This window comes from Aptenodytes patagonicus, chromosome 14 (assembly GCF_965638725.1).
Source record: "Aptenodytes patagonicus chromosome 14, bAptPat1.pri.cur, whole genome shotgun sequence".
Classification (NCBI taxonomy): Eukaryota; Metazoa; Chordata; class Aves; order Sphenisciformes; family Spheniscidae; genus Aptenodytes; species Aptenodytes patagonicus.
Genome location: NC_134962.1, coordinates 17035836 through 17169912, shown reverse-complemented (window position 1 = coordinate 17169912; position 134077 = coordinate 17035836). Strand labels below are relative to the sequence as shown.

The 134077-nt window shown below is 47.8% G+C and overlaps 3 protein-coding genes across 6 annotated transcripts; 2 read left to right on the top strand and 1 right to left on the bottom strand.

The window, feature by feature from the left end:
- Positions 1 to 41605: 41605 nt before the first annotated feature.
- On the top strand, positions 41606 to 69464 carry LOC143167043 (uncharacterized). 4 transcript variants are annotated; one of them, XM_076352049.1, is made up of 26 exons: positions 41606 to 41737; positions 42594 to 42650; positions 43504 to 43586; positions 44164 to 44329; positions 45053 to 45159; positions 46445 to 46672; positions 47255 to 47351; positions 47845 to 47943; positions 48932 to 49093; positions 49400 to 49578; positions 50019 to 50201; positions 51150 to 51294; positions 51578 to 51724; positions 51911 to 52141; positions 54391 to 54584; positions 56875 to 57002; positions 57209 to 57378; positions 58187 to 58366; positions 59527 to 59661; positions 60002 to 60145; positions 60597 to 60728; positions 62221 to 64740; positions 66278 to 66430; positions 66857 to 66970; positions 67140 to 67187; positions 69086 to 69464. In XM_076352049.1, exons 1-26 carry the CDS (start codon positions 41639 to 41641, stop codon positions 69290 to 69292), a joined length of 6108 nt encoding a protein of 2035 aa, XP_076208164.1. In that variant the 5' UTR covers positions 41606 to 41638; the 3' UTR covers positions 69293 to 69464. The 4 variants fall into 4 exon arrangements, with proteins under 4 accessions (XP_076208164.1, XP_076208163.1, XP_076208166.1 ...); XM_076352048.1 differs by having other exon boundaries at positions 66275 to 66430; XM_076352051.1 differs by lacking the exon at positions 50019 to 50201 and having other exon boundaries at positions 66275 to 66430.
- A 575-nt stretch (positions 69465 to 70039) lies between these two features.
- On the top strand, positions 70040 to 84055 carry LOC143167050 (endoplasmic reticulum-Golgi intermediate compartment protein 3-like). Its single transcript, XM_076352080.1, has 8 exons — positions 70040 to 70244; positions 71154 to 71241; positions 72553 to 72672; positions 73967 to 74066; positions 75228 to 75393; positions 79130 to 79217; positions 82851 to 82999; positions 83186 to 84055. The coding sequence occupies exons 1-6, from the start codon at positions 70182 to 70184 to the stop codon at positions 79154 to 79156; spliced, it is 564 nt and encodes a 187-aa protein (XP_076208195.1). The 5' UTR covers positions 70040 to 70181; the 3' UTR covers positions 79157 to 79217; positions 82851 to 82999; positions 83186 to 84055.
- Positions 84056 to 85074: 1019 nt separating this feature from the next.
- Positions 85075 to 112570, bottom strand: LOC143167059 (uncharacterized). The gene is made up of 26 exons (XM_076352092.1): positions 112439 to 112570; positions 111526 to 111582; positions 110590 to 110672; positions 109849 to 110014; positions 109019 to 109125; positions 107506 to 107733; positions 106827 to 106923; positions 106235 to 106333; positions 105090 to 105251; positions 104605 to 104783; positions 103982 to 104164; positions 102889 to 103033; positions 102459 to 102605; positions 102042 to 102272; positions 99605 to 99798; positions 97187 to 97314; positions 96811 to 96980; positions 96163 to 96342; positions 94868 to 95002; positions 94384 to 94527; positions 93801 to 93932; positions 89799 to 92318; positions 88109 to 88264; positions 87569 to 87682; positions 87352 to 87399; positions 85075 to 85453 (listed from the first exon to the last, which is right to left on the bottom strand). The coding sequence occupies exons 1-26, from the start codon at positions 112535 to 112537 to the stop codon at positions 85247 to 85249; spliced, it is 6111 nt and encodes a 2036-aa protein (XP_076208207.1). The 5' UTR covers positions 112538 to 112570; the 3' UTR covers positions 85075 to 85246.
- Between the last annotated feature and the right edge of the window lie 21507 nt (positions 112571 to 134077).

Genomic DNA, 134077 nt, shown 5'->3' with positions numbered 1-134077 from the left:
GCAGTTGAAGAAAAACTGGCATGGGAGAGAAAACGTCCCGTTTACAGGACGGCATACTCTGTGAATGGAACTTTATTTCATGAGCTCATGAAGAAACACAACAAACACACACGACAAACAGGGCTCAGTCCCCTTTGCCCGGACTAGTCTATTACGTGAATTCACTTATTCACCACTCAAGCCTTGAGGTTTCATAACTTACAACCCGCGACTCTTAATTCGTGCACTTACAAGCAAACAAAAAAGAATTCATTCCCTAGCCGACGGTGAGACTGCTCATCCTTCCTCCTCCGTCACGGTGCGGGCATCCCCCGTATCACTCTGGGAAGCACGAAAGCGTCAGCAGTCCAGCTGCTGTTGGATCCGCTTCAAAGGCTTTTTGGGTAAGCTGATGTTTTAAACCCTCCAGCTAGGAAGCTTGGTCTCTCCCATTTCCAAACGGCAGCAGATTCTGACAGAATGTCATACCAGTGATGTCCAACAGTTTGTTCAATTTCGGTTGTGATTCTGACAATCCAGTCAGTATCGTGTTTGATAACAATAGTCACTTGGTTTCGGTATGTAATAGCTGTTTCACAGCTGGTGATTGAGGATTCCAGTTCTTCAATTTGAGAGTATACAGTGTCCCGTATTGGTCCTAAGGGTACGGACCACGTTGTAGGCAAGAATTCCACCAGCGTTGATACGAGGTTTGCTTTATGGTTTCTATAAAGTTGTCCACAAGTTTTAGTGCTGTGACGTTTCAGAGAGGGACAAGGACCGGTTTCGTCTTCAGATAGGCACGATGATTGATCATCAGTCAACTAAAATTTCTATAAAGGATTCTAATGATGTTTCCCATAAAGATACGCAAATATATATATTCCCATAAATATATGTATGACCTGTTTGGCCAAAGAAACCATGATTGCGGCTGCCATAAGGAGCAAGTGGTGGGTTCTCGGCAGATTAATTCACTTGGTATTCTGTAGGAAGCCATAATCAAAGTAAAGGTAGTTATAGAATTTTGGTTTCCTAGGGGATCCTGATTGGTTTGAGTCATCTAACTTGGGTCCAAGCCTTCCTGGTTTACCTAAACAACCAGATCCAGCACATACCAACCCTTTTACAGGAAATAATTACATGATTAAGATTTATTTGTAGATTATACTGCCCTATTGACACAACTACCTGGGTAATACTGGATATGCGGAGAAAGGGCATTCAAGTATTTACCCGCAACCTGAGCTGAAAAGTGTATGCTAGGTGCATTAATACCATCCGCACAGGTTAGAACCAGTATCTATTCTGCCTCTGTAGCTCTTAGCTACCGGTATATATGAGAAAAAGCGTTACAACCCTCTGATAGAGTGTGGCACTGAGTTCCACCTGCCTGTAAGAGCTTTTATCCCATGGTTAGGAGTTGTTGAACTACAAAGAGCTATTGCAAATGTGTCAATAGAATTAGAAAAAAGCCACTAATGAAACTGCGGATAGTATTATAATGCTAAAGGAAAAAATCAAATTATTATCACAAATGGTTAATACAGAATCGATTAGCCATAGACTACCTATTAGCAGCACAGGACGGAGTATGTGCATTATTGAATAACGGCTGCTGGGTTTATGTAAATCCAGACCAGAAAAATGAAACTGATAAAAACAAGATAAAGACACATTTAAAAGTATTACATGAATTAAGACAGGCATCTCCCCTAAATCTATTTGGGTGGTTAACCTCTTGGCCCCCAGACTTGGGTATAGGACTATGAGCTAAAAGGTTTTTGGTTATTGTATTTGCTTTGTGATTATGTATGTGTCTTTGCAGTGTTGTATCTACCTTATGCGCTCAACTTAGTACTAAAATAATGGATAATATAATGTGACACTGACGGTTAGAAGACAAGGAGGGACTGTTAAGAAAATCCCCTTTCCTACCTATTATAACAATCAGTCTTTATAGTATGAAAGTGTTCATATGTATTAGTTGTCAATATGCATTATGTTGTATTATATACATATTAATATGTATTACGTTGTTAATATATATTCACCTTACACACTGTAATGCAATGAGGTAGTGGAGTTTTACTGGAGACTTTGGTCATGCTTAAGTAAAACAAACTAAAGGGCAGCCCGGCCCTGGAAGGAAGGACTTTGCTTCTTGGAAGCTTAGAGCTGTCCGTGAAGGATAAAGGATACCCCTGGACAACCAAGGTAGCACCCCAACCCCTGTGAAACATCTTTGAAACCCTCCAAGCATCATCTGGCATCATAGATCAGTAACTCCAGAAAGACTGACTCCATGGATGTCTGGATCAATAGACAAGCAGCAAGAATGCTGCAAAACTGGAGTTGCTTTGCCAAGTTTTACGATGATTACTAATCGGTAGCGCGGGTGTTAGTGATTAGTCAAGTTGTCTTGTACCTGAACATTTGAAGGGTGTAAGAACCCTGTATAAAACCACCTTCAGGGTCCCCCAGTTTGGCTGGGACACAGGAATAAATATTTACCCTTGTAATTCTATACTTTGTGTCCTCGCCTCTCTCCTCAGTCAGCATGGGCCAGTTGTGAATTTTCATGACAGTAGGCACTGCTCAGCAATAACTAAAACATAGGTGTGTTATCAATACTGTTGTCATTACCAATCCAAAACATAGCACCATACAAGCTACCATGAAGAAAATTAATTCTATGCCAGCCAAAACCAGCACACACAGGCACCGTTATAATTAAAGGCACGTACACACGTTCAATTGCAGATACAGGCATAAAATATATATAATTACAGATACAATTAGAGTCACAGACACCATAACACGCACAATTATAGATGCAAGAAAAGTCACACAAATGATTACACATACAATTGCAGATACAATTACAGATAAAGATACAATTACACGTACAATTGCAGATACAAGCATACATTCCATTACACCTACAACTACAGCTACTGCTCGTGATACCGTTACCAACAGAGGTGCCATTAAACAGGTGCTGATCCAAATGCAATTGAAGATACACATACAGGTACCAGTACAGACGCAGATACAGGTACAATTAGACATGCAGGTACCCATGTAGATACCACTACAGATACTGATACCAACATAGGCAGGGACACTGATACTGGAACCATTAGAGATGCTATTGCAGATGCAGATGCCGTTGTAGATGCCACAGCAGACGCAGATACCACCGCAGATACCCCTGCAGAAACACATACAATTTCAGATGCAGTTGCAGATGGAGGTGCCATTGGAGATCCAGGTGCCACTCCAGATCATAGAATCATAAAATCATAGAATGGTTTGGGTTGGAAGGGACCTTTAAAGGTCACCTAGTCCAACCCCCACCCTGCAATGAGCAGGGACATCTTCAACTAGATCAGGTTGCTCAGAGCCCCGTCCAACCTGACCTTGAATGTTTCCAGGGATGGGGCATCTACCACTTCTCCGAGCAACCCGTTCCGGTGTTTCACCACCCTCATCATAAAAAGATTTCTTCCTTATACCTAGTCTAAATCTACCCTCTTTTAGTTTAAAACCATTACCCCTTGTCCTATCACTGCAGGCCCTACCAAAAAGTCTGTCCCCATCTTTCTTATGAGTCCCCTTTAAGTACTGAAAGGCCGCAATAAGGTCTCCCCGGAGCCTTCTCTTCTCGAGGCTGAACAACCCCAACTCTCTCAGCCTTTCCTCATAGGAGAGGTGTTCCATTCTTCTGACCATGTTTGTGGCCTTCCTCTGGACCTGCTCCAACAGGTCCATGTCTTTCCTGTACTGAGATACCCTGCATGTGCCATTGCAGATGTAGACAAAATTGGAGATGCAGATACCCTTGCAGGTAGAGACAGAATTGTTGATGCAGATACCATTTCAGAGGAAGGTTATCTTTGTAGACGCCGTTGCAGCTGCAGATAAAATTCAAGATGCAAATGCAGATGGAGATACCTTTGCAGATGCAGATAGCATGGCAGATGAAGACACCGGTGCAGCTATGCTTGCAGATGCACAGAAAATTGCAGATGCCCGTACAGGTGCAGATACCATTGCAGATGGAGATATCATTGCAGATACTGATACAGGTACACTTACAGAAACCATTACAAGTACATGTGCAGATACAGATACCATTACTGATATACAGTTACAGGTACAGTTATGGATACATACAGAATACGAGACATAGATGCTGGTACCGTCAGAAATACAGGTACTTGGTACCATCACAGACACCATCACAGATACTGATATAATTACAGACACAGATATCAATTAAGTATGCAGATACAACTGCAGTTACAGGAAAGAAGTATAAAGAATTGACGATACCATTACAGACTCCATTGCTGATGCTGTAGCAGATACACACACCATTGCGGATGTCGATGCCACAGCAGGTGCAGATACCATTGCAAAGACCATTCCGGATCACATTGCAGATGCAGATGAAATTTCAGGTGGAACTATAGATGGAGGTGCCATTGAAGATGCTGGTGCCACTGCAGATGCGATTGCCAATGAAGATACCTTTGAAGATGCTGATGCCATTGCAGACACCATTGCAGAAGCAGATGCCACTGCAGATGCCACTGCAGATACAGAGGGCCTTGCAGGTGCAGATACCCGTGCAAATGCAGAAGTAGTTGCTAATGACATTGCGCATGCAGACAGCATTGCAGACGTAGGTATCATGCAAATGCCATTGCAGTTGTAGGACATGCTCAATACCGTTGAAGGTGCCCTTGAAGATACCGCAGCAAATGCCATTGAAGATACCACGCCAGATGCAGATACCGCTGCAGATGCCACTGCAGATGGAGATACCATTGCAGATACTATTGTAGATGCGGAGGCCATTCCAGATGGAGGTACTGCTGCAGATGCAGATACCATTGGAGGTGGTGTTGCAGATGCAGAGACAGTAGAAGAAGAACATTCGATTGGAGATAGATACCACTAAAGATACCTTTGCAGATGCCATTCCAGCTGCAGATGCCATTCCAGATGCCATTCAAGATGCAAATACTATTCCAGATGGCATTACAGAATGAGTTCACATTGCGGAAACCATTGCAGATACATTATCAATGCAGATACAGTTGCAGGTACCATTAGAGACACAGATACTGGCACCATCAGAAATACAGGTACTGGTACCATCAGAGAGACCACTATAATTACAGACATGGACTCACATGGAATTGCAGATACAATTGCAGATGCAGGCACAAAATAAATACAACTCCAGATACAGACACAATTGCACATACAATTCATGATACAAGTACAGTCACAGATAGAAGGACGCATTCAATTGCACAAACGGCAGCAGATACAGCAAGTGATACCATTACTGACTGAGGTACCATGACAGACAGAGGAACCATACACATAAAGGCATTGATACAAACACAGCTACCATTACACAGAGGTGTGCTGTTACAGGTAGAGGTACAGATAAATTTACAGATAACTACACAGCCAGTCACAGATAGGGATATGGATGAGGATACAGAGATGAATACCATCACAGATACCTTTGCAGATGCACAATCCATTTCTCATAGCACTGCAGATGCAGAAACCAATGCTAGTAGCATTGCAGATGCAGATGCCGCTGCAGATTGAGATACCATTACAGATGCCAAAACAACCGCAGATACCTTTGAAGAAGCCAATTCAAGTGCAGGTGCAGATACCGGTGCAGATGCCATTGCAGATGCCATTCCAGGTGCAAGTACCAACAGAGATAGCGTTGCAGGTGAACATACTATTGCAGATGGAGATACCATTGGAGGTGCAGATACCATTGCTGATACCACTACAGATGCCACTGCAGATGCAGGCACCCTTGCAGACGCAGACACCGTTGCAGATGTCATTGCAGATGCAGATATCATGGCAGATACCACTGCGGATGAAGATACCATTGCGGATACCACTTTACACTCAAAGACCGTTGCATGCACCACTGCAGATAGCATTACTGGCACCATTTCAGATGCAGACACCGTCGCAGATGGAGGTACCGTTACCGATGCAGATGCCGTGGCAGATAGCATTACAGATGCAGGGACCATAGCAGATGCAGAGGATATTGCAGATGCTATTGCATTTCACGTACCTGTGCAGATACTTTTGAAGATGCGTCTACTGTTGCAGATGCCATTCCAGGTGGAAATGCAATTGCAGGCAACATTGCAGGTGAACATATGATTGCAGATGGAGGTGCCGTTGGAGAGCCCCGTCCAACCTGACCTTGAATGTTTCCAGGGATGGGGCATCCACCACCTCTCTGGGCAACCTGTTCCAGTGTTTCACCACCCTCAGCGTAAAAAATGTCTTCCTTATCTCTAGTCTAAATCTACCCCCCTTTAGTTTAAAGCCATTCCCCCTTGTCCTGTTGCAACAGGCCCTGCTAAAAAGTTTGCCCCCATCTTTTTTATAAGCCCCCTTTAAGTACTGACAGGCTGCAATAAGGTCTCCCCGGAGCCTTCTCTTCTCGAGGCTGAACAACCCCAACTCTCTCAGCCTTTCTTCATAGGAGAGGTGTTCCGTCCCCCTGATCATTTTCGTGGCCCTCTTCTGGACCCACTCCAACAGGTCTTTCTTATGCTGAGGGCTCCAGAGCTGGACACAGTACTCCAGGTGGGGTCTCACCAGAGCACAGCAGAGGGGCAGAACCACCTCCCTAGACCTCCTGGCCATGCTGCTTTTGATGCAGCCCAGGATACGATTGGCCTTCTGGGCTGCGAGCGCACATTGCTGGCTCATGTCCAGCTTTTCATCCACCAGTACCCGCAAGTCCTTCTCGGCAGGGCTGCTCTCAATCCCTTCATCCCCCAGCCTGTATTGATACCGGGGGTTGCCCCGACCCAGGTGCAGGACCTTGCACTTGGCCTTGTTAAACCTCATGGGGTTCACACGGGCCCACTTCTTGAGCTTGTCCAGGTCCCGCTGGATGGCATCCCGCCCCTCAGGCGTGTCGACCGCACCACTCAGCTTGGTGTCATCTGCAAACTTGCTGAGGGTACACTCGATCCCACTGTCTATGTCCCTGACGAAGCTATTAAATAGTACTGGTCCCAGGATGGACCCCTGTGGGACACCACTCGTCACCAATCTCCATCTGGACATTGAGCCGTTGACCACTACCCTCTGGACGCGACCATCTAACCAATTCCTCACCCACCGGCCAGTCCACCCATCAAATCCATACCTCTCCAGTTTAGAGAGAAGGATGTTGTGGGGGACCGTGTCAAAGGCCTTACAGAGGTCCAGATGGACGACATCTGTAGCCCTTCCCGTGTCCACTGATGTGGTCGCTCCATCATAGAAGGCCACTAGGTTAGTCAGGCAGGCCTTGCCCTTGGTGAAGCCATGCTGGCTGTCTCAAATCACCTCCCTGTCCTCCATGTGCCTTAGCATAGCTTCCAGGAGGATCTGTTCCATGATCTTCCCAGGCACAGACGTGAGACTGACAGGCCTGTAGTTCCCCGGGTCTTCCTTTTTTCCCTTTTTAAAAGTGGGGGTTACTTTTCCAGTCAGTTGGAACTTCACCGGACTGCCATGACTTCTCAACTGTGATGGACAGTGGCTTAGCAACTTCATCCGCCGGTTCCTTCAGGACCCGTGGATGGATCTCATCGGGTCCCATGGACTTGTGCACCTTCAGGTGCCTTAGATGGTCTCGAACCTGATGTTCTCCCACAGTTGGCGGCTCTTCATTCTCCCAGTCCCCGCCTTTGTCTTCTGCTTTGTCTCTCTTGGCTTGGGCGGTGAGGCTCAAGCACTTGCCGGTAAAGACCGAGGCAAAAAAGTCATTGAGCACCTCTACCTTCTCCATGTCCCGGGTAACCAGGTCTCCCATTTCATTCTGGAGAGGGTCCACATTTTCCCTTGTCTTCCTTTTATCCCCGACGTACCTATAGAATCTTTTCTTGTTGCCCTTGATGTCCCTGGCCAGATTTAATTCCATCAGGGCTTTAGCTTTCCTAACCTGATCCCTGGCTGCTCAGACAATTTCTCTGTATTCCTCCCAGGCTACCTGTCCTTGCTTCCACCCTCTGTAGGCTTCCTTTTTGTGTTTGAGTTTGTCCAGGAGCTCCTTGTTCATCCACGCAGGCCTCCTGGCGTTTTTGCCTGACTTCCTCTTTGTTGGGATGCATCGCTCCTGAGCTTGAAGGAGGTGATCCTTGAACATTAACAAGCTTTCTTGGGCCCCTCTTCCCTCCAAGGCTTTGTCCCATGGCACTCTACCAAGCAGACCCCTGAAGAGGCCAAAGTCTGCTCTCCTGAAGTCCAGGGTAGTGAGCTTGCTGTGCACCCTCCTCGGTGCCCTCAGTATCTTGAACTCCACCATTTCATGGTCACTGCAGCCCAGGCTGCCCTTGAGCTTCCCCACCAGCCCCTCCTTGTTGGTGAGAACAAGGTCCAGCATAGCACCTCTCCTCGTTGGCTCCTCTACCACTTGGAGAAGGAAGTTATCATCGACGCATTCCAGGAGCCTCCCGGATTGCTTATGCCCTGCCGTGTTGTCCCTCCAACAGATATCGGGGTGGTTGAAGTCCCCCATGCGGAGCAGGGCTTGTGAGCGTGAGGCTGCTCCTATCTGTCTATAGAGGGCCTCATCCGCTCGGTCTGCCTGGTCAGGTGGCCTGTAGCAGGCCCCCGCTGTAACGTCACTTGTCCCTCCCTTCCCTTTAATTCTGACCCATAAATATACCCTTGGATGATGATACCCTTGAGATGCCACTGCAGATGTAGACCAAATTGGAGATGCAGACACCATTGCAGATACAATTGCAGACGCAGGCAGCAATGCTGCTGCAGATACAATTGCAGCAGAATTTCTCATTGCAGAGGCTATTGATGATGCAGATAATGTTGCTGATGCCATAGCGGATGCAGATACCATTGTGGATGCTAGACACCATTTCAGATGCAGATACCACTGCAAATGGCACTGCAGATTCAAATACCGTTGCAAAAACCATTGCATAGACCTTTGCAGATGCATATACCTTTCCTTATAATGTCACACATGCCATATGACACATAATGTCACCAAAGCCAATACCATTGCAGGTGCAGATGCCATTTCAGATGCAGATACCATTGTAGAACCCACTGTAGACGCCACTGCTGATGCAAAGTCAGATGCACGTAACAACAGGAGATGCAGAGGCCACTGCAGGTGCTCATAGCATTACAAACGCCTTGCCGATGCAGAGGTCACTGCAGATATCAATAATGTTACACATACCAATGCTGATACAATTATCGTTACAGATGTAATTACCAGTACTCTTACAGATCCTGATACAGTACAGATAGCGACAGCAATAGTGTTACGCACATTCCAAGACCAATAATGCTACAGATACCATTAGAGATACCGTTGCAGGTAGAGCTAGAATTACTCGTACGCATCCAGAAACCAAACACACGTACACATACAAAAAACATTGCGAGTACCTGTGCAGATACAGATACCATTACTGATACAGTGACAGGTACAATTACAGATACAGATACCGTTAGATACCATTAGAGACACAGACAGCGGTACCATCACAGCTACAGGTACAAGTACCGTCACCCATACCATCACAGAAACCCTTATAATTACATTCTCCCACTGACTTGTAGATACAGTTGCAGGTACAGGCACAAAATCTGCAAAGTTCCAGATACAATGACAGATGAAGATACAATTAACCGTACTTTCACAGGTACGAGTACGATCGCAGACACCATTACACCTACAATTGCAGATACAGTTGCGAGTACAGATTTAATTACACATGCAGCTACAGATACAAGTAGAGTCCATTGGAGGTACCATTAGAGATCGAGGTACCATCACACATAAAGCTATTGATACAAATACAGTTGTGGCTGCAGGTACCGGTACCAGGACAGATGCAGATATAAATACTGGTACAGATGCAGGCACTCATATAGATAGGGTTACAGACACCAACACCAAAACAGACAGAGACACCAATACTGAGACCTGCAGCTGCATCTGAAATTGTATCTGCATCTGCCATTGTATCTTCAATGGTAGCTGCATCTCCTATGGCATCTGTAATGGCATCTGCACTTGTCCCTGCATCTGCAATGATTCCTGCAATGGTACCAGCCTCTGCATCTGCAGTGGCATCTGCAAGGTCATCTGCATCTGCAATGGTGTCTGACATGGCACCTGCAGCTCCAGTGGTGTCTGTAACGGTATCTACATCGGCAATGGTATCCTCATCTGTAATAGCATCTGCTATTCATCCTGGTAGGTGGCAGGAGGAGGAGACACCACGGGCCACAGGGGAGAGGAGAGACCTGGCAATGCCCCTCCAGCCTGCTGCTGGCCTAGCAGCAGCTCCAGCTGAAGGGACCTCACCAGCCCCCGCCCCAGCCATGACCTCACTGCTGGCCCCCAGCCTGCCCTCCAACCTACCTCTCCTCTCCCCCACCCCAGCCCCAGCTCTCTGCTCTCTACACTGTCACTGGCAGTGAGGGGCTCAGTGCCACACGTCTTAATGTGCACCTCCTGTCTTAATCCACAACGACTCTGTCAATGTTTGCTTTGTTCCGATGGGGTGGAATAAAAAAAGAAAAATAAAATAAAAAGAAGGCAAGAATATTATGCAGAACACCTTATATTCCAAGTTTTTGTAAGCAAGTTGTAGACAGGTGCAGATGCCACTGCAGATGCAGATACCATTGCAGCTGCCATTGCAGATACAATTTCAGATGCAGATACCATTACAGATTAAGATACCGTGGCAGAGGCAAATGCCACTGCAGATGAAGAATACCATTGCAGAGGCAGATGCCACTATAGATTAAGATACCATTGGAGGTATTGTAGCACTTACCATTATGACAAACGTTTTCTATTCCAAGATTTTTTTAACTTGCATCCAAGCTCTGTCCTCCCCTGAAGCTTTTTCTCCATCTTCTACACCATCTCCTTCTGCCATCAGCCACAGAAGGAAGTCTGTCTCAGTAGGTTGAGTAACTGGACCAGAAGAAAGCAAGACAATGTGTTCTTGTATTAAGGATGAAGGGATTCATTTTCATTTTGTTACAATTATTAGGGATGACCATCCTTGCTAATAGAAATTCCCTTTGCAACAACCAAATGACATCTCTCAGGAGAAGTTAGCTGTTTTAACTCTTGACTGTTTTCTGACTTCCCCCACCTTTATGGAGCTGGACTAGAGCCCCCTCAGCCTCAGCAATTGTTCTGGAGTTAAGCAACAGTAACATCGAGTTTATAATGTTGTCTCGTTTCTGCCTTGCTCTGTTATAGCTTAAGAAAGATGCAGAAAGACTCAAAACCGTGACCTCTTTGGCCAGCCAAAATACATTTGTTACAATACAGATTTCTCCTCCATGGCCTACTTGTGCTGACCAGCAACTTAGTTCACAGGAATATGAAAGCAGCTCTTCTCAGGAAAAAAAACAACCACCACACAACAACCCCCCCCCTCCCCCCATGGAATCATAAAATCATTAAGGTTGGAAAAGACCTCTAAGATCATCGAGTCCAACCGTCGGCCCAACACCACCCTGCCCACTAAACCATGTCCCTAAGCATCGCATCTACACGTCTTCTAAATACCTCCAGGGATGGGGACTCAACCACTTCCCTGGGCAGCCTGTTCCAATGTTTCACCACTCTTTCAGTAAAGAAATTTTTCCTCACGTCCAGTCTAAACCTCCCCTGGCGCAACTTGAGGCCATTGCCTCTCGTCCTGTCGCTTGTTACTTGGGAGAAGAGACCGACCCCCACCTCGCTACAACCTCCTTTGTAGAGAGCGATGAGGTCTCCCCTGAGCCTCCTTTTCTCCAGGCTGAACAACCCCAGTGCCCTCAGCCGCTCCTCAGAAGACTTGTTCTCCAGACCCTTCACCAGCTTCGTCGCCCTTCTCTGGACACGCTCCAGCACCTCGACGTCCTTCTTGTAGTGAGGGGCCCAAAACTGAACACAGTATTCGAGGGGCGAAAAAACCCAATAAGAAAAAACCCCAAAACCCAATAAGAAAACTACAGATTACCAGAAATGTTAGTTTTCAAACTGGCATTGTTTGAAAACAAAAACACTCTGTCTAGCAACAAATGTAAAGGAATAAGTAAATTAAGTTTCCTTTTAGTACATAAAATTAAAAAAAACCAAGCCCGTCAACTGCGTTTTATGGCTATTGTGCATGTTACATTGCTATGTTCACATATAAAAAGAGGGGTAGAAACCTCTATTAACTGGGTCAGAGGGATAGTCATTCTCACAAAGATGGTTCCAGATTGACTTAACAATATCAGCCACGAGATGCTGAGCAAATGCCCCAGCTGCAGTTTTCTTGGGGGGGGGCCTCCTGTTTCTGCAGCGCTTGCATCTACACATTCAGCCTCTTGCTGGTACATCTTTGACCTGGATTTGGAAGAGTGATCCACATAAAATCAAGACCCCTCCAGCCTCTGTTTATGTAAAAAACCAAAACGTTCCTATGAGGAAGGGTTTGAAAGCAGGCTCATATTCCACCTATAGAGTAGCAAAATCCCAGTGGGCTAGAGGGAAACTTCTTCCTTGGCGTACCGGTTTTCTTTTTGGTAAGTAAGTCTGTAAGGCAAGTCTTATGATGGGCCAAACTAACCCTCTCTTGCTGCCTCAGCATGCACTAATCTAATGACACATTGCTTTACTGGGCTTGCAGATAAAGCTGACGGTTAGCCTTGGGCCAAGCTGACAGTTTTCCTGGATTTTCTGCACTTTTCAGCATTCATGTTTTATATCCTGTTTGTTTTAAGTGAAGACTGAAAAAAGAAATGGGTAAGATTGATGAATGGTGAATAATTATTGTTCTAAAAGTGGATACTTATTATTATAATGGTGACATTTTTTTATTATGAATAAGATTATATTATTATAAAGAAATACCATTTTAAAGAAAAAGGCTTGCCTTTTCTGTTGACTACTGATTGGGTGGAATTCCCAGTCTTGAGGGATGTGGTCCAGGTGAAGAGTCGAGTCAGGGACCCTGAATTTTAGGAGAGCAAGCTTTCAGTTGTTTGAGGACTTAGTGGCTGGGATCCCCAGGACACCGCCCTCAGAGGAATGGAGCTGAACAGAGCTGGCAGCTCTTTAAGGACATCTTTCTTAGAGCACAAAAGCTCTTGATTCCCATTTGTAAAAAATCAGGCAAGAAAGGCAGGAGACCGGCGTGGCTCAGTGTCGTGGTTTAACCCCAGCCAGCAACTAAGCACCACACAGCCGCTCACTCACCCCCCCGCCCCAGTGGAATGAGGGAGAGAATCGGAAGAGCAAAAGTGAGAAAACTCGTGGGTTGAGATAAAGACAGTTGAATAGGTAAAGCAAAAGCCACACGTGCAAGCAAAGCAAAATAATGAACTCATTCACTACTTCCCATCAGCAGGCAGGTGTTCAGCCATCTCCAGGAAAGCAAGGCTCCATCACGCATAGCAGTTACTTGGGAAGACCTCCCAGTCAAACTAAAGTGTACGAAGGAAAAACACAGGCAGTGGAACCAGGGATGCTGCCCACATGTGTAGGGATGGGATCAGGGAAGCTAGGGCACAGTTGGAGCTGAATTTGACAAGGGATGTGAAGAATTATAAGGGCTTCTACAGATGCGTTGGCCAGAAAAGGAAGATTAAAGAAAATGTATCCCCTGCCACCACCCCAATAAATAAGACTAGTGACAACCAACAAGGTGAGGGCTGCGGTAGAATTTCTTTTGCCTCAGTTTTCACTGGCAGTCACTACTCCCACCTCTGTCAACTCCCCAAACCTCAAGGCAGGGACTGGGGGAACAAAGTCCCTCCCATTGTAAGAGAAGATCAGAAAACCACCTGAGGAACCTGAACCTACTTAACTCCATGGGATCCAATGAGATGCATCCCAGGGTCCTGAAGGAATTGGCTGATATAGTTGCCAAGTCACTCTCCCTCGTATTTGAAAAGTTGTGGCAGTCAGGCAAAGTCCCCAGTCACTGGAGAAAAGGGACGCCCATTTTTAAAAGTGGTAATAAGGAGGACCCTGGGAACTACCGACCAGTCAGCCTCACCTCCGTGCCCAGTGGGATCATGGAACAGATCCTCCTGGAAGATATGTCAGAACATATGGAGGGGAGGGAGGTGATTAGAGAAAGCCAGCATGGCTTCGCCAAGGGCAAATTGTGCCCGACTAATCTAGTGGCCTTCTACAATGGTGTGACTGCGTCAGTGTACGAGGGAAGAGCTACGGATGTCATCTACCTAGACTTCATTAAGGCCTTTGATACAGCACACACACACACACACACCCCGCCCCCAACTGTATTGCCGCTAAATTGCAGAGATATGGGATTGATGCATGGACTGCTAGATGGATCAGGAATTGGCTGGATGGCTGAATCCAAAGAGTTACAGTCAGCGGCTCAATGTCCAAATGGAAACTCGTAACTTCTGGTGTCCCTCAGGGGTCTGTACTGCGACCAACTTTATTTAGTATCTTCATCAGTGACATAGACTTCAGTGCACCCTCAGCAAGTTTGCAGCTGACACCAAGCTGAGTAGTGCAGTTGATATGCTTGATATCCAGAGGGACCTTGACAGGCTGGAGGAGTGGGTTCATGCAAAGCTCATGAAGTTCAACGAGGCCAAAAGTGCAAGGTCCTGCGCCTTGGTCGGAGCAATCCCCACTGTCAGTAGAGACGGGGGGATAAATGGATTGAGAGCAGCCCTGTGGAGAAGGGCTTGAGGATACTGGTGGACAAAATTTGAACATGAGACTGCACTGCGCGCTTGCAGCCCAGAAAGCCAGTCATATCCTGGGCTGCATCAAAAGAATGCAGTCGTCCAGGGACTGCTCCCACACGAAAGGGGCCAGCACGGAAAGCTCTTGCTGGCCATCACCTTCCCTACGCAGCCCTTCCACAGCCCCACAAGCGCTGGCGCTCTGCGGTTTGTAGCCATGTCGCTGTGCAGACGTTCCCTGTCACATTTGCCAGAGCCCTGCTGCGAAATTGAAAATGTGTAGCTAGTGCTCCCACATGAATGGTGCTGGGATTGAAAGCTGTTGCTGGCCCTCACTTTCCCTTGGCAGCGCTTTTATAGCCCATTAGAAGATTCAGAATCTAGTCTCTGGGAATTCTTCTGTCACAATAGAATGCCAATGCACTCCTGTAGATTCCTGTGTAAGTTCATTGTCGTACCAGGAAGAGACCTTTCCCCAACATACTCAATGCTCTTTGTGAAGGTACCTTGGAAGATGTGGGGGGCTGCTACCTGGGAATTCACTTGTCTGAAGATACATAAAACTCCTCAGGTGTCTTCCCTGGAGGAGTCTGGGGCTGCTCCCTGTAGAATTCAGCTGTGTCCAGGGGAGGCTAAAACATTCCCAAGCTGCCTGCAAGAGGACCAGAAGGTCTACCCGTCATCAACCTTCCTGTAACATCGACAAAACTCCTCAGGTGTTTTCTCTGTAGGAGTCTGGTGCTGCTATCTACGAAATTCAGCTGTCTGCAGAGGAAAGTAACACTCGTGGAGCTGCCTGTGAGAATTTCCAGAGTAACGGATGGCATGGACCTCCCCCAACATACAAGACGGTCTTCGGGTAGCTAGCTGCCTTAAAAGAGTCGGGGACTGCTCCCTGGGAATTCACCTCTCTCCAGAAGAAACCCAAATGAACCTGGAGATGCCTGGGAGGAGTCCTAGGTTGTTACCAGGCATGGACCTGCCTCTAACATGAAGAAAACTCTTCAGTTAACTGTTTAGGCATCGTATACGGCTTCTTCCAAAGAACTTTAGCTGTCTCCAGGGAAGGACATGTACTCCAGCGGTGCATGGGACGAGTGCCAGAAAGCTGCAGAGTATGCCTCTGCTTCCATCAGAAATAAATGTCTTGAAATGCCAGCAAAGGAGTAGTCAGGGTCTGCGAACCAGGGCTGTCTCCAAATATACCTAAAACTGTTCGAGATGCCTGGGAGGATTCCCAAGAAGCTACCAGGCATGCAGCTGTGTCCCAAAAAAAGGAAACGATTCAGACATCTACTGAGGTAGTGTCTGAAGCTTTATGGCCTAGAAACTGTATGGCAAGAAAGGTGAGGGCCACCCACAGCTTGCCATCCTGGCAACTTTTCTTTGGGAGCCTTGGTGCTGGCTTTCAGTTTGGAGCTGGGCTCCAGCTGCAGTGGGCAGGTAGGTGAGGGTTAGGGTTATGTGCCAGTGCAAGTGCAGAGCCCTGGTGTTGGTGGGACTATGAAGGGGCTGAAAAGGGAAGTCTAGGGCCAACGATATCTTTCCATTTTGGGAACTTCTGTGTGGGAGCCCTAGGTGGTGGGTGACCATTTTGGAGCTGGATTCCGACGAGGAGAGGGGTAGGTAAGGGTTAGGTTGTAGAGAGTGTGGCCTTGCAATGACATCAGCTCATGGGTACATGGGTATGTCCCACCATGGCCCATGGACTTATGTATGTCTAGTTTGCTTAAGTATTCCCAAGTATTCCCATTATTGCACCAAGGCTATGCCTTCCTTTCTCCTGACTTCTCCCCTTGTCTCTGGGACCTGGGATTCCTGAAGGCCAACCTTGCTAGTAAAGCCTGAGGCAAAGAAGGCATTCAGTACCTCAGCTTTTTCCATGTCCTGTGTAAGCAGGCCCCCTGGCTTGTTGAGCAAGGGGCCCACATTCTCCCTTGTCTGCCTTTTGTCTCCCATGTGCTTCTTGCTGCCTTTGTCATCCCTGGCCAGATTCAATTCCATTTGGGCTTTAGCTTTCCTACTTTTGTCTCTGGATGCTCAGACAATGTTTCTGTATTCCTCCCAGGTTACCTGTCCTTGCTTCAACCCTCTTAACACTTCCTTTTTTGTGTTTCAGTTTTCCCAGCAGGTCCTTGTTCACCCATGCAGGCCTCCTGGCATTTTTGCCTGACTTCATAGTTGTTGGGATGCAGCTCTCTTGAGCTTGGACTAGGTGATCCTTGAATATTGGCCAGCTTTCCTGGACCTCCCCTTCCCTCCAGGGCCTTATCCTATGGGACTCTTCCAAGCAGATCTTTGAAGAGTCCAAAGTCTGCTCTCCTGAAGTCCAGGGTTGTGAGCTTGCTTTTCACTCTCCTCCCTGCCCTCAGGATCCTCAACTCCACCATCTCATGGTCACTGCAACCAAGGCTTCCATTGACCTTCACATCCCCAGCTAGCCTCTCCTTGTTGGTGAAGATGAGATCCAGCAAAGCACCTCTCCTTTTTGGCTCCTCTGTCACTTGGAGGAGGACTTTATCATCAGTGCACTCCAGGAACCTCCTGGATTGCTTATATCCTGCATTGTTTTCCCTCCAGCAAGTATTGGGGTGGTTGAAGTCCCCCATGAGGACCAGGGCCTGCAAATTTCAAGCTGCTCCTATGTGTTTACGGAGGACATGATCCACTTGTTCTTCCCAGTCAGGTCAGACACACACTATAATGTCAGCTTTACCTGTCCTCTCTTTAATCCTAACCCATAAGCTCTCAGCTGGCTCCTCATGCATCCCCAGGGAGAGCTCCATGCACTCCAGCTGCTCTCTCACATGAAGGGAAACTCCCTCTCCTCGTCTTTCGAGTATGTCCTTCCTAAAGAGCCTTATATGCCTCCATTGCAACACTCCAGTCATGGGAGCCATCCAACCGTGTCTCCACTATCCTGCAAGTGCACACAGATCTCTAATTCCTCATGTTCATTCCCCATACTGTGTGCATTAATGTACAGGTGCTTTAGAAAGGCACCCCAGCATGTTGAGTTCCTGGAGAAGGTATGGGGGATTGCTCCATTGTGGTGCCTTGTAGGCACTTTCTTGCTTACGAGCAAGTGCTGGAGTGACCCACTTAAGCCCCATTTGTAGATTTCATGATCCAATCACATCACCCCCTGCCCTTTGCTCAGTGATCCTCTCTGTCACTCCTTCACAGGACTGCTGGTTGCTCTCTGCCTCCCCTCGTTCTCAGTTTAAAGCCCTCCTGATGAGGTCAGTCATCATGTTGGCAAAAACAGCTTTGCTCTGCTTAGTGAGGTGGATCCCATCTCGCCCCAGCAGATGCTGACCTGCAAATGGGTCCCATGGTCACAGAACCCAAACCCCTGTCACTGACAACAGTTCTGCAGCCAATTACTGGCTTGTCCTATGACTGCCCTGCTCCTCACAACCTTTCCCCTCACCAGAAGGGCTGAGAACACCACCTGGGCCCTTATGCCCTTGACTACCGACCCCCAGTAGTCAAGTTCTTTTTGTTGTTCTCCTCCTCCACTTGCTCTTCTTCCTCTTCCACCCCATCCTCTTCTTCATCCTCCTTTCCATCCTTCTCTTGCCCTGCTAGTCCTCCTTTTTCTGTTCCAGTTCCTGTTTCTGCTCATGTTCCCCGTCCTCCTGTTTTCCTTGTTCTCCTCCTGTTCCTCCTCCTCCCTCTGCTGCTCCTCTTCCTGTTCCTCCTCCTTGTCTTCATCCTCCTTCTCCTCTTGTTCCTCTGTTCCTCCTCCTGTTCCTCCTTTTCCTCTTGCTCCTCCTCCTCCTCTTGTTTCTCCTAGTCCTCTTGTTCCTCCTCTTGTTCATGGTTGCCCTCCTACTCCTTGTCTTCCTTGTCCTTCTCCTCTTCATTTTCCTCCTGCTTCTCCTATTCATCTTCCTGTTCCTCCTTTTCTTCTTTCTCCTTTTAATTCTTTTCCTCCTCCTCCTCCACGTCCTACTTCCCCTCTTGTTCCTTTTCCTTGTACATCCTCACCTTCTTCCTTGCTTCTCCTTTTCCTGCTCTCGTTCCTCCTCCTCTTGTTACTCCTTCTCCTGTTCCTATTCCTCCTGTTTCTCCTCTTCCTGTTTCTCCTCCTCTTCATACTCCATTTCTTGTTTTCCTCCTCCTTCTTCTTCTTCTTCTCCTGTTCATTCTTCTCCTCTACCACCTCCTTCTCCTTTTTCTTGTCTTCTTTCTACTTTTCCTCCTCTTCCCTCCTAACATTCCTGTTCCTCCATTCTCTTCCTTCTCCTCTTCCACCTCCTCCTATTCAACTGCCTCCTCCTCCTCTTCCTTCTCTTGCTCTTCCTACTCCTATTCCATGTTTTCCTCCTGTTCTACCTCCTACTTGTCCTCCTCCTCTTTCTCCTCCTCCTCCTCCTCCTCCTCTTTCTTTTCATATTCCTCCTGTTTGTCCTCTTTATCCTCTTTCTGTTCCTGTCCTTCCGTTCCCTGTTCCTCCTTCTCCTGTTCCTTCTTTTTTCTCATTCTTCTTCTCCTCCTGGTACCTCCTTCTTCTCCTCCTGTTACTCCTTTTCATTGTCCTCCTCCTCCAGTTCCTTTTCCTCCTCCTCCTCCTCAGAACCTTTTTTCTGAAGCATCAGCTGTGAGTCAGCATCCTGTCTTTCCCCTGCCGAGCCTACAGCTCCAGGCTAACTCTAGGCTTTTGTCCTAACTGTCATACTGCTTGTCCTGATTCTCAAACCAATTTTTCTGCTCTTGGCCGACTGCTGAGCACATGCACGTGCCTTGGAGTTGTGCAAGTTAGCATGAGCAGGACTAAAGCGCAGCACTTCAAAAGCTGTCACCTCTAGGCCTTGCTATTAAGCAATCACAGGAAATAAAACTACTGTTTCTTCTTTCACCAAGTTACAGAAATTTGAATACGAAATTAAAAAAAAAAGCATGGTCCTGTAAATACTTTCAAATGAAGACGACTGTTCATGTACGAAGCATTATTTGTGCGGGAAAAAGTCTGATGCCTTGAACCTTTGCTTCCTAGCCCCAATTCATTTGAGTGAAGAGGGTCAGAAAGGAAAGGTGTCTCGTTTTTCATAAGCTACAGTATTTCTGTCCTCTTTTCTTCTTGCCAATGCATCGGGAAGAGCATCTAAAAGCTAGCTGGCTTGTGCTTGCCTCAGATCTGGTTGGGTCATTTGCTCTATGCACCCGGCATGCTGCTTTTCCTGTAAGTGAGTGAAATGGGAGGAGGAATGCCACCACATAGGTTCTGGCTCTTAATAAAGAGCAGCCTGACATAATTTCTCCTGCTGTAGAAAGTACTTCAAGCCTAGGGATGACATTCCCATCACACCCAATGGAGCTCATCATTGATGCTAAACTATGGCAAGGAAGATCTGAAACCTCCCACAGTATGAGTCTTAGTGCTTCACCTGTCTCAGCTGCGGCAGTCAAATAGGATGAGGATGACCTTGTCTGCTGCGGTTGCGCTCAGTCACAGAGCATGGAGAGTGGTGAGGGCAGGCAGGTGACTGCACAAGCACTTTCAGCGTAGGCATTTCTGCCTCATGCAGTTGAATATAAAGCTGGAATTAGAGACTCTTGGAAATAATTTCGCTTGTGCTCCCAATGTAAGCTGGGATGGTTACATTCCAGCACTTTGTGCAGCTGCTTCTCTGCCCAGGGACAGCACGGCCCTCCTGGCCATCGCGGGAGCTCATTCCCCCAATAACAAATCCTCCCGTGTGAGGAGTGGAGATCCACTAGCACCTGCCTGGAAGATGCAGCTCTCAGAGCATTGCTGACCGTGCCCAGGACTTGCTGCCTGCAAATTTACTTGAAGCAGGAAAATCCTCGTGCTTCCAGAGCTCCCAGACAAAGGGGAGGTTTCAGCTCCGTGTCTGCATGTGTCTCGTTATCGGGGAGTTGCTGTGCCAGCCGGAAAGGGGTTGTGTTTTTCCAGACCACCTGCCTGTGTCACTTGGGGAGGGCAAATTAAGACCTAGACTTAGTTCCAGTTTTCAGCCAAAGTGGAGAGCATGCAAAAAAATCACAGTCTAATGACTTTAGAGATAGCAGAGATTTCCCCAGGAACTTTTGCTCCATCGCAGATCAGCTGACCCAGCACATGCCCCAGGAAATGTGGGGAGAGCTGAGGATGCAGGACGGCCTCCCCTCTGAGCACCAGGAGGGGCTTTTGCAGAGGTTATATCCTCTCAGCCGCTAAGCTTAAAAAAAGCTCTGGCCCTGGGGTCCAAGGGAAATTACAAGGCCTCACCAAGGAAGCCGTGTGGTCAGGACCATTTAACTGTCCCCTCTTCAGCAAGGTTATGAAGGGGGATTCAAATCAAGGGACCTTGTGTAGTTAAGGAAGAAGCAGTGAAATATCAGCATCCTGGACGAATTGGCAGTCGATAACCCTGTGCTGCCCTTGCACCAATGGTCCAACCCTGCTCCCATGTCTGTGTATGAGCTTTCCGAGGCGACTGGTCCCTGCCCTCCTGCCCTGGTTTTGGGTTTTGGCAGGGTTTTGGCAGGGTTTTGGGGGAGTTTGGCCCTTGATTTCTGCTCCTTAAAATATGTTCCCTTTCCAAGAGCTTTCCAGCCTGTCACTGCCAAAGGGACATCCCAATTCAGCACCCATCACCAGGCACCACACGGCTAGGTCCAGACTCCTGCTTACAGCAGTCTTAACACAACCAGCTCTCGCAGCTGCAGTACTGTCATGAGTCCAGAGCTGTTGGCTGTTCCGCACAGCATGTCCTGACAGCAGTCCACATTCGTGGACGAACTCGGGAACATAAAACTATTGCCTTGTGTTTGCTTCAGAAGGGAGAAAACCTAGCAGCCCCAGACTTCTCCAAGGAAGCTACCTGAGCAGTTCTGTGTACATTTGAGGCAGGTCCATACCCGGTAGCTCCCTGGAACTCCTCCCAGGCATCTCCCGGAGTGTTTTGTCCTCCCTCAGTAGGGAGCAAAAATGATACAAACATAGAACGGTTTGGGCTGGAAAGGTCTTCTAGTCTACTCCGTCTGTGTGTCGTCCCCTCCCCCCGAATCCTGGGCAGGGATATCTTTCACTAGATCAGGTTGCTCAAAGACCTTTCCAACCTGACTTTGAACACTTCCAGTGATGGGGCGTCCACAGCTTCTCTGGGCAACCTGTTCCGGTGCCTCACCACCATCATTGTAAAACATTTCTTCCTTATGTCCAATCTAACCCTAACCTCTTTCAGTTTAAAACCATTGGCCCTTGCTCTGTCACTACAGGCCCTGGTAAAAAGTCTCTCTGCATGTTTCTTTATAAGCCCCCTTATATACTGAAAGGCCACAGTACAGTGTCCCTGCAGCCTTCTCTTCTCTCGGATAAAAAACAACACTCTCTCAGCCTTTCTTCATAGTAGATGTGTTCCAGCCCTCCGTCATTTTTGTGGCCCTTCTCTGGACCCACTCTAACAGGTCCATGTCTGTCTTGTGCTGGAGACCCCAGAGCTGGATGCAGTACTCCAGGTGGGGTCTCACGAGGGTGGAGCAGAGGGAGACAATCACCTCCCTCGACCTGCTGGTCACGCTTCTTTTGATGCAGCCCAGGATATGACTGGCTTTCTGGGCTGCAAGCGCGCAGTGCAGTCTCATGTTCAAATTTTGTCCACCAGTATCCTCAAGCCCTTCTCCACAGGGCTGCTCTCAATCCATTTATCCCCCCGTCTCTACTGACAGTGGGGATTGCTCCGACCAAGGCGCAGGACCTTGCACTTTCGGCCTCGTTGAACTTCATGAGCTTTGCATGAACCCACTCCTCCAGCTTGTCAAGGTCCCTCTGGATGGTATCCCTTCCCTCAAGCATATCAACTGCACTACTCAGCTTGGTGTCAGCTGCAAACTTGCTGAGGGTGCACTGAAGTCTATGTCACTGATGAAGATACTAAATAATGTTGGTCGCAGTACAGACCCCTGAGGGACACCAGAAGTTACGAGTTTCCATTTGGACATTTGTAAGGGACGAGGCTCACATGACTGTGCTGTAAGCACAGACAATGCCCCAAGAGAAAGCTCCAGAAGCCAGCCACGGGGAGGGGCCCGGTGTTTATTTACAGAGACTCATATGCTGTATTCAAGGGATGCACCAAATGGCTCCCGTTTTGGGAACAGAATCAGTGGGAGGTCAATCGGGTACCAGTGTGGCAACGAGAAAAATGGGAAGAAATCCTAAATATCGCCAAGCAGAAACCCTTTCTAGTAGGGTGGGTTGCCGCACACCAAGCTGGGAATCACCCAGCTCACCTTCTGAATAATCAGGTGGACTCATTAACCCGTTTAGCAGGAATGGCCATAGAAGGTGAGGGGGAAAAATGGGAACACCTGTTGGAATGGTTACATGTAAAACGAGGCCATTCGGGAAGTAAAGACCTATTTAGGGAAGCAATTAGCAGAGGGTGGTCTGTAACCAGAGAGCTGTGTAACACTATTATTTCCGTGTGCAGCTTATGTCGCACCCGATTAGGGGAGCACAACCCCCTTAAGGACCCACCTCTGCACATAAGAGATAATAAAGGGTTGTGGGACACTTGGCAGGTGGACTACATTGGTCCATTTTGGATCTCTGAAGGAAAACCATATGTACTAGTAGGAGTTGAAGTGGTGTCGGGATTGACCCAAGCAGAAGCAGTACGATGAGCGACGGGAGATAATACTGTAAAAGGTTTAAAGTTATGGTTCAGTTATCTACCTAAACCCCAATCGATCCAATCGGATAATGGAAGCCACTTTACTGGCGGGGTGGTTCAAGAGTGGGCACGAAGCGAAGGAATACAGTGGATCTTCCACACCCCATACTACCCCCAGGCAAACGGCATTGTCGAGCGCACCAACGGACTCTTAAAGCGAGCTCTGAAACCGCATGAACCTGGGTGGGCACAGCGACTATCAGATGCAGTATATAAAGTTAATAGCCGCTGGGGAATTAACGGGTGCCCACGACTCACCGCATTCTGCCCCAAGCCTCCGTCCATACTCCCTGGAAAAAGGGAGGCTAAAGACCCGGTGAATCTGCTCCATTATCCAGGACAACCCGTCCTGGTGGACCTACCGACGGTGGGAGCGGTGCCTTTAACTTTAAAAAAGCCGCTAAATCTCTATACCTGGGTGGCCACCGACGCACATGGGAAGGGTCACCGAATCCATACCCGATGGATTGTTCCATCCTATTAATCATTGTTCATCTTTATGAATATATTTTGCAGGTTGTCAGAAGCCCACCGTGGGACTTAAGCTTTCGGTTGTTGAGTGGGTCATTCTTTGCATTGTTTGTCTGATTTTACTAAGCTTGCTCTGTTTCTTTACTAGAGAGAGATGGTGTGGGAGAAGTTTATATTCTTACTTTGTGAATGTACAATCTTGTTTCAACCAGCTGGGAGTTTGAATAACCAACCTAACTTGGCATGGGAGTTGATTACTGGCTTTACCCGAATCTGGAATCGAACAGACCAAGGTCTTTGTGTGGACCTCCCCACATCCGCGTCAGCGGGATTTAAATTTGCCATTATCTGGTTAAATTTTTCACGAATTCTAAATTCAAAGCTAGAGATACTAAACCAAAAGTGCATCCAAAATCCACATGGGAAAGGAAAATGTTTGTGGGGAGCAGATCCATTCCCATTCCAAGAATATAGCGGGACAACGTGGTATACACCCTCTCCAGTGGCCTACCTATTTCCAATTAACAGGACCTGGAGAGACATGTGGAATGCTACCTGTTGGAAGCAACAACTTTGTAAGGGAACTACAAGCGCTGCCTTCGCAGCCCGAAAGAACTGGACATTATGTCCCCAGGAAGTGAAGATCCCTTGCAATCGTGTACTGGAATGGACATGGTGTCCCCGAGAGGTGGAGATCCCCTGTAATTTGGTACGGTGGTGGGACTCCCCGCCTCACAGTGAACCCCTAGACCACGAATATAATGTCCGGTTTTCCCCTGGTTGGTGTATTCAAATTCCTACCAAATGGGGTGGCTACGCCCACCATGATCGTTCTCGTTATGAATATGCTTGGTCCTTTAAGCATTTCCTATCCAGCCCAGATAGTATAGTTGATACGCGAGAAGTAGATCCCCTACCCTATGAGGATACTCCTCTAATGAACTGCTCACGAACAATTAGCTGTGATTCGTTATCATGAGATCCAATAGAAACCTGGTATGTACCAGAACTACGAACCTTTATCCGAGATATGTGCATTTGTTGGGGTTTCTCAGTACCAGGATTTAAGCCTGGAGATCCCACGTGTTATGGAAACATTATCAATCAAGAAACTGCGTTAAAATGTGGAGTTACACTCACCCACGAAACGAAGTGGAATCTTGCATGGGAAGGGGAAGCCAAACTAGCCGAACCTCACGACCCATCAACATGCTCCACTGCTAAATATCCAGCCCCTCAAGGTACCTTTTGGGCATGTTCAAATGGGAAGACGTACTCACACCTACATGTACATGAAATGGCAGGTTTACGCTGTGCCATCGGGATTCCATCAATGTGCCCTTCCAAAACATTTGATTTTATTAATTCTGGGTACAACCGAAAGAAACGAGATACTCAAAAACCCCAATCTGCACCTGAGTGGGCAGTGCATGGGGTCCCAATACCTGACTATTATACTTGGGGCATGACAACATCTCTGATGTTAGAAAATATATTTACCCCATATGTAACTCCCAAAAGACACCAGTTTGTGTTAGCAAATTTAACCTGGCAAATGCATGTTTTAAGTAATTGGACCTCACACGCTTTTGGAGAATTGAACTTACAGGTTCAGCAGGTGTCGAAGATGGCCTTGCAAAACCGCTTAGCCTTGGACATGCTGCTAGTTAAAGAACAAGGTGTGTGTGGAGTACTAAACCATACGGCTGGAGAATGCTGCGTTACCATACACAATGCTACGACCACGATCGAGGAAGCCCGTCAGAGGATGCAGGAAATCACAGCCAAGACAGGAGACTTGTTCCAATCAATGTTGCCGAGTGATTGGACGGGGAATTGGAACCCAGCCTCATGGATTTCAACTTTGCTCAAAAGCCTCGGACTTACGGGATGGTGGGATTGGATAGTAGAAGCCTTAGTAATGTTTTTGTCAATATTAATCGGTCTAGCTATCGGCTTTGCTGTAATGAGGTGCCTGATTCGCCGCTCCTTCTCTTCTATCTCTTCCTCTCTGCGCTATGTTCAGATCACCACCATCAAAGAGGACCTCGGAGTGGTTGAGCCACGGGGTGGTGTAAGGGACGAGGCTCACATGACTGTGCTGTAAGCACAGACAATGCCCCAAGAGAAAGCTCCAGAAGCCAGCCACGGGGAGGGGCCCGGTGTCACTCTCCTTGACTGACTAATGTCTCAACCACTCCTGGAGCTGGGGTGAGAGAAGACTCTAGAAACCTTGGGCTGGAGCCAACAAATAGGGGCGCACGTGGGCCCCCTTGGGGCACTCTCCGCACCGCCCCCCGCCCCCCGTTGGCAGGTCTGACGCTGGATCCAGGACTGGTGAGTTCTTTGTCTCTCTCCCTCTACCTCTCTCCTGCTGCTCAGCTCTCTCTTTCTCTTTCTCTCTCCTCCTTCTCCTTCTTGCTCTCTGTTCTTGATGTTGTTAAGTAATACAAGGCCTACCTCAACTCACCACAAAGCCGCTTAGCTTGTGTTGTATATTAAGACATAGAGGGTTGATGCTTATAGAAGTGTTTGTGCCATTAAAGTTGGAGTTTGTTTTTGGACCTTGGGTGTTATTTCACCTTAATCCACACCGAGGGGATTTGCGGATCTTAGTCACTCTCCCCTTCCCGCAGGAGGGGCATGACAACATTGAGCCGCTGACTGTAACTCTTTGGATTCAGCCATCCAGCCAATTCCTGATCCATCCAGCAGTCCATGCATCAATCCCATATCTCTCCAATTTAGCGGCAATACAGTTGGGGGCGGGGAGGGGGGGGCGCTGTATCAAAGGCCTTAATGAAGTCTAGGTAGATGACATCCGTAGCTCTTCCCTCGTACACTGACGCAGTCACACCATTGTAGAAGGCCACTAGATTAGTCGGGCACAATTTGCCCTTGGCGAAGCCATGCTGGCTTTCTCTAATCACCTCCCTCCCCTCCATATGTTCTGACATATCTTCCAGGAGGATCTGTTCCATGATCCCACTGGGCACGGAGGTGAGGCTGACTGGTCGGTAGTTCCCAGGGTCCTCCTTATTACCACTTTTAAAAATGGGCGTCCCTTTTCTCCAGTGACTGGGGACTTTGCCTGACTGCCACAACTTTTCAAATACGAGGGAGAGTGACTTGGCAACTATATCAGCCAATTCCTTCAGGACCCTGGGATGCATCTCATTGGATCCCATGGAGTTAAGTAGGTTCAGGTTCCTCAGGTGGTTTTCTGATCTTCTCTTACAATGGGAGGGACTTTGTTCCCCCAGTCCCTGCCTTGAGGTTTGGGGAGTTGACAGAGGTGGGAGTAGTGACTGCCAGTGAAAACTGAGGCAAAAGAAATTCTACCGCAGCCCTCACCTTGTTGGTTGTCACTAGTCTTATTTATTGGGGTGGTGGCAGGGGATACATTTTCTTTAATCTTCCTTTTCTGGCCAACGCATCTGTAGAAGCCCTTATAATTCTTCACATCCCTTGTCAAATTCAGCTCCAACTGTGCCCTAGCTTCCCTGATCCCATCCCTACACATGTGGGCAGCATCCCTGGTTCCACTGCCTGTGTTTTTCCTTCGTACACTTTAGTTTGACTGGGAGGTCTTCCCAAGTAACTGCTATGCGTGATGGAGCCTTGCTTTCCTGGAGATGGCTGAACACCTGCCTGCTGATGGGAAGTAGTGAATGAGTTCATTATTTTGCTTTGCTTGCACGTGTGGCTTTTGCTTTACCTATTCAACTGTCTTTATCTCAACCCACGAGTTTTCTCACTTTTGCTCTTCCGATTCTCTCCCTCATTCCACTGGGGCGGGGGGGTGAGTGAGCGGCTGTGTGGTGCTTAGTTGCTGGCTGGGGTTAAACCACGACACTGAGCCACGCCGGTCTCCTGCCTTTCTTGCCTGATTTTTTACAAATGGGAATCAAGAGCTTTTGTGCTCTAAGAAAGATGTCCTTAAAGAGTTGCCAGCTCTGTTCAGCTCCATTCCTCTGAGGGCGGTGTCCTGGGGATCCCAGCCACTAAGTCCTCAAACAACTGAAAGCTTGCTCTCCTAAAATTCAGGGTCCCTGACTCAACTCTTCACCTGGACCACATCCCTCAAGACTGGGAATTCCACCCAATCAGTAGTCAACAGAAAAGGCAAGCCTTTTTCTTTAAAATGGTATTTCTTTATAATAATATAATCTTATTCATAATAAAAAAATGTCACCATTATAATAATAAGTATCCACTTTTAGAACAATAATTATTCACCATTCATCAATCTTACCCATTTCTTTTTTCAGTCTTCACTTAAAACAAACAGGATATAAAACATGAATGCTGAAAAGTGCAGAAAATCCAGGAAAACTGTCAGCTTGGCCCAAGGCTAACCGTCAGCTTTATCTGCAAGCCCAGTAAAGCAATGTGTCATTAGATTAGTGCATGCTGAGGCAGCAAGAGAGGGTTAGTTTGGCCCATCATAAGACTTGCCTTACAGACTTACTTACCAAAAAGAAAACCGGTACGCCAAGGAAGAAGTTTCCCTCTAGCCCACTGGGATTTTGCTACTCTATAGGTGGAATATGAGCCTGCTTTCAAACCCTTCCTCATAGGAACGTTTTGGTTTTTTACATAAACAGAGACTGGAGGGGTCTTGATTTTATGTGGATCACTCTTCCAAATCCAGGTCAAAGATGTACCAGCAAGAGGCTGAATGTGTAGATGCAAGCGCTGCAGAAACAGGAGGCCCCCCCCCAAGAAAACTGCAGCTGGGGCATTTGCTCAGCATCTCGTGGCTGATATTGTTAAGTCAATCTGGAACCATCTTTGTGAGAATGACTATCCCTCTGACCCAGTTAATAGAGGTTTCTACCCCTCTTTTTATATGTGAACATAGCAATGTAACATGCACAATAGCCATAAAACGCAGTTGACGGGCTTGGTTTTTTTTAATTTTATGTACTAAAAGGAAACTTAATTTACTTATTCCTTTACATTTGTTGCTAGACAGAGTGTTTTTGTTTTCAAACAATGCCAGTTTGAAAACTAACATTTCTGGTAATCTGTAGTTTTCTTATTGGGTTTTGGGGTTTTTTCTTATTGGGTTTTTTCGCCCCTCGAATACTGTGTTCAGTTTTGGGCCCCTCACTACAAGAAGGACGTCGAGGTGCTGGAGCGTGTCCAGAGAAGGGCGACGAAGCTGGTGAAGGGTCTGGAGAACAAGTCTTCTGAGGAGCGGCTGAGGGCACTGGGGTTGTTCAGCCTGGAGAAAAGGAGGCTCAGGGGAGACCTCATCGCTCTCTACAAAGGAGGTTGTAGCGAGGTGGGGGTCGGTCTCTTCTCCCAAGTAACAAGCGACAGGACGAGAGGCAATGGCCTCAAGTTGCGCCAGGGGAGGTTTAGACTGGACGTGAGGAAAAATTTCTTTACTGAAAGAGTGGTGAAACATTGGAACAGGCTGCCCAGGGAAGTGGTTGAGTCCCCATCCCTGGAGGTATTTAGAAGACGTGTAGATGCGACGCTTAGGGACATGGTTTAGTGGGCAGGGTGGTGTTGGGTCGACGGTTGGACTCGATGATCTTAGAGGTCTTTTCCAACCTTAATGATTTTATGATTCCATGGGGGGAGGGGGGGGGTTGTTGTGTGGTGGTTGTTTTTTTTCCTGAGAAGAGCTGCTTTCATATTCCTGTGAACTAAGTTGCTGGTCAGCACAAGTAGGCCATGGAGGAGAAATCTGTATTGTAACAAATGTATTTTGGCTGGCCAAAGAGGTCACGGTTTTGAGTCTTTCTGCATCTTTCTTAAGCTATAACAGAGCAAGGCAGAAACGAGACAACATTATAAACTCGATGTTACTGTTGCTTAACTCCAGAACAATTGCTGAGGCTGAGGGGGCTCTAGTCCAGCTCCATAAAGGTGGGGGAAGTCAGAAAACAGTCAAGAGTTAAAACAGCTAACTTCTCCTGAGAGATGTCATTTGGTTGTTGCAAAGGGAATTTCTATTAGCAAGGATGGTCATCCCTAATAATTGTAACAAAATGAAAATGAATCCCTTCATCCTTAATACAAGAACACATTGTCTTGCTTTCTTCTGGTCCAGTTACTCAACCTACTGAGACAGACTTCCTTCTGTGGCTGATGGCAGAAGGAGATGGTGTAGAAGATGGAGAAAAAGCTTCAGGGGAGGACAGAGCTTGGATGCAAGTTAAAAAAATCTTGGAATAGAAAACGTTTGTCATAATGGTAAGTGCTACAATACCTCCAATGGTATCTTAATCTATAGTGGCATCTGCCTCTGCAATGGTATTCTTCATCTGCAGTGGCATTTGCCTCTGCCACGGTATCTTAATCTGTAATGGTATCTGCATCTGAAATTGTATCTGCAATGGCAGCTGCAATGGTATCTGCATCTGCAGTGGCATCTGCACCTGTCTACAACTTGCTTACAAAAACTTGGAATATAAGGTGTTCTGCATAATATTCTTGCCTTCTTTTTATTTTATTTTTTTTTTTATTCCACCCCATCGGAACAAAGCAAACATTGACAGAGTCGTTGTGGATTAAGACAGGAGGTGCACATTAAGACGTGTGGCACTGAGCCCCTCACTGCCAGTGACAGTGTAGAGAGCAGAGAGCTGGGGCCGGGGTGGGGGAGAGGAGAGGTAGGTTGGAGGGCAGGCTGGGGGCCAGCAGTGAGGTCATGGCTGGGGCGGGGGCTGGTGAGGTCCCTTCAGCTGGAGCTGCTGCTAGGCCAGCAGCAGGCTGGAGGGGCATTGCCAGGTCTCTCCTCTCCCCTGTGGCCCGTGGTGTCTCCTCCTCCTGCCACCTACCAGGATGCATAGCAGATGCTATTACAGATGAGGATACCATTGCCGATGTAGATACCGTTACAGACACCACTGGAGCTGCAGGTGCCATGTCAGACACCATTGCAGATGCAGATGACCTTGCAGATGCCACTGCAGATGCAGAGGCTGGTACCATTGCAGGAATCATTGCAGATGCAGGGACAAGTGCAGATGCCATTACAGATGCCATAGGAGATGCAGCTACCATTGAAGATACAATGGCAGATGCAGATACAATTTCAGATGCAGCTGCAGGTCTCAGTATTGGTGTCTCTGTCTGTTTTGGTGTTGGTGTCTGTAACCCTATCTATATGAGTGCCTGCATCTGTACCAGTATTTATATCTGCATCTGTCCTGGTACCCGTACCTGCAGCCACAACTGTATTTGTATCAATAGCTTTATGTGTGATGGTACCTCGATCTCTAATGGTACCTCCAATGGACTCTACTTGTATCTGTAGCTGCATGTGTAATTAAATCTGTACTCGCAACTGTATCTGCAATTGTAGGTGTAATGGTGTCTGCGATCGTACTCGTACCTGTGAAAGTACGGTTAATTGTATCTTCATCTGTCATTGTATCTGGAACTTTGCAGATTTTGTGCCTGTACCTGCAACTGTATCTACAAGTCAGTGGGAGAATGTAATTCTAAGGGTTTCTGTGATGGTATGGGTGACGGTACTTGTACCTGTAGCTGTGATGGTACCGCTGTCTGTGTCTCTAATGGTATCTAACGGTATCTGTATCTGTAATTGTACCTGTCACTGTATCAGTAATGGTATCTGTATCTGCACAGGTACTCGCAATGTTTTTTGTATGTGTACGTGTGTTTGGTTTCTGGATGCGTACGAGTAATTCTAGCTCTACCTGCAACGGTATCTCTAATGGTATCTGTAGCATTATTGGTCTTGGAATGTGCGTAACACTATTGCTGTCGCTATCTGTACTGTATCAGGATCTGTAAGAGTACTGGTAATTACATCTGTAACGATAATTGTATCAGCATTGGTATGTGTAACATTATTGATATCTGCAGTGACCTCTGCATCGGCAAGGCGTTTGTAATGCTATGAGCACCTGCAGTGGCCTCTGCATCTCCTGTTGTTACGTGCATCTGACTTTGCATCAGCAGTGGCGTCTACAGTGGGTTCTACAATGGTATCTGCATCTGAAATGGCATCTGCACCTGCAATGGTATTGGCTTTGGTGACATTATGTGTCATATGGCATGTGTGACATTATAAGGAAAGGTATATGCATCTGCAAAGGTCTATGCAATGGTTTTTGCAACGGTATTTGAATCTGCAGTGCCATTTGCAGTGGTATCTGCATCTGAAATGGTGTCTAGCATCCACAATGGTATCTGCATCCGCTATGGCATCAGCAACATTATCTGCATCATCAATAGCCTCTGCAATGAGAAATTCTGCTGCAATTGTATCTGCAGCAGCATTGCTGCCTGCGTCTGCAATTGTATCTGCAATGGTGTCTGCATCTCCAATTTGGTCTACATCTGCAGTGGCATCTCAAGGGTATCATCATCCAAGGGTATATTTATGGGTCAGAATTAAAGGGAAGGGAGGGACAAGTGACGTTACAGCGGGGGCCTGCTACAGGCCACCTGACCAGGCAGACCGAGCGGATGAGGCCCTCTATAGACAGATAGGAGCAGCCTCACGCTCACAAGCCCTGCTCCGCATGGGGGACTTCAACCACCCCGATATCTGTTGGAGGGACAACACGGCAGGGCATAAGCAATCCGGGAGGCTCCTGGAATGCGTCGATGATAACTTCCTTCTCCAAGTGGTAGAGGAGCCAACGAGGAGAGGTGCTATGCTGGACCTTGTTCTCACCAACAAGGAGGGGCTGGTGGGGAAGCTCAAGGGCAGCCTGGGCTGCAGTGACCATGAAATGGTGGAGTTCAAGATACTGAGGGCACCGAGGAGGGTGCACAGCAAGCTCACTACCCTGGACTTCAGGAGAGCAGACTTTGGCCTCTTCAGGGGTCTGCTTGGTAGAGTGCCATGGGACAAAGCCTTGGAGGGAAGAGGGGCCCAAGAAAGCTGGGTAATGTTCAAGGATCACCTCCTTCAAGCTCAGGAGCGATGCATCCCAACAAAGAGGAAGTCAGGCAAAAATGCCAGGAGGCCTGCGTGGATGAACAAGGAGCTCCTGGACAAACTCAAACACAAAAAGGAAGCCTACAGAGGGTGGAAGCAAGGACAGGTAGCCTGGGAGGAATACAGAGAAATTGTCTGAGCAGCCAGGGATCAGGTTAGGAAAGCTAAAGCCCTGATGGAATTAAATCTGGCCAGGGACATCAAGGGCAACAAGAAAAGATTCTATAGGTACGTCGGGGATAAAAGGAAGACAAGGGAAAATGTGGACCCTCTCCGGAATGAAATGGGAGACCTGGTTACCCGGGACATGGAGAAGGTAGAGGTGCTCAATGACTTTTTTGCCTCGGTCTTTACCGGCAAGTGCTTGAGCCTCACCGCCCAAGCCAAGAGAGACAAAGCAGAAGACAAAGGCGGGGACTGGGAGAATGAAGAGCCGCCAACTGTGGGAGAACATCAGGTTCGAGACCATCTAAGGCACCTGAAGGTGCACAAGTCCATGGGACCCGATGAGATCCATCCACGGGTCCTGAAGGAACCGGCGGATGAAGTTGCTAAGCCACTGTCCATCACAGTTGAGAAGTCATGGCAGTCCGGTGAAGTTCCAACTGACTGGAAAAGTAACCCCCACTTTTAAAAAGGGAAAAAAGGAAGACCCGGGGAACTACAGGCCTGTCAGTCTCACGTCTGTGCCTGGGAAGATCATGGAACAGATCCTCCTGGAAGCTATGCTAAGGCACATGGAGGACAGGGAGGTGATTTGAGACAGCCAGCATGGCTTCACCAAGGGCAAGGCCTGCCTGACTAACCTAGTGGCCTTCTATGATGGAGCGACCACATCAGTGGACACGGGAAGGGCTACAGATGTCGTCCATCTGGACCTCTGTAAGGCCTTTGACACGGTCCCCCACAACATCCTTCTCTCTAAACTGGAGAGGTATGGATTTGATGGGTGGACTGGCCGGTGGGTGAGGAATTGGTTAGATGGTCGCGTCCAGAGGGTAGTGGTCAACGGCTCAATGTCCAGATGGAGATTGGTGACGAGTGGTGTCCCACAGGGGTCCATCCTGGGACCAGTACTATTTAATAGCTTCGTCAGGGACATAGACAGTGGGATCGAGTGTACCCTCAGCAAGTTTGCAGATGACACCAAGCTGAGTGGTGCGGTCGACACGCCTGAGGGGCGGGATGCCATCCAGCGGGACCTGGACAAGCTCAAGAAGTGGGCCCGTGTGAACCCCATGAGGTTTAACAAGGCCAAGTGCAAGGTCCTGCACCTGGGTCGGGGCAACCCCCGGTATCAATACAGGCTGGGGGATGAAGGGATTGAGAGCAGCCCTGCCGAGAAGGACTTGCGGGTACTGGTGGATGAAAAGCTGGACATGAGCCAGCAATGTGCGCTCGCAGCCCAGAAGGCCAATCGTATCCTGGGCTGCATCAAAAGCAGCATGGCCAGGAGGTCTAGGGAGGTGGTTCTGCCCCTCTGCTGTGCTCTGGTGAGACCCCACCTGGAGTACTGTGTCCAGCTCTGGAGCCCTCAGCATAAGACCTGTTGGAGCGGGTCCAGAAGAGGGCCACGAAAATGATCAGGGGGACGGAACACCTCTCCTATGAAGAAAGGCTGAGAGAGTTGGGGTTGTTCAGCCTCGAGAAGAGAAGGCTCCGGGGAGACCTTATTGCAGCCTGTCAGTGCTTAAAGGGGGCTTATAAAAAAGATGGGGGCAAACTTTTTAGCAGGGCCTGTTGCGACAGGACAAGGGGGAATGGCTTTAAACTAAAGGGGGGTAGATTTAGACTAGAGATAAGGAAGACATTTTTTACGCTGAGGGTGGTGAAACACTGGAACAGGTTGCCCAGAGAGGTGGTGGATGCCCCATCCCTGGAAACATTCAAGGTCAGGTTGGACGGGGCTCTCCAACGGCACCTCCATCTGCAATCATATGTTCACCTGCAATGTTGCCTGCAATTGCATTTCCACCTGGAATGGCATCTGCAACAGTAGACGCATCTTCAAAAGTATCTGCACAGGTACGTGAAATGCAATAGCATCTGCAATATCCTCTGCATCTGCTATGGTCCCTGCATCTGTAATGCTATCTGCCACGGCATCTGCATCGGTAACGGTACCTCCATCTGCGACGGTGTCTGCATCTGAAATGGTGCCAGTAATGCTATCTGCAGTGGTGCATGCAACGGTCTTTGAGTGTAAAGTGGTATCCGCAATGGTATCTTCATCCGCAGTGGTATCTGCCATGATATCTGCATCTGCAATGACATCTGCAACGGTGTCTGCGTCTGCAAGGGTGCCTGCATCTGCAGTGGCATCTGTAGTGGTATCAGCAATGGTATCTGCACCTCCAATGGTATCTCCATCTGCAATAGTATGTTCACCTGCAACGCTATCTCTGTTGGTACTTGCACCTGGAATGGCATCTGCAATGGCATCTGCACCGGTATCTGCACCTGCACTTGAATTGGCTTCTTCAAAGGTATCTGCGGTTGTTTTGGCATCTGTAATGGTATCTCAATCTGCAGCGGCATCTGCATCTGCAATGCTACTAGCATTGGTTTCTGCATCTGCAGTGCTATGAGAAATGGATTGTGCATCTGCAAAGGTATCTGTGATGGTATTCACCTCTGTATCCTCATCCATATCCCTATCTGTGACTGGCTGTGTAGTTATCTGTAAATTTATCTGTACCTCTACCTGTAACAGCACACCTCTGTGTAATGGTAGCTGTGTTTGTATCAATGCCTTTATGTGTATGGTTCCTCTGTCTGTCATGGTACCTCAGTCAGTAATGGTATCACTTGCTGTATCTGCTGCCGTTTGTGCAATTGAATGCGTCCTTCTATCTGTGACTGTACTTGTATCATGAATTGTATGTGCAATTGTGTCTGTATCTGGAGTTGTATTTATTTTGTGCCTGCATCTGCAATTGTATCTGCAATTCCATGTGAGTCCATGTCTGTAATTATAGCGGTCTCTCTGATGGTACCAGTACCTGTATTTCTGATGGTGCCAGTATCTGTGTCTCTAATGGTACCTGCAACTGTATCTGCATTGATAATGTATCTGCAATGGTTTCCGCAATGTGAACTCATTCTGTAATGCCATCTGGAATAGTATTTGCATCTTGAATGGCATCTGGAATGGCATCTGCAGCTGGAATGGCATCTGCAAAGGTATCTTTAGTGGTATCTATCTCCAATCGAATGTTCTTCTTCTACTGTCTCTGCATCTGCAACACCACCTCCAATGGTATCTGCATCTGCAGCAGTACCTCCATCTGGAATGGCCTCCGCATCTACAATAGTATCTGCAATGGTATCTCCATCTGCAGTGGCATCTGCAGCGGTATCTGCATCTGGCGTGGTATCTTCAATGGCATTTGCTGCGGTATCTTCAAGGGCACCTTCAACGGTATTGAGCATGTCCTACAACTGCAATGGCATTTGCATGATACCTACGTCTGCAATGCTGTCTGCATGCGCAATGTCATTAGCAACTACTTCTGCATTTGCACGGGTATCTGCACCTGCAAGGCCCTCTGTATCTGCAGTGGCATCTGCAGTGGCATCTGCTTCTGCAATGGTGTCTGCAATGGCATCAGCATCTTCAAAGGTATCTTCATTGGCAATCGCATCTGCAGTGGCACCAGCATCTTCAATGGCATCTCCATCTATAGTTCCACCTGAAATTTCATCTGCATCTTCAATGTGATCCGGAATGGTCTTTGCAATGGTATCTGCACCTGCTGTGGCATCGACATCCGCAATGGTGTGTGTATCTGCTACAGCATCAGCAATGGAGTCTGTAATGGTATCGTCAATTCTTTATACTTCTTTCCTGTAACTGCAGTTGTATCTGCATACTTAATTGATATCTGTGTCTGTAATTATATCAGTATCTGTGATGGTGTCTGTGATGGTACCAAGTACCTGTATTTCTGACGGTACCAGCATCTATGTCTCGTATTCTGTATGTATCCATAACTGTACCTGTAACTGTATATCAGTAATGGTATCTGTATCTGCACATGTACTTGTAATGGTTTCTGTAAGTGTACCTGTATCAGTATCTGCAATGATATCTCCATCTGCAATGGTATCTGCACCTGTACGGGCATCTGCAATTTTCTGTGCATCTGCAAGCATAGCTGCACCGGTGTCTTCATCTGCCATGCTATCTGCATCTGCAAAGGTATCTCCATCTGCATTTGCATCTTGAATTTTATCTGCAGCTGCAACGGCGTCTACAAAGATAACCTTCCTCTGAAATGGTATCTGCATCAACAATTCTGTCTCTACCTGCAAGGGTATCTGCATCTCCAATTTTGTCTACATCTGCAATGGCACATGCAGGGTATCTCAGTACAGGAAAGACATGGACCTGTTGGAGCAGGTCCAGAGGAAGGCCACAAACATGGTCAGAAGAATGGAACACCTCTCCTATGAGGAAAGGCTGAGAGAGTTGGGGTTGTTCAGCCTCGAGAAGAGAAGGCTCCGGGGAGACCTTATTGCGGCCTTTCAGTACTTAAAGGGGACTCATAAGAAAGATGGGGACAGACTTTTTGGTAGGGCCTGCAGTGATAGGACAAGGGGTAATGGTTTTAAACTAAAAGAGGGTAGATTTAGACTAGGTATAAGGAAGAAATCTTTTTATGATGAGGGTGGTGAAACACCGGAACGGGTTGCTCGGAGAAGTGGTAGATGCCCCATCCCTGGAAACATTCAAGGTCAGGTTGGATGGGGCTCTGAGCAACCTGATCTAGTTGAAGATGTCCCTGCTCATTGCAGGGTGGGGGTTGGACTAGGTGACCTTTAAAGGTCCCTTCCAACCCAAACCATTCTATGATTTTATGATTCTATGATCTGGAGTGGCACCTGGATCTCCAATGGCACCTCCATCTGCAATTGCATCTGAAATTGTATGTGTTTCTGCAGGGGTATCTGCGGTGGTATCTGCGTCTGCTGTGGCATCTACAACGGCATCTGCATCTGCAATAGCATCTCTAATGGTTCCAGTATCAGTGTCCCTGCCTATGTTGGTATCAGTATCTGTAGTGGTATCTACATGGGTACCTGCATGTCTAATTGTACCTGTATCTGCGTCTGTACTGGTACCTGTATGTGTATCTTCAATTGCATTTGGATCAGCACCTGTTTAATGGCACCTCTGTTGGTAACGGTATCACGAGCAGTAGCTGTAGTTGTAGGTGTAATGGAATGTATGCTTGTATCTGCAATTGTACGTGTAATTGTATCTTTATCTGTAATTGTATCTGCAATTGTATGTGTAATCATTTGTGTGACTTTTCTTGCATCTATAATTGTGCGTGTTATGGTGTCTGTGACTCTAATTGTATCTGTAATTATATATATTTTATGCCTGTATCTGCAATTGAACGTGTGTACGTGCCTTTAATTATAACGGTGCCTGTGTGTGCTGGTTTTGGCTGGCATAGAATTAATTTTCTTCATGGTAGCTTGTATGGTGCTATGTTTTGGATTGGTAATGACAACAGTATTGATAACACACCTATGTTTTAGTTATTGCTGAGCAGTGCCTACTGTCATGAAAATTCACAACTGGCCCATGCTGACTGAGGAGAGAGGCGAGGACACAAAGTATAGAATTACAAGGGTAAATATTTATTCCTGTGTCCCAGCCAAACTGGGGGACCCTGAAGGTGGTTTTATACAGGGTTCTTACACCCTTCAAATGTTCAGGTACAAGACAACTTGACTAATCACTAACACCCGCGCTACCGATTAGTAATCATCGTAAAACTTGGCAAAGCAACTCCAGTTTTGCAGCATTCTTGCTGCTTGTCTATTGATCCAGACATCCATGGAGTCAGTCTTTCTGGAGTTACTGATCTATGATGCCAGATGATGCTTGGAGGGTTTCAAAGATGTTTCACAGGGGTTGGGGTGCTACCTTGGTTGTCCAGGGGTATCCTTTATCCTTCACGGACAGCTCTAAGCTTCCAAGAAGCAAAGTCCTTCCTTCCAGGGCCGGGCTGCCCTTTAGTTTGTTTTACTTAAGCATGACCAAAGTCTCCAGTAAAACTCCACTACCTCATTGCATTACAGTGTGTAAGGTGAATATATATTAACAACGTAATACATATTAATATGTATATAATACAACATAATGCATACTGACAACTAATACATATGAACACTTTCATACTATAAAGACTGATTGTTATAATAGGTAGGAAAGGGGATTTTCTTAACAGTCCCTCCTTGTCTTCTAACCGTCAGTGTCACATTATATTATCCATTATTTTAGTACTAAGTTGAGCGCATAAGGTAGATACAACACTGCAAAGACACATACATAATCACAAAGCAAATACAATAACCAAAAACCTTTTAGCTCATAGTCCTATACCCAAGTCTGGGGGCCAAGAGGTTAACCACCCAAATAGATTTAGGGGAGATGCCTGTCTTAATTCATGTAATACTTTTAAATGTGTCTTTATCTTGTTTTTATCAGTTTCATTTTTCTGGTCTGGATTTACATAAACCCAGCAGCCGTTATTCAATAATGCACATACTCCGTCCTGTGCTGCTAATAGGTAGTCTATGGCTAATCGATTCTGTATTAACCATTTGTGATAATAATTTGATTTTTTCCTTTAGCATTATAATACTATCCGCAGTTTCATTAGTGGCTTTTTTCTAATTCTATTGACACATTTGCAATAGCTCTTTGTAGTTCAACAACTCCTAACCATGGGATAAAAGCTCTTACAGGCAGGTGGAACTCAGTGCCACACTCTATCAGAGGGTTGTAACGCTTTTTCTCATATATACCGGTAGCTAAGAGCTACAGAGGCAGAATAGATACTGCTTCTAACCTGTGCGGATGGTATTAATGCACCTAGCATACACTTTTCAGCTCAGGTTGCGGGTAAATACTTGAATGCCCTTTCTCCGCATATCCAGTATTACCCAGGTAGTTGTGTCAATAGGGCAGTATAATCTACAAATAAATCTTAATCATGTAATTATTTCCTGTAAAAGGGTTGGTATGTGCTGGATCTGGTTGTTTAGGTAAACCAGGAAGGCTTGGACCCAAGTTAGATGACTCAAACCAATCAGGATCCCCTAGGAAACCAAAATTCTATAACTACCTTTACTTTGATTATGGCTTCCTACAGAATACCAAGTGAATTAATCTGCCGAGAACCCACCACTTGCTCCTTATGGCAGCCGCAATCATGGTTTCTTTGGCCAAACAGGTCATACATATATTTATGGGAATATATATATTTGCGTATCTTTATGGGAAACATCATTAGAATCCTTTATAGAAATTTTAGTTGACTGATGATCAATCATCATGCCTATCTGAAGACGAAACCGGTCCTTGTCCCTCTCTGAAACGTCACAGCACTAAAACTTGTGGACAACTTTATAGAAACCATAAAGCAAACCTCGTATCAACGCTGGTGGAATTCTTGCCTACAACGTGGTCCGTACCCTTAGGACCAATACGGGACACTGTATACTCTCAAATTGAAGAACTGGAATCCTCAATCACCAGCTGTGAAACAGCTATTACATACCGAAACCAAGTGACTATTGTTATCAAACACGATACTGACTGGATTGTCAGAATCACAACCGAAATTGAACAAACTGTTGGACATCACTGGTATGACATTCTGTCAGAATCTGCTGCCGTTTGGAAATGGGAGAGACCAAGCTTCCTAGCTGGAGGGTTTAAAACATCAGCTTACCCAAAAAGCCTTTGAAGCGGATCCAACAGCAGCTGGACTGCTGACGCTTTCGTGCTTCCCAGAGTGATACGGGGGATGCCCGCACCGTGACGGAGGAGGAAGGATGAGCAGTCTCACCGTCGGCTAGGGAATGAATTCTTTTTTGTTTGCTTGTAAGTGCACGAATTAAGAGTCGCGGGTTGTAAGTTATGAAACCTCAAGGCTTGAGTGGTGAATAAGTGAATTCACGTAATAGACTAGTCCGGGCAAAGGGGACTGAGCCCTGTTTGTCGTGTGTGTTTGTTGTGTTTCTTCATGAGCTCATGAAATAAAGTTCCATTCACAGAGTATGCCGTCCTGTAAACGGGACGTTTTCTCTCCCATGCCAGTTTTTCTTCAACTGCTTGCAAGTCTGTCCCGTTCATGCTGCAAAACAGGGAGAAAAAGAGCCCACAATTCCATCTCTGTATGCTTGGTTTTCGTACTAGCTTTGAACTCCTGCTCCAGTGGCAGTCAAGGGCTGACGTTTGAGCTTTTAGCAGGAAGTTCTAGCTGTTCAGTTGGTTTCCCCGTGCGACGGACCTTTCCTACTGTCGCTGCCGTCCCACCCTTCTTGCCCCAGCGTCCCCATACCCCCCCCACGCGAGGCTCCGTTTCCTCCCGCGCCTTCTCTCCCAGACGCTACAGGGAGCGCTTTTTGCCCCCAACGTTCTCCCGGGCCGTTAACAGTCCCTGAGCAGAACTCGCTGGAGCAAAGCGCTGCCGGGGCGGCCTCTCCCCCGCGGCAGCACCGCAGCCCGGCGCGGCACCGTCAGCGAGGAGCGAGAAGGGAACCGCTGCCCCAGAGCGGCCCGAGCGAGCCCGGCTCTCCCGCCCCGCGGCCCGGCTCCCGGCCGCGCCCGGCGGGCAGGGTGAGCCGCTGCGCCCGCCCCGGCAGGCGCCAGGCCGCGGCCCGGGGCCGCCTGAGCGCGGTCCGCCGGGGCAGGCCGCGGAGCAGCCCCCGACGCGGGGCCCGTCAGGCGGCGGAGCCCCGCGGGCGGCGGGCCCGGCTGGAGAGCGGGGGCATGGCGGCGCGGAGCCAGGCCTCCCTGCGGCGCCGGCTGCAGAGCTCGCAGGAGGCGCAGCACCGCCAAGCGGTGCTGGTGCGGAAGCTGCAGGCGAAGGTGAGGAGCGGGGGCGCCTGCCCGGGGGGAGCTGCCCAGGGCCGGGCCGCGGTGGCGGGGCCGGGCCGCCCGCGCCGCGCGGAGAGGGGACTCGGCGGCGGAGATCTCGGGGGGCGAACGCGCGGCCCCAACGGGGCCCTCCCCGGAGCTGCTGCGGGCGGGACGGCGCCGAGCCCGGAGCTCGGGGGAGGCGCCGGGGGCCGCCCGGCTCCGCCCGGCCCGGCCCGGCCCGGCCCGGCGTGCTGGGCGCCTCGCCCTGCCGCTGTCACCCCCCCGAGCCTCTCGTTGGGTCTTTTTCGCACTTGGGTAAAGATGCCTGGCTTGCAAACGCCTTTGTTTGGCCCCGTTAGCAGGGGGCTGTCCCAGAGGTAGGGCTCGAGCCGGCGGGGGTGGTTTTGGGCGGCCCCGGGCAGAGGCAGGCAGCTCTGAGCAGTGGCTGAGCAGGACTGTGGTCAGAACTAACTTCACCTGCTCAATATTGAAAAGCGATTTTGAAAAGTCATTTCTCTAGCTGCAGGGACCCACTGGGCTTTTAGCCCGTTGGAAATACTCATTTGGGGTACGTGGTGGCCATAGGCCGGGCATGGCTGGCTAAGTCTGTCTCATCATTCTGCTTGCCATCGCTGTCTTAGGATGAGCAGATAGTACTATGTGTGAAAGAAACCCTGTCTCACTTTCTTTAATACTAGGGAAAGTGAAGCTTCCCTATACCGTAAGGACTTCTTGTGGACTGTATCAGCAGCACTGTGAAATGTACTGTGCTTGGGCTGTAAAGACTTAGAGAAAAGCTAATGCAGGAGGAGCCGAGCCTCTTACAAGCTGCATTGGCTCCTCTTCATTCTGTCTGTCCATCTAGGTGCTGCAGTACCGGACTTGGTGTCGAGAGTTGGAGCAGCAAGTGGAAGCAGGAGGGGTGAGTGTGTGCGGGTTGCTACCTAAAGACAGTGTATGTAGCATTCGTTAACGCAGACAAAGAAAAGCTCCCCAAAGCAATGACAGAGGAAGACAAGATTTTGCTACCTGAGGGTAGCATATATCTTTATGGGAAAGGTGGTACGACACTGCAAAGACACCACTGCAAGGACACATATATATAATCACAAAGCAAATACAATAACCAACAACCTTTCAGCTCACAGTCCTATACTCAGTCCTACATACCACCTTTAAAGAAGCGCTGTAAGTTTGCCCGTCCGTGTTTTGTCCGGTTGCCATTCTTAGAGCAGCCAGGAGTCCCAGAAATGCCAGTCCAGACAACGCTATCAAGAAGGATTTCAGTTTTGTGAAAGAGTGCTTTATTGCTGGAGTAACATTTTGTCCTAGGTCTCAGGAGAGGGCTGTACTGCCTGTTACATTATATGGCTGTCTCCGAAAAAGAATCGGTTGAAACGTAGCATTTTGGAAGGCAAGAATGCTGGCGTTCAACATACAGAGCTGGCTCTGTGCTTTTCTTTCTGCTTCGCGGCTAAAGTAGACCTAGGAAACGAAGGGCAGGAGAGCATTCCCAGGCTCCAAGTCGAAGTGAGCGCTTGCGGTCATGAGCCTAGGATACCTAGGTGTGAGAGTGCAACAGTGGGAGACTGAGGAGAGCTGCTCACATTGAGTAACACCCTTCCCCTCCCTTCCTCTCCCTAGTCACGACACTGTTGTGCCTGGAAGAAGCCACGAGCTCCTGAGATACCCAACAAATGGAGGGGAAAGCGATGGATGCTAACAGTAGTGAAGGGAACACAAGAATTTGACTAAACATTTCCTTTCTTCTTAAGGGATCCCTTCCAGGCAGGTGGGAAGCCACAGAAGACCACAGCCTGGAGAAAGCACTGCTTCAGGTGGAAGAGGAGCAGCAAAGGTACCCGGAAGAAGCGTTCCCTCGTACTTGGTATCCTGGATGCTCATGGAAGTGAGGGAGAACCTGTCAGTGCTACCTAGCCTCCCCGAGGGAAGCGGCTGGCCAAGCTGCTTTGAAAGGAGAGAGGTCCACAATCTGTTTTCTGTGGTGCAGTAATAGTGTTGTGTGCTGAATGGCTCTGTTTTGAGCGGGGGGTTATTCCGGGTGACCTCCAACGGTCCCCTTCCAGCCTAAATTATTCCGTGGCTCAGTAGGTGAGCGACTCAGGACAATGCTAGAGAAAGGTGACGCATCCGGAGATCAGCAGCAGGAAGGGGACGCAAGACGTTCACTGTGGGCATCATCAGCGTTGACGAGGAAGGGGAAACCAAAATTGTAGATGGAAGTTGAAGGCTTAAAGCAAAGAGAAGCAAATGAGTTTGCCATGACAGAGAGATCTTAGTTAATCCTAGAAAGCACTTCTACTGCCTCTCAGTTTGACAACAAAGTCAGTGTTGAGGGAGCTGGAAAATCACGGGGATGCTGCTTGTGGATAGCAGTTGTTCAGTGACCTGATTGCTGTTTCTCCCTTTCCAAGGTGTGAGAATCTGGCAGAAGTGAACGCTCTCCTGCGGGAGCACCTCGATAGAGCGAATGAGGTTAATTCAGCTCTTAAAGAAGATGTTGGAAAGCTGACGGCGGACTGGATGAGGGCCCGTCAGGAGCTGGAATTGAAGGAGAGTGAATGGCGCAACGAACGTGAGGTAGGGATAGGCTACAGGAACGTCAGATGTGCTGCCAGGGTGGAGTGAGAATGCATTTTATTTCTGGCACAGAGAACTTGCTGTGTGAAGTTGTGGCTCTGTTGAGGATGTATTGGTGTTGACGGGCAGAAGGCAGAGGTGTGAGATGGAGGAGTGTCAGCAAATTGTGGTGATGGAAGATGCCCACCTGCTGTGACCATACTGCTCGGTCTTAAAGGCAAACGCTTGCTGTTGCTGGGCACTGCAGGGCAGTCACACAGGACCGCTCATCTTTTTAATAGTTCTTAAATCTCCGTCTAGAGCAGTGGAGACCGGAGAGGTCTGTGTGTTTTCGGATTCAGAGTAGCCAACCGAAGAACAAGACAGGCCTCCCTTACCAGCGGCCTGCTGTAAGCAAATCTGACACTGGTCTTGGAGGGGCTTGTTTTTGTCTTCCTCCACCAAGACTGTTAGACACCTCTGCAAGGCGAGGGGATGAATCATGATCAGTTTGCTCTGCTGATATCCACTCCTGCAGGAGAAGCGTGGATGTTCCCTTCTTCGAAGTCAGGTGGCAGGTCTACTGAGGATGCTTCTGTGGTGCCTCTTCAGCCCTTGATGCCCCTGTTGCAATAGTTATTAAAGGAGACCTGGTGACGGTGGTTGTACTCTCTCCTATCTGAAAGACTTGTACAGTGACAGTGAAGGCTCAGTTGGCATTTCTTTCTGTCTTTGCATGTTTAGCTTTATGACAACTGCTTGAGGGGTGAACATAACCGTCTACTCAGCCTGTGGCGTCAGGTGGTAACCTTCCGCCATCATTTCCTGGGAATGAAGACTGCCACTGACCGGTGAGTAGAAGTTAAGGCTAGATGTCTTGCAGAAAAAAGTGTAGCTTCCCTTCACACCCGCTTTTTGAGCCTCGATGTTACGTTAGTTGCGGCTAACGGTATGATTTCTCCTTTGACAGTCTGAAGCAATGCCGTTAAGCATGCTTTAGGCTATTTTCAGAATCATTTTGTTTGATGCTGGTTTTCAGATAAAACTGTGGGGCTTGGGCTATAATCAATGCAGGGGCCCTAAACAGATGAACTTGACTATGGTGATGTTTCGGCGTATTGACACAGACACGGGCATATATGGAGACATTGGAAGCGACTCACCAAAGCTATGCGTGCAGCGTGTAGAGCAGTCCATTTAAAAGAATGACTGAAATCTGCCTTAAGTCTCATGGAGTTTCTTTTCCCACTGCTCCTGATGGGAAGATCACTCCTGAATATATCTATTATTTTTCTTCTCATTTCCAGCTTACATTTATTCTGGTCAGTTTGTATCCGCTTATTCCTGTACCAGCATCGTTGAGAGAAAGAATAGCTCCTCCACCCTGTTACTGCGTTTATCCAATTTATTTTGCTTCGTTTGATACCTCTTTTTGTGATTGTTTTCTTGTTCTTGGGCTCTCTGAGGTTCCTTTCTCACAGTTGCCTTCTACACAAGCAAAAATAGTGTAGCCTTAATAGTACCTTCTTCTGGTGTCAGCTTGCAATTTCAAACTCTGGGTTACTGTCAGCCGTTTACCTTATTTGATTATAAGCTTTCCTTAATGTGAGAGTGTGCCTGACCTACTATTTAATTCTTGTATTGTTTGTGGGTTTTGTTACAACATTCTAGGCTTATTCTTACACCACCTTCCTGAAACGTTTATTATGTAGCTATTGTCACGAGCCTCTTAGCAGTGCAAGTGCTGATAATAATGGGTCGCTTAGGGCTGATCCCTTAGGTGTAAAAGCCGGGGACCTTGGTAAAATTCCTTACATCTGTTAATGATAATTAGAGTATGTTGATAAGAGAGAGCAGGAGCAACAATTAGTAAGAGTAATTAGAGGACCTTGAAGCCTTCTGGCTGTGCCATACATGTCTTCTTATCTCTGAGGAGAAAACAGGCTCATTCCTCAGCTACCCAGTAGACTCATTGCTCAACTGTCAAGATGAGTCCTGATCCCAAAGTGTCAGATGAATGACAAAGATGTCATCTTTCCTGCCAGCTTTTACTGTTGCGCAATTACGTGCTTCAGAAGTGAGTCAGCTGATAAAGATGGTGGTGTGAAGATTAGCTCTCTCTTTATTCTTCTTCAGAGATTTGTCAGAGCTGAAGGCAGAGCAAATGAGGCTTTCTGGAGCTATACTTGTAAACTGCTCCCGTCTAAACTCTGGCATACACCTCTGGGAGTCCATCGCTCTGGGCAGACCTGTCCTGAAGGATCAGGCACAGCAGCAAGCGGAACAGGAAATAAGCCAGAAGACTCAGGAAGTGATGTGCTTACAAGTCAGGGGGGACCTGGAGAAGAAGGAGCTTCAGGACAGGTAAAGGTGTTTTAAACTTTGCTGTTACCAACAACGTCTTTTGTGGCTGCTTCCTGGATTCTTAGATGGGCTGTGTTCACATTTAAAGCACACCCATTCTGCACAGCCCTGTTTCTGTCCCCAGTCAAACCACTGCCTTCAACAGAAAGGGTAGAAAAAACCGTCTGACTGACTGAGTAAGACAAGACTGGAAAAGAGATTGCATATTACAATGTTTTTGCTGTTAACTGGTTCTCGGTGAGAAATTAAGACCAGTATAAAGGGAGCTCTGTCTCTTGTACAGCCCTTTTGCTATCCAGAACTGTGCATAAGGGAGTTGGGAGGAATTTGCCCAGGGCCATCATAAGCAATGTAGCACCTCTGTACTGACAAGTCCTCCTTGCAAGACTGAGTGCGGAAGGCCTTTGGGGCAAGAAGTGCCATTTTGCAGCATCAGGCTTTTTAACCTGTAGAGATGAACGCTGCCTTTGCTGTATTTTCTGGGTTGAACTTTCTCTGCTATGCTTCTGGGAGCTGCGTAGCTCTTTAACAGGTGATGGTGTGCAATGCTTTTGGAATGGCACGTGGACCTTCTCTTCTCAGGGTGATGGAGCTCTCGGCCTTGCTTGTACAGTCTCAGAAGCAGAACGAGGAGAAGGAGAAGACCGTGAAAACGCTTAACGACACTGTCGAGATTCTAGTATGTTTTACCTTTACCTGGGAGATAGCCCAGTGTTTGCTCTCCAGCCTTAGCACAAAGAGGTGTGGCTTGCTCAAGAGAAGGAGCGGTAAAGATGCTAGCTGTATGGGAACATCGGGCGCACTGCCAAAATATTCCCTGTGTGTTTGGCACACGTGGAGTCAGTCCAGGTGCAGGCAGTGGCAGGGGAGCTGCAGACAATTCAGGTGTCTTCCTCAGGGGGGTTGCACCAATGCAACCAATTCTGCCTGTGACTTTAAGTCTCTCGGGATCAAGGTTCCTTGGAATGGACGGCTTCATAGCAGCCTATAAAAACTAGCTGTTGGTCTTTCTCTTCTTAGTTTTAGCAAAGAAGAAATTGAATAGATATGGGAAGGAATACACTGGAATCACCAGGGCTGAGGCTTATCGGCGTGACAATGCTACTGAGGATGGGAATGCTACAGAGGGGAGCAGCTCTTCCCTGCCCACCCTTTCCTTATTCTGTTCTCAGGAAGCAAGTTGGTTAGAGAAAGAATATGAAGCTGCATTGACTACGAGAGCCAAAGAAGAGAATCTTTCCCTCCAGAAGCTGATAAAAGACATAACTGAGGTGAGTACAGAGTTGGGACCACATCCCTGTAAATTTGACTTAAAAGTACTTGAGGAAGGCAACAGACTAACCCAGGGAACAGATAGAGATGTTGATTACTGTCTATGTTAACTGCTACTGGCTGTCTAATTTTTATACCACTTTTCTGACATAAAACCTGTTATAACTTCCGAGTTGGCTGTCCTGTGACACTTCAGCTGAGTCGCTAGAACTTTCAGTGCCTTTGCCTTCGGCGTCCCGCTAAGGTCTCTCTTGGACTGTGCTTTCTGAGTTGGCTACGTGACATTTGTATTCCAGTGTTGCTTGGAGGCTTCCCGCACCCTCCTTGAGCAATGACGCTGTTGTTCTTCAGATTTTTATAAAAGGTCACTGACTCAATCGATGCACTTGCCAGCTCTGCTCCTTCACTCTACATTCACTGACCCCAGAATCGCAACTGGTCTAAGTGTTTAGAGGTAGCTTTAACTTAGTCCTAAACTTCGCTCTGTGGAGGGGGGCTTAGTCGTCAGATCTTTTACGCAGCCTCTCACAAAGTCAGTTCTTTCCCCTTAGTTAGTCATTTTTATCCTCTTGTGCTACTGCTCAGAGTAATTATAAACATTAGCTTTTTCACTGCTGTTTTCCAGTAGTCATCAGCTTCCTTCTTCCCTGGGCAGCGTTACTGTTTCCTTTCATTGCTGTTTCCCGTGTTGATCTGGTGCTTGTGTATGTGGCTCTAAGAAGCTGACGGAGACCAAAATCATTCCTGAGAGCTTCAAGAAACTGAGCGTTCAGGCAGCCTCCAGCCACTTCACACTTGTTTCTTCGTGTTTATAGTAGCTGTATTCAGAAACCCAACCCCTGGAGTACTTGTGGCCACGGGGACAAAACTTCTTTGTTGACTGAAGAAATGAGAGAATTGAGTTTTTAACGACTCCAGGGTGAAGTGGGGGGAAAAGGAGAAATAGATAAAGAAAACCAAGAGTAACAGCTTGATGTGGGCTTTCAGGTGGTGTTAGATGACAGTGACAGCACGGTCAGCATTATCTGCACTGACAGTTCCCAGCATGCAGAGTCCAGCAACGTCCTCCCTTGTCTGAGCTCCGTTGATGCAGAGCATGCCTTTGTATTGGTTCAGGAAGCACTGGCAAGGAGGCGAGGAGCAAGGCAGGTGAGAATTTCTGCTTGTCTTCACCACTGGCCACAGGCTCAGCTGCTAATGCCTCACTTAGCTTGAAACCTTTCCGTTTCCTTAGCCAGTTTCTTTCTAGCCTTCTCACTCTTGGTACCGTATTGCCTTGCCAGTCTCACCAGCTCTGTGTCCTAGTGCTTTTCTCTCCTTGATCCCCACCCCCTCATCACAGCTTTTGCCTTCAGGTGAGCTGTCTCTCTGCTTGCTTCTTCTCCCAGCTACCTGGAGCCATCTTCCCTGCTTCTTATTGCTTGTTTGTGCTCTTTCCCTGCCCATTCCTTGCAGGCCCTAAAAGAAGAGCTTTCGGCCAGGCAGGACTCTATCAATTTCCTGCAGCACCAGCACAGGCAGCAGGAAGAGCAGTGCAGGAAGCTGCAGCAAAGGCTTGAGCAACTGGAGGAGGAATGCAAGACGTCCAGCAGCCACCGGCAGCACCTCCACTCTCTGGTAGAAGCACTCAGAAGGTGAGTGTTTCCTCCTTCTCCTGCGTTCTAGAGGCAATCTGCTTCCAGTTCTGGGAGTTCAGCGGCGTTATGGGCAAAGAACTCGCCTGCCCTACCACGTGTATGCCTCTGTTGGGCACTTTAGCATCCTCCTGTTGCTGCTTTTCATGCTCTGTTGTGAATCCTAAGGCTGTCTTGGCGATACAGAGCGGTGTTGGAATACAGGACGCCTCCCTCTCAACATGCTGCATCTGTGAATTCCGTTCTTTCCTAGCCGCCGCTTCTCACTGAACGAAGGCAAAAGCCTGCTTTCCTTTCTCTTTCCCTCTTCAGTTGCCTTGTGAGGGGAAGAGCAAGTTCTTCTTTACCGTGCTCCCCACAACTCCATCCTGGAATGACGAAAATGGGGCCCGTGACTCTTCAGGCCTCTTCATTCTTCTAACTGAGCCTTGTCTCTGCAGTGACTGTGCAAACCTCGAGAAAACCAGGGAAGAGCTACAGCACCAGCTTGAAGTAACGGAGCAAGAAGCCTCGCGTCTGCGTCAAAGTAACACTGAACTGCAGCTGAAGGAAGATTCGGCGCAGGGGGAGAAGGTGGAGCAGCAACGGACGATGGAGAGAGCGCGTCGTGACCAGGAGCTCCTGTGAGCGTTAAAGCTTTCTCTGGGCAGGGGTGGGCGTTGCTGGACTTTAGGAGGCCCACTGTAAAAGAATGAATTCTGCATGCTCATCATTTGTAGCATAGAAAGGTGAAGGGAGCACGTGGGCAGGTCTGGCTACCTACTGACATACAGCATAGCTGCCTCCTTGTACTTTCTTTATGACCCTTTAAAAAAAGCATTCCAAACCCGACCGGAGTAGTTGATGACAGGCATAAGCGGAAACAAGAGAGGTTTGGACTGGATTTAAGGAGAACAAAAAATTGAACCATGAAGGCAATCATGCAGCAGAACAGGTTGCTCAGAGAGGTTGTGCAGATTCCATCCCTGGAAATTTGGAAGACCCAACTGGATAGAGCCTTGAGCAACCTGGACTGATCCCACAGCCGACCCCAGCTGCTTTGAGCTGAAGACTGGGCTAGAGGCGTCCTGGGGTCCCTGCCAGCCTGAATCATCCTGTGATCCTATGGTTATTGCATTGGAAATTCACGCACATCTCCTCCCCCAGTAGATTGCAGGCTCTGTCATTGTTTCGCTGCTGAAGGCAAGAGCAATTGTGGGAATATTAATCTGGACTTAAAAAGTCTGTCTTACCCAAAGAACAACTTTGGAAAGTCTTGTATCCGATGTACCAAAAAGGAGAGAGAGAACCATCAGGCAGGAAGCCGTTCAGTTGAGAGTACCTGAACTTTTTGGAAACGTTCTGTGATTTCTGGAAGCTTGTTTCACTTTCTCAATGACGAATGTTTCACCTGCATCAATGACAGAGAGTGATGCAGCTCTAGTCAGGAAATTGCAGCATTCTTTAGGTGTAAATAGAAAGCTGTTGGAAATCATTCTAACTGTCATATCTGGGACATAGTATGTGCTCTTGGTTTTGGAAATGAGAATGTTTTTACATTAAAAGCTTGTTTGTCTTTCCCCTTCTCATAGACTGAAGGACTTGGCTGCACTTGAAGGAAAACATTCACTATTACAGAGTGAGTTGGTAGCCGCGAGAGAGACACTGGAGGAATCGCACCTTCAGAGGGATCTGCTGAAGCAAGAGAAACATGAGCTTGCCATGGCACTGGAGAAGGTGTGGTCACCTTATTCCTAGGTAGCACCTGTGGGAGAGGGAGTTGTGATAGCAGGACCACCACAGATGCTGTTTCTGGCAGTAGAAGACAGGGAAAATGTTGTCCTCCTTCTTGGAAAATGGTGATCAGACCACACAGGCTCTTTGGGGTAGTTAGTCCCCACGTGCTTACTGGGAGCGCGGAACTGGGAGTATGTCAGAGACACACAGGGGATGTGGAGTTGCTGCTTGAAGTCAGGGGTTTTCCTGCCTTTGTTGTCATGCTGTTCTTTTGTCTCTCCAGGCAGAGCGGTCGGTAGCAGAGTTGACAGGGGCTCAGAATAAGCTGAGTGCTGAAATAGCTGAACTACGTGTTGCAACAGCGAACACGGGCGGTATCAATGAAGCTCTTGCACTGGATAAAGCGCAACTGAACGAACTTGTGCTGCAGGTGAGCAGAGTTGCCAAAGATCTTGCCAGGTGTTCGTCTCCAGCTGCTGCTTCTGCTCAGGCTTCTTGCCTTCCGACAGTATGACTGACTGAGTATGGAAATGTTGGTCTTTTTCCTGTCCAAGCCAAACCTTCTTCATAGTAACTCTTACTGTATTTTATTTCCTCTGTGCCTCTGTGATTGTAGCTGGAGCAAGAGAATGAAGTTCTGTCAGGAAAAGTGGACGGGATGGAGAGAGCAAAGATCTCTGACCAGGAGAAGCTGAACTTGTGTAGAAGAACAAATGAAGAGCTCTGTGCCGAGAAAGCCCACCTGGAGCAGCTGCTGAAGAAAGCAGAGGAGCAACAGGAGGGGCTGCGGGTACAGCTGACGGTACTGGCAGAGGAGAAGGAAGAAACCCAAGAGAAACTCAGTCAGGTGAGACCAAAACCGTGGTGCTTCTGGGTGGGCATTTGGCTGCTTGGCTCAGTGAAGCTGTTATCTGTTGGATTCTGCAGTGTTTTTGTCAAGGAGACGCTTGGTAGTGCTGGAGGTCAGAAGGCTTTGTTTGCTTCTTTTTGGAAACGTGTTGATGGCCTTCAGAGCTGTTCTGCAATTCTCCGAGCTGTCCTCTGCTTCTACAGATTCTTTTGATCCACCTGTCTGTGTTGGTCTCTTTTTTGGCTTTTGATAAGCTGCAGAGAGATGATTGTGTTGCCCGTGAATCTGAGCGGGGCTACTGCTCTCACATGTGGCAAAAGAAACAAACTGTGTAGCTCTGAATCCTTTTTCTGAGGCAAGAACAGGGCTGCATGTTTCTATTTATGCTTTTTGTTGTGAAGTCTGCAACTTTCAAAACTCCCATTTGTTTGAGCCTAGAGAGCGGGACAAAGCTGCAAGTCAGTGTCTGCTGTCTTGTATTGCTAAGAATGGGAATGACATCTTGAAATTGTTGAAATTGTATTTTAAGACATACATGCAACTTTGTGGCTGGAAAGCTGCCTGGGGGAAAAGACCTGGGGGTGTTGGTCAACAGCCGGCTGACTATGAGCCGGTAGTGTGCCCAGGTGGCCAAGAAGGCCAATGGCATCCTGGCTTGGATCAGAAATAGCGTGGCCAGCAGGACTAGGGAAGTGATCGTCCCCGTGTACGCGGGGCGCTGGTGAGGCCGCACCTCGAATACTGTGTTCAGTTTTGGGTCCCTCACTGCAAGAAAGACATTGAGGTCTGGAGCGTGTCCAGAGAAGGGCAACGAAGCTGGTGAAGGGTCTAGAGCACAAGTCTTCTGAGGAGCGGCTGAGGGCACTGGGGTTGTTTAGCCTGGAGAAAAGGAGGCTCAGGGGAGACCTTATCGCTCTCTACAACTACCTGAAAGGAGGTTGTAGCGAGGTGGGGGTCGGTCCCTTTTCCCAAGTAACAAGCGATAGGACGAGAGGCAATGGCCTCAAGTTGCGCCAGGGGAGGTTTAGACTGGATATTTGGAAATATTTCTTCACCGAAAGGCTTATCAAGCGTTGGAACAGGCTGCCCAGGGAAGTGGTTGAGTCCCCATCCCTGGAGGTATTTAAAAGACATGTAGATGTGGCGCTTAGGGACATGGTTTAGTGGCGGACTTGGCAGTGTTAGGTTTACGGTTGGACTCGATGATCTTAAAGGTCTTTTCCAACCTAGACGATTCTATGATTCTGTGAATTGTTAGAGCCTCTTTAGGCTTTGAGGAAGAAGATGAGAAATAGGTGATCGCGCAAGACTCTTCACGCTGGACTAACTGATTTCGGTACCCTGGCAAAAGAGCTAGGGAGGATCATGTCACTGTAGGAGACTAGGGAGTTTGTCATCATTTAAATGTCAGTTTCATAATGTACAATCTTGGGTATTATGGGATAACTTTGAGAGAATTGTTTGTTTCTGATGGACTGTTCTCTGTTAGATAGTCTTAGTTTTGGAGTACGTGGTATGTTTGGCAAATGCACAGCAGAGGTGTTATACTGAAGAAAGGAGCTAAAAAATCATGGTTAATCTTCAAGCTTGAATACCAGCAAGGTATATTAGACACCTTCTTTGTGTAAGACAAGTAAACAGTATTGTTGACATGAACTACTGTACAAACAGAGTCTACCATCTCTCTGGCCACGTCAGCCAGACTTTCATAAATCACTAAATGACACTGCTGACCGCAAGGGCTGTTTCCCTGCCAAGCGTCACCTCATTGCATCCAACTGCTTTACACGCTGCAGTAGGTGACACTTTGATCTTTTTTTTTCTAGAAGGAGAAACCATGTGTGTTTTCACTTTCTTCAGCGAGCAAAGTTGCTTTTGCTCAGCCTTTCCTGAAAATTTCCAGCACTGGAATAGATTCTAATAGAGTTTTAGTTTGCAAGGTTCTGGAGTTCTGGAAAAGGCAGTATTTTTGCATGAAAACACGTAGTCCGGGGTATGTACGTTTGTCGTGAAGGAGCTGTCTGGTCCCAGGCAACCCAGTATGGCCTTACTCATCACTGTCAAGTTAACAGTGCCAGTGCCTTTTGGCAGCCCAGGGTATTAGTGCGGTATACAGCAGGTGCTCTTAAGCTTTCAGCCCACAGTACAGGAGCTCTTTCTCCTCGAGCTGATTCAGAAGTGGCACTGGCTGGCTCTGCAGAGAACTCCAGAGAAAGGCCTCTAACTGTATTTTGTCCCGCTTTCAGGTTTACCGCCAGCAAGAGTCGGCTAGCAGTGGTCTGGAGCAGTTGCGCCAGGAGTCCTCTCGCCAAGGGCATGCACTGGCCAAGGTGTCCAAAGAGAAGGAATTGCTGGTGCGTGAGAAGGCTGCCCTAGAGGTGCGACTGGCAGCCATGGAGCAGGACAGACGAGGCCTTTCAGAGCAGCTGGCAGAGGCCAGGTAAAGGCAGGGAGGACACCCTAGGCAGGACCTTATTCAATGTCTGTAGTTATAAAGGTGGTAATCGTTGCATGAGGATTTATTGCATCCTGTGTGCTTTTCAGATGTTTTCACCTTCCATGGACAGAAAATGGAAGAATCTCGAGGGGGAAAAAAAAAAGTATACCTTGATTTGAATGTTATTTTTCTGACAGGTAAAGCTAGCAAAGCTCTCCTGAGCCTTGCGCTCATGTTTATGCCCCGTTGCACATTCCTGTGTGAAGTCCAAAGCCAGCCAACTTGGCTCTGAATTGAGTAATCGTTAAACCATGCAGATGTTTCCTGAAACCTGAAGTTTCTCCCTGGTTTTGGTTTCTTGTTCTGCATTTGAACATAGATCTTTCCTTGTCAAGTAGTTTGACATGGGATCGTCAGAATTCAAGGCTATTACATACGGACGTTGTGAGGAGGACACTGCCATTTAGGGTGAAGCTCGAGGCTCACGCTGAAAATCTCGAGGGCCTTCTGTTTCTAAGCTAACTCTTGTTAAGTGTGGTGCAGGACCTCGAGTTGGTTACACCAGCAGCAGGGAAACCTCTTGTGAATTCTCGACAGTCTTCGGGGATTCTTGCCCATCACTGATGTCTGGGTCCTGTACTCCTCACCACGTGTCGTTTAGAGACAGATGCCATGGCGAAGTTATACAGGGAAGGAACAAGATTCTCTGCTTCTGCTGTATCAGGTTTCTAAGACCAAATGTGACAAGTTCTGCTTTTCCAAAAAGAAGAAAAAAAGCATTGAGACGTTTGTCCTCCTCTTAGGTGTTTTTTAGAAGACTCCTGAACTTGCAGAGCTGTACAAATGATGTTTCACAGATTGTTTGGCATGCTTCTTGACTTTTACACTTTACCACTCCAGAGTATGTTGTTAGCGAGGCTGATAAACACCATTTTGACTCAGTGTGTTTCCTGAGAGCTGCTGCTTCTTCTGAGCTCCAGCTTCTCTTATTTGATCCAGCTGAATTATGTTTGGTCAATTACTGGGCTGTTATTAAGTGATTAGATGTTCAGTTCCTTTTTTTTTTAGAAAAAAGAGGGATCAATTATTTTGTTAGAAAGAGATAAACTAGTTATGAAGAACCTTTGGCAATAGATAACGAAAAAATCAGCAACTATTCTTGCCAGATGTTGTTCTCAAGAGCCTTTTGTTGTCACGGTTTTGGACTCTACCTTTTCTGTTCTGTTTTAGAGACTGACTTCTATTTGTCCTTAAAACGGGGCACATTTACCTTGGACTGCCAGAGATGGGCATAATCAGAAATAGTGCTTGTTCTCCTTCTTGCAGATAGAGCCTCCATTGTCCATCAAAGCAGGGAAATCCTTCTGTTGTGGGTTTTATTGTTGTACCACTCAGGTGCCCCTTTACCTTGAAGGATGTTATCCTGGTCGCATGCCTGTACTCGGGAGGCAGCGCTGTGTATTGTAGGAACGTGGCACACAGGACGCTGTGTTAGGTCAGGGAGGTAACTGCAGCTCCTGGTTCCAGAATCCTGTGTGTCATACGCACCAGTTGGTTGAAGTCTATGGATGTAACAATTTGCATCTGCAGTACTACAACTTCCCTTTTAAAGAGCGACAAGTCATTTGGGCTACTGCTTACTTAGTTAGCAACGCTTAAACAAAGGGAGCAAGTGTTTCTCTTGAACTTCCAGCAGTTTAAACTAAAGGATACCTGTCTCTCCCTTCATATAGTTCCTGTTCAGATAAAATCTCGTTCTGATTTCTTCCAAATGCTGCTACAAGCATGAGACTTTACCCTCTCATCTGATGTATTTCTGGAGTCCCTTTTAAATATAGGGAGTCTGGAAAATTACCTACCTATACCTACAATATGAACAGCACTAAAAAGTCACGAGTCAGCCGGGGAAATACTCTTGTTCTGTCCCCCTGCAGAGCAACTTGGAAGGGCTGAGGAGATAAGGGCTGTGAGCAGAGGCTGGGCTTTTCCTTGCTGGCACAGACTTTGTGGGCACAGCTACCTGCGTGTCACAGCAATTTAAGATTTGGCTGTTGAGATCAAATTCAGCTGGGCTTTCTGTGTTATGCTAGGTCATGAAGAAAGCCTGGACATTCCCTCGGAGGGGCCCGCATTGCTATTTTAAACGGTAGAAATATGTTTTCTGTATACAAGTTTCCGTGCAACCCATTTTCCGTACTCAGGTGTAGGGATCTTGAACGACTTCTTACTGGAATAACTCCCTGTGGGCGTCAGGAGCAAGAAACTCATTTCCCTCCGTATTCACAACTTGCAGGTCAGTGAAGGAGACCCTGGAATCCAGCCTGTTTGAGGCTCAGCAGCACTTATCGCAGCTGGAGATCGCCAGGAGTCAGCTTGAAATCCAACTTCACACAGTCACGCAGGCCAAGGAGGTGATACAAGGTGAGAGCCTCCTGCGCTTTGTTTCTGGTGATCCCCCTACCTAGGGAAGGTGGTATAAAAAATAGCTCTCTGTCCGCAGTGCTTCTGAGGAGTGAAGGAGATGGAGGCAGATCCCTCCTGCACTGAAATTCAAACGGCTTAAGGTCAGTAAAGTCAGAACCATTGTTTGTGTAGACTCTGAATCTTGCCATTTGTCGTGTTTGCAGGGGAAGTGAAGTGCCTTCAATGTGAGCTGGAAGCAGAGAGATCTCTCGTGAAGCAGGAACGGGAAAACATGGCGCAACAGCTCTTGCGGACAGAACAGCAGTATAACAGTACCCTCAAACTTTGCGAAACTGATCATGAAGTGGAAATAAACAAGCTCCTGCAAGACCTGGTAGGAAACAATATGCTTCTGAATTCTTCAAGCAAGCTTTGTGGGCTGACTTTAGAAGACGACTAGCCCGAGCGTGTGAAATGGCAGCAATCCCCTGTCATAGGCCACACGTTGGTAGGCCAGGCAGCAGAGCCAATGGCTCGTACTTGAAGGCACGTGAAGACCCACAGGACTATGCTGGGACAGTAAATGCAGCCACAGATGCAGTGTGGGCCTAAGACGAGTTCAACAGAAGGTTGGACGGTCCCCACCCAAAGCGTGGCAGCCAAGGGGTAGGATCTTACCAGACTCCCGTCTACCATGAAGTAGACTCCTAACATTGCTGCCAACTGCAGTCACGGAAACTTTGTTCCTTTCTTTCTGTCCTTTCACGGTTGACAGAGGTATTATCTTTGGGCTTGAAGCTTATGGAACAGGCCCCTTGTTCCTGGTACTTCAGTTCGTGGCCTGTCTTGTGACTAGGGCATCAGGGTACTGGTCTCTTCCTCACCCTGCAGTCCATCTGCACCTTTTCACTGATGAAAAGGGAGGTGAGCTTTGAAAATAGAGACTCTGAGAATAGATAGAAATCCTGAGGAGAGAGGCCCTAGGAAACAGGCAGCCATCAGAGAGGGGAAGGTAACATCTCCTTCTCTTCCACCTGCTGACCCTCCTTTTAAGTTCCTTGACAGGACACGATATATGGAGGGCACAAAGCCGCCACTGTGCACTGTTCAGGTCGGGGGTTGTGGGGGAGGGATGAAGCTTCACATTTTTTTGAGGAGCTTGGCTGGGACTTCATCTTGAAGTCTTTTCCTCCACTCATCAGGCAAGCGAGCGGGAAGGGCACCATTCAGAGCTGCAGGAGATGCTGGAGCAATGGGAAAAGGAGAAGGCAGAGACAGGAAGGGAGCACGAGAAGAAGCTGTTTGATATGAAGCAGAAAGTTGCTACCGTGCACGCTCAACAAGAAGAGGAACGAACCAGAGTCGAAAACGCCAAGCAAGAGGTAAAGGCTGTGAAAGGAGAATGTGTGTGGTTCTTTGCAAAGCTAGAGCTGTGGGAGATGACTGGATATCGGGCTGTGTGGAGCATGCCCTACATGTTTTCTACGTTGAATTTGGTGAGGTGAAAGGCGTGCAGGGCTACCTTTGGGACTAGGAATGAGACCTCTCATAGGAAGCCAGGCAGAAATGTCACCTTTCATTTTAGATTTTTGTGCTGCTATTGTATTCTGGTTTTTCTAAGAGTTACCTCAGAGTATCTTCACTGTTCTCTTAACGGTCTTCTTTTGACGTTTACTGATACGTGTTTATAGCCTTAACTCCATTAAAGACCAAACTGAGTTTGTAGGACTGAATCCCCATGAGGATGGGCTTTTTGTTTGGGGAGGACGGGGAGGGGCGCAGCAGGATTGTTGACAAAAGAAAAATCTTTTTAAAGACTCCTCTGAAATATTTCTGGGCAGTAAAACAGAGGTGTCTTCCGGGCTGTGTTTTAAGTCACTTGCTGGTAAGCTATTTTGTGCCCAGGTCTCCTGTGCCAGAGCAACCCTGCGATACGCTGAGAGTCCTCCTTGTGTCCTACCCAAAGTCCTCTTTATGGAGGCTGCCTAGGGACAGCAGTACCCCCAGCTGTGTCTACAGGTATTGAAATGACAGGGCGGCGCTCAGAGATGACAGTGTGTCCCTGTACTGTCAGTACTTCTTTGGTAAAGTCTACTGAATACCTTAAAACCAAAGTAATTTTCACCAAACCTCACTCAGAGTACATGAGTTTTCTGAAAGAGCTGCTAGCTTCAGCCCTCTGGCAGCCTTGTGTTTTCTCTACCGCTAAGTAGGTGCAGAAGTCGCTACTGAAAGACAAACAGGACACAGCGCAAGACGAGGGATACCCTCACCAGCAAGGCGAGACACTTGAGAACTGCCACACATTCTCCTGTTAGATGACTAAGAGTTTGTTGGAGATTCAGTCGCAGATGGACCGTGGATGGACCATGTTTATACTGCCAATCTCACTTAGGAAGCTGTGTCTCCAAGTGGGCAGATAATGACCTAGGAGACCAGCAGCACAGTGCTTTGAGACCGTGTGAGCCCATGGGTCTTTGAGTCTTGCCACACAAATTTTGTATGGGAAGTTTAAACCCGTCTTCTCTTTGTTTCTGTGCAGGTCCTGCTAGAAAAGGAGCGTGAGAAGAATGCTTTATTAGAGACGCTACTCCAAACGCAGGGAGAGCTAACAGAAGCCTGCCAGCAGCTAGAGCAGCTCAGGCAGGACCTGAAAAAGCAGCAAGAGAATGGGCAGGTAAGTCGTTGACTAGTAGGGTAGGTTGAAAGAACAGGCAGTTGGCAATTGGACGTAAGCTGAGAGAGAGGCTGAGGGCCAGGTAACAGAGTGAGGGCAGTAACAAGGAAATAAAACATAAGTCCTGGGACTGAGGAGGCAAGGACTACTGCAGGCACTGAAAGCACAGAGCCTGGTAAGCTCCAGAGATCAGCAACAGGAAGGGTGGGTTACAGTGGAACCAGAGCTGGGTAGAAAAGCAGAAAGAAGTGGCTGAATGAATGTGATTTTGAGACAGAAAGAGGAAAAAGCTGAACCCGATGGCAGGTCCCAGTAACTTGCTCTCCATTTGTGTTTACAGAACATCACAGAAAAGCTGCAAGCAGAGCTGCAGCAAACTCGGAGTAAGATCAAGGCAGTGGAGAAGAGGCACAAGGAAGAAATCAAAACCATCAAAGAGGAAAAGAATGTTCTTCTTCAGCAGAGGGATGCTCTGCAAAAACAGGTGACTGAGACAGCAGTAGATACTCTGGTCATCAAACAGGTGGTCTCTCCCCTTCTTGCCTTTCCATTGCAGAGCAGGCTGATGGGGTAGTCCCTCTGACTGCCATCATACTGTGGTCTCCAGCTCAGCTGGTCTGAAGGAGGCTTACTGGTCAGCTGAATCTCAGCTGCTGCCCTGGCCAGATGGGCTGCTCCTTTTGCCTGTTTGCCAGCAATCATCAGAGTGGATTTCTGCTGGCCTGTTACTGCTAGCCTTGTTTTTTAAGGTGGTTTTTCAGATGAACATGGTGACGCACTTAGATTGTTAAACAAGCTGGCTGTATCCATTGTGAATCTGGTACTCTCACGATAGGGTGAAATTTAAAGTTGTCCTTTCCCTTTCCTCACAGTATATGATATGGCTGACGGCGACAAGCTGTAGTCTTTGACTGCTTTGTTATGTTTTACTTGAGGTGGAAGAGTTGACGTCTCAGCTAGCAGACTCCGAAGGGTCTCTAAAGGAGGAGGCTATGACTCTACATCAAGAGGTGGCATCTTTGGAAAGGAAACTCGAGAGCACCGAGAAGCAAAGAAAGGATGTCCTGGTGAGGCTGGCAGATGCTGTGAAGGGCCATTTCTTACATATTTTTTGGCCTTCTGTTAGTCATTCTAAGGAGCAACTTTTTTTTGTGCTTTAACTTTTCCAATTGCATTCTCCTGAATAAGTAGGAAAAGATGCCGTAGTCATATACGACTCAGTTACGAATCAGGGTGCTTATTTTCCTCAATTCTGAAGGTTTCTGCCCTTGAAGCTTTAGTCAAAGTAATTTTCAAACTTGTCTCTATTTACATTGCATGGTTTGGGCAATTATTTGTGTCCAAAATTTCTAAACACCTGGATCTGGAAAAAGGGGTGAGAAGACAAAGTTTGCTAATAATAGAAAGCTGTTCAACATTGCCCGTCTGAGAGCAGACAGCGGGGGGAAAAATGAGACATTTGAGAAACAAAAGTGCTGATCCAGCTAAATATGTATGTCTGCAAGGGGAAAACTAGTCCTGATTTGAAACACGGAATGACAGACTGTGACCTGACCATTACTCCTTCGAGAGGGGGACAGTGGCCTTCTAGAGGATGGCACCACGAAAATTCTACGCAGTAGAGGTCCGGGGGGGCGGGGGGGGGAAAGTAAATGAAACGTTGGGGTTGTTCTCAAAGAAAAAAAAGGGAAATCACATGTTGGGGTTGTTCTCTCTTCCCTTCCTAATAGAGAGAACATCATCGTGCCACTGCCTAAATCATGCTTAGTCTGGACTTGAAATCCTGGCTGCAGTTCTGGCAGCTCCTCCCCAAAAGAACACCCTAGAGCCAGCAGAGGTTCAGCGAAGGGCAAAAGGGAAGATGGGACCGGCTGAGTAAGCTGGGAAAGACGCAGCCTAAAGAGTGGCGCAGGAAAGGTCTACAACATCCTGAGAGGCAGGGAGAGAGGGGGCAGCGGTCGTTCACTCTCTTGTCCAAGAGATGAACGAGAGCCATCTGATGAAGGTAGTGAGAGCCACGCTGCAAGCAAATGACAGGAGGTGGTATATTTACAGCAGAGCAGACCTGTTGAACTCCTTGACGAAGGGTGTTGTAAATACAGCAGGTCTATATGGGGTCAGGAGGAGACTGAGAAAGTTCTCACAAGCTGGAACAGTGCTGGGGTTGGGGAGGGGAGGTATCATGTAAGTCCACCCGACTCTTAGGCTTTCTTCCCTGGGTGTGCACTTACAGGCACCGTTACATACGGGAGACTAGCCTAGACAGTTGAGCCAGTGCAGCTGTTCCTACATGGTCGGTATTTTCCCACTCCTCCATTTACAATGACTCCAAAAATCAGTTATGGACAGAGTTTGATAGATACAGTACAGTTCTCAAATCTTTTTTGAGTGACAGTAGAAAATTTACATCGAACAGGGAAACCAACTGGAGAGCTCGAATTTTCTACTAAAAGCTCCAACTTCAGCCCTTGACTGCCACTGGAGCAGGAGTTCCAATCTAGTATGACAACCAAACATATATAGATGGAATTATTGAACCTCTTCCTCCCTGTTCTGCAGCATGACCGGGACAGACTGCAAGCACTTAAAGAAAAACTGGTATGGGAGAGAAGACTCCTTCAGGAATCAGTCACAGCCTCCGAGACCCGAGCAAATACAGCAACAGATATGAATCACTGCCTTGAACAAGAACTCCAAACTACACTGTCTATCTTAAAAATTAAAAATGAGGAAGTGGAAACGCAGTGGGAGAAAATCCAGACGCTACAGAAAGAGGCAGCAGAGGTAAAAGCTTTGCAGGAGAATCTCACTCGTATGACTGCCATCCTGTCAGAGAGGGAGGGAGAAATGAAGTTATACCAGGAACAGATGAGAATGCTGGAAAAGCAGAAAGAAATGCATAAAACTACTCTCGATCAGGTTATTAAGGACATAACAGAGAAAGAACAGAAGACAGGATCCCAGCAAGAACAGATACAGGAGCTGGAGAAGCAGCAAGAAAAACAAAGGATTGCTGTAAGCAAAATGAACAAAGACCTGGAAGAGAGAGACCGGGAGATCAGATCCCAGCGAGAACAGATACGGGAGCTGGAGAAGCAGCGAGAAATGCAGAGGACTGCTGTCAGCAAGATGAACAAGGCGCTGGAGGAGAGGGACCAGGAGATCAAATTCCAGGAGGGGAAGATAACGATTCTGGAACAACACGGTACCTCACAAGTGAGAAATCTGCTCGTGGATCTTGATCATATGAAAGGGAACTTGAAGGAGAAAAACATAGAGCTTATGTCTCTGACCCAGCAGATCCAAGAACTGGAAAAGGAGAGAGAACAGGTGAAATCTCTGCACGCAAGCCTTGAACACCTGAGGGCAGTTCTTAAGGACAGAGAGAGTGAGTGTGCTTCTCAAAGGGAGCAGTTCAGGCTCTTCCAGCAGTACAAGGATCAGCGAGAGGGGCACCTGCAAGAGCTTCATGGTAAAGTAGAAAAGATGACACTTGCTTTATCTAAAAAAGATCAAGAGCTTGAGTCACAACAAAAGCAAATCCAGGAAGCTGAAGAAGTCATGGAAGTGCAGTTAAGAACTGTCCGTGACCAACTGGAGCAGACCTTAGAAAGCTTGAAAGAAAAGGACAGGCTCATAGACATCCAAAAGCAACAAACACGGAACTATGAGGAAAAAACAGAAGAACGGATGAATGTCTTACAGAGAGACTTAGAACACGCTAAGGCAATACTGAAAGAAAAGGATTTCATGATTGAATCTCAGAAGGAAGTGATTGAGACCTTCCAAAACCAAGAACAGGACTCTGCACAGCAGAAGGAAATTCTGCATCATCTTCAAGTGGCACTAAAGGAACAAGAGCAAGAAATTTTATCCCTTAGAAAACAATGTGAGGCATGCAAGGAAAAGGAGGAGAAGCGTGAAGCTGAGCAAACAAATCTTCAAGCAACAAAACTGACTCTGAAAGAAAGAGAAGAAAAGATAGAGGCTCTGGAGGAGGCTATCTCTAAGCTTCAAGAGCAAAAGGAGGAGGCAGCGATGCAGACTAAAGCCATACTGCAAAAACTAGAATATGCTGAACCTTCTCGAGAAGCTAGAGATCAAGAGAGGGTGTCTTTGCAAGAGCATGCCCAGGACCTTCGAGAGCAGAAGGAGTTAGAAGGCAAGCAGGCCAAGAGCCTACAGCAGGATCTAGACGAAATGAGCCACGCAGTGAAGAACCACCGCTTGGAGTGCCTCAGGCAGACAGAGCAAATGAACACGTTCCAGCCTGGTGAAGAAAGCATGAAAGTAGCACTAACATCATGCCAGAAGCAAGTGAATCTGCTTGAGGAAGCGGTGAGGAAGAGAGATGAAGACAATGAAACTCTTCTGCAAAAACTCCAGCGCCAAGAAGAAGAACTGAAGACCTTGCAGAATCTCCAGCTTAGGCTAACCAAGAAGAATGAAGAGGTTAGACACCACAGAGAGCAAGAGAAGCTCCTGGAAGCAGCCTTGCCTGAGAGGGAACGAGAGACCAAGGCTCAAGGTGGGCAAGAAGAGTTAGAAGAGGAAATAAGAGGTCTTCGGGAAGATCTCCAGCACGTTCGGCAGACTCTGACAAAGAAGGATGCAGAGATCAAGTACCAGAGAGGCAGAGTCAGGTATTTAGAGAAGACTCTGACAGGCAGAGAACAGGAGCTTAGGAGGCAGAGTGAACTCCTGAAACAACTAACATCAGCTTTGCGATGGGAAGATGAAGGCGAGACCCTAAAGAAACAAATCCAGAAACTCCAGAACTGGGAGGCAGAGGAAGCAGAGAAGAGGAAAGTTCTCCAGGAGAGAGACCGTCTCTTGAAAAGGCAGGAGGAGCTAACCCAGCAGCTGGAAGATGAGAGGAAAGCAAAGGGGGAAGAATTGGAGCGTGTGGTGGCTATTTTGAAGCGGAATGAAAGCGGAGAAATCGAATGGAAAGAGAAGGCACAAGCACTGACTCTTGCCCTTACCAGGAGTGAAATGGCCAATGGGACTCCGAGGGAAGAAATAGCCATCGTGCAGAGTATGGTTTCAGAGAGGGACAAGGACCGGTTTCATCTTCAGGTAGGCACTGTGGCTGATCATCAGTCAACTAAAATGTCTGTGAAGGATTCTAAAGACGTTTTCCATAAAGATATGGGAATATATATTCCCATACATATATGACCTGCTTGGCCAAAGAAACCACGATTGCGGCCAGCAGGCTTGCCTGTCTTTCTAGCTCCGTCCAGAGCCCATTCACCTGCCAGAATGTTTTCTGTCAAGCCCAGAACTACTGGAAGAGCTACAGAGCTTGCCGTTAAAATTAAAGCAAGTCCAAAGGTTGGGGGTGGGTAATTGGTTCTCTCCTATCTAGGCAAGCTTAGCCAACGTCTCGCGGTTAGGATTTGGCATGGAAAGGAAAGGGCACAGTTGACCAGACTAATGCACTAAACTTAGTAGAATTTTGTAACGATGGCTGAACAGCAGCTGCACTGATGGCGCTTAGAGGATGCTTTCAGAGACGTCGATTTCTGAGGTACAGCTTTTCCGGTGTATTGAAAAGAATGGAATTCGTACCGTTGCCTGATGAGGTTAAAGGCTTCACTGCACATGCAGGATGTACTTGTGCCGCAGTCCAAAAAGCACGAAGGCAAAGTTGTGTGGATTTCTCCAAGGTGATCTGACTCGGGTACTGCTAGTGGAACAGCTGCAACAGCCTGTGCTGCAAACTTGCCTGGGACTCTGCCAATACTTTTAGCATTACGTTAGTCCACAGGCATGTAGAAACTGCTACTAATAAAATACTGTATTTATGCACTATACAGTTGTACATGACTTGAGAAATATTACTGCCAGCCTGATCAGGATGATGACGGGTATTGTGATCTGTTGATGGGAAGCAGACAAGGGCAGGGAGCATGAAAACAATGGGAGGTTGCAGTTGCATCCGTATAGATCAGGTATGCAACAGCATTAGATCAGGTAATGCGCTTGCATCCGTATAGATCGGTATAGTGCTGATATCAAGACTACATTTATAGATGCTGTCAGAGAGCGCTTCAAGGAGCACTTGATGAACTCATCAAGAAACCCACGAGGGGGGAGGTGGCTCTTGACTAGGTTCAGAGCAGTGCACAGGGCTTGGTTGATAATGGGATTTTTTCAAAGAGCAGTTCTGTAATGATGATGTAACAGGTAAAGGGAATAGAGAACAAAACCTTGGCATTTTATCACTGCAGAAACGCATGCTTCACCCACATGTTGTTTGGTTGTCCGAGGACAGAGCGTAGAACTACAGATAGGAGGATATACAGTGAAGGTCAAAGAGGATGACCAAAGATGTTAGATAGCTTCCCTAAGAGCAACATGTCGATGTGGAAGTCTTCATGACGGACAAGAAATGGCTGAGAGAGAGGGAGCTGGAAATACTACAGACCTTTGTGAAAGCATGAAGTGGCTGAATAGGAAACAAATGTTTCCAGTCTCTCTCGGGAGGAGAAGAAGGGACTTGGCACTGTCCATTCCTGAGTCCGGTCACTCTCCCCGACGTGTTGGTTCTGGCCCTCCTAACCTTTATGTGGCACCAGCTCACGTAATCTCCTCTCTGAACACCCAGCAGGCTATCGCAGAAGGGGAGCAGCTATCGTGGCTCTCGGAGAAGAGACTCCTGTCGCAGCGGCTGGAATGTCTGCAGCGAGCAGTTGCAAGGCTGGAACATGAGAAGACGGAGCTGAAGCAACTCAACGCTGAGCTCAGGAGGACTCTTGAGCAGGTAAAACAGGCTCTCATTGCCTCTGCAAAGCCTCACGGTCCTCTGGAACACAACACGTTTCCACAGGCAGCCCTTTGGGGTCCTCTGTTTGTCTCCTTCCCTCTCCCACTTTCCCCTGTGGACACACACTTTTGTATTCTCTCTCTCTTCTGGCACCCCGCTGCCTTCACAAAGGCACATTCACTCCGGAACCACCCTTCTTGCCCCAGCGTCCCCGTACACACCCATTTGACTCTCTTGTGTCAGGAACTGTTTCCTCTTGCGCTTTCTCTTCCATAGTCTACATCGAGTGCTTTTTGCCGCCAACGTTCTCTGGTGCAATTAACGGTCTCTGAGCAGACATCTCCTTGCCATGACGTCCAGAGGTCCTTTTGCTCCTTGTTTGGTGGCAGGTTTCTGTGACCCTTTCTCCTGTCCAACGTGCAGGTGGAACGCGAACGGAGGAGACTGAAGAGAGATCACGGTGGTCGGTCACTGCCAGATGCATGCGGCTTTTCTCTCTCTGAGTCTGACCAGCACAAGATGCCTGCTTCTAGACAGGTGAGAACAGAATCTTACTTGGTGGGAGGAGGCTCTGGCCACACGGAGCAACGATGGCAAATCCCAGTGGCAGCAGCCCCCCAGTATAGACCTAATAGAAGTCAAATATAGACCATGGCCCTGACCAAACTGGAGGCAAAAAAAAGAAATCCTTGCATTTTCTTCACAGGAGGAGTCTCACGCTCGCTGCAGTCGATTAGCTGAGTTACAGAACCAGGTGAGGAGTAGGAAAGCTCTCATCAAAAGCCACTGTGGCTGTACTGATGGGCACAACTTTGCATGATGCCACAGCCCAAGTTTTGTTTGGCTGTCAGGAAGTGAGTACACCAGGCAGTGTCTACACCAGGTAGTACCAGTTAGACACACCTCTTGGCCACGGCCAAACAACATCATTCACCTAGGTCTAGTCTCTGACTTGCCTAAAGGGCAAGTGGGAGAAGGATTGGAGGAAATTCAGAAAACTGGCACTCGCCTGAAAGTAGAGACTATTCTAAGGATGTTCCCCTTGAGCTTACTCATCTTGTTGACTGTTTCCATTTTCCCTTGACTCCGTTAACAGTGGAGCTTGCATCATATCAGAGCTCCGGGGATCTGAGGCAGTGCCAGAGCTTATAGCCTTCAGGCAATCGTTAGTGTCATACTGCTATGCTGTGCTAATCGTGATCCCAGTATCGGACCGAGTCAGAGACCTAAGCACTGTATGGACATGGGTTTTGTCAGTGCAAGAACGTACATTCCAGCTACTGAAGCCTATTGCATCCTTTGACAGTGGTCTTGGCAGTAGCAGCAGTCGCCAGACGTCTCTTCCGTGTACTTTTATGGGTCTGGTACACCCTGGTCTCCCTGAGGAGGCGAATCTTCACAGGCGCTCAGGGCGAAATGCATATAATATTTGTATCGGTAGACTACATGATGCTTAGCTCCGGCAAGTGAGCTGAGAATACTGCTGAAGCCATCAAGGTATATCTTAAGGATGTTTTCACCAGGAAGCCTCAGTGTCCGAAGTTCTGTTGCTACAGATAACTAACTGAACCCCCTTCCCCTTGTGACTGACTGTTGCGTCTGCCTGCACCGTGGACCCACTTCAGCAGTTCAGCAGGAAAACGGAGGTGCTCTGCTCAAAGAATAGTCCTCACCTGGCTGGTTAGGGCACTCCTCTGGGCCTGGGAAACAGCAGAACTGGAACTTGATCTCCCACTTCCTGGGAGATGCTCGTAGCAGCAGCTGGCCACTTCTCCCACTCATACCTCTGGGTTACCTACCAGAGCGTGGGAGGGTTTTTCAGGCTTGCAAGCCCAGTTTCACAAAGGTGCCCTTATTATTTCAGAGAGAAGGTCAGATCTGTCCCTCTCTTCAGTGGTGGTGGTCCCCAGCCTATGCACAGAGTTTGTTGTGAAGTCCCTTTGATGTCTTACTTTCCATGTGCATCTCCTCCACTCCAGAGCAGGCAGAGGGCAACATGCCAGAGCTGCTGTGGCTGCACTGCACTGCAAACCTAACAGGAGGTGAGAGCAGCTGGGTCTCTCCCACCAAAAAGCCCAGCAGGCAGAGCTCCGTGTTGTCAGGAAAGAATAGAATCTGAGGCGTTTCAAGGCCTCAGCAGTCCTGTAAGGCTCATTTCCCCCCTGGGCTTTGTTCATCAGGTTATGCTCTGCTCCTCTGTGAAATGCTCTGAAGTTAGGAAAAATGAGAGTTTGCTCCCTTTTCATGTGCTAGCTGTCACGTTTTTAAGCTGGATCGCAACAGAACAGTTCTTCAGTACCTTGTGTAACCAGTAGCCCTCCTGCTGAGGAAAAAGCACGTGGAACTAAGGTGTCGGTAGCCCGAATCTCTCTTTTGAGAAAAAGAGTTGGGTTACTAAACCCTGTAGGAACCTCTCTCCTTAATATACATGTAATGTCTCGGTGTTGTACACGTGAATGGTATGCCAGAAAGAAACTCGGAACTGTTGATAATCTGAGTTTGGTTCAGGGTGACTCTGGGAACCTGTTACTTCCCATTCCACAACGACAAAGTGTTTGTCAGGGCTGGAGTTAGCGGGTGCGTCTTCCCCGACGTCCGCAGATGGTCCTAACAGCGTGGGCTTGCCTGAGCTCGGCCTTTTGCCTCTTTCAGGTGTCCCTTCTGCAGACGCAGCTGGCACAGGAGCGAAAATACAAGCAGGACTATATTGAGTGCTGCGCCAAGACCAGCCAGGAGCTGTCAGACCTTCACCAAGAGCTGTCTTACTCCTTAGCAGCTGTGGTCAGGGAGCCCAGAGCTGCTGTTCTGGAAGCAGAGACTCGGAAGCTGGATCGGTCTCTGAACCTTCATTTCCTGTAGAGGAACAGCTGCAGCATCACGGGGCTCCTGTCTTGTGCCCTTCCCGGAAATGTATTATGTTTTGCTGTGGGAAATGGGGGCGCATTTGTTCTGTTTGCATTTGGAAGCATTTCCTAGCGGCAGTGATTTTTAAGATTTTTTTAAATAAAAGCAGTTTTGCAGGATCGCACTATTTCAGTAAGAAAAAGCAAGTGGTAGGTATATATGTGGCTTAGGAAAAGATTATACTAGTTGTTTACGTGCACAAGTAAGCTATTACGAGCTGTTGTCTGATTTAACCTCTCGAATTCATAGCCAGTCCCTGTGATGACAGAGGGAAAAGGAGGTGTTAACAAAATGAAGGGGTGAAGAGTACACGCCAGGGATCGAAGGTGGGGCAAGAGAGTGGGTTTTCCTTCCTTCCTTCTTTCCCTCCTTCCTTCTTTCCTTCTTTCCTTCCTTCCCTTCTTCCCTCCTTCCTTCCTCACAGAAAGCGCCGGTACTCTCCCGAGATGATTTGCTTTCCGCTTTGTTGCTGCAACAGCCAGCCTGAGGGAGAGCTCGGTGGTTCTCAAAAGGACATTAGTAACAAACTCCAGACCTTCCAAAGACGGAGGCAATGGATGGGGCGGGGAGGATGTCAAACCGAGTGAAAAGTGCTCTCTGCCCGCAGCTTCGCCTGGGTGTCAAGCCCTTTCCAGCTAACCGATGTCGGCACAGTCAGCGTCTCTCGGGTGTCCTTCAGAGGCCCGGGGGCCGTTGCCAGGGAGGGTCAGAAGAGGGCGGGGCGGCAGCGAGGACCTTCCCGCCCCGGAGGAGACCGGGAGCCCCAGCCCCTTGGCCGGCTTCGGGCGGGGGCGGTGCCGGCCCGGCGCCTGAAGGCGGGTTTGGTTCCGGGCCGCACGGCACCATGGACTCGCTGTGGCGGTTGAAGCAGTTCGATGCCTTCCCCAAGGCCCTGGAAGACTTTTGGGTCAGGACGTGCGGGGGCGCGCTGGGTGAGCGGGCGCGCTGAGGGCGGCCGGGGGCCGGCGGGCGGGCCCGGGCCTTGCTGTGGGGCGGTGGCCGGCCAGGGGACCTTGTGGGCCGGCGCTCGGCGGCGGGGGGCAGCGGCTCGGGGTGGCGGCGGGCGGGCTGAGGCGGGGCTGAGGCGAGACGGGCGGGCGGCCGCGACCGGCGGGGCTGACGGCGGTTCTCGCCTCCCCGGCAGTGAGGGTTGTCAGCGGGCTCATCATGGTGGTGCCTTTGTTCTCGGACCTGCAGTACTACCTCACCAAAGAGGCGAGTAGTGGCGGCGGGGTGGGCCCGGTCCACTGGTGCTGCCTCCTGCCCGCGGTGCCCCAGTGGAGAGGCGGCCCTGCGGCCCGGGGCGGCCTGCCGTGCCTCCGCACCCCCGCCGAGCTCCCGCCTCCTCCTCCGGGCTGGCCACGCAGCAGCTTCACCGGCTGCGGATCTGTTGGGGTTTTTTTGTTTGCCCCGGCTGGTCGCCTTGACGATGGGAGCGGGCTGCCCTCCCCCGAAAGCCGCTTGGCGCAAAGGTTGGCTTGCGGCCTCCTGTAGCGCTGTCACAGGAGAGCGTCTCAAGATCTCTTCTTGCTGTCTCCGCCATCTACAAGCAGGCAATACGAAGAAAAGAAAGCAACCGCAGGAACCCCCGTCCCCACCCCAAATTTTAAGATTCCCAAATTACTCTCTTTTTTTGAAGTCTTACAAATGGCAAGTGCTTAGCTACCATGGAAGGTGTGGGAGGCAGCAGCAGCTCAGGTGTCTCGCAAATCCCACCTCTTAAAAATCAGCTCGTGAGGCAGAGCAGTTGAGGGAAAGAGGCCCTTTGATTTCCTTCCAAGTGAAACAGGAGACTCTGTTTTTTCTTTGTTCCTAGGTTCATCCGGAATTGTACGTTGGCAAATCAAGGGGAGAGAAACTGAAGGTCGACCTAGATGTTATTTTTCCACGTACGCCTTGTGCTTGTGAGTCAGACTTCTGAATATTTGGGATAATTTTCATCCTTGCCGAGGGCCCGAGAGGCTCAGCGTGCCTGGTGCTTCCGAGTGCTGCACTGCTGCTTGGGCCACGGACAGGGAGGCATTGGTGATCCCTTGAGGTTAGGCAGTGATTCCAGCCAGGCCCGCTGGGCGCTTAAACCAGCGCTTCCAGTCAGGCAGTAGTATTTTTCTAGATTATAAATGAGGATAAGCTATAAACCCACTTACACTTCTGTATGGTGGTGTACTTTGTCAGAGGGCGCAGTAATACTGAAAAAGCTGACACGGAGTTCACTTGGGACTCAAGATTTGACTGTATTGTTGTTGGAAAGCTTTAGTCTCCTTTGGAAGTTACTGGACAAGGGATAGCTCTTCTGTGATTTTTGTGCTTAAATTCTGACTGTAATGCCAATGGCACGTGGTAACCTTTCTCCAAAATTTTTAAAATCAGAATGAGCGTTAATAATCTGATTAGCTTTTAACTAAATTCAAAATAAAGTTGCAGGATGAAGTGATTGAAAATTGTGCAAATCTTACTGTGTATTACTGCTGTGCACGTTGTCCGACTGTCCACCAATCTGCCCTCCCTCTTGTTCTGTTGTAGTAATTCCTTTGGGTAATGCATTGGGCTCTAAATGTAGTGAGTCTGACTTCCTTCTGACCACCCAAGAGATTGCTGGTCTTTGCCTTCTTCGCATTTAAAAGGGCGTGGGAAGGCCGGAGAGACTGGAAGCCTCTGCTGTTTTGTGCAGAGAAGCTGTGAGTCTTACAAGAGAGCGTGTAGCCAGCAAGTGCATCGTGGCGCTTCGACGCCAGGCCGAGACCACAGACCTTCTCAATCTTCTTTGTGAAAAGGGATCACGAGGAAATGTGCTGATGTTGAAGGGGGAAGGGTGAGGGGGTAGAGGTGGGAGGCAGCTTTCAACCAATTTTAAGCTTAACTCCTGAAGCGGTGTTTGTGAAAATGGTTATGGGCTTTGAGGGGTTGGGTTTTGGTTTTTTGCCTTACATGTGTTTACCTTTCAGGGTAATGATTTCTGTGGCAGCTGGAAACAGTCCTTCCTGTACACCAAACCAAACCCCGTATTTGGAGGGATCATTTAGGGTGCTGCAATGTGCATCTTACTCCCCATACGTCACTTGGCCCCAGCCATACACACTCTTCCAGTTTGGCACGTTCTTATCTCCCCTGGCTGAAAAGATTCTGTATTTTCACTGGTTGAAGGCTTCCTCAGCCTGCCTCGGGCCATAACAAATGTGCGTTTATAGACCACTTCCCTTGCTCGTGGGTTTCAGATTTGAGCATCGATGCCACGGACGTAGCAGGGGAGCAGCAGCTGGATGTGGAGCACAATCTGTTTAAGCAACGTTTGGATAAAGCTGGCAATCGTGCGACTCCAGAGGCCGAGAGACACAGTAAGACGCTATTCTGCCTTTCTTGGATGGATGCTCTGGTAGTCTTCCCATCACTGTATGCCCGTTCTGACTTTCACGGGAACGAGTGACAGCTGAAAAGCATTTAAATACCATAAACTCTTGAAGAGTTTATAGCACCCAGATCTTTTAAGCTGGCGGATCAGACAAACTCCTATTACGCTTGCTACTTTTGCGAGGCAAATCTTTGCCTAGTCCCTCTGAAATTATGACAGGGACTCATGGATGCATTTCAGGAATAAAGCTGCTGAGTTAGCGGTCTTTTATGACTAGAAATCAAGCAGCTGTTCTGGCAAAACTTGGCTTTGGTTGTATCTTTAAATCACAGTGGGCTGACAAACGGGACGACGTGGTTAGAGGAAAGAGCCTCTCTCCAGGGAAGGCTCCAGTGACTCGACCCTTAAGCCTAAACTTGCACCTTACGGCATTTACTTTGTGTGTGGTAATGCATACCTGATAAATACATTTTAGTGGATTTATCGGTTGCGAGTTGTAGTAAGTGGTCCTTGGCTACATAAACCTCTCCTCTACATTATTTGCGTATTATGACTCATTGTTGTACTTCGATACAAACGATTCTGGCAAAGTGTTGCAGTCTAACAGTAATACTGTCCTGACTTTTCCTTCCAAAACATGAGCTCCTTATTACCTTTTCTGGGAGAGAGTGTAGTTCTGTGTATCAGCATAAACTAAATGTTTTGATTTGTATCACTCGGATTTAACTTTTCTGTTGTTGAAGTTGAAAGGCTAAACTAAGCCAAGAGCTGAACAACACCCGTAGGTACGCGGGTTTCTCCAGTTGTCATGGGAATGTGGTGATAGTGTTCTTACTGCTGTGTCACTTGGCAGCCTTTCTGTATTCACAGGTTGTGGCATTACAGAGTTAATGTCTGGGCACAAAAACTATCTAAAATTTTGTGTAACAGGTCCTGTATCAGTCGCGATGTGCTGATTGGGTCTACTTTAGACAATGTTTTAACAAAGCCTTTATGCAAGTAACATCTGGTCGATGCTCCAGGAAGGCTTACAGATAGCCAGTTCTTTCTGTGGAGGGTGTTCTTGAGATGACAAACGCTACTCTGTTAATTGGTCTTATTTGACACCTCAGCAGGCTCTATGCCTACCATTTCAGGTGGGCTTTGGGTGCGGGATGCACAGCTTCAACACAAAATCGTTGCATTCATGTGTAGAACAGTTATTGTGCGTAGAACAAAACAAGAGTACAAGACAGCATTTCTAGACATGCCTCATCACTTTGAATCCTCTTTTGTCTTAGAGCTGGGGAAAGAAGAAGAAGAAGAAGAAGTGTTTGATCCAAATTCTTGGGATGCTGATTGTTGCGAGGGCTGTTATGGGGCAGAGTCAGAGGACATTCGGTAACCTTTACACCTTTTCATATCTTCTTAGCACTTGAATTTGCACTGTTATGTTGCATGCACCTTTTTCTTTTTTTTTTTTTTCAAATGTCTGCGAAGGTCTGTGCAACGAAATCCTCCCGGGCACGTGTTCAGAGAATGATGAGAACTGTTGTGGTTTCGGTATGTCTTTGGAAGCTGCACTCGTGATAAGAACGTGCAGAGTTAGGTTGTCTACATTGTCTATGTGCCTGTTTAATAAGGGCAGTAGCACAAAGATTGTATCTCAGGACACTGTATCTTTTCTGGGATTATATGGTGTCCAGAGGGGAGCTGTGTAAATTATTTCACTGTTACGTGAGCTGTCTTGGAATAAAACCTGGTTATGGCCTTGCCTTCTCACTCCTGCTGCAGGCTCTGCATCCTTACAGGAGCAAAGACCAGACATTCATCGCTCACACAAACAACAGGTGTCGCTTGGTGTTTCTCATTTGTCCTACCTGCAAATTCCTCTAAGAATGGATCTGTGATAGTCCATAGGTTCTGGACTATCCTTCGCTGCTATTGTCTCTTTAGTAACTTGGTCTATCCTGTCTGTCCAGTTGGGTCCTTCCCCAGAGGTGTTTCCATCTTGAGGGATTCATGATTCCAGCCTCCAACTTCTTGTTTGGCCCAGCAAAACACGGAACCAAGAAAGAAAACTGGTTTTTCCAGTGACCAAGGTGTTATCCAGAGGTAGAAAAGTAAGGAAGAAAGTTTGCCATTAGCCCTCCCTCCCATTTTGACGGTCTTGGCCTAAAAACAGAGAAAAGGAGGAACAGAAACAGGCAGATGCTTTGTTCACACGGGGAGTTCCAAACTACTCGGAACTGTGGGACACTGATGTCGTTTTTGGAGCAAATTTCTTTGCCAAGGAGTGATGTGACTGTCTAAATGGACAGGCAGAGCCCTTTTCAGACTCAAGAACTGCATTCAAACAGCTTGCATCCTCATGCCAAACTCTCGAAAAGTACATCAAGAAGCTTGAGCTCCTTCAGGAGCATTAGACCAGCTTTCAAGGTCCAGTCCCTGATGTTTGCTTTATTGCTTTGTTGAAGAAGAATCCGCCAAGGATTCAAGTCCTGAGCTGGAGCATCTCTTTCTAGCGATAGAGATGGTAAGATGGTGCTTGTGCTTTTGCAGGTGTTGTAATACTTGTGACGACGTCAGAGAAGCATACAGGCGGCGAGGCTGGGCCTTCAAGAAGCCGGATACCATAGAGCAGTGCAAGAGGGAAGGGTTTAGCCAGCAAATGCAAGAGCAGAAGAACGAGGGCTGCCAGGTGTATGGTTTCCTAGAGGTCAACAAGGTGAGAGATGGGTTTTGCTGTAAACGTGCTGCATGATGGTGAGGACTGTGAAAAGGCAGAGTTCCTCTCCTTTTCCAGCTTTAGGTGTTCACGGCACTGTAATATGATAACCCCTGGCCTCAGCAGGGTACTTGTGCCTGTAAGGGGGTTCAATAGGAGAGTCAGGAAAAGCAGCGGGAAGGGGATAATCCTGTGTTTCGTTGTGCGGGCTGGTAGGAAGCACGCTGGCTGGAGAAGCTTAGTTTTTCCTGCCGTCCAGCTAGCGAGTCTTTTTGCCAAGGTTTCTGGAGGAGGAGAGGCAGCTTCTTTGAGGTTAGATTGTCCCACCTGCCCGTCTAGTCTTAAAACAGAGGCCACCAGTGGATGCTGGAGATAACAGTAGTCAACAGCTTGCCAGCAGAGGTGCTGGAGGGAGTGAAATGTTATCTTCTTTAGAAAAACAGTGGAAGCAAGACTATTTGAGTTGGTTGTCAAAGCTGGAAATGCTCAGAGGAGTGTTTTTTTTGCAACTGGTGTATGGAACAGTAGTAGGAGGTATACCAAATAACTATGTAACTACCCTGTCATTTGAAGGGTTACTAAACCCAGAACACTTGGACGTGCAAATTACGTACCCAGGTACCTTCTAGAAGTCAGGCCCAGGCTAATTTTTTTTTTTAATTCAAGCTCTGTTTTTTTTACATATTTGTGTACTCTTCCTGGAGACTACAGTCTTTATTTCTGGAAAGTCAACCTTTTACTCACGAAGCCAGACACTGTGATTTGAGCATTATCATGGGTACCAAACCGTTATGGGACCCTCTGTCACAAAGCGTGATGAGCACGAAAGATTCCAAGGGGAATGCTGGAGGTAGCAAGGGTCCAAGGGTGGGTGTCACTGGGGAAATTTTTGGGGACCATGGTTATGCACTCGGAATTCTGCACATCTCCATTCTCATCAGGTCTGCAGTTAACACAAGCAATAGGTTTGCACGGACATTGAATGCCTCACGTAGCACGTGAGTTTGGGCCATTCAGATCTTCCAGGGGAGAGCGTGTATGATTGCTAGTAGGCGTCAGTGAGGATTGGCACCTAATATCCGTATCCCTTTCAAATTCCAGGATGAAGTTTTAACAACCTTTTTCTTTTTGGGTTTGGTTTGGTTTTGTTGGCTTAGTGCTTTATTTTTGCATGCAGCTTATTTTCACGGATGTATACACTGGATCACGGTTGTGTATTGTATTAAGGGTTTTTTTTTACCCTGCTCACTCTCCCCCTCAATTACTTTCTCCACTCCTTTTCCGTGATACTGTTTTGTATTTCCTGCAGCAACAGTCAGTTCCCTCCCAGTAGAGTTAATTCCTCCTTCTTCCCATTTTTATGTCCACTAAAATAATTTGCATAAAACAGTTATTATCAACATCAGTATGTAGTTATGGCTTTCCACATGACTGCCTGTGAGGAACAGGGGAAATTCATACCTCTTTTAGGACAACATCTGCTGATATTGTCACCTATGAAAATGAGTTGCTTGGTGTCTGTCTTGTTTAAACAAAAATCTAAAAATCCAAGCACCAGCACGACTGCTTTAGTTATATAGATTGAGACCTTTTAATGAAGGACTACTATCTCCTGCAGGTAGCTGGAAATTTCCACTTTGCACCGGGAAAAAGTTTCCAACGGTCTCATGTACATGGTATTTTCTTTTCCTTTTTATTGTGGCCTTTAGCTTCCAAGCGTATCTGACCGTTTTCTTTGAATATCTTTGCATTGCTATCCATAACAGTAGCAGGACTGCTTCAGTGGGGAGGACGTTGTTGAAGTTTTGTTACAGAGGTTTAGAACCATCGTGAACAAATAGGAAACCGGTTTCTGGAGGTGCCGCCGCGCGGGTGTGGGAGAACTTGGAGGAGAATGAGAGACTGCCCAGAAACGGTCTCACTTGTTCCATAAAACTTTGCTGCTCTGTTGTAAAACGACCTCGAGTAAGGTGTTCAGTCCAGGACCTGAATATCAGTATCTCTGGAAGGGATATTTTGGAGAGTATCTCAGGAGAATTTTAAAGCAGTTCAGAACTTCTCAGAGTAACGTGTAAGTTGTAAGGGACTTCCGCAAGCATCTATATAAATGCACAGTGGCCAGAGTAATAGTGGTAGTTTATGCCTTGTATCTTTAACGGGAACTTGATTAAAAAGACTTGTGGTTTAATGGAATGTTTGCAGTTCCCTTGATCAAGTCTTTGAAGCGTGAAGTTTGTAGTAAAGGCTTCAGAAAGAGCTTTAGTTTCAGCCTGATTTTTTTCCCCTTCCTCTCACTCACTCCAGTTTAACGTGTACCACTGAGGCAAAGGTCGGGAGGAGAATGTGAATGTGCTTTGTGAGAGTAGCTGGTGTATTTGGAGAAAAACTAGCAAGCTTTTGAGCAGTTTCTAAAGATGAAATGAAGAAGCACTGTTGTGCAAAAACCTTGCCTGCTTTTCCCCACAGTATTAGTTGTCCTAATGAAATATTTCACTCCTTCCCGCAGAACTTGCTTTATGTGCTTAAACTAGCATGACAACAGCAACCTTACTACAGCCAGGATTTACAACTTCACAGCATGTATCTACGTTAACGAGAAGCATCTCTGCATTGCACCTGTTCTCTGCAATAGGCGTGAATGCAAGCTGGCCGTCCTGAGAGCAAGTACTTTGTGTACATGGAGGAGGGGGTGAGGTCAGGATAGCTCTCTAATTGCGTGTGCCCCGGAAGTCTTGCACAACTGAATTGAAAAATGAAGGGCTTACACTGGGGAAAATACAGGTAAAAACCAGAAGGGACTATATAGTAACTGCAGACCTTTTGGAGGCAGAGTTAGGAATATTAGTGTTTTGAGGACAGTGAAAAGGAGCAGGAGGAGGGATGATGGGCAGACAAACTTTCTGCTTTCTGGGAATTCTGTCACGTTAAATAGTGAGGAATAAAGGCTCCTAATACTTTTCTCCATGTGCAACTGTTTTCGGCTCTCGGGATCTCCGGCATCTGTTACGGTCTATTGAGAGTCCTCAGTGGCTCTCTTTTCAGGTACTTTTCCCATCTCGCCATGAACCCATGTAAACAGTTTGCATTTACAACACCCTGTTGCAAGGCGTTCAGCAGGCCTGCTCTGCTGTAAGAAAAAACACCTCCCCTCCCTTGCTTGCTCCCACTAGCTGTATCTGATGGCCCTTGTTCCTCTGTTGGAAAAGAGTGAATGGTCGCTGCCCGGGCTCTCTCCCTGCCTCTCAGGATGTCGTAGACGTTTCCTGGGCCAGCCTACAGGCCATGCCTTTCCCCCGCTGAAGAGTCCCAGCTTACGCAGATGGTCCTTTGTGGAAGCCATTTGACCCCTGAGCTTCCTTGCTAGATTTCTCTGAACCTCTTTCAGTTCAGCTCTGTCTGGAGGTACAAGACTGCACCCAGGATTAAGATCCAGGCTAAGCATGACGTAGGCAGTGGCATAATGATTTTCTTCCTTTTGTTCTCTCTTGCTTTCCTAGTTATTTGTAACATTTGATCCCCCTCCCCCCCCCCCCCCCCCCCGCTTTTTTTGTTTTGTCCAACCTTTTCCTGGGCAATGTTTTCATGGCACCAACCAACAACCGAGGAGTCTTCCCTGACCCCCGAGGGAAATGGACAGCTCAGAGCCTGGTCTTTTTTTTGTACGTGAAGCTGAGACTGTTTTCTGCCTCAGTATAACCTTTCCTCGTAATCTTTTTTTTTTTTTTTTAATTTACAGAAAGAAGGCCTGAGAAAGGGAAGGTGAAGGAGCAGGGGAAAGTGTCCGCCCCCATCTCCCCCATAGATTGGTTCCCCGAGGAGAAAAGGTAAAAGGTGTAATTATTAATAGTTTCCGAAAAGTGGCTCCTGAGGTACGGAGATGACGGCAATGCCGAGTCCAAGTGTATGAAAGTACAAATACAAAAATCAGTCTCACGACCAAAAATCTTATCACATCATAAACCAGTAGTGTTACGCAGTGCAGCAAAATGATATCCTTGACCCAGCTCCCAGAGGTGATAAACAGCCCAACAGGGAACATATACAGCAAGTAAGGTGTTACATAACACAACTTGGAGAGCAAGCACGACAACTTTGAGAGTAAATCAATCAACATTGTGACCAATGGCGACCGTTAAACCAAGGTAATGAATGCTTATAACAAGTTTGCCTTAACACGCTCTGGTCTGTCATTATTTCAGTCCTTCGTGCCCCACGTTGGGCGCCAAAAGGACTGTTGTGGTTTAACCCGGCAGGCAGCTAAACACCACACAGCCGTTCGCTCACTGCCCCCCACCCAGTGGCATCAGGGAGAGAATCGGGAATAAGAAGTAAAATTCACGGGTTGAGATAAAGACGTTTGACAGGACAGAAAAGGAAGGGAAAATAATGATAATGATAATAATGATAAAAGAGTATACAAAATAAGTGATGCATAATGCAGTTGCTCACCACCCGCCGACCGATGCCCAGCCAGTTCCCGAGCAGCAGTCGCCGCCCCCCGGCTAACTCCCCCCAGTTTATATACATCACATGGTATGGAATATCCCTTTGGCCAGTTTGGGTCAGCTGTCCTGGCTGTGCCCCCTCCCAGCTTCTCACTGGCAGGGCATGAGAAGCTGAAAAGTCCTTGACTAGTGTAAGCACTACTTAGCAACAACTAAAACATCGGCGTGTTATCAACATTATTCTCATCCTAAATCCAAAACGCAGCACTGTACCAGCCACTAGGAAGAAAATTAACTCTATCGCAGCTGAAACCAGGACACCCCTTTAGTTACAGATAAAGATCTTGACCAGTATTGGTCAAAGCTCTGTGAGCTCCCCTGGAAGTATCCCGTTTGGATGATAATTCCACATAAGAACGTCTGTGCATGTGATTTTTGATCCCTTTAATAAGGTCTACGTTAATGCTCAGTCCTATTAATACGCTTAACAGAATGTCACGCAGGATAAAGTTGAAAGTCTAAGAGAAGACTGAATATTCCAAACTGTTATCATCATAAACCACATTAACGTTCCAATAAAAATAATAATTTCACTAGACCTATTTGGCACAAAGCTGTGATGACTCACAGTATTTTTGCTCCTGCCTTCTATTCCCTACTGACTTGAATCGGTAGAGAATGGGGGGGTGAGCAAGAATGTCAGTACTACGGAAAGTTCCCTTGCACCCCTCTCCTTGCCTCATGTTGGAGTAGCTGTACCACGTTTGTACAACTGATGGTTAGTCGCGAGTCCGTACTTATGGTGCTATTCAAATACTGAAGCTAGCACACCAGCCTTTCAGTTTCTTGCGCTGTTACTCTCTCCTTATCCTGAGGGTTACTGTTGTTTAATAGATCTCCAGCTAGGGAATCTGCACAGGCGTCTTTGTGACAGTGCGAAGGGTCCTATTCAGAAGCACTTTGTAAATGTGACCGTAAATGTAACTCTGATCTGAGCTTCTGAACTTTTGCCGTGTGCTTGGTGTTAACATCTTCAAAACTGTAACTTCTCTCCTGGGTAGAAGCAAGTTGAAATTGCTTTTTTCAGAAAGTAGAATAAGAAGTAAGAGGAGACACGGGGCTAACACACATGCAAACCAGAACCAGCACTGCATAAGGTGCAATTATATTTCTGTTTAGTTATGTTAGCTTTAGTTGCGTGTAGCTCAGTCTTCGTGTCCTTTTTATTTTGTTTGAGTAGCTGCCCTAGGATAGATGTGTCCCGGAGGAAGTCTTATTTTTCAGGGATTATTCATTTCTTGTTGGGGCTTCCTTTTCCATACACAGTTCTCTCTCCTTGCCTATGCTTGTGTTCTTGCATACTCATATTTTGTCCCCAGAAATCATTTGCCTGAAATAATGCTTTATAGATTCTAATACTCATCATAAGGTGAGGTTTGACAGCACCAGCTGAATGTGAGAGGAATACAGGTAAAAGGCAGGGAGCAGCCTCGCCCAGAGGAGTTCATCCCATTTCTCACATCCATGAGCCTTGATTCTTTGTCTTTGGCTTGGCAGAAGTCCTTCCATTAAGACAGAGAAGACCAGAGGTCCTGTTTAGACTAGGAAAAAAAAGATGGAAGTTACATACAAGTTTGCTAACATTAACTAAATTCAGTTACCTTCCTAATCAGGAGAATGCTAATGGGTAGCCACCGAAATCAGATTATCAGCAATTGCTCTCCAATTTTTTTCACTTTTAAATACTGTGCGAGTGGGTAAGCCTCGTGAAGGTCCTTCTTAAGAGTTACTGAACGTCAGGTTTTCTTAGTTACCAACCACGTTTGGATATTCTGAGTTATTTATTGGCAATATGGTACGTATATGTGTTTTAAGGCAGACCCGTATATTGACTAATGGGAATCAATGTTTTGAAACAGGTAGCCTATGAATCTCATGCTCGTAAGAGATGCAAGTGTGTTATCTCATTGTAGGGTAACATCTGCTGAAGTAAGATTCAAACCGCATTTCATTTGTGTTTGGCATTCTAAATGTCCTCAGGGTTTTTCATAGAAAATCAAGCCCCTAAGATCTCAGGCTTTCTCAGAAAAAAATGCATTACCCAAATCTTATGTGACCCCAGAATTATTTCTTAAATATCCTTATACCATGGTAATCTTTACGCCCAAAGGACCTCTGATGGTCTCCTGATAATCTTTTTTTTGCAAAGTGTCGGACATTTCACTTGTTTTAACACACGTTCTCCTCCCTGTCTTTATGCAATATTCATGTGTCTGAAGGAACAAGAAACACTGGAAATGCTGAAAAACTGAAACTGTGTTTAAAAAAAAAAAAAGTTTGTCCACTTGTAAGAAAAAAGTTATTTTGTCCTTTCTACTTTTTGTTTCTGCCTGCATGAATGTTAAATCCCCGTGAGATTTATTTCGCTTCACTTACTGTTGTTTGCGTGGATGTTTTTCTATGCTTTTATGTAACCTTTGGTCTCATGTTCTTTTGATGTTGGTTCTGTATTTATACATATGTACCCATCCTAGATGAAAGTTGTTGTGCACAGTCATTAAATACGAATTTGCTTTCCTTTTGGTTTGTCATAATCCCCAGGCCCGGAAGGAAACGTAATTTGGAAACTGAGGGAGGGTGTTTTTCTGTCTTTAGATAACTGAAGAGAAAGGTCAGGCTCTGCTGGGTTAATTCAATTTTTATCCATCCATATTGACAGTTCCAGTATACCTAACTGGAAGACTCAAGAATTGATAATGTTTGACTCCTGTTGTGTCTACAAAAGACAGACTTCTACTGTGCTTTCCCTCTTGGCTGGTTCCTGAGTAAGGAGATGCTGTGTTCTTCTCAGCTGACCATTGGAGGCTGAGCACTTTATTACTAGAGGTATTTCTGCAGCACAGACTTTGCTCATATTTTATCTCAGTTCTCGTCATTATTAGATGTTTTAGAATGTGTTGCTATTCATTCCTCATCTCAGGTCACAGAAATTGTTCTCTTTTGTCTCTCCAGGCAGAGCGGTCGGTAGCAGAGTTGACAGGGGCTCAGCTTATTAGCTGAGTGCTGAAATAGCTGAACTACGTGTTGCAACAGCGAACACGAGCGGTATCAGTGAAGCTCTTGCACTGGATAAAGCGCAACTGAACAAACTTGTGCTGCAGGTGAGCAGAGTTGCCAAAGATCTTGCCAGGTGTTCGTCTCCAGCTGCTGCTTCTGCTCAGGCTTCTTGCCTTCCGACAGTATGACTGACTGAGTATGGAAATGTTGGTCTTTTTCCTGTCCAAGCCAAACCTTCTTCATAGTAACTCTTACTGTATTTTATTTCCTCTGTGCCTCTGTGATTGTAGCTGGAGCAAGAGAATGAAGTTCTGTCAGGAAAAGTGGACGGGATGGAGAGAGCAAAGATCTCTGACCAGGAGAAGCTGAACTTGTGTAGAAGAACAAATGAAGAGCTCTGTGCCGAGAAAGCCCACCTGGAGCAGCTGCTGAAGAAAGCAGAGGAGCAACAGGACATCATTGCAAGGAGATTTCTGCTCAGAGCCTGAGCAGTGTTTTGGAGAAATAAGTGTATTGAAGAAATAAAACCAGACAACAAGTCTTTGTATACAGTACAGAAACTGACAGGAACAACCTAATGTGGAGGGCTGTGTGGAGACTGACGAGGCATGCTGTGATGGAGTGCTTTGGAAAAGGAAGACATTTTACCTGCTCCTCAGGTTCACCTCAGGTTCACCGTAGGCTTTTCCAGGCCTACGACTCACCCCATCCACACAAGCCAGCACCGGTTTTGTCCCACCTTCTGCTGCTTCTGCTGGGGAACCTGCTGGTGAACGCTGTCCTCTGCACTTTTATCTTACTTCAGGACTCGTGCTTGAAGCAAGCCCCCTGCCACAGTTCACCTGGTACAGCAGGTCCCCGACTTGGCTCCTGCTGAGGCCTTTTGTTGTACGCTGGTCCTGTTACCTCAGGTCATCGCTTCTGGGGGATCTGGCAGTTGAATGCAACGGCTGTCTCTCAGGAGACTGATGGTCCAGAGATATTAGTGCCAAGTTAACGTTCAGAGACCGATCCAGCTTCCGAGTCTCTGCTTCCAGAACAGCAGCTCTGGGCTCCCTGACCACAGCTGCTAAGGAGTAAGACAGCTCTTGGTGAAGGTCTGACAGCTCCTGGCTGGTCTTGGCACAGCACTCAATATAGCCCTGCTTGTATTTTCGCTCCTGTGCGAACCTCCTGACAACCCTCACTGCCGGGGAGGCGAGAACCGCCGTCAGCCCCGCCGGTCGCGGCCGCCCGCCCGTCTCGCCTCAGCCCCGCCTCAGCCCGCCCGCCGCCACCCCGAGCCGCTGCCCCCCGCCGCCGAGCGCCGGCCCACAAGGTCCCCTGGCCGGCCACCGCCCCACAGCAAGGCCCGGGCCCGCCCGCCGGCCCCCGGCCGCCCTCAGCGCGCCCGCTCACCCAGCGCGCCCCCGCACGTCCTGACCCAAAAGTCTTCCAGGGCCTTGGGGAAGGCATCGAACGGCTTCAACCGCCACAGCGAGTCCATGGTGCCGTGCGGCCCGGAACCAAACCCGCCTTCAGGCGCCGGGCCGGCACCGCCCCCGCCCGAAGCCGGCCAAGGGGCTGGGGCTCCCGGTCTCCTCCGGGGCGGGAAGGTCCTCGCTGCCGCCCCGCCCTCTTCTGACCCTCCCTGGCAACGGCCCCCGGGCCTCTGAAGGACACCCGAGAGACGCTGACTGTGCCGACATCGGTTAGCTGGAAAGGGCTTGACACCCAGGCGAAGCTGCAGGCAGAGAGCACTTTTCACTCGGTCTGACATCCTCCCTGCCCCATCCATTGCCTCCGTCTTTGGAAGGTCTGGAGTTTGTTACTAATGTCCTTTTGAGAACCACTGAGCTCTCCCTCAGGCTGGCTGTTGCAGCAACAAAGCGGAAAGCAAATCATCTCGGGAGAGTACCGGCGCTTTCTGTGAGGAAGGAAGGAGGGAAGAAGGGAAAGAAGGAAGGAAAGAAGGAAGGAAAACCCACTCTCTTGCCCCACCTTCGATCCCTGGCGTGTACTCTTCACCCCTTCATTTTGTTAACACCTCCATTTCCCTCTGTCATCACAGGGACCGGCTATGAATTCGAGAGGTTAAATCAGACAACAGCTCGTAATAGCTTACTTGTGCACGTAAACAACTAGTATAATCTTTTCCTAAGCCACATATATACCTACCACTTGCTTTTTCTTACTGAAATAGTGCGATCCTGCAAAACTGCTTTTATTTAAAAAAATCTTAAAAATCACTGCCGCTAGGAAATGCTTCCAAATGCAAACAGAACAAATGCGCCCCCATTTCCCACAGCAAAACATAATACATTTCCGGGAAGGGCACAAGACAGGAGCCCCGTGATGCTGCAGCTGTTCCTCTACAGGAAATGAAGGTTCAGAGACCGATCCAGCTTCCGAGTCTCTGCTTCCAGAACAGCAGCTCTGGGCTCCCTGACCACAGCTGCTAAGGAGTAAGACAGCTCTTGGTGAAGGTCTGACAGCTCCTGGCTGGTCTTGGCGCAGCACTCAATATAGTCCTGCTTGTATTTTCGCTCCTGTGCCAGCTGCGTCTGCAGAAGGGACACCTGAAAGAGGCAAAAGGCCGAGCTCAGGCAAGCCCACGCTGTTAGGACCATCTGCGGACGTCGGGGAAGACGCACCCGCTAACTCCAGCCCTGACAAACACTTTGTCGTTGTGGAATGGGAAGTAACAGGTTCCCAGAGTCACCCTGAACCAAACTCAGATTATCAACAGTTCCGAGTTTCTTTCTGGCATACCATTCACGTGTACAACACCGAGACATTACATGTATATTAAGGAGAGAGGTTCCTACAGGGTTTAGTAACCCAACTCTTTTTCTCAAAAGAGAGATTCGGGCTACCGACACCTTAGTTCCACGTGCTTTTTCCTCAGCAGGAGGGCTACTGGTTACACAAGGTACTGAAGAACTGTTCTGTTGCGATCCAGCTTAAAAACGTGACAGCTAGCACATGAAAAGGGAGCAAACTCTCATTTTTCCTAACTTCAGAGCATTTCACAGAGGAGCAGAGCATAACCTGATGAACAAAGCCCAGGGGGGAAATGAGCCTTACAGGACTGCTGAGGCCTTGAAACTCCTCAGATTCTATTCTTTCCTGACAACACGGAGCTCTGCCTGCTGGGCTTTTTGGTGGGAGAGACCCAGCTGCTCTCACCTCCTGTTAGGTTTGCAGTGCAGTGCAGCCACAGCAGCTCTGGCATGTTGCCCTCTGCCTGCTCTGGAGTGGAGGAGATGCACATGGAAAGTAAGACATCAAAGGGACTTCACAACAAACTCTGTGCATAGGCTGGGGACCACCACCACTGAAGAGAGGGACAGATCTGACCTTCTGTCTGAAATAATAAGGGCACCTTTGTGAAACTGGGCTTGCAAGCCTGAAAAACCCTCCCACGCTCTGGTAGGTAACCCAGAGGTATGAGTGGGAGAAGTGGCCAGCTGCTGCTACGAGCATCTCCCAGGAAGTGGGAGATCAAGTTCCAGTTCTGCTGTTTCCCAGGCCCAGAGGAGTGCCCTAACCAGCCAGGTGAGGACTATTCTTTGAGCAGAGCACCTCCGTTTTCCTGCTGAACTGCTGAAGTGGGTCCACGGTGCAGGCAGACGCAACAGTCAGTCACAAGGGGAAGGGGGTTCAGTTAGTTATCTGTAGCAACAGAACTTCGGACACTGAGGCTTCCTGGTGAAAACATCCTTAAGATATACCTTGATGGCTTCAGCAGTATTCTCAGCTCACTTGCCGGAGCTAAGCATCATGTAGTCTACCGATACAAATATTATATGCATTTCGCCCTGAGCGCCTGTGAAGATTCGCCTCCTCAGGGAGACCAGGGTGTACCAGACCCATAAAAGTACACGGAAGAGACGTCTGGCGACTGCTGCTACTGCCAAGACCACTGTCAAAGGATGCAATAGGCTTCAGTAGCTGGAATGTACGTTCTTGCACTGACAAAACCCATGTCCATACAGTGCTTAGGTCTCTGACTCGGTCCGATACTGGGATCACGATTAGCACAGCATAGCAGTATGACACTAACGATTGCCTGAAGGCTATAAGCTCTGGCACTGCCTCAGATCCCCGGAGCTCTGATATGATGCAAGCTCCACTGTTAACGGAGTCAAGGGAAAATGGAAACAGTCAACAAGATGAGTAAGCTCAAGGGGAACATCCTTAGAATAGTCTCTACTTTCAGGCGAGTGCCAGTTTTCTGAATTTCCTCCAATCCTTCTCCCACTTGCCCTTTAGGCAAGTCAGAGACTAGACCTAGGTGAATGATGTTGTTTGGCCGTGGCCAAGAGGTGTGTCTAACTGGTACTACCTGGTGTAGACACTGCCTGGTGTACTCACTTCCTGACAGCCAAACAAAACTTGGGCTGTGGCATCATGCAAAGTTGTGCCCATCAGTACAGCCACAGTGGCTTTTGATGAGAGCTTTCCTACTCCTCACCTGGTTCTGTAACTCAGCTAATCGACTGCAGCGAGCGTGAGACTCCTCCTGTGAAGAAAATGCAAGGATTTCTTTTTTTTGCCTCCAGTTTGGTCAGGGCCATGGTCTATATTTGACTTCTATTAGGTCTATACTGGGGGGCTGCTGCCACTGGGATTTGCCATCGTTGCTCCGTGTGGCCAGAGCCTCCTCCCACCAAGTAAGATTCTGTTCTCACCTGTCTAGAAGCAGGCATCTTGTGCTGGTCAGACTCAGAGAGAGAAAAGCCGCATGCATCTGGCAGTGACCGACCACCGTGATCTCTCTTCAGTCTCCTCCGTTCGCGTTCCACCTGCACGTTGGACAGGAGAAAGGGTCACAGAAACCTGCCACCAAACAAGGAGCAAAAGGACCTCTGGACGTCATGGCAAGGAGATGTCTGCTCAGAGACCGTTAATTGCACCAGAGAACGTTGGCGGCAAAAAGCACTCGATGTAGACTATGGAAGAGAAAGCGCAAGAGGAAACAGTTCCTGACACAAGAGAGTCAAATGGGTGTGTACGGGGACGCTGGGGCAAGAAGGGTGGTTCCGGAGTGAATGTGCCTTTGTGAAGGCAGCGGGGTGCCAGAAGAGAGAGAGAATACAAAAGTGTGTGTCCACAGGGGAAAGTGGGAGAGGGAAGGAGACAAACAGAGGACCCCAAAGGGCTGCCTGTGGAAACGTGTTGTGTTCCAGAGGACCGTGAGGCTTTGCAGAGGCAATGAGAGCCTGTTTTACCTGCTCAAGAGTCCTCCTGAGCTCAGCGTTGAGTTGCTTCAGCTCCGTCTTCTCATGTTCCAGCCTTGCAACTGCTCGCTGCAGACATTCCAGCCGCTGCGACAGGAGTCTCTTCTCCGAGAGCCACGATAGCTGCTCCCCTTCTGCGATAGCCTGCTGGGTGTTCAGAGAGGAGATTACGTGAGCTGGTGCCACATAAAGGTTAGGAGGGCCAGAACCAACACGTCGGGGAGAGTGACCGGACTCAGGAATGGACAGTGCCAAGTCCCTTCTTCTCCTCCCGAGAGAGACTGGAAACATTCGTTTCCTATTCAGCCACTTCATGCTTTCACAAAGGTCTGTAGTATTTCCAGCTCCCTCTCTCTCAGCCATTTCTTGTCCGTCATGAAGACTTCCACATCGACATGTTGCTCTTAGGGAAGCTATCTAACATCTTTGGTCATCCTCTTTGACCTTCACTGTATATCCTCCTATCTGTAGTTCTACGCTCTGTCCTCGGACAACCAAACAACATGTGGGTGAAGCATGCGTTTCTGCAGTGATAAAATGCCAAGGTTTTGTTCTCTATTCCCTTTACCTGTTACATCATCATTACAGAACTGCTCTTTGAAAAAATCCCATTATCAACCAAGCCCTGTGCACTGCTCTGAACCTAGTCAAGAGCCACCTCCCCCCTCGTGGGTTTCTTGATGAGTTCATCAAGTGCTCCTTGAAGCGCTCTCTGACAGCATCTATAAATGTAGTCTTGATATCAGCACTATACCGATCTATACGGATGCAAGCGCATTACCTGATCTAATGCTGTTGCATACCTGATCTATACGGATGCAACTGCAATCTCCCATTGTTTTCATGCTCCCTGCCCTTGTCTGCTTCCCATCAACAGATCACAATACCCGTCATCATCCTGATCAGGCTGGCAGTAATATTTCTCAAGTCATGTACAACTGTATAGTGCATAAATACAGTATTTTATTAGTAGCAGTTTCTACATGCCTGTGGACTAACGTAATGCTAAAAGTATTGGCAGAGTCCCAGGCAAGTTTGCAGCACAGGCTGTTGCAGCTGTTCCACTAGCAGTACCCGAGTCAGATCACCTTGGAGAAATCCACACAACTTTGCCTTCGTGCTTTTTGGACTGCGGCACAAGTACATCCTGCATGTGCAGTGAAGCCTTTAACCTCATCAGGCAACGGTACGAATTCCATTCTTTTCAATACACCGGAAAAGCTGTACCTCAGAAATCGACGTCTCTGAAAGCATCCTCTAAGCGCCATCAGTGCAGCTGCTGTTCAGCCATCGTTACAAAATTCTACTAAGTTTAGTGCATTAGTCTGGTCAACTGTGCCCTTTCCTTTCCATGCCAAATCCTAACCGCGAGACGTTGGCTAAGCTTGCCTAGATAGGAGAGAACCAATTACCCACCCCCAACCTTTGGACTTGCTTTAATTTTAACGGCAAGCTCTGTAGCTCTTCCAGTAGTTCTGGGCTTGACAGAAAACATTCTGGCAGGTGAATGGGCTCTGGACGGAGCTAGAAAGACAGGCAAGCCTGCTGGCCGCAATCGTGGTTTCTTTGGCCAAGCAGGTCATATATGTATGGGAATATATATTCCCATATCTTTATGGAAAACGTCTTTAGAATCCTTCACAGACATTTTAGTTGACTGATGATCAGCCACAGTGCCTACCTGAAGATGAAACCGGTCCTTGTCCCTCTCTGAAACCATACTCTGCACGATGGCTATTTCTTCCCTCGGAGTCCCATTGGCCATTTCACTCCTGGTAAGGGCAAGAGTCAGTGCTTGTGCCTTCTCTTTCCATTCGATTTCTCCGCTTTCATTCCGCTTCAAAATAGCCACCACACGCTCCAATTCTTCCCCCTTTGCTTTCCTCTCATCTTCCAGCTGCTGGGTTAGCTCCTCCTGCCTTTTCAAGAGACGGTCTCTCTCCTGGAGAACTTTCCTCTTCTCTGCTTCCTCTGCCTCCCAGTTCTGGAGTTTCTGGATTTGTTTCTTTAGGGTCTCGCCTTCATCTTCCCATCGCAAAGCTGATGTTAGTTGTTTCAGGAGTTCACTCTGCCTCCTAAGCTCCTGTTCTCTGCCTGTCAGAGTCTTCTCTAAATACCTGACTCTGCCTCTCTGGTACTTGATCTCTGCATCCTTCTTTGTCAGAGTCTGCCGAACGTGCTGGAGATCTTCCCGAAGACCTCTTATTTCCTCTTCTAACTCTTCTTGCCCACCTTGAGCCTTGGTCTCTCGTTCCCTCTCAGGCAAGGCTGCTTCCAGGAGCTTCTCTTGCTCTCTGTGGTGTCTAACCTCTTCATTCTTCTTGGTTAGCCTAAGCTGGAGATTCTGCAAGGTCTTCAGTTCTTCTTCTTGGCGCTGGAGTTTTTGCAGAAGAGTTTCATTGTCTTCATCTCTCTTCCTCACCGCTTCCTCAAGCAGATTCACTTGCTTCTGGCATGATGTTAGTGCTACTTTCATGCTTTCTTCACCAGGCTGGAACGTGTTCATTTGCTCTGTCTGCCTGAGGCACTCCAAGCGGTGGTTCTTCACTGTGTGGCTCATTTCGTCTAGATCCTGCTGTAGGCTCTTGGCCTGCTTGCCTTCTAACTCCTTCTGCTCTCGAAGGTCCTGGGCATGCTCTTGCAAAGACACCCTCTCTTGATCTCTAGCTTCTCGAGAAGGTTCAGCATATTCTAGTTTTTGCAGTATGGCTTTAGTCTGCATCGCTGCCTCCTCCTTTTGCTCTTGAAGCTTAGAGATAGCCTCCTCCAGAGCCTCTATCTTTTCTTCTCTTTCTTTCAGAGTCAGTTTTGTTGCTTGAAGATTTGTTTGCTCAGCTTCACGCTTCTCCTCCTTTTCCTTGCATGCCTCACATTGTTTTCTAAGGGATAAAATTTCTTGCTCTTGTTCCTTTAGTGCCACTTGAAGATGATGCAGAATTTCCTTCTGCTGTGCAGAGTCCTGTTCTTGGTTTTGGAAGGTCTCAATCACTTCCTTCTGAGATTCAATCATGAAATCCTTTTCTTTCAGTATTGCCTTAGCGTGTTCTAAGTCTCTCTGTAAGACATTCATCCGTTCTTCTGTTTTTTCCTCATAGTTCCGTGTTTGTTGCTTTTGGATGTCTATGAGCCTGTCCTTTTCTTTCAAGCTTTCTAAGGTCTGCTCCAGTTGGTCACGGACAGTTCTTAACTGCACTTCCATGACTTCTTCAGCTTCCTGGATTTGCTTTTGTTGTGACTCAAGCTCTTGATCTTTTTTAGATAAAGCAAGTGTCATCTTTTCTACTTTACCATGAAGCTCTTGCAGGTGCCCCTCTCGCTGATCCTTGTACTGCTGGAAGAGCCTGAACTGCTCCCTTTGAGAAGCACACTCACTCTCTCTGTCCTTAAGAACTGCCCTCAGGTGTTCAAGGCTTGCGTGCAGAGATTTCACCTGTTCTCTCTCCTTTTCCAGTTCTTGGATCTGCTGGGTCAGAGACATAAGCTCTATGTTTTTCTCCTTCAAGTTCCCTTTCATATGATCAAGATCCACGAGCAGATTTCTCACTTGTGAGGTACCGTGTTGTTCCAGAATCGTTATCTTCCCCTCCTGGAATTTGATCTCCTGGTCCCTCTCCTCCAGCGCCTTGTTCATCTTGCTGACAGCAGTCCTCTGCATTTCTCGCTGCTTCTCCAGCTCCCGTATCTGTTCTCGCTGGGATCTGATCTCCCGGTCTCTCTCTTCCAGGTCTTTGTTCATTTTGCTTACAGCAATCCTTTGTTTTTCTTGCTGCTTCTCCAGCTCCTGTATCTGTTCTTGCTGGGATCCTGTCTTCTGTTCTTTCTCTGTTATGTCCTTAATAACCTGATCGAGAGTAGTTTTATGCATTTCTTTCTGCTTTTCCAGCATTCTCATCTGTTCCTGGTATAACTTCATTTCTCCCTCCCTCTCTGACAGGATGGCAGTCATACGAGTGAGATTCTCCTGCAAAGCTTTTACCTCTGCTGCCTCTTTCTGTAGCGTCTGGATTTTCTCCCACTGCGTTTCCACTTCCTCATTTTTAATTTTTAAGATAGACAGTGTAGTTTGGAGTTCTTGTTCAAGGCAGTGATTCATATCTGTTGCTGTATTTGCTCGGGTCTCGGAGGCTGTGACTGATTCCTGAAGGAGTCTTCTCTCCCATACCAGTTTTTCTTTAAGTGCTTGCAGTCTGTCCCGGTCATGCTGCAGAACAGGGAGGAAGAGGTTCAATAATTCCATCTATATATGTTTGGTTGTCATACTAGATTGGAACTCCTGCTCCAGTGGCAGTCAAGGGCTGAAGTTGGAGCTTTTAGTAGAAAATTCGAGCTCTCCAGTTGGTTTCCCTGTTCGATGTAAATTTTCTACTGTCACTCAAAAAAGATTTGAGAACTGTACTGTATCTATCAAACTCTGTCCATAACTGATTTTTGGAGTCATTGTAAATGGAGGAGTGGGAAAATACCGACCATGTAGGAACAGCTGCACTGGCTCAACTGTCTAGGCTAGTCTCCCGTATGTAACGGTGCCTGTAAGTGCACACCCAGGGAAGAAAGCCTAAGAGTCGGGTGGACTTACATGATACCTCCCCTCCCCAACCCCAGCACTGTTCCAGCTTGTGAGAACTTTCTCAGTCTCCTCCTGACCCCATATAGACCTGCTGTATTTACAACACCCTTCGTCAAGGAGTTCAACAGGTCTGCTCTGCTGTAAATATACCACCTCCTGTCATTTGCTTGCAGCGTGGCTCTCACTACCTTCATCAGATGGCTCTCGTTCATCTCTTGGACAAGAGAGTGAACGACCGCTGCCCCCTCTCTCCCTGCCTCTCAGGATGTTGTAGACCTTTCCTGCGCCACTCTTTAGGCTGCGTCTTTCCCAGCTTACTCAGCCGGTCCCATCTTCCCTTTTGCCCTTCGCTGAACCTCTGCTGGCTCTAGGGTGTTCTTTTGGGGAGGAGCTGCCAGAACTGCAGCCAGGATTTCAAGTCCAGACTAAGCATGATTTAGGCAGTGGCACGATGATGTTCTCTCTATTAGGAAGGGAAGAGAGAACAACCCCAACATGTGATTTCCCTTTTTTTTCTTTGAGAACAACCCCAACGTTTCATTTACTTCCCCCCCTGGACCTCTACTGCGTAGAATTTTCGTGGTGCCATCCTCTAGAAGGCCACTGTCCCCCTCTCGAAGGAGTAATGGTCAGGTCACAGTCTGTCATTCCGTGTTTCAAATCGGGACTAGTTTTCCCCTTGCAGACATACATATTTAGCTGGATCAGCACTTTTGTTTCTCAAATGTCTCATTTTTCCCCCCGCTGTCTGCTCTCAGACGGGCAATGTTGAACAGCTTTCTATTATTAGCAAACTTTGTCTTCTCACCCCTTTTTCCAGATCCAGATGTTTAGAAATTTTGGACACAAATAATTGCCCAAACCATGCAATGTAAATAGAGACAAGTTTGAAAATTACTTTGACTAAAGCTTCAAGGGCAGAAACCTTCAGAATTGAGGAAAATAAGCACCCTGATTCGTAACTGAGTCGTATATGACTACGGCATCTTTTCCTACTTATTCAGGAGAATGCAATTGGAAAAGTTAAAGCACAAAAAAAAGTTGCTCCTTAGAATGACTAACAGAAGGCCAAAAAATATGTAAGAAATGGCCCTTCACAGCATCTGCCAGCCTCACCAGGACATCCTTTCTTTGCTTCTCGGTGCTCTCGAGTTTCCTTTCCAAAGATGCCACCTCTTGATGTAGAGTCATAGCCTCCTCCTTTAGAGACCCTTCGGAGGCTGCTAGCTGAGACGTCAACTCTTCCACCTCAAGTAAAACATAACAAAGCAGTCAAAGACTACAGCTTGTCGCCGTCAGCCATATCATATACTGTGAGGAAAGGGAAAGGACAACTTTAAATTTCACCCTATCGTGAGAGTACCAGATTCACAATGGATACAGCCAGCTTGTTTAACAATCTAAGTGCGTCACCATGTTCATCTGAAAAACCACCTTAAAAAACAAGGCTAGCAGTAACAGGCCAGCAGAAATCCACTCTGATGATTGCTGGCAAACAGGCAAAAGGAGCAGCCCATCTGGCCAGGGCAGCAGCTGAGATTCAGCTGACCAGTAAGCCTCCTTCAGACCAGCTGAGCTGGAGACCACAGTATGATGGCAGTCAGAGGGACTACCCCATCAGCCTGCTCTGCAATGGAAAGGCAAGAAGGGGAGAGACCACCTGTTTGATGACCAGAGTATCTACTGCTGTCTCAGTCACCTGTTTTTGCAGAGCATCCCTCTGCTGAAGAAGAACATTCTTTTCCTCTTTGATGGTTTTGATTTCTTCCTTGTGCCTCTTCTCCACTGCCTTGATCTTACTCCGAGTTTGCTGCAGCTCTGCTTGCAGCTTTTCTGTGATGTTCTGTAAACACAAATGGAGAGCAAGTTACTGGGACCTGCCATCGGGTTCAGCTTTTTCCTCTTTCTGTCTCAAAATCACATTCATTCAGCCACTTCTTTCTGCTTTTCTACCCAGCTCTGGTTCCACTGTAACCCACCCTTCCTGTTGCTGATCTCTGGAGCTTACCAGGCTCTGTGCTTTCAGTGCCTGCAGTAGTCCTTGCCTCCTCAGTCCCAGGACTTATGTTTTATTTCCTTGTTACTGCCCTCACTCTGTTACCTGGCCCTCAGCCTCTCTCTCAGCTTACGTCCAATTGCCAACTGCCTGTTCTTTCAACCTACCCTACTAGTCAACGACTTACCTGCCCATTCTCTTGCTGCTTTTTCAGGTCCTGCCTGAGCTGCTCTAGCTGCTGGCAGGCTTCTGTTAGCTCTCCCTGCGTTTGGAGTAGCGTCTCTAATAAAGCATTCTTCTCACGCTCCTTTTCTAGCAGGACCTGCACAGAAACAAAGAGAAGACGGGTTTAAACTTCCCATACAAAATTTGTGTGGCAAGACTCAAAGACCCATGGGCTCACACGGTCTCAAAGCACTGTGCTGCTGGTCTCCTAGGTCATTATCTGCCCACTTGGAGACACAGCTTCCTAAGTGAGATTGGCAGTATAAACATGGTCCATCCACGGTCCATCTGCGACTGAATCTCCAACAAACTCTTAGTCATCTAACAGGAGAATGTGTGGCAGTTCTCAAGTGTCTCGCCTTGCTGGTGAGGGTATCCCTCGTCCTGCGCTGTGTCCTGTTTGTCTTTCAGTAGCGACTTCTGCACCTACTTAGCGGTAGAGAAAACACAAGGCTGCCAGAGGGCTGAAGCTAGCAGCTCTTTCAGAAAACTCATGTACTCTGAGTGAGGTTTGGTGAAAATTACTTCGGTTTTAAGGTATTCAGTAGACTTTACCAAAGAAGTACTGACAGTACAGGGACACACTGTCATCTCTGAGCGCCGCCCTGTCATTTCAATACCTGTAGACACAGCTGGGGGTACTGCTGTCCCTAGGCAGCCTCCATAAAGAGGACTTTGGGTAGGACACAAGGAGGACTCTCAGCGTATCGCAGGGTTGCTCTGGCACAGGAGACCTGGGCACAAAATAGCTTACCAGCAAGTGACTTAAAACACAGCCCGGAAGACACCTCTGTTTTACTGCCCAGAAATATTTCAGAGGAGTCTTTAAAAAGATTTTTCTTTTGTCAACAATCCTGCTGCGCCCCTCCCCGTCCTCCCCAAACAAAAAGCCCATCTTCATGGGGATTCAGTCCTACAAACTCAGTTTGGTCTTTAATGGAGTTAAGGCTATAAACACGTATCAGTAAACGTCAAAAGAAGACCGTTAAGAGAACAGTGAAGATACTCTGAGGTAACTCTTAGAAAAACCAGAATACAATAGCAGCACAAAAATCTAAAATGAAAGGTGACATTTCTGCCTGGCTTCCTATGAGAGGTCTCATTCCTAGTCCCAAAGGTAGCCCTGCACGCCTTTCACCTCACCAAATTCAACGTAGAAAACATGTAGGGCATGCTCCACACAGCCCGATATCCAGTCATCTCCCACAGCTCTAGCTTTGCAAAGAACCACACACATTCTCCTTTCACAGCCTTTACCTCTTGCTTGGCGTTTTCGACTCTGGTTCGTTCCTCTTCTTGTTGAGCGTGCACGGTAGCAACTTTCTGCTTCATATCAAACAGCTTCTTCTCGTGCTCCCTTCCTGTCTCTGCCTTCTCCTTTTCCCATTGCTCCAGCATCTCCTGCAGCTCTGAATGGTGCCCTTCCCGCTCGCTTGCCTGATGAGTGGAGGAAAAGACTTCAAGATGAAGTCCCAGCCAAGCTCCTCAAAAAAATGTGAAGCTTCATCCCTCCCCCACAACCCCCGACCTGAACAGTGCACAGTGGCGGCTTTGTGCCCTCCATATATCGTGTCCTGTCAAGGAACTTAAAAGGAGGGTCAGCAGGTGGAAGAGAAGGAGATGTTACCTTCCCCTCTCTGATGGCTGCCTGTTTCCTAGCACCTCTCTCCTCAGGATTTCTATCTATTCTCAGAGTCTCTATTTTCAAAGCTCACCTCCCTTTTCATCAGTGAAAAGGTGCAGATGGACTGCAGGGTGAGGAAGAGCCATTGGCTCTGCTGCCTGGCCTACCAACGTGTGGCCTATGACAGGGGATTGCTGCCATTTCACACGCTCGGGCTAGTCGTCTTCTAAAGTCAGCCCACAAAGCTTGCTTGAAGAATTCAGAAGCATATTGTTTCCTACCAGGTCTTGCAGGAGCTTGTTTATTTCCACTTCATGATCAGTTTCGCAAAGTTTGAGGGTACTGTTATACTGCTGTTCTGTCCGCAAGAGCTGTTGCGCCATGTTTTCCCGTTCCTGCTTCACGAGAGATCTCTCTGCTTCCAGCTCACATTGAAGGCACTTCACTTCCCCTGCAAACACGACAAATGGCAAGATTCAGAGTCTACACAAACAATGGTTCTGACTTTACTGACCTTAAGCCGTTTGAATTTCAGTGCAGGAGGGATCTGCCTCCATCTCCTTCACTCCTCAGAAGCACTGCGGACAGAGAGCTATTTTTTATACCACCTTCCCTAGGTAGGGGGATCACCAGAAACAAAGCGCAGGAGGCTCTCACCTTGTATCACCTCCTTGGCCTGCGTGACTGTGTGAAGTTGGATCTCAAGCTGACTCCTGGCGATCTCCAGCTGCGATAAGTGCTGCTGAGCCTCAAACAGGCTGGATTCCAGGGTCTCCTTCACTGACCTGCAAGTTGTGAATACGGAGGGAAATGAGTTTCTTGCTCCTGACGCCCACAGGGAGTTATTCCAGTAAGAAGTCGTTCAAGATCCCTACACCTGAGTACGGAAAATGGGTTGCACGGAAACTTGTATATAGAAAACATATTTCTACCGTTTAAAATAGCAACGCGGGCCCCTCCGAGGGAATGTCCAGGCTTTCTTCATGACCTAGCATAACACAGAAAGCCCAGCCGAATTTGATCTCAACAGCCAAATCTTAAATTGCTGTGACACGCAGGTAGCTGTGCCCACAAAGTCTGTGCCAGCAAGGAAAAGCCCAGCCTCTGCTCACAGCCCTTATCTCCTCAGCCCTTCCAAGTTGCTCTGCAGGGGGACAGAACAAGAGTATTTCCCCGGCTGACTCGTGACTTTTTAGTGCTGTTCATATTGTAGGTATAGGTAGGTAATTTTCCAGACTCCCTATATTTAAAAGGGACTCCAGAAATACATCAGATGAGAGGGTAAAGTCTCATGCTTGTAGCAGCATTTGGAAGAAATCAGAACGAGATTTTATCTGAACAGGAACTATATGAAGGGAGAGACAGGTATCCTTTAGTTTAAACTGCTGGAAGTTCAAGAGAAACACTTGCTCCCTTTGTTTAAGCGTTGCTAACTAAGTAAGCAGTAGCCCAAATGACTTGTCACTCTTTAAAAGGGAAGTTGTAGTACTGCAGATGCAAATTGTTACATCCATAGACTTCAACCAACTGGTGCGTATGACACACAGGATTCTGGAACCAGGAGCTGCAGTTACCTCCCTGACCTAACACAGCGTCCTGTGTGCCACGTTCCTACAATACACAGCGCTGCCTCCCGAGTACAGGCATGCGACCAGGATAACATCCTTCAAGGTAAAGGGGCACCTGAGTGGTACAACAATAAAACCCACAACAGAAGGATTTCCCTGCTTTGATGGACAATGGAGGCTCTATCTGCAAGAAGGAGAACAAGCACTATTTCTGATTACGCCCATCTCTGGCAGTCCAAGGTAAATGTGCCCCGTTTTAAGGACAAATAGAAGTCAGTCTCTAAAACAGAACAGAAAAGGTAGAGTCCAAAACCGTGACAACAAAAGGCTCTTGAGAACAACATCTGGCAAGAATAGTTGCTGATTTTTTCGTTATCTATTGCCAAAGGTTCTTCATAACTAGTTTATCTCTTTCTAACAAAATAATTGATCCCTCTTTTTTCTAAAAAAAAAAGGAACTGAACATCTAATCACTTAATAACAGCCCAGTAATTGACCAAACATAATTCAGCTGGATCAAATAAGAGAAGCTGGAGCTCAGAAGAAGCAGCAGCTCTCAGGAAACACACTGAGTCAAAATGGTGTTTATCAGCCTCGCTAACAACATACTCTGGAGTGGTAAAGTGTAAAAGTCAAGAAGCATGCCAAACAATCTGTGAAACATCATTTGTACAGCTCTGCAAGTTCAGGAGTCTTCTAAAAAACACCTAAGAGGAGGACAAACGTCTCAATGCTTTTTTTCTTCTTTTTGGAAAAGCAGAACTTGTCACATTTGGTCTTAGAAACCTGATACAGCAGAAGCAGAGAATCTTGTTCCTTCCCTGTATAACTTCGCCATGGCATCTGTCTCTAAACGACACGTGGTGAGGAGTACAGGACCCAGACATCAGTGATGGGCAAGAATCCCCGAAGACTGTCGAGAATTCACAAGAGGTTTCCCTGCTGCTGGTGTAACCAACTCGAGGTCCTGCACCACACTTAACAAGAGTTAGCTTAGAAACAGAAGGCCCTCGAGATTTTCAGCGTGAGCCTCGAGCTTCACCCTAAATGGCAGTGTCCTCCTCACAACGTCCGTATGTAATAGCCTTGAATTCTGACGATCCCATGTCAAACTACTTGACAAGGAAAGATCTATGTTCAAATGCAGAACAAGAAACCAAAACCAGGGAGAAACTTCAGGTTTCAGGAAACATCTGCATGGTTTAACGATTACTCAATTCAGAGCCAAGTTGGCTGGCTTTGGACTTCACACAGGAATGTGCAACGGGGCATAAACATGAGCGCAAGGCTCAGGAGAGCTTTGCTAGCTTTACCTGTCAGAAAAATAACATTCAAATCAAGGTATACTTTTTTTTTTCCCCCTCGAGATTCTTCCATTTTCTGTCCATGGAAGGTGAAAACATCTGAAAAGCACACAGGATGCAATAAATCCTCATGCAACGATTACCACCTTTATAACTACAGACATTGAATAAGGTCCTGCCTAGGGTGTCCTCCCTGCCTTTACCTGGCCTCTGCCAGCTGCTCTGAAAGGCCTCGTCTGTCCTGCTCCATGGCTGCCAGTCGCACCTCTAGGGCAGCCTTCTCGCGCACCAGCAATTCCTTCTCTTTGGACACCTTGGCCAGTGCATGCCCTTGGTGAGAGGACTCCTGGCGCAACTGCTCCAGACCACTGCTAGCCAACTCTTGCTGGCGGTAAACCTGAAAGCGGGACAAAATACAGTTAGAGGCCTTTCTCTGGAGTTCTCTGCAGAGCCAGCCAGTGCCACTTCTGAATCAGCTCGAGGAGAAAGAGCTCCTGTACTGTGGGCTGAAAGCTTAAGAGCACCTGCTGTATACCGCACTAATACCCTGGGCTGCCAAAAGGCACTGGCACTGTTAACTTGACAGTGATGAGTAAGGCCATACTGGGTTGCCTGGGACCAGACAGCTCCTTCACGACAAACGTACATACCCCGAACTACGTGTTTTCATGCAAAAATACTGCCTTTTCCAGAACTCCAGAACCTTGCAAACTAAAACTCTATTAGAATCTATTCCAGTGCTGGAAATTTTCAGGAAAGGCTGAGCAAAAGCAACTTTGCTCGCTGAAGAAAGTGAAAACACACATGGTTTCTCCTTCTAGAAAAAAAAAGATCAAAGTGTCACCTACTGCAGCGTGTAAAGCAGTTGGATGCAATGAGGTGACGCTTGGCAGGGAAACAGCCCTTGCGGTCAGCAGTGTCATTTAGTGATTTATGAAAGTCTGGCTGACGTGGCCAGAGAGATGGTAGACTCTGTTTGTACAGTAGTTCATGTCAACAATACTGTTTACTTGTCTTACACAAAGAAGGTGTCTAATATACCTTGCTGGTATTCAAGCTTGAAGATTAACCATGATTTTTTAGCTCCTTTCTTCAGTATAACACCTCTGCTGTGCATTTGCCAAACATACCACGTACTCCAAAACTATCTAACAGAGAACAGTCCATCAGAAACAAACAATTCTCTCAAAGTTATCCCATAATACCCAAGATTGTACATTATGAAACTGACATTTAAATGATGACAAACTCCCTAGTCTCCTACAGTGACATGATCCTCCCCAGCTCTTTTGCCAGGGTACCGAAATCAGTTAGTCCAGCGTGAAGAGTCTTGCGCGATCACCTATTTCTCATCTTCTTCCTCAAAGCCTAAAGAGGCTCTAACAATTCACAGAATCATAGAATCGTCTAGGTTGGAAAAGACCTTTAAGATCATCGAGTCCAACCGTAAACCTAACACTGCCAAGTCCGCCACTAAACCATGTCCCTAAGCGCCACATCTACATGTCTTTTAAATACCTCCAGGGATGGGGACTCAACCACTTCCCTGGGCAGCCTGTTCCAACGCTTGATAAGCCTTTCGGTGAAGAAATATTTCCGAATATCCAGTCTAAACCTCCCCTGGCGCAACTTGAGGCCATTGCCTCTCGTCCTATCGCTTGTTACTTGGGAAAAGGGACCGACCCCCACCTCGCTACAACCTCCTTTCAGGTAGTTGTAGAGAGCGATAAGGTCTCCCCTGAGCCTCCTTTTCTGCAGGCTAAACAACCCCAGTGCCCTCAGCCGCTCCTCAGAAGACTTGTGCTCTAGACCCTTCACCAGCTTCGTTGCCCTTCTCTGGACACGCTCCAGACCTCAATGTCTTTCTTGCAGTGAGGGACCCAAAACTGAACACAGTATTCGAGGTGCGGCCTCACCAGCGCCCCGCGTACACGGGGACGATCACTTCCCTAGTCCTGCTGGCCACGCTATTTCTGATCCAAGCCAGGATGCCATTGGCCTTCTTGGCCACCTGGGCACACTACCGGCTCATAGTCAGCTGGCTGTTGACCAACACCCCCAGGTCTTTTCCCCCAGGCAGCTTTCCAGCCACAAAGTTGCATGTATGTCTTAAAATACAATTTCAACAATTTCAAGATGTCATTCCCATTCTTAGCAATACAAGACAGCAGACACTGACTTGCAGCTTTGTCCCGCTCTCTAGGCTCAAACAAATGGGAGTTTTGAAAGTTGCAGACTTCACAACAAAAAGCATAAATAGAAACATGCAGCCCTGTTCTTGCCTCAGAAAAAGGATTCAGAGCTACACAGTTTGTTTCTTTTGCCACATGTGAGAGCAGTAGCCCCGCTCAGATTCACGGGCAACACAATCATCTCTCTGCAGCTTATCAAAAGCCAAAAAAGAGACCAACACAGACAGGTGGATCAAAAGAATCTGTAGAAGCAGAGGACAGCTCGGAGAATTGCAGAACAGCTCTGAAGGCCATCAACACGTTTCCAAAAAGAAGCAAACAAAGCCTTCTGACCTCCAGCACTACCAAGCGTCTCCTTGACAAAAACACTGCAGAATCCAACAGATAACAGCTTCACTGAGCCAAGCAGCCAAATGCCCACCCAGAAGCACCACGGTTTTGGTCTCACCTGACTGAGTTTCTCTTGGGTTTCTTCCTTCTCCTCTGCCAGTACCGTCAGCTGTACCCGCAGCCCCTCCTGTTGCTCCTCTGCTTTCTTCAGCAGCTGCTCCAGGTGGGCTTTCTCGGCACAGAGCTCTTCATTTGTTCTTCTACACAAGTTCAGCTTCTCCTGGTCAGAGATCTTTGCTCTCTCCATCCCGTCCACTTTTCCTGACAGAACTTCATTCTCTTGCTCCAGCTACAATCACAGAGGCACAGAGGAAATAAAATACAGTAAGAGTTACTATGAAGAAGGTTTGGCTCGGACAGGAAAAAGACCAACATTTCCATACTCAGTCAGTCATACTGTCGGAAGGCAAGAAGCCTGAGCAGAAGCAGCAGCTGGAGACGAACACCTGGCAAGATCTTTGGCAACTCTGCTCACCTGCAGCACAAGTTCGTTCAGTTGCGCTTTATCCAGTGCAAGAGCTTCATTGATACCGCCCGTGTTCGCTGTTGCAACACGTAGTTCAGCTATTTCAGCACTCAGCTTATTCTGAGCCCCTGTCAACTCTGCTACCGACCGCTCTGCCTGGAGAGACAAAAGAACAGCATGACAACAAAGGCAGGAAAACCCCTGACTTCAAGCAGCAACTCCACATCCCCTGTGTGTCTCTGACATACTCCCAGTTCCGCGCTCCCAGTAAGCACGTGGGGACTAACTACCCCAAAGAGCCTGTGTGGTCTGATCACCATTTTCCAAGAAGGAGGACAACATTTTCCCTGTCTTCTACTGCCAGAAACAGCATCTGTGGTGGTCCTGCTATCACAACTCCCTCTCCCACAGGTGCTACCTAGGAATAAGGTGACCACACCTTCTCCAGTGCCATGGCAAGCTCATGTTTCTCTTGCTTCAGCAGATCCCTCTGAAGGTGCGATTCCTCCAGTGTCTCTCTCGCGGCTACCAACTCACTCTGTAATAGTGAATGTTTTCCTTCAAGTGCAGCCAAGTCCTTCAGTCTATGAGAAGGGGAAAGACAAACAAGCTTTTAATGTAAAAACATTCTCATTTCCAAAACCAAGAGCACATACTATGTCCCAGATATGACAGTTAGAATGATTTCCAACAGCTTTCTATTTACACCTAAAGAATGCTGCAATTTCCTGACTAGAGCTGCATCACTCTCTGTCATTGATGCAGGTGAAACATTCGTCATTGAGAAAGTGAAACAAGCTTCCAGAAATCACAGAACATTTCCAAAAAGTTCAGGTACTCTCAACTGAACGGCTTCCTGCCTGATGGTTCTCTCTCTCCTTTTTGGTACATCGGATACAAGACTTTCCAAAGTTGTTCTTTGGGTAAGACAGACTTTTTAAGTCCAGATTAATATTCCCACAATTGCTCTTGCCTTCAGCAGCGAAACAATGACAGAGCCTGCAATCTACTGGGGGAGGAGATGTGCGTGAATTTCCAATGCAATAACCATAGGATCACAGGATGATTCAGGCTGGCAGGGACCCCAGGACGCCTCTAGCCCAGTCTTCAGCTCAAAGCAGCTGGGGTCGGCTGTGGGATCAGTCCAGGTTGCTCAAGGCTCTATCCAGTTGGGTCTTCCAAATTTCCAGGGATGGAATCTGCACAACCTCTCTGAGCAACCTGTTCTGCTGCATGATTGCCTTCATGGTTCAATTTTTTGTTCTCCTGAAATCCAGTCCAAACCTCTCTTGTTTCCGCTTATGCCTGTCATCAACTACTCTGGTCGGGTTTGGAATGCTTTTTTTAAAGGGTCATAAAGAAAGTACAAGGAGGCAGCTATGCTGTAGGTCAGTAGGTAGCCAGACCTGCCCACGTGCTCCCTTCACCTTTCTATGCTACAAATGATGAGCATGCAGAATTCATTCTTTTACAGTGGGCCTCCTAAAGTCCAGCAACGCCCACCCCTGCCCAGAGAAAGCTTTAACGCTCACAGGAGCTCCTGGTCACGACGCGCTCTCTCCATCGTCCGTTGCTGCTCCACCTTCTCCCCCTGCGCCGAATCTTCCTTCAGCTGCAGTTCAGTGTTACTTTGACGCAGACGCGAGGCTTCTTGCTCCGTTACTTCAAGCTGGTGCTGTAGCTCTTCCCTGGTTTTCTCGAGGTTTGCACAGTCACTGCAGAGACAAGGCTCAGTTAGAAGAATGAAGAGGCCTGAAGAGTCACGGGCCCCATTTTCGTCATTCCAGGATGGAGTTGTGGGGAGCACGGTAAAGAAGAACTTGCTCTTCCCCTCACAAGGCAACTGAAGAGGGAAAGAGAAAGGAAAGCAGGCTTTTGCCTTCGTTCAGTGAGAAGCGGCGGCTAGGAAAGAACGGAATTCACAGATGCAGCATGTTGAGAGGGAGGCGTCCTGTATTCCAACACCGCTCTGTATCGCCAAGACAGCCTTAGGATTCACAACAGAGCATGAAAAGCAGCGACAGGAGGATGCTAAAGTGCCCAACAGAGGCATACACGTGGTAGGGCAGGCGAGTTCTTTGCCCATAACGCCGCTGAACTCCCAGAACTGGAAGCAGATTGCCTCTAGAACGCAGGAGAAGGAGGAAACACTCACCTTCTGAGTGCTTCTACCAGAGAGTGGAGGTGCTGCCGGTGGCTGCTGGACGTCTTGCATTCCTCCTCCAGTTGCTCAAGCCTTTGCTGCAGCTTCCTGCACTGCTCTTCCTGCTGCCTGTGCTGGTGCTGCAGGAAATTGATAGAGTCCTGCCTGGCCGAAAGCTCTTCTTTTAGGGCCTGCAAGGAATGGGCAGGGAAAGAGCACAAACAAGCAATAAGAAGCAGGGAAGATGGCTCCAGGTAGCTGGGAGAAGAAGCAAGCAGAGAGACAGCTCACCTGAAGGCAAAAGCTGTGATGAGGGGGTGGGGATCAAGGAGAGAAAAGCACTAGGACACAGAGCTGGTGAGACTGGCAAGGCAATACGGTACCAAGAGTGAGAAGGCTAGAAAGAAACTGGCTAAGGAAACGGAAAGGTTTCAAGCTAAGTGAGGCATTAGCAGCTGAGCCTGTGGCCAGTGGTGAAGACAAGCAGAAATTCTCACCTGCCTTGCTCCTCGCCTCCTTGCCAGTGCTTCCTGAACCAATACAAAGGCATGCTCTGCATCAACGGAGCTCAGACAAGGGAGGACGTTGCTGGACTCTGCATGCTGGGAACTGTCAGTGCAGATAATGCTGACCGTGCTGTCACTGTCATCTAACACCACCTGAAAGCCCACATCAAGCTGTTACTCTTGGTTTTCTTTATCTATTTCTCCTTTTCCCCCCACTTCACCCTAGAGTCGTTAAAAACTCAATTCTCTCATTTCTTCAGTCAACAAAGAAGTTTTGTCCCCGTGGCCACAAGTACTCCAGGGGTTTCTGAATACAGCTACTATAAACACGAAGAAACAAGTGTGAAGTGGCTGGAGGCTGCCTGAACGCTCAGTTTCTTGAAGCTCTCAGGAATGATTTTGGTCTCCGTCAGCTTCTTAGAGCCACATACACAAGCACCAGATCAACACGGGAAACAGCAATGAAAGGAAACAGTAACGCTGCCCAGGGAAGAAGGAAGCTGATGACTACTGGAAAACAGCAGTGAAAAAGCTAATGTTTATAATTACTCTGAGCAGTAGCACAAGAGGATAAAAATGACTAACTAAGGGGAAAGAACTGACTTTGTGAGAGGCTGCGTAAAAGATCTGACGACTAAGCCCCCCTCCACAGAGCGAAGTTTAGGACTAAGTTAAAGCTACCCCTAAACACTTAGACCAGTTGCGATTCTGGGGTCAGTGAATGTAGAGTGAAGGAGCAGAGCTGGCAAGTGCATCGATTGAGTCAGTGACCTTTTATAAAAATCTGAAGAACAACAGCGTCATTGCTCAAGGAGGGTGCGGGAAGCCTCCAAGCAACACTGGAATACAAATGTCACGTAGCCAACTCAGAAAGCACAGTCCAAGAGAGACCTTAGCGGGACGCCGAAGGCAAAGGCACTGAAAGTTCTAGCGACTCAGCTGAAGTGTCACAGGACAGCCAACTCGGAAGTTATAACAGGTTTTATGTCAGAAAAGTGGTATAAAAATTAGACAGCCAGTAGCAGTTAACATAGACAGTAATCAACATCTCTATCTGTTCCCTGGGTTAGTCTGTTGCCTTCCTCAAGTACTTTTAAGTCAAATTTACAGGGATGTGGTCCCAACTCTGTACTCACCTCAGTTATGTCTTTTATCAGCTTCTGGAGGGAAAGATTCTCTTCTTTGGCTCTCGTAGTCAATGCAGCTTCATATTCTTTCTCTAACCAACTTGCTTCCTGAGAACAGAATAAGGAAAGGGTGGGCAGGGAAGAGCTGCTCCCCTCTGTAGCATTCCCATCCTCAGTAGCATTGTCACGCCGATAAGCCTCAGCCCTGGTGATTCCAGTGTATTCCTTCCCATATCTATTCAATTTCTTCTTTGCTAAAACTAAGAAGAGAAAGACCAACAGCTAGTTTTTATAGGCTGCTATGAAGCCGTCCATTCCAAGGAACCTTGATCCCGAGAGACTTAAAGTCACAGGCAGAATTGGTTGCATTGGTGCAACCCCCCTGAGGAAGACACCTGAATTGTCTGCAGCTCCCCTGCCACTGCCTGCACCTGGACTGACTCCACGTGTGCCAAACACACAGGGAATATTTTGGCAGTGCGCCCGATGTTCCCATACAGCTAGCATCTTTACCGCTCCTTCTCTTGAGCAAGCCACACCTCTTTGTGCTAAGGCTGGAGAGCAAACACTGGGCTATCTCCCAGGTAAAGGTAAAACATACTAGAATCTCGACAGTGTCGTTAAGCGTTTTCACGGTCTTCTCCTTCTCCTCGTTCTGCTTCTGAGACTGTACAAGCAAGGCCGAGAGCTCCATCACCCTGAGAAGAGAAGGTCCACGTGCCATTCCAAAAGCATTGCACACCATCACCTGTTAAAGAGCTACGCAGCTCCCAGAAGCATAGCAGAGAAAGTTCAACCCAGAAAATACAGCAAAGGCAGCGTTCATCTCTACAGGTTAAAAAGCCTGATGCTGCAAAATGGCACTTCTTGCCCCAAAGGCCTTCCGCACTCAGTCTTGCAAGGAGGACTTGTCAGTACAGAGGTGCTACATTGCTTATGATGGCCCTGGGCAAATTCCTCCCAACTCCCTTTAGCACAGTTCTGGATAGCAAAAGGGCTGTACAAGAGACAGAGCTCCCTTTATACTGGTCTTAATTTCTCACCGAGAACCAGTTAACAGCAAAAACATTGTAATATGCAATCTCTTTTCCAGTCTTGTCTTACTCAGTCAGTCAGACGGTTTTTTCTACCCTTTCTGTTGAAGGCAGTGGTTTGACTGGGGACAGAAACAGGGCTGTGCAGAATGGGTGTGCTTTAAATGTGAAAACAGCCCATCTAAGAATCCAGGAAGCAGCCACAAAAGACGTTGTTGGTAACAGCAAAGTTTAAAACACCTTTACCTGTCCTGAAGCTCCTTCTTCTCCAGGTCCCCCCTGACTTGTAAGCACATCACTTCCTGAGTCTTCTGGCTTATTTCCTGTTCCGCTTGCTGCTGTGCCTGATCCTTCAGGACAGGTCTGCCCAGAGCGATGGACTCCCAGAGGTGTATGCCAGAGTTTAGACGGGAGCAGTTTACAAGTATAGCTCCAGAAAGCCTCATTTGCTCTGCCTTCAGCTCTGACAAATCTCTGAAGAAGAATAAAGAGAGAGCTAATCTTCACACCACCATCTTTATCAGGTGACTCACTTCTGAAGCACGTAATTGCGCAACAGTAAAAGCTGGCAGGAAAGATGACATCTTTGTCATTCATCTGACACTTTGGGATCAGGACTCATCTTGACAGTTGAGCAATGAGTCTACTGGGTAGCTGAGGAATGAGCCTGTTTTCTCCTCAGAGATAAGAAGACATGTATGGCACAGCCAGAAGGCTTCAAGGTCCTCTAATTACTCTTACTAATTGTTGCTCCTGCTCTCTCTTATCAACATACTCTAATTATCATTAACAGATGTAAGGAATTTTACCAAGGTCCCCGGCTTTTACACCTAAGGGATCAGCCCTAAGCGACCCATTATTATCAGCACTTGCACTGCTAAGAGGCTCGTGACAATAGCTACATAATAAACGTTTCAGGAAGGTGGTGTAAGAATAAGCCTAGAATGTTGTAACAAAACCCACAAACAATACAAGAATTAAATAGTAGGTCAGGCACACTCTCACATTAAGGAAAGCTTATAATCAAATAAGGTAAACGGCTGACAGTAACCCAGAGTTTGAAATTGCAAGCTGACACCAGAAGAAGGTACTATTAAGGCTACACTATTTTTGCTTGTGTAGAAGGCAACTGTGAGAAAGGAACCTCAGAGAGCCCAAGAACAAGAAAACAATCACAAAAAGAGGTATCAAACGAAGCAAAATAAATTGGATAAACGCAGTAACAGGGTGGAGGAGCTATTCTTTCTCTCAACGATGCTGGTACAGGAATAAGCGGATACAAACTGACCAGAATAAATGTAAGCTGGAAATGAGAAGAAAAATAATAGATATATTCAGGAGTGATCTTCCCATCAGGAGCAGTGGGAAAAGAAACTCCATGAGACTTAAGGCAGATTTCAGTCATTCTTTTAAATGGACTGCTCTACACGCTGCACGCATAGCTTTGGTGAGTCGCTTCCAATGTCTCCATATATGCCCGTGTCTGTGTCAATACGCCCAAACATCACCATAGTCAAGTTCATCTGTTTAGGGCCCCTGCATTGATTATAGCCCAAGCCCCACAGTTTTATCTGAAAACCAGCATCAAACAAAATGATTCTGAAAATAGCCTAAAGCATGCTTAATGGCATTGCTTCAGACTGTCAAAGGAGAAATCATACCGTTAGCCGCAACTAACGTAACATCGAGGCTCAAAAAGCGGGTGTGAAGGGAAGCTACACTTTTTTCTGCAAGACATCTAGCCTTAACTTCTACTCACCGGTCAGTGGCAGTCTTCATTCCCAGGAAATGATGGCGGAAGGTTACCACTTGACGCCACAGGCTGAGTAGACGGTTATGTTCACCCCTCAAGCAGTTGTCATAAAGCTAAACATGCAAAGACAGAAAGAAATGCCAACTGAGCCTTCACTGTCACTGTACAAGTCTTTCAGATAGGAGAGAGTACAACCACCGTCACCAGGTCTCCTTTAATAACTATTGCAACAGGGGCATCAAGGGCTGAAGAGGCACCACAGAAGCATCCTCAGTAGACCTGCCACCTGACTTCGAAGAAGGGAACATCCACGCTTCTCCTGCAGGAGTGGATATCAGCAGAGCAAACTGATCATGATTCATCCCCTCGCCTTGCAGAGGTGTCTAACAGTCTTGGTGGAGGAAGACAAAAACAAGCCCCTCCAAGACCAGTGTCAGATTTGCTTACAGCAGGCCGCTGGTAAGGGAGGCCTGTCTTGTTCTTCGGTTGGCTACTCTGAATCCGAAAACACACAGACCTCTCCGGTCTCCACTGCTCTAGACGGAGATTTAAGAACTATTAAAAAGATGAGCGGTCCTGTGTGACTGCCCTGCAGTGCCCAGCAACAGCAAGCGTTTGCCTTTAAGACCGAGCAGTATGGTCACAGCAGGTGGGCATCTTCCATCACCACAATTTGCTGACACTCCTCCATCTCACACCTCTGCCTTCTGCCCGTCAACACCAATACATCCTCAACAGAGCCACAACTTCACACAGCAAGTTCTCTGTGCCAGAAATAAAATGCATTCTCACTCCACCCTGGCAGCACATCTGACGTTCCTGTAGCCTATCCCTACCTCACGTTCGTTGCGCCATTCACTCTCCTTCAATTCCAGCTCCTGACGGGCCCTCATCCAGTCCGCCGTCAGCTTTCCAACATCTTCTTTAAGAGCTGAATTAACCTCATTCGCTCTATCGAGGTGCTCCCGCAGGAGAGCGTTCACTTCTGCCAGATTCTCACACCTTGGAAAGGGAGAAACAGCAATCAGGTCACTGAACAACTGCTATCCACAAGCAGCATCCCCGTGATTTTCCAGCTCCCTCAACACTGACTTTGTTGTCAAACTGAGAGGCAGTAGAAGTGCTTTCTAGGATTAACTAAGATCTCTCTGTCATGGCAAACTCATTTGCTTCTCTGCTTTAAGCCTTCAACTTCCATCTACAATTTTGGTTTCCCCTTCCTCGTCAACGCTGATGATGCCCACAGTGAACGTCTTGCCTCCCCTTCCTGCTGCTGATCTCCGGATGCGTCACCTTTCTCTAGCATTGTCCTGAGTCGCTCACCTACTGAGCCACGGAATAATTTAGGCTGGAAAGGGACCGTTGGAGGTCACCCGGAATAACCCCCCGCTCAAAACAGAGCCATTCAGCACACAACACTATTACTGCACCACAGAAAACAGATTGTGGACCTCTCTCCTTTCAAAGCAGCTTGGCCAGCCGCTTCCCTCGGGGAGGCTAGGTAGCACTGACAGGTTCTCCCTCACTTCCATGAGCATCCAGGATACCAAGTACGAGGGAACGCTTCTTCCGGGTACCTTTGCTGCTCCTCTTCCACCTGAAGCAGTGCTTTCTCCAGGCTGTGGTCTTCTGTGGCTTCCCACCTGCCTGGAAGGGATCCCTTAAGAAGAAAGGAAATGTTTAGTCAAATTCTTGTGTTCCCTTCACTACTGTTAGCATCCATCGCTTTCCCCTCCATTTGTTGGGTATCTCAGGAGCTCGTGGCTTCTTCCAGGCACAACAGTGTCGTGACTAGGGAGAGGAAGGGAGGGGAAGGGTGTTACTCAATGTGAGCAGCTCTCCTCAGTCTCCCACTGTTGCACTCTCACACCTAGGTATCCTAGGCTCATGACCGCAAGCGCTCACTTCGACTTGGAGCCTGGGAATGCTCTCCTGCCCTTCGTTTCCTAGGTCTACTTTAGCCGCGAAGCAGAAAGAAAAGCACAGAGCCAGCTCTGTATGTTGAACGCCAGCATTCTTGCCTTCCAAAATGCTACGTTTCAACCGATTCTTTTTCGGAGACAGCCATATAATGTAACAGGCAGTACAGCCCTCTCCTGAGACCTAGGACAAAATGTTACTCCAGCAATAAAGCACTCTTTCACAAAACTGAAATCCTTCTTGATAGCGTTGTCTGGACTGGCATTTCTGGGACTCCTGGCTGCTCTAAGAATGGCAACCGGACAAAACACGGACGGGCAAACTTACAGCGCTTCTTTAAAGGTGGTATGTAGGACTGAGTATAGGACTGTGAGCTGAAAGGTTGTTGGTTATTGTATTTGCTTTGTGATTATATATATGTGTCCTTGCAGTGGTGTCTTTGCAGTGTCGTACCACCTTTCCCATAAAGATATATGCTACCCTCAGGTAGCAAAATCTTGTCTTCCTCTGTCATTGCTTTGGGGAGCTTTTCTTTGTCTGCGTTAACGAATGCTACATACACTGTCTTTAGGTAGCAACCCGCACACACTCACCCCTCCTGCTTCCACTTGCTGCTCCAACTCTCGACACCAAGTCCGGTACTGCAGCACCTAGATGGACAGACAGAATGAAGATGAGCCAATGCAGCTTGTAAGAGACTCGGCTCCTCCTGCATTAGCTTTTCTCTAAGTCTTTACAGCCCAAGCACAGTACATTTCACAGTGCTGCTGATACAGTCCACAAGAAGTCCTTACGATATAGGGAAGCTTCACTTTCCCTAGTATTAAAGAAAGTGAGACAGGGTTTCTTTCACACATAGTACTATCTGCTCATCCTAAGACAGCGATGGCAAGCAGAATGATGAGACAGACTTAGCCAGCCATGCCCGGCCTATGGCCACCACGTACCCCAAATGAGTATTTCCAACGGGCTAAAAGCCCAGTGGGTCCCTGCAGCTAGAGAAATGACTTTTCAAAATCGCTTTTCAATATTGAGCAGGTGAAGTTAGTTCTGACCACAGTCCTGCTCAGCCACTGCTCAGAGCTGCCTGCCTCTGCCCGGGGCCGCCCAAAACCACCCCCGCCGGCTCGAGCCCTACCTCTGGGACAGCCCCCTGCTAACGGGGCCAAACAAAGGCGTTTGCAAGCCAGGCATCTTTACCCAAGTGCGAAAAAGACCCAACCAGAGGCTCGGGGGGCTGACAGCGGCAGGGCGAGGCGCCCAGCACGCCGGGCCGGGCCGGGCCGGGCCGGGCGGAGCCGGGCGGCCCCCGGCGCCTCCCCCGAGCTCCGGGCTCGGCGCCGTCCCGCCCGCAGCAGCTCCGGGGAGGGCCCCGTTGGGGCCGCGCGTTCGCCCCCCGAGATCTCCGCCGCCGAGTCCCCTCTCCGCGCGGCGCGGGCGGCCCGGCCCCGCCACCGCGGCCCGGCCCCGGGCAGCTCCCCCCGGGCAGGCGCCCCCGCTCCTCACCTTCGCCTGCAGCTTCCGCACCAGCACCGCTTGGCGGTGCTGCGCCTCCTGCGAGCTCTGCAGCCGGCGCCGCAGGGAGGCCTGGCTCCGCGCCGCCATGCCCCCGCTCTCCAGCCGGGCCCGCCGCCCGCGGGGCTCCGCCGCCTGACGGGCCCCGCGTCGGGGGCTGCTCCGCGGCCTGCCCCGGCGGACCGCGCTCAGGCGGCCCCGGGCCGCGGCCTGGCGCCTGCCGGGGCGGGCGCAGCGGCTCACCCTGCCCGCCGGGCGCGGCCGGGAGCCGGGCCGCGGGGCGGGAGAGCCGGGCTCGCTCGGGCCGCTCTGGGGCAGCGGTTCCCTTCTCGCTCCTCGCTGACGGTGCCGCGCCGGGCTGCGGTGCTGCCGCGGGGGAGAGGCCGCCCCGGCAGCGCTTTGCTCCAGCGAGTTCTGCTCAGGGACTGTTAACGGCCCGGGAGAACGTTGGGGGCAAAAAGCGCTCCCTGTAGCGTCTGGGAGAGAAGGCGCGGGAGGAAACGGAGCCTCGCGTGGGGGGGGTATGGGGACGCTGGGGCAAGAAGGGTGGGACGGCAGCGACAGTAGGAAAGGTCCGTCGCACGGGGAAACCAACTGAACAGCTAGAACTTCCTGCTAAAAGCTCAAACGTCAGCCCTTGACTGCCACTGGAGCAGGAGTTCAAAGCTAGTACGAAAACCAAGCATACAGAGATGGAATTGTGGGCTCTTTTTCTCCCTGTTTTGCAGCATGAACGGGACAGACTTGCAAGCAGTTGAAGAAAAACTGGCATGGGAGAGAAAACGTCCCGTTTACAGGACGGCATACTCTGTGAATGGAACTTTATTTCATGAGCTCATGAAGAAACACAACAAACACACACGACAAACAGGGCTCAGTCCCCTTTGCCCGGACTAGTCTATTACGTGAATTCACTTATTCACCACTCAAGCCTTGAGGTTTCATAACTTACAACCCGCGACTCTTAATTCGTGCACTTACAAGCAAACAAAAAAGAATTCATTCCCTAGCCGACGGTGAGACTGCTCATCCTTCCTCCTCCGTCACGGTGCGGGCATCCCCCGTATCACTCTGGGAAGCACGAAAGCGTCAGCAGTCCAGCTGCTGTTGGATCCGCTTCAAAGGCTTTTTGGGTAAGCTGATGTTTTAAACCCTCCAGCTAGGAAGCTTGGTCTCTCCCATTTCCAAACGGCAGCAGATTCTGACAGAATGTCATACCAGTGATGTCCAACAGTTTGTTCAATTTCGGTTGTGATTCTGACAATCCAGTCAGTATCGTGTTTGATAACAATAGTCACTTGGTTTCGGTATGTAATAGCTGTTTCACAGCTGGTGATTGAGGATTCCAGTTCTTCAATTTGAGAGTATACAGTGTCCCGTATTGGTCCTAAGGGTACGGACCACGTTGTAGGCAAGAATTCCACCAGCGTTGATACGAGGTTTGCTTTATGGTTTCTATAAAGTTGTCCACAAGTTTTAGTGCTGTGACGTTTCAGAGAGGGACAAGGACCGGTTTCGTCTTCAGATAGGCACGATGATTGATCATCAGTCAACTAAAATTTCTATAAAGGATTCTAATGATGTTTCCCATAAAGATACGCAAATATATATATTCCCATAAATATATGTATGACCTGTTTGGCCAAAGAAACCATGATTGCGGCTGCCATAAGGAGCAAGTGGTGGGTTCTCGGCAGATTAATTCACTTGGTATTCTGTAGGAAGCCATAATCAAAGTAAAGGTAGTTATAGAATTTTGGTTTCCTAGGGGATCCTGATTGGTTTGAGTCATCTAACTTGGGTCCAAGCCTTCCTGGTTTACCTAAACAACCAGATCCAGCACATACCAACCCTTTTACAGGAAATAATTACATGATTAAGATTTATTTGTAGATTATACTGCCCTATTGACACAACTACCTGGGTAATACTGGATATGCGGAGAAAGGGCATTCAAGTATTTACCCGCAACCTGAGCTGAAAAGTGTATGCTAGGTGCATTAATACCATCCGCACAGGTTAGAAGCAGTATCTATTCTGCCTCTGTAGCTCTTAGCTACCGGTATATATGAGAAAAAGCGTTACAACCCTCTGATAGAGTGTGGCACTGAGTTCCACCTGCCTGTAAGAGCTTTTATCCCATGGTTAGGAGTTGTTGAACTACAAAGAGCTATTGCAAATGTGTCAATAGAATTAGAAAAAAGCCACTAATGAAACTGCGGATAGTATTATAATGCTAAAGGAAAAAATCAAATTATTATCACAAATGGTTAATACAGAATCGATTAGCCATAGACTACCTATTAGCAGCACAGGACGGAGTATGTGCATTATTGAATAACGGCTGCTGGGTTTATGTAAATCCAGACCAGAAAAATGAAACTGATAAAAACAAGATAAAGACACATTTAAAAGTATTACATGAATTAAGACAGGCATCTCCCCTAAATCTATTTGGGTGGTTAACCTCTTGGCCCCCAGACTTGGGTATAGGACTATGAGCTAAAAGGTTTTTGGTTATTGTATTTGCTTTGTGATTATGTATGTGTCTTTGCAGTGTTGTATCTACCTTATGCGCTCAACTTAGTACTAAAATAATGGATAATATAATGTGACACTGACGGTTAGAAGACAAGGAGGGACTGTTAAGAAAATCCCCTTTCCTACCTATTATAACAATCAGTCTTTATAGTATGAAAGTGTTCATATGTATTAGTTGTCAGTATGCATTATGTTGTATTATATACATATTAATATGTATTACGTTGTTAATATATATTCACCTTACACACTGTAATGCAATGAGGTAGTGGAGTTTTACTGGAGACTTTGGTCATGCTTAAGTAAAACAAACTAAAGGGCAGCCCGGCCCTGGAAGGAAGGACTTTGCTTCTTGGAAGCTTAGAGCTGTCCGTGAAGGATAAAGGATACCCCTGGACAACCAAGGTAGCACCCCAACCCCTGTGAAACATCTTTGAAACCCTCCAAGCATCATCTGGCATCATAGATCAGTAACTCCAGAAAGACTGACTCCATGGATGTCTGGATCAATAGACAAGCAGCAAGAATGCTGCAAAACTGGAGTTGCTTTGCCAAGTTTTACGATGATTACTAATCGGTAGCGCGGGTGTTAGTGATTAGTCAAGTTGTCTTGTACCTGAACATTTGAAGGGTGTAAGAACCCTGTATAAAACCACCTTCAGGGTCCCCCAGTTTGGCTGGGACACAGGAATAAATATTTACCCTTGTAATTCTATACTTTGTGTCCTCGCCTCTCTCCTCAGTCAGCATGGGCCAGTTGTGAATTTTCATGACAGTAGGCACTGCTCAGCAATAACTAAAACATAGGTGTGTTATCAATACTGTTGTCATTACCAATCCAAAACATAGCACCATACAAGCTACCATGAAGAAAATTAATTCTATGCCAGCCAAAACCAGCACACACAGGCACCGTTATAATTAAAGGCACGTACACACGTTCAATTGCAGATACAGGCATAAAATATATATAATTACAGATACAATTAGAGTCACAGACACCATAACACGCACAATTATAGATGCAAGAAAAGTCACACAAATGATTACACATACAATTGCAGATACAATTACAGATAAAGATACAATTACACGTACAATTGCAGATACAAGCATACATTCCATTACACCTACAACTACAGCTACTGCTCGTGATACCGTTACCAACAGAGGTGCCATTAAACAGGTGCTGATCCAAATGCAATTGAAGATACACATACAGGTACCAGTACAGACGCAGATACAGGTACAATTAGACATGCAGGTACCCATGTAGATACCACTACAGATACTGATACCAACATAGGCAGGGACACTGATACTGGAACCATTAGAGATGCTATTGCAGATGCAGATGCCGTTGTAGATGCCACAGCAGACGCAGATACCACCGCAGATACCCCTGCAGAAACACATACAATTTCAGATGCAATTGCAGATGGAGGTGCCATTGGAGATCCAGGTGCCACTCCAGATCATAGAATCATAAAATCATAGAATGGTTTGGGTTGGAAGGGACCTTTAAAGGTCACCTAGTCCAACCCCCACCCTGCAATGAGCAGGGACATCTTCAACTAGATCAGGTTGCTCAGAGCCCCGTCCAACCTGACCTTGAATGTTTCCAGGGATGGGGCATCTACCACTTCTCCGAGCAACCCGTTCCGGTGTTTCACCACCCTCATCATAAAAAGATTTCTTCCTTATACCTAGTCTAAATCTACCCTCTTTTAGTTTAAAACCATTACCCCTTGTCCTATCACTGCAGGCCCTACCAAAAAGTCTGTCCCCATCTTTCTTATGAGTCCCCTTTAAGTACTGAAAGGCCGCAATAAGGTCTCCCCGGAGCCTTCTCTTCTCGAGGCTGAACAACCCCAACTCTCTCAGCCTTTCCTCATAGGAGAGGTGTTCCATTCTTCTGACCATGTTTGTGGCCTTCCTCTGGACCTGCTCCAACAGGTCCATGTCTTTCCTGTACTGAGATACCCTGCATGTGCCATTGCAGATGTAGACAAAATTGGAGATGCAGATACCCTTGCAGGTAGAGACAGAATTGTTGATGCAGATACCATTTCAGAGGAAGGTTATCTTTGTAGACGCCGTTGCAGCTGCAGATAAAATTCAAGATGCAAATGCAGATGGAGATACCTTTGCAGATGCAGATAGCATGGCAGATGAAGACACCGGTGCAGCTATGCTTGCAGATGCACAGAAAATTGCAGATGCCCGTACAGGTGCAGATACCATTGCAGATGGAGATATCATTGCAGATACTGATACAGGTACACTTACAGAAACCATTACAAGTACATGTGCAGATACAGATACCATTACTGATATACAGTTACAGGTACAGTTATGGATACATACAGAATACGAGACATAGATGCTGGTACCGTCAGAAATACAGGTACTTGGTACCATCACAGACACCATCACAGATACTGATATAATTACAGACACAGATATCAATTAAGTATGCAGATACAACTGCAGTTACAGGAAAGAAGTATAAAGAATTGACGATACCATTACAGACTCCATTGCTGATGCTGTAGCAGATACACACATCATTGCGGATGTCGATGCCACAGCAGGTGCAGATACCATTGCAAAGACCATTCCGGATCACATTGCAGATGCAGATGAAATTTCAGGTGGAACTATAGATGGAGATGCCATTGAAGATGCTGGTGCCACTGCAGATGCGATTGCCAATGAAGATACCTTTGAAGATGCTGATGCCATTGCAGACACCATTGCAGAAGCAGATGCCACTGCAGATGCCACTGCAGATACAGAGGGCCTTGCAGGTGCAGATACCCGTGCAAATGCAGAAGTAGTTGCTAATGACATTGCGCATGCAGACAGCATTGCAGACGTAGGTATCATGCAAATGCCATTGCAGTTGTAGGACATGCTCAATACCGTTGAAGGTGCCCTTGAAGATACCGCAGCAAATGCCATTGAAGATACCACGCCAGATGCAGATACCGCTGCAGATGCCACTGCAGATGGAGATACCATTGCAGATACTATTGTAGATGCGGAGGCCATTCCAGATGGAGGTACTGCTGCAGATGCAGATACCATTGGAGGTGGTGTTGCAGATGCAGAGACAGTAGAAGAAGAACATTCGATTGGAGATAGATACCACTAAAGATACCTTTGCAGATGCCATTCCAGCTGCAGATGCCATTCCAGATGCCATTCAAGATGCAAATACTATTCCAGATGGCATTACAGAATGAGTTCACATTGCGGAAACCATTGCAGATACATTATCAATGCAGATACAGTTGCAGGTACCATTAGAGACACAGATACTGGCACCATCAGAAATACAGGTACTGGTACCATCAGAGAGACCGCTATAATTACAGACATGGACTCACATGGAATTGCAGATACAATTGCAGATGCAGGCACAAAATAAATACAACTCCAGATACAGACACAATTGCACATACAATTCATGATACAAGTACAGTCACAGATAGAAGGACGCATTCAATTGCACAAACGGCAGCAGATACAGCAAGTGATACCATTACTGACTGAGGTACCATGACAGACAGAGGAACCATACACATAAAGGCATTGATACAAACACAGCTACCATTACACAGAGGTGTGCTGTTACAGGTAGAGGTACAGATAAATTTACAGATAACTACACAGCCAGTCACAGATAGGGATATGGATGAGGATACAGAGGTGAATACCATCACAGATACCTTTGCAGATGCACAATCCATTTCTCATAGCACTGCAGATGCAGAAACCAATGCTAGTAGCATTGCAGATGCAGATGCCGCTGCAGATTGAGATACCATTACAGATGCCAAAACAACCGCAGATACCTTTGAAGAAGCCAATTCAAGTGCAGGTGCAGATACCGGTGCAGATGCCATTGCAGATGCCATTCCAGGTGCAAGTACCAACAGAGATAGCGTTGCAGGTGAACATACTATTGCAGATGGAGATACCATTGGAGGTGCAGATACCATTGCTGATACCACTACAGATGCCACTGCAGATGCAGGCACCCTTGCAGACGCAGACACCGTTGCAGATGTCATTGCAGATGCAGATATCATGGCAGATACCACTGCGGATGAAGATACCATTGCGGATACCACTTTACACTCAAAGACCGTTGCATGCACCACTGCAGATAGCATTACTGGCACCATTTCAGATGCAGACACCGTCGCAGATGGAGGTACCGTTACCGATGCAGATGCCGTGGCAGATAGCATTACAGATGCAGGGACCATAGCAGATGCAGAGGATATTGCAGATGCTATTGCATTTCACGTACCTGTGCAGATACTTTTGAAGATGCGTCTACTGTTGCAGATGCCATTCCAGGTGGAAATGCAATTGCAGGCAACATTGCAGGTGAACATATGATTGCAGATGGAGGTGCCGTTGGAGAGCCCCGTCCAACCTGACCTTGAATGTTTCCAGGGATGGGGCATCCACCACCTCTCTGGGCAACCTGTTCCAGTGTTTCACCACCCTCAGCGTAAAAAATGTCTTCCTTATCTCTAGTCTAAATCTACCCCCCTTTAGTTTAAAGCCATTCCCCCTTGTCCTGTCGCAACAGGCCCTGCTAAAAAGTTTGCCCCCATCTTTTTTATAAGCCCCCTTTAAGTACTGACAGGCTGCAATAAGGTCTCCCCGGAGCCTTCTCTTCTCGAGGCTGAACAACCCCAACTCTCTCAGCCTTTCTTCATAGGAGAGGTGTTCCGTCCCCCTGATCATTTTCGTGGCCCTCTTCTGGACCCGCTCCAACAGGTCTTTCTTATGCTGAGGGCTCCAGAGCTGGACACAGTACTCCAGGTGGGGTCTCACCAGAGCACAGCAGAGGGGCAGAACCACCTCCCTAGACCTCCTGGCCACGCTGCTTTTGATGCAGCCCAGGATACGATCGGCCTTCTGGGCTGCGAGCGCACATTGCTGGCTCATGTCCAGCTTTTCATCCACCAGTACCCGCAAGTCCTTCTCGGCAGGGCTGCTCTCAATCCCTTCATCCCCCAGCCTGTATTGATACCGGGGGTTGCCCCGACCCAGGTGCAGGACCTTGCACTTGGCCTTGTTAAACCTCATGGGGTTCACACGGGCCCACTTCTTGAGCTTGTCCAGGTCCCGCTGGATGGCATCCCGCCCCTCAGGCGTGTCGACCGCACCACTCAGCTTGGTGTCATCTGCAAACTTGCTGAGGGTACACTCGATCCCACTGTCTATGTCCCTGACGAAGCTATTAAATAGTACTGGTCCCAGGATGGACCCCTGTGGGACACCACTCGTCACCAATCTCCATCTGGACATTGAGCCGTTGACCACTACCCTCTGGACGCGACCATCTAACCAATTCCTCACCCACCGGCCAGTCCACCCATCAAATCCATACCTCTCCAGTTTAGAGAGAAGGATGTTGTGGGGGACCGTGTCAAAGGCCTTACAGAGGTCCAGATGGACGACATCTGTAGCCCTTCCCGTGTCCACTGATGTGGTCGCTCCATCATAGAAGGCCACTAGGTTAGTCAGGCAGGCCTTGCCCTTGGTGAAGCCATGCTGGCTGTCTCAAATCACCTCCCTGTCCTCCATGTGCCTTAGCATAGCTTCCAGGAGGATCTGTTCCATGATCTTCCCAGGCACAGACGTGAGACTGACAGGCCTGTAGTTCCCCGGGTCTTCCTTTTTTCCCTTTTTAAAAGTGGGGGTTACTTTTCCAGTCAGTTGGAACTTCACCGGACTGCCATGACTTCTCAACTGTGATGGACAGTGGCTTAGCAACTTCATCCGCCGGTTCCTTCAGGACCCGTGGATGGATCTCATCGGGTCCCATGGACTTGTGCACCTTCAGGTGCCTTAGATGGTCTCGAACCTGATGTTCTCCCACAGTTGGCGGCTCTTCATTCTCCCAGTCCCCGCCTTTGTCTTCTGCTTTGTCTCTCTTGGCTTGGGCGGTGAGGCTCAAGCACTTGCCGGTAAAGACCGAGGCAAAAAAGTCATTGAGCACCTCTACCTTCTCCATGTCCCGGGTAACCAGGTCTCCCATTTCATTCCGGAGAGGGTCCACATTTTCCCTTGTCTTCCTTTTATCCCCGACGTACCTATAGAATCTTTTCTTGTTGCCCTTGATGTCCCTGGCCAGATTTAATTCCATCAGGGCTTTAGCTTTCCTAACCTGATCCCTGGCTGCTCAGACAATTTCTCTGTATTCCTCCCAGGCTACCTGTCCTTGCTTCCACCCTCTGTAGGCTTCCTTTTTGTGTTTGAGTTTGTCCAGGAGCTCCTTGTTCATCCACGCAGGCCTCCTGGCGTTTTTGCCTGACTTCCTCTTTGTTGGGATGCATCGCTCCTGAGCTTGAAGGAGGTGATCCTTGAACATTAACAAGCTTTCTTGGGCCCCTCTTCCCTCCAAGGCTTTGTCCCATGGCACTCTACCAAGCAGACCCCTGAAGAGGCCAAAGTCTGCTCTCCTGAAGTCCAGGGTAGTGAGCTTGCTGTGCACCCTCCTCGGTGCCCTCAGTATCTTGAACTCCACCATTTCATGGTCACTGCAGCCCAGGCTGCCCTTGAGCTTCCCCACCAGCCCCTCCTTGTTGGTGAGAACAAGGTCCAGCATAGCACCTCTCCTCGTTGGCTCCTCTACCACTTGGAGAAGGAAGTTATCATCGACGCATTCCAGGAGCCTCCCGGATTGCTTATGCCCTGCCGTGTTGTCCCTCCAACAGATATCGGGGTGGTTGAAGTCCCCCATGCGGAGCAGGGCTTGTGAGCGTGAGGCTGCTCCTATCTGTCTATAGAGGGCCTCATCCGCTCGGTCTGCCTGGTCAGGTGGCCTGTAGCAGGCCCCCGCTGTAACGTCACTTGTCCCTCCCTTCCCTTTAATTCTGACCCATAAATATACCCTTGGATGATGATACCCTTGAGATGCCACTGCAGATGTAGACCAAATTGGAGATGCAGACACCATTGCAGATACAATTGCAGACGCAGGCAGCAATGCTGCTGCAGATACAATTGCAGCAGAATTTCTCATTGCAGAGGCTATTGATGATGCAGATAATGTTGCTGATGCCATAGCGGATGCAGATACCATTGTGGATGCTAGACACCATTTCAGATGCAGATACCACTGCAAATGGCACTGCAGATTCAAATACCGTTGCAAAAACCATTGCATAGACCTTTGCAGATGCATATACCTTTCCTTATAATGTCACACATGCCATATGACACATAATGTCACCAAAGCCAATACCATTGCAGGTGCAGATGCCATTTCAGATGCAGATACCATTGTAGAACCCACTGTAGACGCCACTGCTGATGCAAAGTCAGATGCACGTAACAACAGGAGATGCAGAGGCCACTGCAGGTGCTCATAGCATTACAAACGCCTTGCCGATGCAGAGGTCACTGCAGATATCAATAATGTTACACATACCAATGCTGATACAATTATCGTTACAGATGTAATTACCAGTACTCTTACAGATCCTGATACAGTACAGATAGCGACAGCAATAGTGTTACGCACATTCCAAGACCAATAATGCTACAGATACCATTAGAGATACCGTTGCAGGTAGAGCTAGAATTACTCGTACGCATCCAGAAACCAAACACACGTACACATACAAAAAACATTGCGAGTACCTGTGCAGATACAGATACCATTACTGATACAGTGACAGGTACAATTACAGATACAGATACCGTTAGATACCATTAGAGACACAGACAGCGGTACCATCACAGCTACAGGTACAAGTACCGTCACCCATACCATCACAGAAACCCTTAGAATTACATTCTCCCACTGACTTGTAGATACAGTTGCAGGTACAGGCACAAAATCTGCAAAGTTCCAGATACAATGACAGATGAAGATACAATTAACCGTACTTTCACAGGTACGAGTACGATCGCAGACACCATTACACCTACAATTGCAGATACAGTTGCGAGTACAGATTTAATTACACATGCAGCTACAGATACAAGTAGAGTCCATTGGAGGTACCATTAGAGATCGAGGTACCATCACACATAAAGCTATTGATACAAATACAGTTGTGGCTGCAGGTACCGGTACCAGGACAGATGCGGATATAAATACTGGTACAGATGCAGGCACTCATATAGATAGGGTTACAGACACCAACACCAAAACAGACAGAGACACCAATACTGAGACCTGCAGCTGCATCTGAAATTGTATCTGCATCTGCCATTGTATCTTCAATGGTAGCTGCATCTCCTATGGCATCTGTAATGGCATCTGCACTTGTCCCTGCATCTGCAATGATTCCTGCAATGGTACCAGCCTCTGCATCTGCAGTGGCATCTGCAAGGTCATCTGCATCTGCAAGGTCATCTGCATCTGCAATGGTGTCTGACATGGCACCTGCAGCTCCAGTGGTGTCTGTAACGGTATCTACATCGGCAATGGTATCCTCATCTGTAATAGCATCTGCTATTCATCCTGGTAGGTGGCAGGAGGAGGAGACACCACGGGCCACAGGGGAGAGGAGAGACCTGGCAATGCCCCTCCAGCCTGCTGCTGGCCTAGCAGCAGCTCCAGCTGAAGGGACCTCACCAGCCCCCGCCCCAGCCATGACCTCACTGCTGGCCCCCAGCCTGCCCTCCAACCTACCTCTCCTCTCCCCCACCCCAGCCCCAGCTCTCTGCTCTCTACACTGTCACTGGCAGTGAGGGGCTCAGTGCCACACGTCTTAATGTGCACCTCCTGTCTTAATCCACAACGACTCTGTCAATGTTTGCTTTGTTCCGATGGGGTGGAATAAAAAAAGAAAAATAAAATAAAAAGAAGGCAAGAATATTATGCAGAACACCTTATATTCCAAGTTTTTGTAAGCAAGTTGTAGACAGGTGCAGATGCCACTGCAGATGCAGATACCATTGCAGCTGCCGTTGCAGATACAATTTCAGATGCAGATACCATTACAGATTAAGATACCGTGGCAGAGGCAAATGCCACTGCAGATGAAGAATACCATTGCAGAGGCAGATGCCACTATAGATTAAGATACCATTGGAGGTATTGTAGCACTTACCATTATGACAAACGTTTTCTATTCCAAGATTTTTTTAACTTGCATCCAAGCTCTGTCCTCCCCTGAAGCTTTTTCTCCATCTTCTACACCATCTCCTTCTGCCATCAGCCACAGAAGGAAGTCTGTCTCAGTAGGTTGAGTAACTGGACCAGAAGAAAGCAAGACAATGTGTTCTTGTATTAAGGATGAAGGGATTCATTTTCATTTTGTTACAATTATTAGGGATGACCATCCTTGCTAATAGAAATTCCCTTTGCAACAACCAAATGACATCTCTCAGGAGAAGTTAGCTGTTTTAACTCTTGACTGTTTTCTGACTTCCCCCACCTTTATGGAGCTGGACTAGAGCCCCCTCAGCCTCAGCAATTGTTCTGGAGTTAAGCAACAGTAACATCGAGTTTATAATGTTGTCTCGTTTCTGCCTTGCTCTGTTATAGCTTAAGAAAGATGCAGAAAGACTCAAAACCGTGACCTCTTTGGCCAGCCAAAATACATTTGTTACAATACAGATTTCTCCTCCATGGCCTACTTGTGCTGACCAGCAACTTAGTTCACAGGAATATGAAAGCAGCTCTTCTCAGGAAAAAAAACAACCACCACACAACAACCCCCCCCCTCCCCCCATGGAATCATAAAATCATTAAGGTTGGAAAAGACCTCTAAGATCATCGAGTCCAACCGTCGACCCAACACCACCCTGCCCACTAAACCATGTCCCTAAGCGTCGCATCTACACGTCTTCTAAATACCTCCAGGGATGGGGACTCAACCACTTCCCTGGGCAGCCTGTTCCAATGTTTCACCACTCTTTCAGTAAAGAAATTTTTCCTCACGTCCAGTCTAAACCTCCCCTGGCGCAACTTGAGGCCATTGCCTCTCGTCCTGTCGCTTGTTACTTGGGAGAAGAGACCGACCCCCACCTCGCTACAACCTCCTTTGTAGAGAGCGATGAGGTCTCCCCTGAGCCTCCTTTTCTCCAGGCTGAACAACCCCAGTGCCCTCAGCCGCTCCTCAGAAGACTTGTTCTCCAGACCCTTCACCAGCTTCGTCGCCCTTCTCTGGACACGCTCCAGCACCTCGACGTCCTTCTTGTAGTGAGGGGCCCAAAACTGAACACAGTATTCGAGGGGCGAAAAAACCCAATAAGAAAAAACCCCAAAACCCAATAAGAAAACTACAGATTACCAGAAATGTTAGTTTTCAAACTGGCATTGTTTGAAAACAAAAACACTCTGTCTAGCAACAAATGTAAAGGAATAAGTAAATTAAGTTTCCTTTTAGTACATAAAATTAAAAAAAACCAAGCCCGTCAACTGCGTTTTATGGCTATTGTGCATGTTACATTGCTATGTTCACATATAAAAAGAGGGGTAGAAACCTCTATTAACTGGGTCAGAGGGATAGTCATTCTCACAAAGATGGTTCCAGATTGACTTAACAATATCAGCCACGAGATGCTGAGCAAATGCCCCAGCTGCAGTTTTCTTGGGGGGGGGCCTCCTGTTTCTGCAGCGCTTGCATCTACACATTCAGCCTCTTGCTGGTACATCTTTGACCTGGATTTGGAAGAGTGATCCACATAAAATCAAGACCCCTCCAGTCTCTGTTTATGTAAAAAACCAAAACGTTCCTATGAGGAAGGGTTTGAAAGCAGGCTCATATTCCACCTATAGAGTAGCAAAATCCCAGTGGGCTAGAGGGAAACTTCTTCCTTGGCGTACCGGTTTTCTTTTTGGTAAGTAAGTCTGTAAGGCAAGTCTTATGATGGGCCAAACTAACCCTCTCTTGCTGCCTCAGCATGCACTAATCTAATGACACATTGCTTTACTGGGCTTGCAGATAAAGCTGACGGTTAGCCTTGGGCCAAGCTGACAGTTTTCCTGGATTTTCTGCACTTTTCAGCATTCATGTTTTATATCCTGTTTGTTTTAAGTGAAGACTGAAAAAAGAAATGGGTAAGATTGATGAATGGTGAATAATTATTGTTCTAAAAGTGGATACTTATTATTATAATGGTGACATTTTTTTATTATGAATAAGATTATATTATTATAAAGAAATACCATTTTAAAGAAAAAGGCTTGCCTTTTCTGTTGACTACTGATTGGGTGGAATTCCCAGTCTTGAGGGATGTGGTCCAGGTGAAGAGTCGAGTCAGGGACCCTGAATTTTAGGAGAGCAAGCTTTCAGTTGTTTGAGGACTTAGTGGCTGGGATCCCCAGGACACCGCCCTCAGAGGAATGGAGCTGAACAGAGCTGGCAACTCTTTAAGGACATCTTTCTTAGAGCACAAAAGCTCTTGATTCCCATTTGTAAAAAATCAGGCAAGAAAGGCAGGAGACCGGCGTGGCTCAGTGTCGTGGTTTAACCCCAGCCAGCAACTAAGCACCACACAGCCGCTCACTCACCCCCCCGCCCCAGTGGAATGAGGGAGAGAATCGGAAGAGCAAAAGTGAGAAAACTCGTGGGTTGAGATAAAGACAGTTGAATAGGTAAAGCAAAAGCCACACGTGCAAGCAAAGCAAAATAATGAACTCATTCACTACTTCCCATCAGCAGGCAGGTGTTCAGCCATCTCCAGGAAAGCAAGGCTCCATCACGCATAGCAGTTACTTGGGAAGACCTCCCAGTCAAACTAAAGTGTACGAAGGAAAAACACAGGCAGTGGAACCAGGGATGCTGCCCACATGTGTAGGGATGGGATCAGGGAAGCTAGGGCACAGTTGGAGCTGAATTTGACAAGGGATGTGAAGAATTATAAGGGCTTCTACAGATGCGTTGGCCAGAAAAGGAAGATTAAAGAAAATGTATCCCCTGCCACCACCCCAATAAATAAGACTAGTGACAACCAACAAGGTGAGGGCTGCGGTAGAATTTCTTTTGCCTCAGTTTTCACTGGCAGTCACTACTCCCACCTCTGTCAACTCCCCAAACCTCAAGGCAGGGACTGGGGGAACAAAGTCCCTCCCATTGTAAGAGAAGATCAGAAAACCACCTGAGGAACCTGAACCTACTTAACTCCATGGGATCCAATGAGATGCATCCCAGGGTCCTGAAGGAATTGGCTGATATAGTTGCCAAGTCACTCTCCCTCGTATTTGAAAAGTTGTGGCAGTCAGGCAAAGTCCCCAGTCACTGGAGAAAAGGGACGCCCATTTTTAAAAGTGGTAATAAGGAGGACCCTGGGAACTACCGACCAGTCAGCCTCACCTCCGTGCCCAGTGGGATCATGGAACAGATCCTCCTGGAAGATATGTCAGAACATATGGAGGGGAGGGAGGTGATTAGAGAAAGCCAGCATGGCTTCGCCAAGGGCAAATTGTGCCCGACTAATCTAGTGGCCTTCTACAATGGTGTGACTGCGTCAGTGTACGAGGGAAGAGCTACGGATGTCATCTACCTAGACTTCATTAAGGCCTTTGATACAGCGCCCCCCCCTCCCCGCCCCCAACTGTATTGCCGCTAAATTGGAGAGATATGGGATTGATGCATGGACTGCTGGATGGATCAGGAATTGGCTGGATGGCTGAATCCAAAGAGTTACAGTCAGCGGCTCAATGTTGTCATGCCCCTCCTGCGGGAAGGGGAGAGTGACTAAGATCCGCAAATCCCCTCGGTGTGGATTAAGGTGAAATAACACCCAAGGTCCAAAAACAAACTCCAACTTTAATGGCACAAACACTTCTATAAGCATCAACCCTCTATGTCTTAATATACAACACAAGCTAAGCGGCTTTGTGGTGAGTTGAGGTAGGCCTTGTATTACTTAACAACATCAAGAACAGAGAGCAAGAAGGAGAAGGAGGAGAGAGAAAGAGAAAGAGAGAGCTGAGCAGCAGGAGAGAGGTAGAGGGAGAGAGACAAAGAACTCACCAGTCCTGGATCCAGCGTCAGACCTGCCAACGGGGGGCAGGGGGCGGTGCGGAGAGTGCCCCAAGGGGGCCCACGTGCGCCCCTATTTGTTGGCTCCAGCCCAAGGTTTCTAGAGTCTTCTCTCACCCCAGCTCCAGGAGTGGTTGAGACATTAGTCAGTCAAGGAGAGTGACACCGGGCCCCTCCCCGTGGCTGGCTTCTGGAGCTTTCTCTTGGGGCATTGTCTGTGCTTACAGCACAGTCATGTGAGCCTCGTCCCTTACACCACCCCGTGGCTCAACCACTCCGAGGTCCTCTTTGATGGTGGTGATCTGAACATAGCGCAGAGAGGAAGAGATAGAAGAGAAGGAGCGGCGAATCAGGCACCTCATTACAGCAAAGCCGATAGCTAGACCGATTAATATTGACAAAAACATTACTAAGGCTTCTACTATCCAATCCCACCATCCCGTAAGTCCGAGGCTTTTGAGCAAAGTTGAAATCCATGAGGCTGGGTTCCAATTCCCCGTCCAATCACTCGGCAACATTGATTGGAACAAGTCTCCTGTCTTGGCTGTGATTTCCTGCATCCTCTGACGGGCTTCCTCGATCGTGGTCGTAGCATTGTGTATGGTAACGCAGCATTCTCCAGCCGTATGGTTTAGTACTCCACACACACCTTGTTCTTTAACTAGCAGCATGTCCAAGGCTAAGCGGTTTTGCAAGGCCATCTTCGACACCTGCTGAACCTGTAAGTTCAATTCTCCAAAAGCGTGTGAGGTCCAATTACTTAAAACATGCATTTGCCAGGTTAAATTTGCTAACACAAACTGGTGTCTTTTGGGAGTTACATATGGGGTAAATATATTTTCTAACATCAGAGATGTTGTCATGCCCCAAGTATAATAGTCAGGTATTGGGACCCCATGCACTGCCCACTCAGGTGCAGATTGGGGTTTTTGAGTATCTCGTTTCTTTCGGTTGTACCCAGAATTAATAAAATCAAATGTTTTGGAAGGGCACATTGATGGAATCCCGATGGCACAGCGTAAACCTGCCATTTCATGTACATGTAGGTGTGAGTACGTCTTCCCATTTGAACATGCCCAAAAGGTACCTTGAGGGGCTGGATATTTAGCAGTGGAGCATGTTGATGGGTCGTGAGGTTCGGCTAGTTTGGCTTCCCCTTCCCATGCAAGATTCCACTTCGTTTCGTGGGTGAGTGTAACTCCACATTTTAACGCAGTTTCTTGATTGATAATGTTTCCATAACACGTGGGATCTCCAGGCTTAAATCCTGGTACTGAGAAACCCCAACAAATGCACATATCTCGGATAAAGGTTCGTAGTTCTGGTACATACCAGGTTTCTATTGGATCTCATGATAACGAATCACAGCTAATTGTTCGTGAGCAGTTCATTAGAGGAGTATCCTCATAGGGTAGGGGATCTACTTCTCGCGTATCAACTATACTATCTGGGCTGGATAGGAAATGCTTAAAGGACCAAGCATATTCATAACGAGAACGATCATGGTGGGCGTAGCCACCCCATTTGGTAGGAATTTGAATACACCAACCAGGGGAAAACCGGACATTATATTCGTGGTCTAGGGGTTCACTGTGAGGCGGGGAGTCCCACCACCGTACCAAATTACAGGGGATCTCCACCTCTCGGGGACACCATGTCCATTCCAGTACACGATTGCAAGGGATCTTCACTTCCTGGGGACATAATGTCCAGTTCTTTCGGGCTGCGAAGGCAGCGCTTGTAGTTCCCTTACAAAGTTGTTGCTTCCAACAGGTAGCATTCCACATGTCTCTCCAGGTCCTGTTAATTGGAAATAGGTAGGCCACTGGAGAGGGTGTATACCACGTTGTCCCGCTATATTCTTGGAATGGGAATGGATCTGCTCCCCACAAACATTTTCCTTTCCCATGTGGATTTTGGATGCACTTTTGGTTTAGTATCTCTAGCTTTGAATTTAGAATTCGTGAAAAATTTAACCAGATAATGGCAAATTTAAATCCCGCTGACGCGGATGTGGGGAGGTCCACACAAAGACCTTGGTCTGTTCGATTCCAGATTCGGGTAAAGCCAGTAATCAACTCCCATGCCAAGTTAGGTTGGTTATTCAAACTCCCAGCTGGTTGAAACAAGATTGTACATTCACAAAGTAAGAATATAAACTTCTCCCACACCATCTCTCTCTAGTAAAGAAACAGAGCAAGCTTAGTAAAATCAGACAAACAATGCAAAGAATGACCCACTCAACAACCGAAAGCTTAAGTCCCACGGTGGGCTTCTGACAACCTGCAAAATATATTCATAAAGATGAACAATGATTAATAGGATGGAACAATCCATCGGGTATGGATTCGGTGACCCTTCCCATGTGCGTCGGTGGCCACCCAGGTATAGAGATTTAGCGGCTTTTTTAAAGTTAAAGGCACCGCTCCCACCGTCGGTAGGTCCACCAGGACGGGTTGTCCTGGATAATGGAGCAGATTCACCGGGTCTTTAGCCTCCCTTTTTCCAGGGAGTATGGACGGAGGCTTGGGGCAGAATGCGGTGAGTCGTGGGCACCCGTTAATTCCCCAGCGGCTATTAACTTTATATACTGCATCTGATAGTCGCTGTGCCCACCCAGGTTCATGCGGTTTCAGAGCTCGCTTTAAGAGTCCGTTGGTGCGCTCGACAATGCCGTTTGCCTGGGGGTAGTATGGGGTGTGGAAGATCCACTGTATTCCTTCGCTTCGTGCCCACTCTTGAACCACCCCGGCAGTAAAGTGGCTTCCATTATCCGATTGGATCGATTGGGGTTTAGGTAGATAACTGAACCATAACTTTAAACCTTTTACAGTATTATCTCCCGTCGCTCATCGTACTGCTTCTGCTTGGGTCAATCCCGACACCACTTCAACTCCTACTAGTACATATTGTTTTCCTTCAGAGATCCGAAATGGACCAATGTAGTCCACCTGCCAAGTGTCCCACAACCCTTTATTATCTCTTATGTGCAGAGGTGGGTCCTTAAGGGGGTTGTGCTCCCCTAATCGGGTGCGACATAAGCTGCACACGGAAATAATAGTGTTACACAGCTCTCTGGTTACAGACCACCCTCTGCTAATTGCTTCCCTAAATAGGTCTTTACTTCCCGAATGGCCTCGTTTTACATGTAACCATTCCAACAGGTGTTCCCATTTTTCCCCCTCACCTTCTATGGCCATTCCTGCTAAACGGGTTAATGAGTCCACCTGATTATTCAGAAGGTGAGCTGGGTGATTCCCAGCTTGGTGTGCGGCAACCCACCCTACTAGAAAGGGTTTCTGCTTGGCGATATTTAGGATTTCTTCCCATTTTTCTCGTTGCCACACTGGTACCCGATTGACCTCCCACTGATTCTGTTCCCAAAACGGGAGCCATTTGGTGCATCCCTTGAATACAGCATATGAGTCTCTGTAAATAAACACCGGGCCCCTCCCCGTGGCTGGCTTCTGGAGCTTTCTCTTGGGGCATTGTCTGTGCTTACAGCACAGTCATGTGAGCCTCGTCCCTTACAAATGTCCAAATGGAAACCCGTAACTTCTGGTGTCCCTCAGGGGTCTGTACTGCGACCAACATTATTTAGTATCTTCATCAGTGACATAGACTTCAGTGCACCCTCAGCAAGTTTGCAGCTGACACCAAGCTGAGTAGTGCAGTTGATATGCTTGAGGGAAGGGATACCATCCAGAGGGACCTTGACAGGCTGGAGGAGTGGGTTCATGCAAAGCTCATGAAGTTCAACGAGGCCAAAAGTGCAAGGTCCTGCGCCTTGGTCGGAGCAATCCCCACTGTCAGTAGAGACGGGGGGATAAATGGATTGAGAGCAGCCCTGTGGAGAAGGGCTTGAGGATACTGGTGGACAAAATTTGAACATGAGACTGCACTGCGCGCTTGCAGCCCAGAAAGCCAGTCATATCCTGGGCTGCATCAAAAGAAGCGTGACCAGCAGGTCGAGGGAGGTGATTGTCTCCCTCTGCTCCACCCTCGTGAGACCCCACCTGGAGTACTGCATCCAGCTCTGGGGTCTCCAGCACAAGACAGACATGGACCTGTTAGAGTGGGTCCAGAGAAGGGCCACAAAAATGACGGAGGGCTGGAACACATCTACTATGAAGAAAGGCTGAGAGAGTGTTGTTTTTTATCCGAGAGAAGAGAAGGCTGCAGGGACACTGTACTGTGGCCTTTCAGTATATAAGGGGGCTTATAAAGAAACATGCAGAGAGACTTTTTACCAGGGCCTGTAGTGACAGAGCAAGGGCCAATGGTTTTAAACTGAAAGAGGTTAGGGTTAGATTGGACATAAGGAAGAAATGTTTTACAATGATGGTGGTGAGGCACCGGAACAGGTTGCCCAGAGAAGCTGTGGACGCCCCATCACTGGAAGTGTTCAAAGTCAGGTTGGAAAGGTCTTTGAGCAACCTGATCTAGTGAAAGATATCCCTGCCCAGGATTCGGGGGGAGGGGACGACACACAGACGGAGTAGACTAGAAGACCTTTCCAGCCCAAACCGTTCTATGTTTGTATCATTTTTGCTCCCTACTGAGGGAGGACAAAACACTCCGGGAGATGCCTGGGAGGAGTTCCAGGGAGCTACCGGGTATGGACCTGCCTCAAATGTACACAGAACTGCTCAGGTAGCTTCCTTGGAGAAGTCTGGGGCTGCTAGGTTTTCTCCCTTCTGAAGCAAACACAAGGCAATAGTTTTATGTTCCCGAGTTCGTCCACGAATGTGGACTGCTGTCAGGACATGCTGTGCGGAACAGCCAACAGCTCTGGACTCATGACAGTACTGCAGCTGCGAGAGCTGGTTGTGTTAAGACTGCTGTAAGCAGGAGTCTGGACCTAGCCGTGTGGTGCCTGGTGATGGGTGCTGAATTGGGATGTCCCTTTGGCAGTGACAGGCTGGAAAGCTCTTGGAAAGGGAACATATTTTAAGGAGCAGAAATCAAGGGCCAAACTCCCCCAAAACCCTGCCAAAACCCTGCCAAAACCCAAAACCAGGGCAGGAGGGCAGGGACCAGTCGCCTCGGAAAGCTCATACACAGACATGGGAGCAGGGTTGGACCATTGGTGCAAGGGCAGCACAGGGTTATCGACTGCCAATTCGTCCAGGATGCTGATATTTCACTGCTTCTTCCTTAACTACACAAGGTCCCTTGATTTGAATCCCCCTTCATAACCTTGCTGAAGAGGGGACAGTTAAATGGTCCTGACCACACGGCTTCCTTGGTGAGGCCTTGTAATTTCCCTTGGACCCCAGGGCCAGAGCTTTTTTTAAGCTTAGCGGCTGAGAGGATATAACCTCTGCAAAAGCCCCTCCTGGTGCTCAGAGGGGAGGCCGTCCTGCATCCTCGGCTCTCCCCACATTTCCTGGGGCATGTGCTGGGTCAGCTGATCTGCGATGGAGCAAAAGTTCCTGGGGAAATCTCTGCTATCTCTAAAGTCATTAGACTGTGATTTTTTTGCATGCTCTCCACTTTGGCTGAAAACTGGAACTAAGTCTAGGTCTTAATTTGCCCTCCCCAAGTGACACAGGCAGGTGGTCTGGAAAAACACAACCCCTTTCCGGCTGGCACAGCAACTCCCCGATAACGAGACACATGCAGACACGGAGCTGAAACCTCCCCTTTGTCTGGGAGCTCTGGAAGCACGAGGATTTTCCTGCTTCAAGTAAATTTGCAGGCAGCAAGTCCTGGGCACGGTCAGCAATGCTCTGAGAGCTGCATCTTCCAGGCAGGTGCTAGTGGATCTCCACTCCTCACACGGGAGGATTTGTTATTGGGGGAATGAGCTCCCGCGATGGCCAGGAGGGCCGTGCTGTCCCTGGGCAGAGAAGCAGCTGCACAAAGTGCTGGAATGTAACCATCCCAGCTTACATTGGGAGCACAAGCGAAATTATTTCCAAGAGTCTCTAATTCCAGCTTTATATTCAACTGCATGAGGCAGAAATGCCTACGCTGAAAGTGCTTGTGCAGTCACCTGCCTGCCCTCACTACTCTCCATGCTCTGTGACTGAGCGCAACCGCAGCAGACAAGGTCATCCTCATCCTATTTGACTGCCGCAGCTGAGACAGGTGAAGCACTAAGACTCAT

What these genes read in the sequence shown, in the direction of transcription:
- LOC143167059 (XM_076352092.1), bottom strand. Translation starts at nt 112,537, where the DNA reads ATGGCGGCGCGGAGCCAGGCCTCCCTGCGGCGCCGGCTGCAGAGCTCG. An exon ending in GTGGAAGAGGAGCAGCAAAG is followed by an intron (nt 110,015 to 110,589) that starts GTACCCGGAAGA and finishes TCCCTTTCCAAG; the next exon opens with GTGTGAGAATCTGGCAGAAG. An exon ending in AGATGCCTGCTTCTAGACAG is followed by an intron (nt 87,400 to 87,568) that starts GTGAGAACAGAA and finishes TTTTCTTCACAG; the next exon opens with GAGGAGTCTCACGCTCGCTG.
- LOC143167043 (XM_076352048.1), top strand. Translation starts at nt 41,639, where the DNA reads ATGGCGGCGCGGAGCCAGGCCTCCCTGCGGCGCCGGCTGCAGAGCTCG. An exon ending in CTGGTAGAAGCACTCAGAAG is followed by an intron (nt 49,579 to 50,018) that starts GTGAGTGTTTCC and finishes TTGTCTCTGCAG; the next exon opens with TGACTGTGCAAACCTCGAGA. An exon ending in GGCCAAGGAGGTGATACAAG is followed by an intron (nt 57,003 to 57,208) that starts GTGAGAGCCTCC and finishes TCGTGTTTGCAG; the next exon opens with GGGAAGTGAAGTGCCTTCAA.
- LOC143167050 (XM_076352080.1), top strand. Translation starts at nt 70,182, where the DNA reads ATGGACTCGCTGTGGCGGTTGAAGCAGTTCGATGCCTTCCCCAAGGCC. An exon ending in TCCACGTACGCCTTGTGCTT is followed by an intron (nt 71,242 to 72,552) that starts GTGAGTCAGACT and finishes CGTGGGTTTCAG; the next exon opens with ATTTGAGCATCGATGCCACG. An exon ending in GTTTCCTAGAGGTCAACAAG is followed by an intron (nt 75,394 to 79,129) that starts GTGAGAGATGGG and finishes TTTAATTTACAG; the next exon opens with AAAGAAGGCCTGAGAAAGGG.